The 144,179-nt window shown below is 35.1% G+C and overlaps 5 protein-coding genes and 1 pseudogene across 11 annotated transcripts; 2 read left to right on the forward strand and 4 right to left on the reverse strand.

The window, feature by feature from the left end:
* Nucleotides 1–580: 580 nt before the first annotated feature.
* LOC117909246 (protein trichome birefringence-like 12) lies at nucleotides 581–13,712 on the reverse strand. Its single transcript, XM_034823203.1, has 4 exons — nucleotides 13,139–13,712; nucleotides 10,798–10,935; nucleotides 1,575–1,824; nucleotides 581–1,267 (listed from the first exon to the last, which is right to left on the reverse strand). Exons 1-4 carry the CDS (start codon nucleotides 13,696–13,698, stop codon nucleotides 974–976), a joined length of 1,242 nt encoding a protein of 413 aa, XP_034679094.1. The 5' UTR covers nucleotides 13,699–13,712; the 3' UTR covers nucleotides 581–973.
* A 5,446-nt stretch (nucleotides 13,713–19,158) lies between these two features.
* On the forward strand, nucleotides 19,159–20,809 carry LOC117911132 (annotated as a pseudogene).
* An 11,493-nt stretch (nucleotides 20,810–32,302) lies between these two features.
* On the reverse strand, nucleotides 32,303–63,389 carry LOC117911903 (probable sphingolipid transporter spinster homolog 2). 4 transcript variants are annotated; one of them, XR_004650945.1, is made up of 17 exons: nucleotides 63,151–63,386; nucleotides 60,229–60,360; nucleotides 57,621–57,722; nucleotides 56,567–56,671; nucleotides 56,393–56,468; nucleotides 50,162–50,236; nucleotides 49,836–49,938; nucleotides 49,694–49,759; nucleotides 48,629–48,710; nucleotides 45,409–45,506; nucleotides 44,991–45,067; nucleotides 44,698–44,811; nucleotides 41,568–41,687; nucleotides 34,930–35,058; nucleotides 33,602–33,733; nucleotides 33,155–33,234; nucleotides 32,303–32,653 (listed from the first exon to the last, which is right to left on the reverse strand). XR_004650945.1 is itself a non-coding variant. In XM_034826335.1 (16 exons), the coding sequence occupies exons 1-16, from the start codon at nucleotides 63,276–63,278 to the stop codon at nucleotides 32,526–32,528; spliced, it is 1,614 nt and encodes a 537-aa protein (XP_034682226.1). In that variant the 5' UTR covers nucleotides 63,279–63,385; the 3' UTR covers nucleotides 32,303–32,525. The 4 variants fall into 4 exon arrangements, 2 of the variants coding, with proteins under 2 accessions (XP_034682226.1, XP_034682225.1); XR_004650946.1 differs by lacking the exon at nucleotides 41,568–41,687 and having other exon boundaries at nucleotides 63,151–63,389; XM_034826335.1 differs by lacking the exon at nucleotides 33,602–33,733 and having other exon boundaries at nucleotides 33,155–33,229; nucleotides 34,926–35,058; nucleotides 63,151–63,385.
* A 15,099-nt stretch (nucleotides 63,390–78,488) lies between these two features.
* LOC117910818 (pentatricopeptide repeat-containing protein At2g27800, mitochondrial-like) lies at nucleotides 78,489–81,023 on the reverse strand. 4 transcript variants are annotated; one of them, XM_034824976.1, is made up of 3 exons: nucleotides 80,863–81,023; nucleotides 79,219–79,451; nucleotides 78,489–78,922 (listed from the first exon to the last, which is right to left on the reverse strand). In XM_034824976.1, exons 1-3 carry the CDS (start codon nucleotides 80,863–80,865, stop codon nucleotides 78,853–78,855), a joined length of 306 nt encoding a protein of 101 aa, XP_034680867.1. In that variant the 5' UTR covers nucleotides 80,866–81,023; the 3' UTR covers nucleotides 78,489–78,852. The 4 variants fall into 4 exon arrangements, with proteins under 4 accessions (XP_034680867.1, XP_034680865.1, XP_034680864.1 ...); XM_034824974.1 differs by having other exon boundaries at nucleotides 78,489–78,904; nucleotides 79,219–81,023; XM_034824973.1 differs by having other exon boundaries at nucleotides 79,219–81,023.
* Nucleotides 81,024–83,364: 2,341 nt separating this feature from the next.
* Nucleotides 83,365–91,390, reverse strand: LOC117911355 (soluble inorganic pyrophosphatase 6, chloroplastic-like). Its single transcript, XM_034825699.1, has 6 exons — nucleotides 91,072–91,390; nucleotides 88,718–88,878; nucleotides 87,035–87,135; nucleotides 86,736–86,917; nucleotides 83,865–83,963; nucleotides 83,365–83,676 (listed from the first exon to the last, which is right to left on the reverse strand). Exons 1-6 carry the CDS (start codon nucleotides 91,291–91,293, stop codon nucleotides 83,584–83,586), a joined length of 858 nt encoding a protein of 285 aa, XP_034681590.1. The 5' UTR covers nucleotides 91,294–91,390; the 3' UTR covers nucleotides 83,365–83,583.
* A 24,695-nt stretch (nucleotides 91,391–116,085) lies between these two features.
* Nucleotides 116,086–138,648, forward strand: LOC117911076 (probable protein S-acyltransferase 23). Its single transcript, XM_034825253.1, has 5 exons — nucleotides 116,086–116,400; nucleotides 116,489–116,629; nucleotides 118,729–118,841; nucleotides 131,206–131,285; nucleotides 138,404–138,648. Exons 1-5 carry the CDS (start codon nucleotides 116,176–116,178, stop codon nucleotides 138,631–138,633), a joined length of 789 nt encoding a protein of 262 aa, XP_034681144.1. The 5' UTR covers nucleotides 116,086–116,175; the 3' UTR covers nucleotides 138,634–138,648.
* Nucleotides 138,649–144,179: the final 5,531 nt, after the last annotated feature.

Genomic DNA, 144,179 nt, shown 5'->3' on the forward strand with positions numbered 1-144,179 from the left:
TTTCTACCAAAAATGGCTGATGTAGATTTTTTCATCAGCAGAGTTACTTCTAGGTTGTATTTGGAATACAAGTAAAGAAATTAAAATAGAAAAGAAATGGGAATGGAGGAGAATGATAGAATATTCAGATGGGTTAAGTTTTGGTTTCAATGAGAATGAATTTTTTATTATTCATATTTTTGTTTCTGATAAATAATTCAAATGTATTCTACAATTTGGCCTACATTTGAGTCTGTTGGATGCCTGTTGAGTTAAGCTTGATCCTTCCTATATAGTTATTATTGTTGTTGTTATTGTGTGAAATTCTCTGCAGTATTTTAAAAGATATGTTTGAGTAAATGGAAATTAGAAGAATGATGAAAATGAATGAGAATATTGTATAAAAAAAAAGGGGGAAAATTGTTGGTTGAAGTCTCAAAGCGTATAATGAGTCAACTTGAGACCCAAAAGTTTTTCATGAAATCATAGTCTGATCACCTAAGAAAAACAAAACAACGAATCTAGCCCAGCCCTTCAGGCCATTTAGCTTGCTTACAACAATACTATGTGCTTCTTGAAAAGTTTGTGCGACAAGTTGATATTATTATGCAAAAATGGGGTCTGTATTACTGAAAAGTAAGTGTGTACATGAAAAAATACAACACGAGGGGGTGAGCGTGGGAAGGTAATAGAAAAAATAAATAGAACTTCGAGAAAAAAGAAAAAAAAAATGTGAGACCTAAAGCTCTACAATCATCTCATAGCAGTTGGCATATTTCAAATACTGCCCAAAGGAAAAAAAGGTTGAAAAAAACAGTGAATATCTCCCACCAGAAGGCCATACTTGTGTTTGAATTTCCGGATAACTTGACTTGCCTGGTAGCAGTTGCATCTACCTTGCCATAACCAACTCCCCCCGTCAGATTCATGTGCATTGAGACAAGCTGCTCTGATAATTTTCTGTGAGATCCATGAATATTGGCAAAATGAAAATCTAATCAAAATCCTGTCTCCTGTCCAATCTATATTGAATCTCTTCTGACAGGATATCAACCCAGGTGTCAGGGACACCAGGTAGGCACCAATGCATGCAATCCTGACCCCACTCTGCCACAGCATCTTTCTTTCCTAACCAGATTGATGGATGGGCGTCTGCTCTGAACTCGCTCAAATGAGTCAGATCAAGCAGTTGAATATCTGTGCCTTGTAATGCCTCTTCAATCAGAAGATTTAGTTGTCTTGCTTCTTTGTTGACTCCATTGTTGCTGGGATCAAACCACAAGTCAAGCTGTCCAGGAATCAGTACTGATTTATCTCACAAACATACTTTTCCAGATATCAGTACAAGGAAAAATAGATTTTGAATGAAGTCGAAAAAGAAATCAAGTAATCAACATTTTATTTTGTTTCTGAGGTGATTTTGAGCCATTTGGAAGTTTTTTGTTTCTCTTCATAAAGTTCCAGTGATTTGAATAAAACTAGAAATTTCAAAAGTTTGATGTTATTTTGATATTGACCAGGACAAAAATTGATACTATAAACCCTAATTCAAAACCTCTGCAAGGAGTAATTGAGAGTATAATTGTAATCCATACCTGGGATTCCTCAAGCGGCTTGTCAAACAGGCAACTGCCATTTTGATTCCAGTCACCACCATAAAAATGTCTTGGAGATTGCAAGCGCCAGAACTTGAGTGTCTTGCTTGGTACTTTCTTTTGTATATAAGAAATCATATTTTTAAGAACAACCTTAAATCCATCGTGCATTCCAAGCAAAGGAAGTATTGGTTTCCCTGCCTTATAGAAAACAAGAGGTTTCTCTTTTGGGAATTTATCAGGGCCCCACCTAGTCAAAATCAAATTAAAAATGAATTCCCAAGGTCAACATGTATTTCAAATAGTTTGAAATGTACGACAGGAGTCACAGCATGCAAACATCTCATAACATTCCAACTAAATAGCCACAGCCACTTCCTTGCTACATTTATTAACCCAATCTTACATAAGTCAAATACAAGAAAAATTGATATAGGAGTGTTTTTTTCAGTAAGCAAAATTGATCAGGGTTTTGTTGCTATTTTTAGACTGGTAGATGTAATCAAATTTGTAATATCTGAAAATATTTTCGGATTCCGGTATGCATCTTATTCTTTTCTTTTACTTCTTTCTATTTTTATTTTTTTCTGTTTTCCCCTCTCACTAATTTTTGGTAGTATCTTATAGAGGAGGCTTTTCAAATATTTTGCAACAACAAACTCATTAAAATTGCATGGTAAGTACTATCTAGTTCTAGAAACTTTTTACAGTTATCTATATTTATTCTGTCCTACCATGCAAAGGAATATATACATGTGTGTGGTAAGAATTTAAGGTGCTCCTGCATTAATCCCCCAGGCTGGAAAAACTCAATTTCAAGTTCCTATCATTTTTCATGATCTATTAAATCTCAAACAATCATTTCCACCCTTCACTGTCCACTTAGGCTTTGTTTGTATCATGGAAAGTAATAGGCAAAGGAAAAGAAAAAGGAAAGAATCTAAATTTTCTTGTTTGGTTTATGGTGGAAAGAACTAAAGAAAATACACTATAATAAAAATTATCAAAAAAAATTGAAGAGAGGGAGTCCCATTGTATCAACCTCCTGAAGCTATGGAAAAAACCTGTCGATGGTCCATTGTCTTAACTTTTGCCCAAAACCCATCTTTTCCAATACTGATAACAAAAAATCCTAGTTGACATGGTCTTAGGTCTTTTCAATGTCGATTTTGCAAGCCCTCCTTCCCCCCACACCCTCCCCCCCACAATTGACATTCTTCAATCCATTCACCAAAATTTTAGCCAGCAATTTGTATGGCCATCTCACTAAATTATTTTATTTTATTTTTTGATGAATAAATTGCAATATATTAATAAAAAGAAAAAAGGCACATCAAGGAAGCGCCCCAAAGTATGCAGGTGGTATACAAAAACGGTTAAAGAACCCCTTAAACAGAGCCTAACTAATCTACAAAATCCACACAAGAAAGGGGGCCAAAGTCTAAAAACTCCTTGGCCTAAGCCCATAGGTTACAAAGGAAGAAAGATTTACACCCTTGAACCGAATGACCCTCATTTTCAAAAGCCTTACTGTTTCTCTCCTTCCAAACTATCCAAAAAAGACACAATGGAGCTACAAGCTACACTTTCTTCCTCTTCTTTCCCACACAAGACCCAAGCCACCTTAATAACACCTCTCTAATTGAATATAGGAGAACCCACGACATCCCTAAAAGAGAAAACAATAAATTCCATAAACTTCTCATTAGCTCACAATGCAAGAGGAAGTGATCGATAGACTCTCCCTCTGAAAGACACAAATAACATCTGTTAGCCAAAGGGCACCCTCTCCTCTGAATTCAATCCAAGGTTAAGACCTTTTTCCACATGACCTCCCAAGCAAAAAAACTCACCCTCTGAGGCACCATAGAGTTCCAAATTACTCTTGTAGGAAAATCCCCTTGTCTTTCCGGTTCCAAAACCTTATAGAGAGATTTGACAGGAAATCTACCATCCTTTGACTTTGTCCAAACTACTTGATCTTCCACATCACTATAAACCCTCCTCCCTTGCAGTCTTAAGAGAAAACACTCCACATCAAACACCTCCCAGTCGTTAAGCTGCCTAGAGAACCGAGGAACCCACACTCCCCCTCCAGAGTGGCTCCATACATCCTCCACCCAAGCCTCCTTATCCAAGGAAATAGAAAATAAGGATGGAAAAGAAATACACAAAGGATCGTCTCCATATCACATGTCTTTCCAAAATCTAACCCTCCTACCATTCCTCACAAAATAAACCATATTGTTGCCTATCACATCCTAATCTCTCCTAATAGTTTTCCACAAACCAACCCTAAAACTACCTCACATCACAAGACCGCCAACCATCTGCTTCTTCCCCATACTTCCCACAGATAACTTGCCTCCACAAAGCCTCCCTTTCTACCGCAAAATGCCAACTCCATTTGCACAACAATGCCAAATTCCTCACACCCAAACCACCATTTCATTTATCTAAGCAAATAATAGACCAATCTACAAGATGCGGCTTCCTTTCCAAAGCCCCACCACCTCAAAGGAAATCCTTTTAGATCTGCTCCAACCACAAACTCACACTCCTTGGCATATAGAACGGGGACATACAGTAAACAGGCATACTGGATAGAGTGCTCCAGATCAAGGTCAACCTGCCTCCTTTGGAAATATATTGCCTTTTCCAAATCGAAAGTCTTTTCCTCAGCCTTTCCTCTACCCCATCCCAAAGTGCCACCTCCTTAAAACGAGCACCCAAAGGAAGCACCAAGTAAGAAGACGAAAGCATGCTAAACTTGCAACCAAACTCAAGAGCCAACTCCTCTACATTCTCCACTCTCCCCACCGGAATGAACTCACTTTTGTCCAAATTCACCCTCAACCCTAACATGGCTTCGAACCCCATAAGAAGGCAACTCAAGTAGGACATCTAATCTAAAGAAGGCTCACAGAAGACTAAAGTGTCATTTGTGAACAATAAATGAGAGATCTCCACTCCCGCACCTCCTTTACCACTGAACCGCCACCCTGGCAAAAACCCTCCCTCCTTTGCTCTCTGTAACAAGCAACTGAGAGCCTCCATGACAATCACAAAAAGGTAAGGGGATAAGGGATCCCCCTGTCTCAAACCCTAAGAACTTTGGAAGAAACCGGTGGGGGTTCCGTTAATAAGGACGGAGAAGTTGATAGTGCCAACACACCATTGGGTCCAACTGATCCACTTAGCTCCAAAACCCATCTTTTCCAATAACCAAAAAAGAAAACTCCAGTTTACATGGTCGTATGTCTTCTCAATATCCAGCTTACAAAGGATGCTACCACCTCCGCCTTTCTACATCGAATCAATAGCCTCATTAGCAATCAACGAAGCATCCAGGATTTGTCTTTCCTCCACAAAAGCATTTTGGGACTTGGAATCTATCTTTCACACTACCTTTTTAAGCCTATTAGCTAGCACCTTCGCAAACAACTTGTAAAGGCTACCCACCAAGCTTATAGGCCTAAAGTCCTTGAGATCTTCAGCTCCCCCTTTCTTAGGAATTAAAACCAAAAAAGAGGCATTAATGCTCTTCACAAACCTACCCTGATCATGAAAATCCTTAAGGAACCCCATAACTTCCTCCTTCAGAAAACTCCAACTGAACTGCCAAAATGCCATTGAGAAACCATCAAGACCAAGAGTTTTATCTCCATTGAGGTCCGAGAGAGCACCAAAAACCTCTTCCTTAGAGAAAGAAGCCTCTAACATTGCTGCATCCCCCCCTCCAAGGACCCCAACCTACAACTCATTGCATCTGGGCCTCCATTCCTTTGTTTCAGACACAAGGGAGTGGAAAACCTGAACCACTCTATCTTTGATGTCTCGCTCTTCTGTTACCCAAGTCCCATTTATCTTGATCTTCATCATAGAGTTACCACTCTTATGAGCAATAGCCATTTTGTGGAAAAAGCCAGTATTTCTGACTCCTTCCCTCAACCATAACTCTCTAGACTTTTGCCTCCAAGAGGTTTCTTCCATTATCACCCACTTCTTGTACTCCTCCAAGGCCTGCTTTCTAAGACTTTGCTCTTCTACAGTCAACACCTTATCTCCTTCTATAGAATCCCAAAACACCATCTGCTTCAAGGCTGATTCCTTTCTAGCAAAGGCACTTCCAAACACTTCTCTATTCCAAGTCTTCAAGCTAGCCTTAAGTGCTTTAAGTTTTTCAGACAAAGTGAAACTGAAAGACCCTTTAAACTAGAAGCCCATCCACCAACTCCTTAACAAATCCTTAAAACCATCTTCCTTCAACCACATATTCTCGAATCTGAAGGGGAAAGGGCCCTTCCTCGCTCCTCTGCCGTCCAACAAGTTTGGGCAATGGTCAAAAACAGGTCTGGGAAGAAGACATTGAACCGCCCCACTGAAATAGCTCTCCCAATCCTCAAAAACTAGAAATCTATCCAACCTTGTTTGTAATTGATTATTCAAACCTACCCTCCACGTGAAAGAATCCCCTTGCCATCTCACTAAATTAATTGGCCTAAAGTTAATATCCTTAGCCCCTACTTTCTTAGGCACCAAACAAATGAAGATTGCATTAAGACTTCTAACAGGCAAACTGACTCATGAAACTCCTGCAGAAACACTAACGCTGCCCCTATCACAATAGGCTAGGAACTCTATCAGAAGACTATCAAAAACTATCTGGCCCAAAGAGATCCTTATCTCATCTCCAGTAAGCTTAGAGGAGCGCCTACACATCCTCCATAAAAGGGGCCTCCACACCCTACTTGTCAGTGGAAGATATGGATTTAAACACTAGCCCCTTTGGCTTAACATTAGGGATGGGAACACCAAACTTTTTCACAGGATGGCAAATTCTCCCTTTCATGAGTACACTAAGAGTAGAAGGATCTTGGGTGGAGGAATCTGAGTGGAAGTTTGGTGTTCCCATCCTCTTCTTTAAGCCATCCCCTTCTTTAACTTCATGGAGACTTTCATCTCCATGAGGTTTCTGCCATGATGGCCAACCTCTTATTTCCTCCACAATTACTCTTCTAGCCTTAGCCTCCTGCACTGAAATTGGGCCCTCTTTCTCTTTGTTATCCCAAATACTAGTTTAATTTTATAGTTTTACAGATTTACACATTTCCAAACACAAACCCTATTCCATCTCCAAATCCTCCTTTAGAGGTTTTAGCTTTTTGTCCAGAATGTAACAATGGGAGCCCCTAAAATCATAACTATTCTACCAGCTTCTAACTATATAACTAAGCCTCACATATTCTCAAACTTAAAAACGACATTTACCCTTTCTCACACTGCCACCGTGAAGGAGGATAGGAGAAAAATACGAAATTGGTCTCAGGAGGATAGACTGACCCACAGAGAAAAAGTACTCCTCCCAATCCCTAAAGATCATAAACCGATCAAAACAAGGAGCAAGAGAACCATTCGATGCACCACACAATGGAACCAACCACCACACACCCAAAAGAAGGAAGGTCCACAAGATTGTATTCCTCAATAAAACTTGAGAAATTTCTCATAGCTCTAGACAGATAATTTCCATTTTTTCTTTTGTAAGGGAACCAAACCACATTGAAATCTTTGCCCAATACACCAGGGCTCCTCCCGCAACCCTCTAATGGGCATACAACTACTCCCATAACTGGTCTTTCCACTGTCACCACTGGCCCATAAATCCCCATAAACACCCAAACAAACCTGTTCTCAGCATTCGTAAACTTGCAGGAAAGGAGTCTTTTTGTTCCTTTCCCTGGTTGCTTCTATGCATTTTTTTTTTGTATACTTCATGTGTACTTCGCTACACCTCCTTTTAGGTGCCTTTAATACATGTTTTCCCATTTGCCTATCAAAAAATAAAATTCTTAAACTTGCAGGACATAAAAATGCCCCACCTCCATCTCTGAAGCACTGAAGGACTCTAACATCCCAAAAAACCATGATACCTCTTGCAGCCTCCTTAGCTTCAAGAATGCTCCACTCCAAACAGCAACTAACCCCTAGGCTCTTCAGTAAACCTTCTGACATAGCCTCCATTTTAGTCTCTTGGAGGCACAGCAAGTCTAACCTGTGAACTCTCAAAAAATACTTAATCACCACTCCTTTGTCAGGATCATAAAAGCTGTAGACATTCCAATATTCTCAACTTCATGGATCAACCTTTGCTAAAGGCCAACCATTAGAACCAGTTACAGTCTCTTTGGTCCCATTACCATCATAATTGATCAGGCCGAAAAGCTTAGGCAACTCCCTATCTTTGCGAGAACAGGTCCTTTTCCTTTTCTTTTTCCTTGGAAAAGGGAATCTTGACTGGGCACTTCAAGCTTCAATATCCACCAAAATCTTCAGAATATTCTCCTTATAACCATTAACTGACATGCCCAAATTACTACAAAACTACACAAATTTCCATTTCATCCAAGCAGTATGTTCTCTAGTCTCTGAAGATGAAACCCCTTCATTTTCCTTAAAGATCATAGTCCTCCCATCTTGAAGAATCATCCTCAAAGGGCCCTCCCCATGCAAAGGTCTGACAGCTTGCCTCAAGTTGCCTTACACCTACAAAGCCTCCTCGAGTTCCTTCTCCCAATTGTCTTGCTGAGCATCCCCCAACCCCAAAGAAAAAGGAGAATAAAGAGAAGCACCCAGAACCCTACCCTCAAAGGAGGAATCAGAAACCATAGTAAGGATCAAAGACTCAACTAGGTGAATATTGTTGAGGCTTCATATTCAATAAGCCTTGACCATCAAGTCCTAAACAGGCATTCTCAAGCCATTAATCAAACACTTAATGGGTTTTTGGACAATGAACAATTTCACTACTAAGAGCTGAAGAAAGTAGCTCACTTATTACCATCATCATTGATTCATGCAGAATCCAGTCTATAAAACTATATCATTTTGAACATTTTATCCTCCAACTACCTTATGCTAAATCCCACGGCTCATAGTTGCCTTTTGAAATATTCCCATACTAGCCTCAGCTAGTCTTCATCATTGAAGCATTTATACCACCTGTGAAAGATCTTCAATCACATGCCTCAACTCAACCAACTTTGTTAACTGTTCCAATTTTCTCTTCGTCGACATCAAACCATGGTCCAGATCTAGGGTCAGCATTGTACCAAATGGATGCAGCAAGAGCAATCAAACTGTTGTCTGCTACCATGCAAGTGTAATCTATGCTATATTTATAATTTTTCAATAAATAAACAAGAGAAAATGACTAGTGATTGTGATGTGTTTGACATTACAACCCAACTAAAGAGCTTCTAGGATTTATAAGGCCTATGAACAACTCCACCATATGATTTTCTGTTAATTCCATGAAAAAAGAAAAACGGAAACTATTAAAAAGCATTTAAAATATGGCTACAACGTTAGCCCTTGGTTACTCCTAATGCCTTTTTGTTTTTTGATAGGTAGATTTTTGTCCCTTTACCGATTGAGCTAGGCCTCAAGGGCATACTCCAAGTGCCTCACACTACTTAAATCACATGACCCCTAGTAAGACTACTTAAAAATACTAGGACAAATAGAAATCTATGGAAACTAAAACAAAGCCACAAAAAATATGCAAGAAAAAAAAATGTCAATTGAAACATGACATTCCACTGGCCTAAGATAAGTTTACAAGTAGGCTTTCTTGGCCATTAAGCCTCTTGGGTGCTCTTGGGTTAACTTTAAAAAACTTTGGCATCAGAGGAACATTTCAAGAAGTTGACTTATGGATACAAAATGTGAACTTGTTCTCACTTCGATTCTTATTTTCCCCACTTTATCTTATTATTAGATTTGATATACACCAAATTAAATGCTTTGCAGAATATAGGTTTCTTTTTTCCATTTTCTTTCTCAATCTTAGAAGTATTAGCAGCACACTATAAAAAAAAAACTCCAAAAACTTTCCCCCAAATGAACTTATCCTTAAAGAATTAGAACAGTGTCACTAAAGGGCTGTTTTGATCATTTTATCTTTTAAAATGAAGATAGTTCAATGAAAATGTAAGAAGAACCAAATTAACCTATAGAATGAAAAAAAATTTTGATACACAAAGACAAATTTAAAAATACATCAGAATGGTAGATAGCTTCTTTCTACCAATAAAAAAAAAAGAAAAAAAGTAGATAGCCCCTTTCTGTGCTTCTGTTGCAATTTGAAAATCAGAAGCCATGATTTTCTTTTCTTTTTTTTTTGATAAGTAAAGAGAATTTCATACATAAAGAGACGCCAAAAAAGCGACTCAAGGTATACAAACCTATACACCCAACACCAAAAGGGCCAAAGAAAAAGAAGAAGGAGAACAACATCCAGTTGGCCCAAAAAACAACCTTAATAGGATCCCAACCAATCAATAAAATTAACCATAGTTAGAGGACATTCAACTATAAACAACTTACCCTCAGACCAAAGAGAATAAACAAAAGAGTATTTCAATCTCTGGATTGACAACACACCATCCTTAAAAGTCAATCTATTTCTCACCTTCCAAACCGTCCAAAATATGTAAAGAGGAGCAACTCTCCACACCTTCCTGCGCTTTTTGCCCACATAAGAACCATGCCAACTAAGGAGAGTCTCTCTAATTGAAGAGGGCAGCACCCAAGACACCCCAAACAAAGTGAGTAACTCCCATAGGACCCTTGTTTTTAAACAATGAAGAAGAAGATGGTCTATGGTGTCCTTATTCTCAAGACACATAAAACATCTATTTGCCAAGGCCCATCCTCTTTTCTGAACAAGATCTAGGGTTAAGGCCCATGATTTTCTGTGCAAAGTTGGACTTCAAAGTTTATAGGCTTCATCTTACAAGTACAAACTAAAACAATGGAATTTGATGTCCAACATGGATACAAGGAATTTCGCACAGAAATCTCCAACAGACCAAGATGCAATATTGCGATGGACACGAAAGCAGGTCTTGACATATTGATTCATTTTCTTATGAAAATGAAAACAGGCGCTGGTCTATGACGCATTAAAAAGAGACAATAACTAGGAATGCCCTTGCTTAGTAGTGATAGTTTCTGACAAGACCAAAAAATGCGAATCCCATTTGCAATTTTCCCGTCTCAAGACAAAATCTTTTTTCCATGTCAATCGGTTAATTAACACCTTCAACTTAACAGTTTAGAAACTGTATCAATGCATAAATGATGTGGAAACAACAAGAAATAATAGAAATCTGCTCATTGAATTATAATGCATAATTTAGAAAAAGAAAAAGGGAGTTACCAATGGCCAGTATTGAAAATGAGAACATCATAGAAATCGGTGATATTGACCCAATCATCTGCGGGAGTATCAACATTTACTCGGTATATTCCTTCCCGTCCATCTTGATCAGAAGGTGCTGACTGTTTTGGCTGCCACCTTTGTTTAATCAGTTATGAGCAAGTGAGGTTGCTATTTTCATGAAAACATCAAAGCAAACTAAGATTCTTAACAAAGTTTTAGATTAAGTTTGAGGAAGGTTAAACCCTGAATGGCTCTACATCAGAACAATCAACACTCATATAGATATAAATACGGTTTGTTGTTTTGCTTCAAATTAAAACTTCACCACACCTATGCAAAAATATCAGTAGATCTCTTGTTAACAAAGGCATCATTAATGAAATTCTTCCCTGCCTTATCATTTGGGCATGCAAACCAGGTGCCTAACAGTTTATTAGCATATAAGTAGATGAGGACATCTTTCATACCAAGATTTTAGCATGTTGCAAATATTGCTAGGTAATATTTTCTTGAATACATATGTCAAATGAAGAGCTCATTGGAACTTCTTAATATGAAGAAGTAAAAGCTATCACACACCAAGTTGAGCGATCAGAAAAACCCACCACAAGAGCAGGATATCAAGGAATTCAATAGAACATTTAGCTGTAATTTCTAATCAACTTTGCATGGTAGCATCTAGTTCAACATGCTTGAATATCCCAACTTAAGCATCACTTTGTGAACCTAAGAAGATAAAGAAACATATAACTTGCAGATTAAGGTTGGCAACAGGTTCAACTTCCAAGAAAAAGCAAATACCATGTTCTGTTATATTGTTGAAGTGAACTTGACTCAAATATAAATGAATCAAAGAAACCCAGCACACAACATGTAACCATGCACCATTTCAGAAGCAAACCAAATCAAGCAAGATCCAGGAACGCTAAAGACAATGATGATCTCAGCCAGTTGAATAAAATGGAGGCATAAAATATATTCCCATTTTTATGAAAGAATACATCATCCAAGAAATGGAGACACCAGCATATTTTCACATGAAAGGAAATGGTAATGTTGTTAATCTGACACATGCACATATATGTGATCACATACACATGCAACCCATTAAGTGGCAACATTGGTTGGATAGGAAATATAAAGGAAGCCCTCAAAATATGGAAAATAAATCCCCTATTTACATGGGGAAAACTACAGAATGTGAAAAGTACGGAAAAGAAATCTTCTGCTTGCAGAAAATTGACGATAGTGACTTCGTAAGAATTTAGTTCAAAATTGGAAACTATTCTTATCATAAAATAATCAACTAATGAACAATGCATCTAAGTCATTTAGAGGAATGATGACCTTGATTCCAAATCCTTTTCTTCTTCTTTCCTTCTTCACACATACATCATTCACCTAATAAGAGAGCCTCACATGTGCAACAGTAACCTTTTTTCTCTTGTCACACAACAGGTATAGAGTAAAGCAGAGCATGCATTTAAAGATTCTATATTTGTAGTTTCTATAAAAAATAAGAAGATCCCTATGTATAGATTCTTTAGTGTAATTCAAGTGGTATTAGTTACTTTCTCCATGTTTATAGATTCTTTGACAATATTTTCCCTACCACAAGGCAATGGTGGGCCACAAATATAACTAATAATAGATATCAACACTAAATTAGGTGACTTGAACATTCCCTTAAGCTAATGTTCATAAATGCCATCAGTCACAAAGAAAAAAAATGGTAAAAAGCCACCAAAACAAAGATAGATGGTTAACACCTTAACTAGATCATCCATATCATTATTGGAAGTTATACATTGTAATTATTTATTTAATGCAAAATCAATTACCTGGGTTAACAGGATTAAATAACAATCTCCTCATAACATCTTTTCCCGTTAACCATTACTCCAAGGGCATCAAGAGTCCCTCAAAACATTCGAGATACCTCTGACAGCATTTTAATGTGAAAATACATTTTTTGAAACGGAATCATCACTAAAATGACAAATAAGCGTGTGACAAATAAATGCATTCGCTTTAAATGCTAGAAATTTGAAGGGAAAAAGGGCAAAACCACATCAAATGTTCAAAAGAAAAAAGGGAATAATTTCTTCTTCAACTGCTCTATAAAAATGAATCAATACAAACAGCCAGTATGAAATTAATACAGATTCTCTACGATTAAAATATAGAGAGTAATGCAATTACTAAAACCAATGCAAGTTATCTACAATTTGGAGAAGAACAATCTATATCTAGAAATTTTGATTATATCGAGCAATGCATCCTGAGAGATTAAATTGAGAAGCAAAGCAACTGGGAAAAAAAATGACGAAACCCTTACTCATATTTCGCAAGCAGCACAGCTCGATGATAGGCCACAGTGACATTGAATTTAGGAAAATAAGCACCTCTCCAAGCCCCCTTCCTCTTCCACCTCTTGGCACCCGCATCGGCCACCCTCAAAATGCAAAGAAACGAAGCCAAGAAATTCTCATTCAAGGAGTCCCCAACAAACCCAATTCGCCTATTCCTCATCAGACCCAGAAACCCAACTGGGTCGATCCTTGGAAAATCACACCCAGAAGGGACCCACCTCCAAGAATTGATCCGACCCATGTTATCCCTCTTGTTCTTGAGGCAGTTCCATGCGTTCCTGTGGAATGGGCAGGTCTCATCATAGATGGGTTCGTGGGAGGGGTCTTCAACCCAATTTCCATGGAAAAGATTGCATTGAGGAGGAGAAGGGGAAAATGCAGGCGTGGATGGGGTTAGAGAGTTATGGCTTTCCGTGGGAGAGTGTGCGTAGAAAGGGAGGAGTGTGGAGTAGAGGTAGAGGAGCAGACAGCTGAAGAAGATGATCCCCGGGAAGACAGAGGTCGATAGCTTCAAGTTGCGCATCATCAGAAAAGGATTGATTTGTGTGAGATCAAAATATGGATAGATTTATTGTTGATTGCTGTTATTCAAACTTTGATGAATTTATTTTTTTGTAATTTTTATTTGTTTATTTATTTTAAATTTTAGTTCTATTGTTCATCCCATTTGTGAAAATTTTTAATTTCCTTCCATACGTGATATTTTCCAATTAAAAAATCTACCATTACCAAATTATTTTAGGTGATATCTCACATTGAATGGATGGAAAGTTCCTAGGCTTATAAGTTTCTCTTAACTTTATAAATGTGTTTTAAAATCCTAATTCCCTTTAAACTTAAACCGAACAATATTTATATGATTGGGTGTAGGCATTATAAGCACCTCTTAACCTTATAGATACATTTTAAATGTGTAGATCCTTTTAGACCTAAAGTAAATAGTATCTATACGGGTGTGTGAGTCCTTACATTTTAAGCTTAGTTTAATTTTATATATATATTTTTTTAAATTTTGAAATTTATATTTTTATATTAATAGTTTAATTTTATTTCAATCTTGTTAACTTTAATATTTTATTTGTAGTCCAATTGTATTTTATAGGGAAAAATTACCATTTGGAAAGAAATTTCCATTTGTAGTCCATTCAATATTACTTTGGGTAATTGAAAACATATGAAAGATTTAATTTATTTTTTGAGCTTTTACATTTCTATTTTTATTTTATTTTCATGTTTTATTATTCAGACCATAAATGTATTTTGAGGAGAAATTGATATTTTCTACTATTTTAATTAATTTTAGTTTTTGCTTTATTTTATTCTATTTTTCTCATTTTTATTTTATTTTCACATTTTGTAATTTGTAGAATGAAGAATTTTGAGAAGAAAACAATATCTTCTATTCCATTTTTTTTTTTAGTTCTAGTTTTATTTTTCTTTTTTATATTATAGCTATATTGTTGTTATTAATCTTAATCTTAATTTTCATTTCTACTTGTATTGTTAATAGAAATTAACAAAGTTTTTTTTATTATTTTAATATGAAAAAATAAAGAAATGAGATGTTTTAAATAATAGCTGTTGGGTTGTAGGTGATATGTGCCACGTTATTGTTGAACTTCATCTCTTGGACAAAGAGGAATTTTTCTATATAAATACATACTACCAATGTCTTAAAAATAAATTACTTTAAATAAAAAATATCTTATATTTTTTTCAATTTGTTTTTTATCTATTTAAAAACTCCATAATTAAATTATTGATTTTTTTTAAGAAATGTCAAAATTCTCATACTAGGAATACATGGTATCAACTTTTCAATGCAATTTCTAATACCGAATTCAAGACCTCAATGATGATACTTGTCAAAAAATTTATAATTACATATTGAAATTTCGTAGTCATCTAGGCATTCATGCATTCCATGTTTTCTCACCTCAAGGCCGCTAAGAAGGCACATAAATGATACACAACATAAGGCGTGCTATCTTCTCTTTGACCCAACAATGCTCCCATGGCATAGTCACTAACATCGCACATGATCTTGAATGGAAGTGAATGGTTAGGAGGCCTCCTAATTGGTGTCAAAGTGAAAAACAACTATAACTTAACAAATGCTTTTTGACATGTCTTGATCCATATAAGATCTAAATCCTCAAATATTAAGGCTCACAAACGATAAGAGATCTTTGAAAAATCTTGAATGAATCTTTTATAGAGCCCTACATGCCCCAAGAATAGCCTTACCTCCTTACTTACCTCCTTAATGGTAGTGGGTGGAGGCAACTTCAAATTGAGCTCGATTTTTGATAGATGCAAGGACAAAAAAAAAAAAAAAAAAGAAGTGAAATTTCAAAGTTATATCGTCAAAATTTTGTGTGTTGAGTATGGTGGATACAAAATATGGAGAAATGCCAAGTGACGTCGAAAAATAGGATATTTCACTGATATTTATTGAATTTTCATACTTGTCACCAAAAACCCACTCTGCTCATCTTGCACGTTTTAACCACCAACACATAACTTTTTCTTTAAAAGAAAAAAAATGTAATTTTAACTATCAAGTTCTTTAAAAAATAAAAAAGGAAAATTATTGAATAGGATGAACTAAGAATGAAAATTACCTGAAAAGGTCACCCAATGCGATGACCTCTATGAAGAACCAATTTTTTCATAAGACCTATTTTCCTTTTAACTCCCATTAAAAAATACTACTTGCTAGAAAAGAAAGAAGGAGAAAAAAAATAAAAAAATCCTTGTTCTGGACTTCTATTTTGCCATCATTGCACTGCCCTCTCCGGTCGGGCCTTCCTTTTCTCCTTCTTATCTTTATCTTGGTGTCAACATTTTTATTCGACCTTATTATCATTGTATGTCAAATTCTTCTTTGTTATTGTTTCATTTATATTTAAGAAATCTTCTTTTTATGATTTCACTTTCTAGAATTCATTTTGGGTACCCTTTTACACCAAGTTCAATTTCTAGGGCTTTGTATACAAGATCTCCTCTTTACATTAGTTTCAATTTCTAAGGTTTCATGTAGATATGAATTTCTAAGGTTTCATTGTGGATGTTTGAATTAAATATGAATATTGTTTATTTTGTTACATTTTTCCTTCCTTTTGTCGTTTGTTTCTCTTATCAATGAACACATTAGTGTCCTTATGATAACTTTATTTATTTTCTCTTCCAATTTAGAGAGAGAGAGAGAGAATCCTTATGATAAGGCCTTTAGCCATTATTTATTTTCTTTTCCAATTTAGAGAGAGAGAGAGAGAGAGAGAGAGAGAGAGGGTCAAACCCCAATTCCCTTTTCGCTATTTTCCAAAGAGAAAATGAAAAATAAGAGATTTGGGATTTGAAAACATATATGGAAATTAAAGGAATTATGGGTAGTCTAAGCTTGACGGTAGGGACACTTACAATTGGATTCTTGATATCATGGTTTTGTCTTTCATTTATGAGAACAATTTAACATTTACATGTTAAAAATAGAAGTAGTACTCTAAGAAAAAAGCACCACAACAAAATTGGAACTATGGTTTACTTACATCTATAGGAAAACATTATTTTAGACAAAATTGGGAGATTTTAAAAATTGATTTCTTGGTTTGGAAAGGATGTTGGTAATTAAACTTCTCAAAATAAACATAGGTAACACAATTAGATCTTTGGAAACAAACATTTTATGCTTACATTTTGATTGCACACAATTGTAACTCTTGCAATCCACTTGTGGTGAGTGTTCATTAGTAGTTTGTTTCCCACTAAATATTTTGTTATAGGTCACGCATTGTTATTATTTTGTTAGAACTGTTAAGGTTTTTGCTTCAAGTAGACATTTTAACTTTTTCTTTGGTTGCTTTTAACCATTCAATCATTCTGCTTTTGTCCCTTATAGTGTTTTTAAATATATATTTTTTTTATCCTTAAAGCTTTGTAATTTGATTAATAGCCAAATTCAAGTCTAAATTTATTTATAGCCTTATTTACCTTGCTAGAAATATATCACTCACCCCATCCCTAATTAGGCTATTATGCATGATGTTTATGATGCATTAGATGGAATATGTATTACTACATGGATGACATTCATTTTCTCTTTAGATTAGAGTTTGAAAAGATTTGAACAAAGAACCTATGCTCATTTATATTTGTTTTCAAAGTAAAGTTAAGGTGTTTTCATATCATTTAATTTTAAAATTAAGATTAATTTTTAAACGTTTTATTTGAATAAAGAAGTAAAAAACTTTTAACTTGCATGATAAGAAAACAAGAAAACAAAACCTAAAAGTCCTAAGATAATGTTAGCAATCAATTATTACTAGTACATGGGTCAAAATGTAATTTCACAATGTAGTGAATATTTTGTTGGACTCTGAAAGTCTAAACAATATATGTTTAGTAGTTCATGTTTCTCCATGAATTTCATAAATTTGTATAAGATATAAATTTATTTCCTTCCAAAGAACTACAAGATAATTATTTGTCTAAATGCATAAAAATTTAGAAACTTATTGAGAGTTAACATTGGTGTTGTATAATTATGTACAAATACACTAGCTTGACGTGCTTATAAGAATGTCAATGGATATAAATAGACATCACTAATGTAGGGACCCATCCCCTGATGACACGTGGCACGCGATCCTATCTGGAGTATCCCCATCCGGATTTCCCCAAGAGTACACGTGGCGCGCTTCTCCTATCCGGACTTCCTAAAAGGAGAAGCACATGACACTCACAAACATTACATCCGGACGACCGCCACAACACATCCGGACAACCGACATAACCTATCCGGATATGTTTATCCGAATCATTGACAGAAGTAAGCAAGTCTTGCACGTCATCACAACAGCCTGCCATGGCCCACGTTCCGTCACCTGTAGAGTGAAAGGACAGGAATGAAGTGACGACAAGTCACTTCCCACGATCTCTGACAATCACGGCGCCTCCCACGATCTCTGTCAGCCGTCCGTAGGGTGATGATGATCCTGCCACCACCTAGTGGCATCATGACAAGCCAAAATATCTCCCTACCATTAAAGAGGGAAACAGAGCTTCTGGTACTATATATATGAGCCTTCACACAAAGAGGAAGGTAAGCTTGCAATACCTAGTAAAAGGCCAACTGATTATTCTCTCTAACCATGGCTGACAAAACCATCGGAGGGTGTGTCCGGACACCTTGTCCGGACGCCTTTTGCAGGAACAGCTGAACCAGGAATCTATATTGGTTGAGATCGTGCGTCCATCCATTTGGCAACTACGTGGATCATCGGGGACGCGAGGCCTCAACATTGGCGCCGTCTGTGGGAAATATTTACTGATTTAGTCACCAACAAAGATGGTCACACCTTCCCGAAGCCATTCATCTGTTAGAGGAGAGGAAGATAATTCTGAATGGCGCAAAGTCATTGAAAGAAGGCAGTTAGCAAGCGAAAGACAACTGTAAGCTCTCCTCTAGGAAACGACAAGGTTAAGAGAGGAAAACGCAATATTGCGTATCCAAGCATCATCGACGGGGCCTCCCTGTCATCAGCATTCGAGGGGCCAAGTAGCCAACTCAAGGCCTCACCCAGAGTCGATATACCCCGGAATAGCGAGACCAATCCCTGAAACACGTAACGCTAGGCCACACGAGCCACACACACCCATGCCTCGAGCTCCCCGTGAGGAAAGCTCGGACTCCACTCGTTTCTCATCTAAGAGACAATGTGACAGGAGATCCCAACTGTCAGGCGCGATGCGTGCGAGGCTAGGCCCCTAGGATCCTGGCAGGCCAAGGCCGCCAATAGCCGCCACATGGGGAGTGCACCATGATCTTGCGGTCACCCCTATGCCGCAGAACGTACCATTGCACCGTGGCTCCTTGGTCACCCCTATGGTGCAGAACGTTCCCCCGTACTAAGCGGTACGTCAAGTTGGGAGAAATCTCCCAAATGAGCCACCCGTTGGCTCCATTAGCAAAAGGTTGGACGATATGCTGTCCACGCCTTTCTGCTCTCATATCATTCATTACGAGCCCCCAAGGGGATTCCTCGTGCCAAAATTCTCCACATACGATGGGTCCAGCGACCCCTTCGACCATATCATGCATTATCGACAGCTCATGACTCTCGATATAGGCAACGATCAACTGTTGTGCAAAGTATTCACCGCCAGCCTACAAGGGCAGGCTCTCTCATGGTTCCATCGCCTACCTCCCAACTCTATTGATAATTTCAGAGACCTATCGGAAGCCTTCGTGGGACAATACTTATGCTCCGCTCGACATAAGCAGAATATCAGCACTTTGCAAAACATAAAAATGTAAGATAAAGAATCCTTAAGGGAGTTCGTAAAGCGGTTCGGTCAGGCCGTATTACAGGTAGAGGCTTACAGCATGGACGCTGTCTTACAGATCTTCAAGCGAAGCATCTGTCCAGACACTCCATTTTTTGAATCACTCGCTAAAAAGCCTCCTACAACGATGGACGATTTGTTTCGACGCGCGAGCAAATACTCAATGCTCGAAGATGACGTACGGGCAGCCACCCAACAAGTCTTGGTTGCCGGACAGGCATCCAGAGGGGATGCCCAAAGAAGTGTCAAACTTCCGGATAGGCCAAGGCCGTCCGATCGAAGGCAGGAAGGGCCAAGTCGCCCGGAAATGCCACCCCTCACACCCCTTTCCATATCCTATGAGAAACTCCTCCCTGTAATCCAAGGCATGTCCGACTTCAGGTGGCCTAGACCCCTTGGAACGGACCCATCCAAATGAGATCATAATAAAAAATGCGTCTTCTATAAGGAGCATGGTCATACAACGGAGGAATACAGATGCCTCCAGTATTTGGTCGAAAAGCTCATAAAAGCGGGACATTTAAAGCAATACCTCCGCTCAGATACAGGAGGTAGAGACGCTCCCCGAAATCACAACTCAGGAGCCCCCAGGGCACCAGCCGTCCCCAAGGCCATTATAAAATATATTAATGGAGGCCCATTTGACGAGGAGTATGACTCCAAACGAAAGAGACAAAAGTTGTTGCGGGCCGCATCGATACGCGAGCGTATCAACTCCATCCGGCCTAGACTAACTGGAGGGGGCCCTCACCCCATAGATAGGACAATCATTTTCCCACCAGTAGACCCCACCCGAACGCTGCAGCCACACCGCGACACCCTCATCCTATCCCTAGAGATAGAAGACTTCGATGTAAGACGCATTCTGGTTGATCTGGGCAGCTCGGCCGATCTTGTGCAAGCATCGGTCGTCAGCCACATGGGACACAGTCTCGCAGGCCTTGAAAACCCTGGGCGAATCCTATCCGGATTCAACGGGTCGTCAACCACTTCCTTGGGATACATCATACTGCCGGTCCAAGCTGGCCCAATCACTCTTAACGTACAATTTTCGGTGGTACAAGATTTATCGCCCTTCAATGTCATATTGGGACGCACATGGCTACACTACATGAAAGTCATCCCCTCTACATATCATCAAATGGTGAGTTTCCTTACCAACGATGGGCAAATTGATCTATAAGGGAAGCCAGTTAGCCGCTCGCCAATGCTACCAGATAGCACGAGAAGCAGGGTCCAGCCAGGAGGATGCATCCCTCCCTGAGTCCAGCCATGCACGTGACCAATAGCAATTATTGGGTCCGGCGGACAAAAATCCCCCGGCAGCGGATCCCTTACAAACAATCCAAATTTCAGGAGAAAATGCTCACCTTACGAACATCAGTTCCCTCATGACATCAGAAGAAACCCAGAACATGCAGAGCGCCCTCAGACAAAATCATGACGTCTTCGCGTGGGCACATTCTGATATGAAGGGAATTCATCCCTCCATTACCTCCCATAGACTTAACGTCTTGCCAACAGCCAGACCTATCCGGCAGAGGGTTAGACGTTTCCACCCGGACAGGCAAAAGATCATCCGGGATGAGATTGACAAATTGCTAGAAGCCGGATTCATCAGAGAAGTAGATTACCCGGACTGGTTGGCAAATGTAGTAGTAGTACCCAAAAAAGAAGGCAAATGGCGGGTGTGCGTCGACTATACCAACCTCAATAATGCATGTCAAAAAGACAATTTCCCTTTACCACGAATAAATCAAATTGTGGATTCCACTGCTGGGCAAAGGATGCTCTCCTTCCTGGACGCCTTCTCCGGATACCACCAAATCCCCATGGCCCCAGCTGACGAAGAAAAAACAGCCTTCATAACGCCACACAGCCTCTATTGCTACAAAGTCATGTCGTTCGAACTCAAAAATGTTGGCGCCACTTATCAAAGACTGATGACAAAGATATTCAAACCTCTAGTTGGCCGCACAATAGAGGTGTATATTGACGATATCGTGGTTAAAAGCAAAACCCGGGAGGAGCATGTTCACCACCTACAAGAAGTTTTTAACCTCTTAAGAAAGTACGGCATGAAGTTGAATCCCTCTAAATGCGCCTTTGGCGTAAGTGCTGGCAAATTCTTGGGATTTATGGTCAGCCAAAGGGGGATAGAGGTTAGCCCGGATCAAGTCAAGGCAGTCATAGAAACACCAGCCCCCAGAAGTACGAAGGAGTTACAACGCCTCACAAGCAAGCTCGTCGCGCTAGGGCGTTTTATAGCCCGATTCACTGATGAACTGCAACCCTTCTTCATGGCAATCCGCAAAGCTGGAGCAAGCGAATGGACGGACAACTATCAGAACGCCTTCGAAAAAATTAAACACTGCCTCATGCAACCACCTATCCTGAGCAGCCCCATCCCTGAAGAAAAATTATACATGTATCTGGTTGTATCAGAGTGGGCAATCAGCGCTGTCCTATTCCGTTGCCCCTCTCCCAGGGAACAGAGACCTATCTACTACGTCAGTAGAGCATTGGCGGACGTAGAAACCAGATATTCAAAGATGGAGCTAACGGCCTTAGCTCTTCGAAGTGCCGCCCAAAAGCTCCGTCCTTACTTCCAAGCCCACCCGGTGATTGTGCTAACTGACCAACCCCTTCGCAACATCCTACATAAGGCAGATTTAACCGGAAGAATGCTTCAATGGGCCATAGAATTGAGCGAATTTGGAATCGAGTTCCAACCCAAATTGTCCATGAAAGGACAAGTGATGGCTGACTTTGTAATGGAATACTCCCGAAAGCCTATCCAGCACAAGAAACCCAACGAAGAAGAATGGTGGACTTTGCGAGTCGATGGAGCCTCCCGATCGTCAGGATCCGGAGTAGGGCTCCTGCTACAATCTCCAATAGGAGAACACCTGGAGCAAGCCATCCGGCTAGGGTTCCCCACCTCTAACAATGAAGCAGAATATGAGGCCATTCTATCCGGATTGGACCTCGCCCTGGCCCTATCCGTCTCCAAGCTTCGAGTCTATAGTGATTCTCAACTCGTGGTAAGACACGTCCAGAAGCCAAGGATGCACGCATGACACGATATCTGACTAAAGTAAGGGACACCTTGCAGCGATTTACCGAATGGACGATTGAAAAAATCAGGCGGACTGAAAACTCGCGTGCCGACGCCCTGGCAGGCATAGCTGCTTCCTTTCCCATCAAAAAAGCTATATTATTGCCTATATACGTGCAAGCCAAACCTTCTGTCGCAGAAGCCTCCACTTGCAACGCCATTGAGGCAAACGAAACAGACGGCAAAGGCTGGATGAAAGTCAACATAGAATACCTCCGGACAGGCACTCTGCCCGAGGATCCCAAGCAGGCACACAAGATCCGGGTGCAAGCCGCCCGATTCACCTTGATTGAGGGACACCTGTACAAGCAATCCTTTACAGGTCCCTACCTCAGATGCCTAAACCATTCAGAGGTGTTGTATGTATTAGCTGAATTGCACGAGGGAGTATGTGGAAATCATTCTGGAGGACGATCTTTGGCGCACAGGTCCCATTCGCAAGGATATTACTGGCCCACAATGAAGAAGGATGCGGCAGCCTATGTCAAAAAATGTGACAAATGTCAAAAACATGCCCCCATTCCACATGTGCCATTGGGGGCATTGAAACCGATTTCAGGCCCTTGACCCTTCGCGCAGTGGGGCATGGACATAGTGGGACCCCTCCCAGCCGCACCCGCCCAGAAGAAATTTCTGCTCGTCTCCACGGATTACTTCAGTAAATGGGTGGAAGCTAAAGCATATGCTAGCATCAAAGACAAAGATGTCACCAGGTTTATATGGAAAAACATTATCTGCCGCTTCGGAATCCCCCAAACCATCATAGCCGACAACGGTCCACAATTTGACAGCATCGCTTTTCGAAATTTCTATTCTGAACTAAACATCCTGAATTCATACTCCACACCACGTTATCCTCAAAGTAATGGGCAAGCAGAGGCCACAAACAAAACACTAATCACTGCCTTGAAGAAAAGGCTTGAGCAAGCCATAGGAAAATGGGTGGAGAAGCTACCCGGCGTCCTGTGGGCTTATCGAACCACACCCGGACGTCCAACAGGAAACACTCCCTTCGCCCTCGCATACGGTATGGACGCAATCATTCCTATAGAGATAGGGCTACCCACTATCCGGACCGAGGCAGGAAGGCAGGATGATGCAAATGCAGAAATAGGAAGAAACTTGGACTGGGCAGACGAAGTAAGAGAAACTGCATCCATCCGGATGGCAGACTATCAACAAAGGGCATCAACTCACTACAATCGCAAAGTAAGGCCCAGAAGCTTCACAAATGGTACGTTGGTCCTTAGAAAAGTTTTTGAAAATACTGTTGACATAGGAGCAGGAAAGTTCCAAGCCAACTGGGAAGGCCCCTACATAGTGTCTAAAGCAAGTGAAAGTGGAGCCTATCATCTACAAAAGCTAGACGGAACCCCATTGCAACGACCATGGAATGTATCTAATCTAAAGCAGTATTATCAATGAAAGATGAGACAAAAAATAGAAGCGCAATTTGAACAAGTATATTTTATTGATACTTGTGAAAAATTACATACAAAAAGGTCTCCGGACTACAAAAATACAGAGAGAAGATAGCAGTAAAAAATTACAAAAAGAAAAGCTCTCATTGAGCAGGCTTACCGCGCAGCTTCTCCTCTTCACCCGGGGGAATTGAAGGGACGTCCCGCTTAATGCCATGTTTCTTCATACAGCAGCGATAGCCGAAGAAGTACATTTCATCAACTTGCTTCTAGTAATCCGCTTCAAGTTCCTCCCTTTCCGCAGCAAACTCACTCTCCAGCTCTTCTTTTTGCGTTGATAAACGCAACTGCAACTCTTCTCTCTGCTTCTTCTCAATGGACACCTCTGTCCGGAGATGCCTCACCTCCCCCCTCAGTCGGGCCATCTCCTTTTCCGCCTCGTACAGACGGGCATCCGTAGAATCCTCCCGGCTCTTTGCCTCAGCAAGCTCTTCCCGAAGAGCCTCGTTGTCCTCTCGGGCAGCGGATAAACTGGCTTCGGCCTGCTCCAGTCTTAAGCGCAACTTCTCTTCATCATTTTTTCGCTGAGAGATGAAGGACTTTGTATAATCCGCAGTTTGCAGCAGGTCAGAAAGAAGATCACGTTGATGAGCCATGCCGCGAAGGCCACTCACCAGCTGCAGAAAAATACACAAACAAAGAAAAGCAAAGTTACAAACCATGTGACAAACACATCAGTATGACAATGAAATTAAGAAGCGAACTATACCATTTCCACCGTCTCGAACATCTTTGCTGAGGGCACAGCAACGTCTGAGCCGGATGGAATCCGTTTCAGCTTCTCTTCCAACTCCGCGTAGCTGAAAGGGCTAGCGGAGATGCAAGCTGCATCATCAACAGGACTTCCCCCCAACAAGGCATTAGAGAGTGATTCCTCCTCCGGGACCGCGACCCCATCATTCTCGGCCGGCTGGGTCTCTCTGGGTGAAACCCCATCCGGGACCAGCACTGGGGTGGTTGGGTTCTCTTCTGCCATCTCCGCCTCACTGCCCTCCGGGTGACCCTCCTGGACGGACAAGCAGCTAACTTCGATGCTTTCCAAGAACCGATCCTGAAGCCGCCCAATGAGGCCAGACTTCAAGTCGCGTGCCGGACGCGACCTCCTTCTAGCTGGCCCCTTCACCGGTACAAAGGCACGAGGGCTCGGCCCATAAAAAGGCAACCACTGGCTATCTGCTCCCATTTCTTCTGTTGGGGGTGCCGAATGGGGCAAGGTTGCAACACAAGAGGCCCCGGCTGCATCCGCATCCGGATGAGGAGAGCCAGGTTGATTTATAGAAGTCGCTTCCTCAACCAGAAGGGCCAGGCGTCCGGCTGCTGATGGCCCCGAGTGATTCAGACCCGCGAGCCGTCCGGAGCTGCTTGAAATAGAAGGCGGGAGGGGGTTTTCTGGCTCCCTTATTGTTATTTTCTTCACATAAGTTGAAGGGGTGGTACAAATTCCTTCGGAGGAGTTGGGACTTTTACTGTTTTTCCCTTATTCAAGACCAGCTTCCTCTTCTTTTTCGCTGGAGCACCAGCAGGTGAAGAGGACGCGGACCGTTTGCCACCCGGAGCCTTCCGCAGGAGCCCTTCTTGTCTTTTCTTCTCCCGCTTGTTGAGACGGGCCTTGCGTGTCTGGGTGTCTGCCTTCCGCACCGCCGCGTAGAATGGAAGGTCTTCAAGAATGAAATGCTCCCCAGCCACCACTTCTTGGGGCAGCCGCCTTGGGAGTATATTCAGCACGTACGACTGGGGCTCCTGGGCGACCAAGCGGAGGTTCTGCGCAGAAAGAAGCGTCTCACAACTCCGCTCGGCCGCCGCAATCTCGAAAAGCCTGTTCAACCGATCGAACGAGGCCTTCTCCACCCATTCCACTAGTTTTCCCCTTTTATCCTGGCCTGCATCCAAACAAGCAAAATATGTCAGCCGCCTAAACAAATGCTGACTCACAAACCGCGGAAAGGCAGGAAGTAAATTAGTTATACCTGGAACCTTCAGCGACTGGTTGGGGGCGAAGGGCTTATCCGGATGCACCACCAAACCCGCCCATACGCCCTTGACCAACACTTGTCCCTTGGCGGCCCCCTTGGTCGAATCAGGCAGGCTGGTCACCAGCTGCAGGGATGGAAGGCTAGCGACGAAGCTAAAAATATTATTCTTCACCTTCTTGATCAAATAAATGAAGAGAACCTCCAGCAGCGAGAGATCCAAATTAAACAACATGCTCAGGATGCTGCATCCCATCAGCACCCGAATCATATTGGGATGAACATACATCGGAGGAATCTGGGTGAAGTACAGAAATTCCTTAACCAAAGAAGGGAGGGGGAACCGGAGCCCAACATTGAACTGCTCTTTGGTGAAAAAGATGGTGTTATCCTCCAGTTTCTCAGGCAACACGCCCTCTCCATCAAAAAGTTCAACAAACACACCATTGGGAATGCAAAAGCGCTCACGAAACTCCTTCACATTCAACTTGTCCACAGATTTCTCGACATGAGCATCTCCGGACGGGCCAGATAAACCAGCTTCCTTGTTTGCAGACATTTTTTAGCCTAGGGCGGAAATAGAATCTGCATGGAAGAGGGCCAAAGGTCAAAACACAGCAACCCAACCTCACAAGCTTAAACTCTACCACAAAGAAAGGTTGACAACCCACAAAAACTATAGGAGGACGACAGAAATCCTCAAACACACCCAAAACACAGACAAAAACCCTAGAAACCAACATCAACACTCAGTCGCAAACAACTTGCCCAAGCAAGGCAAAAACAAACCAAACAAAGCAGACACAAGAAGGAGAAAGACAAGAATAGCACACGTACCAAGTGTAAACTGGAGAAATAGGGTTGAAAATCGCAAATGCAGTCACCGTCACGACGTGAATATTGCCGGTTCGCTTAAAAATGAAGATACGCAGAAGGTAGAAGAAGCAATAACAGAGAAAACACAGTAGGAAAAATGCAACAGGAGGGCACAATTTTTCTATTTATAGGGAGACAGCCCCTCGGTATCCCAAACGCTCAGATACGTTGTCATTAAAACGACACGCTGCCTAGGGAATACCTAGAGACGATGGCTCATCATAAATGCACTTCTGTCTCTTCGCCCCCGCTCGCCACGTGGTCCAATGAGCGCAAAAAGCAACTTCAGTTTCAAAAAGCAATTATTTTTTAACCCGCCCATTTTGCTCAGGCAAAATCGATAAGTTAAAAAGGGGGGCATTGTAGGAACCCATCCCCTGATGACACGTGGCACGCGATCCTATCCGGAGTATCCCCATCCGGATTTCCCCAAGAGTACACGTGGTGCGCTTCTCCTATCCGGACTTTCTAAAAGGAGAAGCACACGACACTCACAAACATTACATCCGGACGACCGCCACAACACATCCGGACAACCGACATAACCTATCCGGATATGTTTATCCGGATCATTGATAGAAGTAAGCAAGTCTTGCACGTCATCACAATAGCCTGCCATGGCCCACGTTCCGCCACCTGCAGAGTGAAAGGACAGGAATGAAGTGACGGCAAGTCACTTCACGATCTCTGACGATCACGGCGCCTCCCACGATCTCTGCCAGCCGTCCGTAGGGTGATGATGATCCTGCCACCACCTAGTGGCATCATGACAAGCCAAAATATCTCTCTACCATTAAAGAGGGAAATAGAGCTTCTGGTACTATATATATGAGCCTTCACACAAAGAGGAAGGTAAGCCTGCAATACCTAGTAAAAGGCCAACTGATTATTCTCTCTAACCATGGCTAACAAAACCATCGGAGGGTATGTCTGGACACCCTGTCCGGACGCCTTTTGCAGGAACAGCTGAACCAGGAATCTATATTGGTTGAGATCGTGCGTCCATCCATTTGGCAACTACGTGGATCATCAGGGACGCGAGGCCTTAACAACTAAGAGTACCTATTTTATCATAAATAGTGGATACGATAAATATGCATCACACTTACAATATAATTACACTAGTAGTATAATAGATTACAACAACACTTAATGTATTCAAAATTTGAAAAATTGAATGAAATTTGATGTTCTTAGTTATTCGTCCATGGTCCTAGCATGATTTACGTCATAAATAGACCTTAGAGGGTAAAGTAAGTTCCAACTTAATTTAAATGTCATACATAGTTGTCTTTATAAATGTAATTTCTTAAATGAAGTGTTATCATGAGGTGATATGCTTCTACCCATTTATGATGTGTGAATTGTAAATTGAATTTTCAAATGTATCTCTAACATTATTAATCCTTTTAATTAACCTTATTCAATTAGGTCAATGTTATATTTTTAAAAGTTTGAATAAATGAAACAAAATATTTGACTTTGGTTTGTTTTACCTTAGTCAATAAGATATAATAGTTAATATTTTGGCCCTAATCAATATGATATAATAATTGACTTTTCAGCCTTTATCAATGAATAGTTGACTTTTACATTTCTTGGTAGGGAATGTAATTACTTTGGACCCCAACAACCTCTAAGGGTTTGATTAAAGATTATTAGTATTAGTAGTGTTTGGTTTTGTCCACCTTAAAAGGAACAAGTTTGAGGTTAGCCACCTATTTGACTTTAGTCCCACGTAACTGGGCATCATTTGATATCTAACAACTAGAGTAAGATATTTTAAATGTATTTGATTTTGATTTGATATGAAATTGTTTTGACATAAATATGAAAATGTTTTGTTAGGAAGTTTTGAATGTTAATGCATGTTTAAACTCAAAAGTTTAAATGAAAAAAATTATACATCATATCTCCTATTTGCAATCATAATTGAAAATTTTTTATCCATGAAATTGTATTAATATTCCTTATTAGGTTTTGAGTTCATTCCTCTTTGTCGATAATTTTTCAGGTACTCTCAGTTCAGGCAAGAAGTGATAATTAGGATAAGATTTTGGCATTATTAGGACTTTTGGTTTAAACTTTATTCTTTTGGATATTGTTTAAAAGTTAGAATTTAATGGCTGGTTGAATTGTTTAATTTGAAGTTGTTTGGATAATAACACTTTAATTGATGCATTAGTTTTAAAGTTGAAATTTGAAGATTATAGAATTTTGTTCTACTACTCTAAACAACAATTTAGAGTAAAAAATGAATGTTTGTTGTTTCCACTTTGAGTCTTCGGACTTGAGGTGTGAAATGACCATTACGCCCCTAAAGCAAGTCTTGGGGTGTGATGATAGACTTCAAAATCTAAACCATTTAACAAAGTGCAAACTCCACTTACTCTCTCATTTACACCCTTGTCTCTTAGTTGCTCTTTGATTACCAAGTCTTCCCATCTTTTAGATGGAATAACCTAAAAATCATAATGCTTCATCTAGATTTTTGCTCATAAATTCTCCCCCAAACATTGTCCCATGAAGTTGTTTCATCTTGGGAGACATGCCATGGTGAAGGTAGGCTCTGACCATCTCCATATATCTTTGGAAACAAGCATAAAACTTCTCATCTTCTAGAGCTCTATAATTTAGATTTCCTTCTTCAATGCACTAATCTTATAAGACGGGAGGAACTTCTTAAGGAAAGTTGATTGTAGTTCATTTCAATTTCTAATATTATGAGGCCTTAGGCTGTTCAACCTAGACTTGGCTTTGTCTTTCAATGTCAAAGGAGAAGAGTTTCATGTGCAAAACTTCTAAAGACACATTAGCTTCTTAGAAAGTTGAACATATTTCTTCTATGTCATTTGAATGTGTATAAGGGTTTTCGTTTTCCTTACCTCTAAAGATCAGTAGTAGCAGAACCAATAGTAGTCGAATAGTGACATGATTCTGATTCTAAGGTATGACAAAGGATGATGGTCTGCTTATCCTCATTTGGGACATGAGATTATGGTTGTTTTTATGGTTAATAGTGGCTAATATGATCATTGGTACATAATGCATAATTTCATATGAGAATATCCTCATTTATGAGAATTTTTTTTGTGAATTCAACACTCTTTTCCATGTGTGAGTACTAATTTGGCCCTACATGCCTCTTATGAGCTCAATTTCTTACTTATTTGAGTTTTGAGAATGATTAAATGTCTCGTGGACTGATCCATGGTTCTTTTCTTTGACCTAAATCACTCATTTTTCAAATTAGTGATTTTCATATTTTCTTGATTTTAGAAACATGGATAAATCTCACAAATCTTAATTAAATTGGATAACCTTCACCTCTCATGAGCTTCTTTCCATGATCATTAGAGGGTTGGGGATGTGGATTAATCCATGAAAATTAATTTGGGCATTGGAAGGGCCCACATTCTTTGATTTTCAAAAATCACTCACTTGTTGCCTTGTTTTTTACCCTTAGAATAATTTTTCTAAATTTTGCCTTTTCACTTGTCCTAAAATATTTTTGAGGCTTGGATGATGTTTTAGACTTCATAAATGTATGAAAGAATTTTTGTTTCATTAAAAAGCTTTTTACAAGCTTGTGGAATAAAATGATTTTCCAAATGTTTAGATTTTACCTTATTTTTTACCTCTAAAATATTTTTATAAATTTTTATTAGGTCGTTGGTTTTTAATTGCTTTTGATATTTTTCTCATATACTAGACTTCTTAAATAAGGTTTTGGGCTTTGGTTTTATTTAAAAATCATTTTCCAAGCTTGAAAAATAATTTCATCTTGAAATGTTCACTATGTTGACCTGAATCTGGAGTAATGAAATAGTTTTTGAAATTTGGGATGATTGGTGCATATTTAGGTATTGTAGAAAATTTTCATGTGTTTTAGGTTTTAAATATGTTGTATAATTTTTTGTTTGATTTTATTTCTCTTCAAGTCTTGTTAAATAAATCCACTTTTGTATGATGTGTTGTTCGGCCCTATTTCCGAGTAATAGATATGTTTGGTTAAGTCTAGGATAATTTACGCAATATCAAGCACTTTGGGCTTTAAGGTTGTATTATAGACACTTTGAGGATGTTAGGTAATTTTTTATTTTTTATTTTTTATTTTTTTACTTTTTTATCTCATCTCCAACTATTTTATTCGGATTTATTTTTTAAGTACCTATGTGTTGTCCAACTTATGTATATATTTATAAACTTGTTAATTCAATCTTCTTTTGCATGCTATTGACCTTCTTTGGCCCTTGGTTTGTATTATAGACATTTTGTACATGTTAACCAAGTCTTCCTTTGTATCATATCTCTACTTTTACTATTTTATTTGGATTTATTTTATAATTGCATACCCGTTGTCCAATTTTGATCCTTTTGCATGCTTAGTGTATTTTAGATCATCTTGATATTAGTTTAGTTGATTTTGTTTCTTGATTTGAGTTGTGTATATATATGTTAATATATATTGGGTGACTTATCTTTGCTTTCCTCTATGGCAATTATCTTTAAGCTTAGATATCTCAAGAAGAAATTTGAGGATTTATTAACTACCTTCGATTTCATGATCTTTTCACCTAGTTTAAAACTTAAATTAACTATATCACTCAATCCAATATAGAAGTTAGAAAAGTTTTTATCTTCTTCACTTAACGATTAGCATATAGATTTTAGATAACTTCATAGTCAAAATGGTTGCATCCATGACAATAAAATATCTTAAGCCTCTTTAGCATGTTTACATGTTATCTCATGAAACTTGCCATAACTCATACCATTAAAAATGCTATAGAAAGTCTTAACACATGCTTAATTGCTTTCATTATCAAGTTTTATCCTATTCATTTTTAGGATTAAGTTCACTAGTAGTTGTCCTAGCACCATCCACCTTTAATAGAGGTCTCCATCCAAATTCAACAGAATTTCAACCCTTTCAACTTGCATAAAATCCCATATGGGCTTTTCAATAGAGATAATGGTTTTCACCTAAATAAGGAGGATTATCTAAGGGATGATTCAACTCATTGTAGTTCCATCAATCAAGAATAGTGGCTCTTGTACAAAGGAAGTAAATAATATTATTGCACAAAATATTCATTCTTTTTAGTATTTCTTTTTTCATAAAAAATTCTAGTAACTATTAAAGCCAAAGTATTTTTCTTTGGAGTTGTAAATCTTAGAAATTGTGTAGCAAAAACAGAAGCCACAATGACAAGTTATGAAGAGGAGAGAGTGGAATAGAAAGGTATGAAATGAGAAGATCTCATTTAAACTGATAACAATACATGCTCTGAGATTATGACCATTACTTCTTTTTCTTAAAAATTGAGGCAGAAATGATAACCCAAACTCTACAAAGAATGTTGTCAGCCATCAGGGAAAAACATCATTCACATGGCTTCTTAAATAGCAAAATTTTTTATTAACAATATAAATACATTCTAATCACTAGGAGCAGTATTTACAAATAAGGAAATCATCATCCAGGAATGTACTTGAAATTAGTGTTAGCCCCTGCAGATGATTTAATAACTTGTTTAATCTAGGCAAAGATCTATGGTTAGGCAGAAGCTTCTGCAGTATGTGCTGTTTTATCTTCTAGCAAGGGAGTTGTGTTTGACCTGTCAATTCTGGTGGCATGATGCTCGCTCTCTTCGTTAAATCTGTCTACGCCATGCAAAAAGATCCCTGCAAGAGTGAACCAGGTTATAAGATTTCATACCCAGTTTTCTTCAAGTTGGAAACTTGTCCCAAATGGTTGCATCTTTCTCCAGTTACAAGTTATTAGATCGTCTATACTGTATAGATGATAAGCTGATATACAAATGGGTGGCCATAAAAAGGACTTTGATATAAGAATCATTATACTCCTCACCCCTTTTCCTGGAATGAGTTGAGGGTGAGGTGGGTAACAGCAGTCCAGCTTTAGGGTTCAGAGTAAATAATCCACCCAGAGAAGAGCACACACCTAAAAGGACCATCATTAAGGACTAGCTCTACCCATTTTTCTATATCATTGTATATCTGTGTTTTGTCAGCATGTCAGTTTCAGCATCATCCACTAATTTAAATGGATTGACCGCATGGTTGCCCAGATGCATCTCTTATCCCCACAAAGATGTCTATTGAGCAAGTATTAACTTAGATGGTTCTTCACAAGAATGCTTAAAGTAATTGATAAGAACTTACCTATGAACCATATTCCAGCTGCTAGAAATAGTATAGATGTTAGAATAAGAGCAGTCTCTCTCCAGTTGTTAAACACTATCCTGTGGGATCAAAATAAAACCCTTTAATGTCATATCTGAACATGTGTAATCGTAAAGCAATCCAGTTGGGAACAAAGTCATGAACAGGAAACTGTAAACTCTATTAGCTGAGAATTTCCCCCAAATATGTTAAATGAATGACTAAAATAAATAAACAGATATAAAGAATCACTAAGTGGCAATATCTCCCATTTGTGTCTAGTTTGAGCTACTTTAAGCAGGCACATATCCCAGTCCTAAGATCCATTTTATCACACCAGAGGGGTATTTTCAAACAATTTCCCACAAACTGCACATGCACACTTGAAAGGCTCGCTTTACATGTCCACATGGTTTCAGAGTTGAAAGGGACATAAATGCACATTACCTTTTATTAGCGGTATTGAGCTTTCTGTTACAGTACTTTATTTTTCCACTTTACAAAGACATTGGAATAAAGTAGTTCCTCATGCATTTTCCTTCCTTTTATTAGTGGTATTGACCTTTCTTCTTTCTTCCTCTCTATTCATCGAACCTAGTAAATATATTGTAGTCATTCTCAAACAAATCTACTTGGTACTGAACCCATCTAATTCTGGGACTAATCAATCATGTATTTATTCTATATCGAGTTTTAAGAATGCATATGCAGTGAGTGTTGTATGTTAATTATACATTCAACTGGGATAAAAAAATCATCATGCAGCTACTAGGCTCTTTAGATATCTCAACTCTCAAGTCCTGACCTGGCTGGTGAATTTTGTATTTGGCCCATGATACTTGAAAGTTTTAGGCATTTTGCAATTGCCAATTATGCAGGTAGAGTCATGAATCACTAATCAATATCCAATAAATGCACTATGGTTGGTTATAACTTGGAACCTAGTTGCTAAGTTTAGATTAGATGCAAAATATTGCTCCATGGGACATAATTTATGTCAACTCATAATGTGACAATATAGTTGCAGTAAGTGTAATCCATGACCTTGTTTAGTACACATGACATTGCATAGAACGGATTATGGTTTCATCAAAACCAAACCAAGCTGTTAAAAATTTTACTCCAGATGTCACAATTGAGCTTCAATGAGCCTGTATTCCCACTTAGAACCATCAAGGCTTCATTGTTAGAGACTTTGATTAAGGCATGAGAAAAAAAATTTATCCACTTCTATTTGTAGTATTAGAAGCAAAAGCATCCTTTCCCCTGTTTATTAGTTCCATGGTCTATTTTTATTAGGAGCAAGATTTTACTTTCAAGGTTAAAAACCTAAAAGTTTAGAGAGATTAGACTAGTTATAGAGTTAGAGGAGAAAAATGCAATTTTATCCGTTCATGAATATAGCAATCTTTTTGGTATTTTTGTCTTTCGGAATAGTAATTTTCTCCTTCTCCTTCAAACCCTAGAAATACATTTAATCACTATAGAATATATAGTCTGTCCTGTAGTTAGGTTAGAATTCAAATGATTGTAATTGACATCTTTGAAATTTGGTTTCCATTGTTGATAAATTGTGAGATTTACTAAGCTCATCTTGCACTATTTCTTCTATAGCTCAGTCTTCATTGATTTTGATGATCATTCCTGTTGAGTTTCAGTAATGACTGATGCCATTGAGTCTAAGCTAGAACTGTTTTCTTTACATAAATGATGTGGGAAACTAGAAACATTAGTAGGATTATCTAGCTGACAGAAAGGGAAAGGGAAAGGCAAACCTGGAGAACCCCAACAAGTGGTGAGGAAGGAACATCACCAAAAATGTGAATTGCAACAGTAGACATAGCCATTGATAGCGGACGCAAACTTGGTTTCACACAATGGAGGCATACATAATTGACAGGACCCTGCGATGGCAAACATTGAATGTCTAAGTGAATATCCTGAATACTGACCTATGCAGATACTTATTTGTGCTATAATAACATCAGTACAGCATAAGCAACTGGTTTATTTCGTAGAAATACAATATTCTTGAGCCTGTCAACGAAAAGTGTATTGACCGAGTAAATGTAGTATCTTTCATAAAGAAACATGATTAACAAATGAATACTTTCATCCGGCATCCCTAGGATATTCTAGTCAATGTCTCCTCAGGCAATTAAAATATGTTGAACAGTGCAGTATTATTAATCATTTTTATGATCAAGTATCTAACAGATGCTGAACAGTGGAAAGATGAAAAACAAATAACTAGATATCACCATATCAAGCCACAAGGTAGACTTCATTAACCTGCATATACCACAGGAGCAACCTCTGATATGATCCAATTTCATCATGCATTGCAACTAAGATACAATAATGATAACAGCGAAGTGACTTTGAAGTATATCATGCATCAAGGAAAACACCTACTAATCAATGTTACAGTTATGTATATAAATATATAGCACATGTGTATCATGCATATGTGTTTATTTATCTACTTAAAAGAAAAAAAGAAGGAAAAGCAGTGTTCTTATTATCATTTGAATGATTTTGCTTCGTTCCTCCCCCCCCCCCTCCTTTTTCTGGCAGCAGTTTCAAAAATTTTGAAAGATATTAAAAGGGAGCTATTCCTAAAGGATTGATGGCAGTCCATAAATGTGCATAAGGAGAAGATCAAAACAAAGTAACAGAGAAGGAAACATAATGGGGAGAATGAAAAGAAATAACTTTCACATGGGACAGCATTAAGAAATCCTATTCCTGCACTTGGCTAGTGGATGAGATAACTTATCTTGGGTTCTCGTATTTCCTCTAAATATGAGGGGGAGTGTTAAAAATAGCTTAGTAGCTTAGGTAATTTTTGCACTAGGAAGATTCCTAACATGTCTAGTACTCCTCATGTCTCTTGTAATGTCCCTTCTAATATCTCTAGGATTCCTTATTATCACTATATATCCTGTTTTAACATAGTACAATTTAATATTTTTTTACTTTATGACTTAATATATTAATAATTTAATACATATATATAATATTTAATAAATAATAAATATAATAATTATATTACATAAAATTTAAAATGTTTAATTGGAAATAATTAATGGAAAAAAAAAGTCATTCAACAGACACTAAATTGAAAAATGATACACATAAGGTACTCAAAATAGGAGCATACACTATCTATATATGAAACACCAACATGAAATATGTCTTGTTTTTTTTATATATAAAAAAATATCAAACAATCTGATATAGGTTTCCTACTTCAATTTTTATCTAATGACAACCTAATATTAGTATGAGATATCATATCCCCTAGCAAATGATATACATGGATATGTATATCCTATCCTATCCTATGCGGACCACTTATCCCGTCTACCAAATGGGGACTAAAGGTAAAAGATGCATGACTTGTTATTTTTTTTTTTTTTTTGATAAGTAAAGGATATTCATTCAAAAGGCACAACGCCACAAAGTATACAGGGAGTATACAAGGCAGCTAAGGCCTCAAAAAACAACAACAAAAGAATCACCTCCCTTTAAATGGAAGCTATCCACTCTAGGAAACCTATAAAGGAGAACGCCTCCTCACCTACATACAATTTGGCCCAACTCCATAGATTACAAACAAAAAAATTCTTTAACTTCTGCACATTCAACACACCTCCCCTAAAAGCTAATCTATTCCTCTCCTTCCACACCGTCCAAAAAATACACAACGGAATGGCGTCCCAAATCTTTTTCCTTTTCTTTCCCACAAACGAGCCCCTCCAGCTAGCTAAGACCTCCTTTACACTTTCTGGAAAAACTCATTTCACATCAACTAAACCAAAAACAATATCCCATAGAGCTCTAACCACTGTACAATGAATAAGGATATGATTTACACTTTCTTCCTCACAACCACACAGGAAGCAGCGATTTGGAAGTTGAAGCCCTCTTCTTTGAAGTCTATCCAAAGTGAGCACCTTCCCCCAAGTCGCCTCCCACGCAAAAAAAGCAACTTTAGTTGGCACCCTTGCCACCCAAATGCTCCTAGAAGGAAAACCTGTATCAGCAGACCTCGCCAACAAACTATACGCTTCCTTGACCCTGAACTGACCTCTTTTTCCTTTCCTCCACAGGACTGAATCTTCCTCCAGAGAGGGCTTGTGACCCCTCAATATATGTAGAAAATCCCCAACCAACTCCATCTCCCAATCATTGAAATCCCTCAAAAAATTTAGATTCCAATTTCCTTGCCCCAAATTTTGATCCCACATTTCCTCAACCGTTGCATTCCTTTGAACCGTCATACCAAAGAGATGAGGGAAACAATGGGACAGCGCTGACTCTGTACACCACACATCTGTCCAAAATCTGATCATGTTGCCCTTCCCTACTCTGAAAGTCATGTTATTCCAACACCAATCTGATTCTTTCCAAATCTCTTTCCAAACCCCTACTCCCACTGCCCCATTAGCCTTCTTTGGCCTCCACCCAAAATCCTCCTGCCCATACTTCACCTTGATCACTTGTTTCCAAAGATTATCTTTGTCACAAGCAAATCTCCATATCCACTTACCAAGCAGAGCTTTGTTCAACATGGCTAGCTTCCTAAGGCCTAGCCCACCTTTATCCTTGTCTGTGCATACCACCTCCCAATTTACCAAATGAATTTTCCCCTCCATATTTCCCCCTCCCCACAAGAAGTCCCTTTGCACTTTCTCAAGTCTTCTAGCAACAATCTTGGGCATTCTGAAGATAGACATTTGGTAGATTGGCATGCTAGCCAAAGTACTCTTTATTAAAGTGACTCTTCCCCCTTTAGAAATATATTGCCTTTTCCAAAGAGCTAGTCTCCTCCTGACTCTTCTTCCACCCCATCCCACATATAGGGCGCTTTATTAGGAGCCCCTAAAGGAAGACCCAAGTACTGAGAAGGTAAGGACCCCACCCTGCAACCTAGCTCAACAGCCAACTCCTCCATCCCACCACTTCTCCAACTGGAATGATTTCACTCTTGGCTAAATTAATCCTTAGGCCTGACGCCGCTTCAAACCAAATAAAATCCAACTTAAATGGGTTAGATGCTCCTTTCTGGCCTCACAGAATATAATTGTATCGTCAGCAAAAAACAAGTGAGATATAATCAGAGAGGGTTCACTGCCACCCCTTATATTACACCCTGATAAGAAGCCCCCCTCCACAGCTCTCCTAATAAGAACATCTAACACTTCCATCCCCATAACAAAGAGATAAGGAGACAGGGATCTCCTTGTCTAAGACCTTTAGTGCTAGGAAAGAAACCTGCAGGCACCGTTAACCAACACTGAAAATTTGGCTGAGGATAAGCAGCTCCACATCACCCCACCCACTTTGGCCCAAAGCCCATTTTTTGCAACACCTTCAACAGAAACTTCCAGTTGATACTATCATAAGCTTTTTCTATATCCAGCTTACATATAAGACCCTTTTCTTTTCGTTTCTGCCACGAGTCTATCACTTCATTTGCAATTAAGGAGGCGTCAAGAATTTGTCTTCCCCTCACAAAGGCATTCTGAGAAGTAGAGACCACCTTTCCAACCACTGTCTTCAGTCTTAGCTAGCACTTTAGCCAATAACTTGTACAACCCCCCAGTAGACTAATGGGTCTAAAGTCTCCTAGGTCCTCAGCCCCACTTTTCTTGGGAATCAACACCAAGAAAGTATTGTTAAGGCTCTTGAGGAAAGAGCTATGTTCGTAGAATTCCTTGAACATTTCTAGAATCTCCTCCTTGATAAACTCCCAACAGCTTTGCCAAAAGGCAGAGTAAAGCCATCCGGGCCAGGGGCTTTATCCCCATTCATCTCCATCAGGGCCGCATGGATTTCTTCCTCTGAAAAGGGCCTCTCCAGATTCTCAGCCTCTTGATGGCTGATCTGTTCAAGCTGAATTTCCCAATATCCGCCTTCCACCCCGTATCTTCTGATAGAAAATTTTTAAACGCATTAGCAATTCCTTCCCTAATTTCCTGCTCCTCTAGAAGCCATTCCCCATTGATCTTAATTCTCTCTAGAGAATTATTTCTACGGTGAGCACTTGCCATACGATGAAAGAACCCCGTGTTTCTATCCCCCTCCTTTAGCCATATTTCCCTGAGAGCTGTCTCCAGTGAGTTTCCTCCATCATCACCCATTTCTGTAATTTTCTTTTGCCTCTTTCTTCAACTCTGTTTCCTCCACAGTCAGAACTCTCTCGTCTTCCTCCCTATCCAGAATTCCACCTGCTGCAAGGCTTCAGATTTATTGCTCTCCAGCTTGCCGAAGACTTCCCTATTCCAGACTTTCAGCTTCTTTTTTATTTCCTTCATCTTGGTAGCCAACTTGTAACTAGCACTGCCCCTTACATCAATTCCTTGCCACCAGCTGCGCACCAGCTCTTTGAAACCTCAGCCTTAAGCCACATGTTTTCAAATTTGAATGGAATCGGCCCACGTCTTATCCCACCCCCACTAACATTATTGGGAAATGATCAGATACCGGACGGGGCAGTCTACATTGATTAATCCCACTTAATTGGTCTATCCAGCAAGGAGTCACCAGAAATCTGTCCAAACGAGCCCAGGTCTGATTATTCTGGCCCCCATTCCAAGTACATTCGCCCCCCTGAAGAGGAAGATCCACCAGCCCAAGATCATTCACAGTTTCAGCAAATTTCCTCATTGTTGAGCTAATTCTCCTTTGTCTACTCCTTTCCCTCGGAAACAAAGTAATGTTAAAATCCCCCCCTACACACCAGGGGTCTTCCCACAGCCCTCTAATTGCCCCAAACTCTTCCCATAACGCATCCCTTTCCACTTTAGAGAACGGGCCATATACTCCCATAAACACCCAGACAATCCCATTTTCAACGTTCCGGAATCTGCAAGATAACGTGAACTGTCCCTCCTCCCAACCTATAATGTCCAAAGTCCTCTTATCCCAACATATAAAAATTCCTCCCGAAGCCCCCTCCGCATTCACAGCTTTCCAATCTAGGAATCTCCCAGAGCCTAAACTTCTCGCTATGCTATCCGTCATAACTTGCATTTTTGTCTCCTGAAGACAAATTAGGTCCACCCTCTGATTTCTTATAAACGTCTTAATCACTTTTCTTTTGGAGCTATCATTTGCTCCCCTTACATTCCAGCTCAGAATTTTCACCTTCATTGGACAATCACAATTTGGCGCCCTTTGCCCTGTACTGAGCCTTTCTGATTCATCCCCCCCTCATAATTTATGGAGCATTCCAACCTTCTTAGCTCCCTTTCAAATTTAGACTTTTCCAATAGCTCTTTGCTATGAATTTTCTCCCGTCTTTTTCTGATTTTGGTCAAAAAATTCAGTATTTCCTTCTCCAACCCTCCGTGGGGAATCCAGGAACTGGCTGAACCTCGCTAAGCCACTCTCTTCCCATTTGCCCTCCAGTTCCCTTCTTTCAACTTGGGCATCATATATGTCCCCAACCCCATTTCATTCCCCTGCCTTTATCACTACTGCTTTTGGATAGTCCCAATTCCTTGCAGCCATTCATCCTTTCATTACTAGCCTCATACACTGTAAGCCACATTGAATTGTCAGCCCGAACTGCCTCACCCAAATCCCCAGAATGATCGAAAAACTCCACCTCCGGAGTCCGATCAAAAAGAAAAGAATTGAGATGAGGATCCCCTAAATCCCTTTTCCCCCAAGAACTAGACCCCATTCCATACCTCATTGCTTCCTCTTCGAGCGCCCTATCCGTCTTTGTCAGCCTGACCCCACCTTGGATCTTTCTTGTGTCGTCAGACTCCCTCGCAATGAACGGCTCTGGTGCAGGAAGATGACTGGGGACGAGACACTGCAACAGGGAGCCCATCTCCTCTTGGGCTACTGACGATTTTGGGCCCTCCCTTTGATTACCACCAGGATCGGGCTGTTGGGAGCAGCCCTTTGACCCACTTGGGCCTTCGTTTGACGGACGATGCATGACTTGTTATTGAGATTTTACATCCATGCATAAGAGCACATCTACCTTTGTAGGAGAGTATTTTTTTTTTTTTTTTTGATAAGTAAACTCACATATAAAAGATATATATATATATATATATATATATATATATATATGAAGAGAGAAAAGGGCGCCTGAAGGCTGACCCAAAGCATACAAGGGGTATACAAGAGGTTCCAAAAGGTAAGAGCAAAAAGAAGAGTATCGGATTTCCTTTCACAACAAACAGGAAAAGCTTTACATAACAAACTCCATTACATGTTTAAGTTTATTGAGAATGTATGATAGGGATTGTCATAGCATGTATTTTTCATTAAGTTATGCATCCAATATTACTAAACTACAAAAGTTAAGCATGAAATTGCAGCAAATATGATATAGAGTAATGAAATTAAAATTAAAAACAATTTTGTATTCTCATAATGAAATTACCTGAGTAGCAAAAACAAGTAATTCACCAATTGCGAAAAGAGCTAGGAAACCATAAAGGCTCTTAAAACAAAAGGCACTAAAGCAACATATTGCCCCGAAAAATGTTGCTGTTGAAAGAAGCTGCAACAGAGTTAAAATAAAGACGTTAATGATACAAAGGAAAAATGCTTAATTCTTGTAAGCTGGAATAAGTATGTAATAAGGACTACACGGAATGATATTAGCATGCTAAATTCATGACTAAAAAAATTAGAAATTGATGGCAATCTCAAATATAACATGCATAAATCATAGAAGAGCATGAACCAATTGCCCTTTAATGCATATATTTCGTGTTGTACACCTGTTTAATGTTTTCATTAAATCATCAAAACTTCCTCCAAATCCTGAAAAAATCTTTAAAACGTAAAAAGCTAAAAGAAATAGTCAACTATTATTATTATTATTAGAATTTAAATGTTATTTTTAAAATTCACCATCCACATGTGGGTTAAATAAAAGGGGATGGATAAGTAGATAAGATTCCATGAAATTCAAAATTTGTTTTTGAATTAAATTGGTTAAAAACAGAATGGGAATAATTCTTCATTCCGTTTGAAATCCTTATCTATCACCAATAAGTTTGTCTATAAATATTATGATTATTGGTGATTCCAACAATCTTTTTCCTGAAGGTTTGAGCTTCTCTATACCTCTATTATTTTCTCCTAATCAAGTTCTTCCTGGTATTCATCTACATATAGAATCTGAAGAGTAGAGTAATAAGAAACTCTAGTAGTTTCTTAGAAAAAGGAAGTTATCAAACATTAGAGACTGTAATTCAAGTTACAAAGATCTTTCACAGGTATTTATCTAGACTATCATGTTATTTTGATCTCACGGTTATTATTGTTGGTCCATGGAGAAATAGACATGCGGGCAAACAAATCACAAATAAATAGATAGGGGGAGGACTCAGACTCAAGACCACCAGTTAACCCACAAATAAATCCCAAATTTTCCTAGAAGGTTAAGTTGTTAAGATTTGACTCAATCTATATCATGCTCTTTATTATTGTTTTTTTTTTTTTTTTCAGAAACAAAAACGGTTATTGATGTCTTAATCTGCAGACTACAAAGCCTTCTCATTCCAAACTTGCTCAGAAGACATTTTCTGGTATCCTGCCTTGCCCATCTTACCAGGCCTAACCTGAATTTTGTTGAACTCTCGGATGATGTGACAACATGACAATTGGCATCAATCCTGCACCTTTGAACAAAGTTCATATCATTCTTTCAAGTCACCCTATTTTCTATCAGCACATTATTCAATCCGATTTTAGGGATCATTTCACAAAATATTTGTTAAATACTAATTTTCCTCCTCTCCCACTCTGTTGGGAGAAAGGAGAGACAGGGTAATGAAATTTGGTGTTTGCTGATGGCATTCTATTGTTCTGAGGAGAAAGTAGAGAGCAGATTTCTACCTCAAATGAAAGCTTCTGTGCTTTGAAGTTTTATCCAGGTTAAAGGTCAATTTGGGAAAAAGAACTTACACCAGTAGTGTTGTTCTAAGTGTTCTAGGCAACTTTATGAGTGAAATCACCATAGGTGGTGAGTGTGTGGGGTGGGGGGTGGTTGGTTTGAATTGAGTGTCAATACAACTTTAAACTTTTTCCAAAATTAAAACAAGATGAATAATGTCACGAAAATAAATGGTAAATCGCTTGAAAGCACATAGAGAGGGAAGAGAAATCAAACACAAAAAATTTATCATGGTCCAGCAAACCCATCTACATCCATGATCAAGTTTCTTCTAAGCCTTAATAGTTCTCAACTAATCACCAAAAGTCTTCCAACCAAGACTTGAGTTCATCTTGACACTTGGTTTTTACAAGGTACCAATCAACCATTACAATTTGATATGTCTCTCACACCCTCACAACCTCTTGCAGAAGAAAGAATTTTGCAAGTTTGGCACACAAATCTACAAAATACTTGCAAAAACATGAGGACGAGTATTGAATACAATTTTTTTGGGTGTTAGATATTTCATAGATGCATCCCAAGAGACGAATTTGTGGGTTACAAACATAATAAAGCAGTTGGGAGTAAAAATGTGAAGAACCAGTCCACCTAGTGGTCAACCTATCCACTAGAAATTGGAGCATTTATCACATTTTCAGGTGACCATTGGAGGCATTTTTGACTAACTGGTCAACCCACTGTTTGACCTTAGGGCCAACATAGAAAAACTGAACCTCAGAGCCATTTCTAGAGGCCTTAGCAGGACGACCTTGTGATGTTATTTGCCCAAATAGTTGACCTCTTGTGCAGGTCCTCTCTGATATTCAAATTTTAAATCTACCCCAACACAATTAGAGGCCAAAAATGCTTTGTCAAAACAAGTTTAACCATGGTTTTTTCATCTCAAGTTCCTCACAAGTAAGAAGGTAAAGTTTCTTTGAAAGATTGATGCAAATATGCCTAAATGTATGTTGCCACGTTGAGCCTATGGACAAGCTAGGACATATTTTCAAGTGTTCTCCTCACTATATGCACCTTGATTCTAGTAACATGTAAAACCTAATGCCAATACACAAAACATTTATTGATGCTTAATATAGTTTGATCTCAGGCTGCACTTGTCTTCAAAGGTGTTCCCACTTTGAATATCATTAGAATTTTCCATTTTTAAGGTGAATTGCATCTGTCCACACTCAAAAGAAGGATCAAATACAAATTCTTTGTTTTATCATCATCAAAATATGGTTTAAAGAAACAATGGGCTCTCACAGGAGAAGGCAAAGGTGGGGATTCTTGCATCCTTAATTAGGTGTAAAGTGGGTAAGCTTCTATCTTCCTATTTAGGTATGTCATTGGACTTTATATTCAAATTTAGAATGGTATTGGACCTGATGTTGGAGCAGTTTTCATGTCTACATGTCATCCATTGTTATGCCACCATTAAAAATAAATAAGAAAACAAAGAGAGAGAAAGAGAGAGACTAACTAGCAGTTAAATAGATAAGCTGATATTGGATTACAGAATATGACAAATTAGAAAATCATGCATGCAATGAAGCAGAAAATGATGCATGAACCTTAACATAAAGGTAATCTTAAAATCTATACACACATGAGTGCCTACCTTAAAAGCATTGGAGATTGTAGAAGTCATTAAATCCAGAATACAACCTCCTGCTATTGTTCCCAATATTCCACACACAATTGTAATCCCTCCGAATATCAGATCTGCCTTGCTCTGCACAAAGTAACCTGACCTCAAATAACAGTCATATTGCTTGGTGTTTTATAATATTTTGTTTTTATTTCAAACAGCATCTATGATGTGCAAGTATTATGAAATTAAAAGGAGGGAGTATGTGACATACTGAATAACATAAATTTACTATTAACACATTAAAATAGGTATGAACTAACCATATTATAAATATTATAACCAGCTTTTGGCCCCCAGTAAGAGTATGCGCCTATGACAAAGTTATAAGATATATATCCTGAAAATAGCCATTTACAGTAAAAAGAATTAATATGAAAGGGAGAAGAAGCAAAGCAACATAAATCCTAAAGTCCCGACATTCTAGATATACCAAAATGAAAATATGAGTGAGACCTTCAACAACTAGCAAATATCTAAATTATCAAGACAACACATTAAACCAAATGAAACGAACAATCGCATACACAATCAGTAGCATAAGAAATTGTAATTGGACCTCATATAAGGCATCCTTTTTTTTTCTCTTTTTTCTATTTGATTGGACCCTTCTATAGGATTGTCATTCTAGGAAAGAAACTAGCATGGAAATAAGTAGGTAAAGCAGGGTGAGAAAAATACCTAGAACATTTACAACATACACCTTATCACACAAAAGAACTTTCATATCTTTAAAAAATCTTGAGAACTGGTTTACATTATTGGAAGAAATTGTTGACCTGCCATAGAAAAAAGTCCGATAAAAATTAGATGCATATTCAAATATGGAACTTACATTACAAAATTTCAGAAAATAACCCCTGATCAATAAGAACATTTACTTATAGCAGGAAAGAAGTATTAGATAGAAGAAAGCCCTCAGATTAAAATGCACAACAGATAAACGAAACCAACACTCTTAGGAATGGTCAAATGTGAAACGAAGTTCAGTTGACCACCCAATTGTTCAGCCTGTAATCAGGGCCATCTCTAATATAATTCACAATGGTTTCAAAACCCACATAACTGCATATGCAATCATGAATGTGATGCATGATCTTCAGATTTTCAGCACTATGGAAGATTTCCTTTGTTGTAAGATGTGATGAGAAACGAAAGAAGATAAAGAAAAAGAAAAGGAAAGATAGGTCCTTGGCAGCTGTGCCAAGGTTCCTAGGCAATCACACATTGGATTTCCCAAGTAATCATACTTGGGGAAGGAAATCACACCTTAAGAAGCTAGATAGCTGCAAATTCTTAACAATTCCATTCATAAAATTGAAAAATTACATAGGTTTATATAGACTCTTAGAATTCCTTTTTTCTAATAAGACTAAGGTATAGTTTCCTTTTTTTTGTTTTTTTTTACCTTAGATCTTAAAGCAAGTTGCTTTAAGACTTAACACATTTATATCTAATAGATTCATTCATTTGTTAACTTATCACTTTTTTAAGACAATTTTGTCGTAATGAAAAAGGTCTTTTTTTTTTCCCCTTTTATCTAATAGAAAAAGTTGCTTCCTTTCTCTTTTGAACCTTTAGCTTTGTTATTATATTCAAATCTAATTCCTCTTAATTCAAATTATTATTATTTAATTAGAACCTTAAAACATAATTCCCACTCATCTAGTTATCCATTTTTTTTTTATATTAGACTCATCTAGTTATCCATCAGAACCAATAATTCCAATTAATTTTGAAAATTACAGAGTTATAATTTGATGCTTTTCCCAAATTAAAAACATAAGAATTAATAAATTAATCTCAACAACATAACACATATTTCAATTACAAATTCATAAATATGAGAATACACTACATAAAAACAAGTGCTAAATTAAGAAATTTCTAACAATTTCTTAACGACCAAGAATAATTAGAATCCTAATTATTATCCAATCACCAATTTCCTACTAATTACATAATTAATCATTACAATTTTTTTTTTCTTTGATAGGTATCATTATAAAATTTTTATTATGATAATAAATCATGATATTTTGGGATATTTGGTAATTTGTTAACGTACTATTTTTTCAAATTAAAGTAAGAACAAAAATATTATAATTAATTTTATAAAAGTTTTACACATGTAAAAATAAATAGATTTAACACCTCAAAGTATTAAGACATTAATAAAAATAAACAATTTAGCACTTACCAACATTAAGACACTTATAAAAAATAAATAACCTAAACACTTAATGATATTCAACTCTATTTAGATTTAAGCCAAAATCAAGTCCATTCACATTTCAGACAAAAAAAAAAACACCGCCTAAGTCTATTTCCTAGTAGGAATATGACTCATTTTCTTAATGACATTAGAAACTAAAACAAATATAAATTTTATTAAAAACTAAAATACTAAATCCAATTCTAATAAAATAAAAACAAACTCCAAATGAAACTATGAAATACATTGTTTTCGATATATATATATATATATATATAAAACTATGAAATACTAGAAATACTTGTATACGTCCTGTATGCTTGGTGGCCTTTGCCCTTTAATATATTCGTGATATTTATCAAAAAAAAAAAACTATGAAATACTAGAATTATTAAACCTAATTTTTAAAATATATATATATATATATATATATATATATATATATATATATTTTTCCTTTCTCTTTCATGAGTATTCATAGGGTGCTTTCCATGTTGTTCCCTATCATCTCTCCTTGACTTGGAAAAGCTCAACTCCAACAAGTGAAACCAATGATACTTTCATAAAGGTATCAGGACATTGAAATTTAAGAGAAGTAACCTGAGTATAACAAGAAAGAGAGTAATTTTTCCACTTGACTAAGAATTTGTTATAACTAATAATTTGATAATCAAGTACACCTTCAATCTCTTCCTTTAAGCTTTAGTGGCAAGCAAATAAGAGTGTCATGATCTGATTATCAAACAAAATCAATATTGCCACTAAAGAAGTGCTTGCATCATTTAGTATCTCACGAAAGAATGCAATTAGATGCACCTCTTTGCTGAGAACACCTCCAATTCCCATATTATAAGTGTCTGCTGCCACTTCGAATTTAGAGAAATCTAATAGGTGAACTACAAATGCTTTTGTCATCCTTTGTTTCCCTTTTTCAAAGGCTTTGCTTGCTGCCATAGTCCAAGAAACCTTGTCTTTCTTCATAAAGTCTTTTATAGGAGCTCTAATTGTGTTGAAATTTCTAATAAATCTCCTGCAGAAAGAAGCTAGGCCATGGAATCTGTAAACTTCATGTAAATTTGTAGGTTAAGGCCATTCTAAATAGATTTTACCTTTGAAGGATCAGGTTCTACACCCTTAGATGCTACAACAAAGCCTCAAGGTATGATACAAGGAATCATAAATAAACACTTTTTTCAAATTCATGTACAACTTTTCCCAACGAATAACCCTCATGACTTGTTGCAAGTGTAAAATATGATTCTCTTTGGACCTTCTTTCATCAATAATTAGTTTGATAAACCAAAGTTTCTAGGCGATTATACCCAAGGTTTTTTAAGCAATCACAGTTAGGTAAGGCATTCACACCTTAAGAAGCCCGATAACTACTATATTCTTAATAATACTACTCACAAAATTGAAAAGACTACATAGGTTTATATAGACTCATAGAATTCATTTTCCTACCAAAAATAAAGTATAAAAAATAGAAATTTGATTAAAAACTAATAATTAAAACCAATTCTAATAAAATAAAAATATACTTGAACTAAAACTATGAAATACTAAGATTACTAAAATTATTTTTGTTGAATATATTTCTTTTTCCTCAACTCTTCATAGGATGCTTTCCATGTTGTTCCCCATCAGAATAACAGATATTATGAAGTGAGGGAGGAGAAAACTCACCCGGAAGGTGTATTTGAGCTTTGATATTTGGAATCTGCCTTCATGGACAAGGCACCATCTTTACCATTCAAAGCCTCTGTATCTGCATGAAGTATCGAAAAGAAAGAGATTATATATAAGAAGCTAATAAAAAAATAATTCCTAGTTATGATCAACTACATTCAATCAACTAGCTACAAAATAGGTTAAAGCCAAAGCCAAAGAAAATGACATGAGAACCACAACAATGCATGCTTTTTAAACTTATATTTGCTACCATGAAAGTAATTTATACTTTGGTAACCATGAGGTGATAACTTTATTATTAGACATAGCTTGATATCTACATGGATCCCATCTGTAAACAGCATCACTGGGAAAATCTGTCCGCATTTTCTGAATAAAAGATGTCCACCACCAACTTTCCATGAGTATATTTTGATTGTTGGTGTATGAATATCTTTCACATCTCATTCCTATGATTTCAGGAATAGTAAGAATTCACTATGCTAACGTTATATGTAACTTTTTTTAATAAACAAAGATTAGAAATTGAATTTTCCCACAGCATGGAAGTTTTTGCACAGTTTCAAGAAACTACTCAGAGACTGAAAAAAGATTGAAACTCCATCATTTTGAAAGCAATTGCTTGACCAGAAAGTAAGATTCTGTGAGCAACTGTTTCACATGAAGTGTTTAATAGTTTGAGTAGGCCTGGTTTCAGTTGGCGGATTGAGAAGGACAAATGAGTCCTGGTAGGGAAGAGAGGGATGGAGTCCTCCAGTGCTGTCCAAACCTTGCGATAACAGTTGATATCTTTTATGAGTGTAGTAGTCATTCAATTCAACCTGCCAACTTAGCTTTAGCAGCAGTTGTGATTCCTTGACTAGTCTCAACAAATTCCCAGTATCTTAGAAAAAGAAATAGCTGAGCTTCTAATAGTGTCTTAAGTGTCATAGAAAAACAACAAAATTCTAAATCAATGCATTTATGCAAATAATTGACAATAACAAATTATAGAGCAATTCATTGATTTTTGATGTGCGATTATAGATATAGAGGAAAAAGAAGATAATCTGATAATACCTTGACCTTCTTGGGCAATTGTCTCTACAGCTGTCTGTGTTTTCTTTGATTTAGCAGGAGCAAAACCTGTGTCCATAAATTGTTGAGAAATAGCTGGAAAAGCTAGAAGGATCACACAAATCAATGCATAACTAATATGCACCTTTTAACTGCAAAGGTTTCATAATAAAACCTAGTATAGCAAATGGAAGCATCAAAATTGCTTCCCCCCAGAATGCATAACGCCAACTAAAATGATCTCCAACCTATAAATGAAGACCAAAAATGAGTTTTATTTGGTCTCTGAAAATAAGATCAAAGGAATTGCGAATTAAAGGAAAGGAAAAAAAAAAAAAAAGAGAGTCAAAAAACACGACATGAATAATAGGTTGATCATGGGCACACCATTCCAATAAATCAATATGTGGTTTATCAATACAAAAAAAGACAAAAGAATCATGACTACAACATCAGTTCAGTTAAACTTACCAATCCACCATAAACATAGCCGACTGCAATTCCAGATGGTATACACATGTAGAATATTGCCAGCCAGGCTGTTTTCTGATACAAAGACAGGGTATCACACAGGTTTAATACAGATGAAAAGAATAAAAAGAGAATAGAACAATTAGTGATAAACACAGAAATAAGGATCCAGAAAGCACAATATCCTCCTTAGAAAATAAAAAGTAGATACTATTTGCAAATAAATGTTCATCACAAACTTTAAAGCTGCTTTATTACTGTATTTATTTTTATAGGAAACGATGTTTCATTAGAGCTATCTGTCTGCAACTACGTTGAACATATTGGGTTTCTGGCTAATTGGCTTGGACCTAAATTTAGTTGCCCGAGGGTCTGATTCACCCACCAAACCAACCTGTCTTATGGATGATCAGTGGTTTGTTCTTGTAGGGGTTGGAGTTGGGGATGGTTATCTTCCAGAAACCACTCACTACAGATTCCAAGTTCTTAAGAAGACTTTCCCCTACTACAAAAAAGAAGTGTGTGAAAAAAGAAAAAGAAAAGAAGAAAGAAAAAAAAAAAGGGGTAGATTTGACTGTTCACTCTTTGTGCGGTGAACTGGTTTTAGCCATTCTGTGGTAAAAACCCATCATAAGATTTCAGAAGTACATGAAGCATCTTTCTGATATTGGGCCATCAATCAGAGCTGCAGGCACCAAAGTAATATGCATTTGTTTTATGTCATAATGAACGATTTGGCGTTCAAACCCTAACACTGGTATCAGAGCTGTATTAGGATGCTTTCCTGCTTGAAAATGTAAAATGTTGTATAAAATACTTGCATATTTTTTGCTTAATATCCTGAGATATTAAGAAGCAACTTTTTTATAAGCATCATGTGTTTCTGAGAGATATTTAGATGCTGAATTTTTTGTACAATAATACAAGATAAAATTGATATGGTTCCGAAAGATAATTAGATGTTGACGCATAAAATTTGCGATATTTCTATGCAGCTTTTTTTCTTTAAGCATGACATGCTTTTCAAAAAGAAAAAAAAAAAATAGAAGGGGAGGAGGGCATAGGCCACACGCACAGCAGGTGCAGGGCCCATGCACAGCAGGTGCACTGCATCAGAATGAGTGCAGCTGCCATGCAGCTGCAATTCACAAATTCAAATATGATTTAATTGGCTCTCTAGAATTTATGTGATTGCAATGCTAATATCAGACTATGAAAAAGTGGCATGACAAAATGTCTAAACTAATTTACTTTTCATGAATATTGATGTGGTCATTTTATTTGTTAGTTTTTTAGATTCCACAATAATGCATATTTTGAAAATAAGCTATATAATTCAATGTTTTTATAAAAGCATGTTCTTTTTGTTAGCAATAATATTTTGATGTCTAAAAATGCCAAATTCAATATGTTGAATATGTGGTTGTATTTTTGCACATGGATTAACTTAAATAAAAATATTAATCACTTGTGCACAATAAATAATTAGAAGTTTAATAAAATTTTGATCTTGTGACTTGTTAAATATCATTATTGTTCAATTTTTGGTTTATGCCACAAAATTTCATGCAGTATTTGTCATTAATATCCCAATTATTTTTATTTTTGTTTATAGAATGGGTGTGCATGTGTTAAGGGAGAGGGTTTTTTGTGCTTTCATAGTGGCTTGGGTTCTTTTGTAAGGGGGTGAGTTGTTCTATATTGTAACTATTTGAGTCGCTTCTTTAGCGCCTCTTTTGAATACACATATTACTTACTGATCAAAAAAAATATATATATATATATGACCCATCAAAAGACAAAAAAAAAAAATGGAGTATGGAAGTGGACTAGGATCTTTACCTAAATTGTTCCATATTTCCATGATTGATTTAGTGCCTTCTAGAGGCATAGGAAAGATGTTGGTAAACTCTTTCTGGGGCTTTGACAGTCAGCTAAAAGGGAAAGTTCTTTGGTGAGTGGTTGTCTTATCCTCAATATGGTTTCTATGGTTGAAGAGAAATGTTAGGATATTTGACAATGTATAGAAATATGTGGATGCCATTTGGAATTTGATTTACTTTTTCTCCTCCCTTTAGGCCTTAGTCGTTGAGCCTTTTGCCAGGATGTCTTTAAATCTTCTATTATTAAATTGGAAGAATGTTTGCTACTTAAAAAGATTAAATGAAAAGGCCATGCTTGATTGGTTACCTCTGCCAGTAGATTCAATAAGGTTAGATTTTGATGAGTGTTCCTTGGGTAATCCTGGACAATTAGGTGTGGATATCGTTTAGGTACAGTACCGAGAGCTTACACTAAACCTACAAGAATGGGTTCAGTTATTGCAACAGAGATACTAGCACCATTGGAGGTTTGCTGCAGGCTAAGGCTTTATGTCTACCCAACCTAACCATAGAGAGAGATTCAACTATTGTAATATCTTAGGTGTCTTATAGGGAGAGGCTCATGGGAGTGACAATTGGATCTCAAAAAATTCTATATGTTGCTAGAGAGGTGGGTGCCCCTTATCTTGGGTTCCTCATTAGGTCAATCAAGCTGCAAACCAGTTGGTGCATAAGTTTTTTATATGTGCACATTGCTTTTTCTACTTATTATCCGTGCGCATAGTTTTAGTTTTTGTGGAGTAGTATACATGTCTGATCGACAATTACATATTTTGAAAGGATTGCTCATCCTCCTTTTAATTTACCATTTATTGAATAAATATATTTGTTTATAATAATTATTATAAATAAAATAAAATAAAAAGAGGATATGGCAGCCAAGAACATAGTAGCAAATCTTTTTTTTTTGATAGATAAACATAGAAAAATTTTCATTAAAAGAGGGTAGCAAGAAGGCAACCCGAAGCATACAGGGAGTATACACGAGAAGCCCCAAAAACAAAAAGCACAAAGAAGCTTACACTCACCAACCCTCAATTAGAGCCCAACCAATCTACAAAGCTAAATAAGGAACGGGGCTCTCCATCTAACCAAGACTTCGTCCAAGAGAAAAGATTACAAACGAAGGAGACTTTCAATCTTTGGACCGACAAAGCCTCATTATCAAACATAGTAGCAAATCTAAACAAGGGTAAGATTTAAAAATCTTACCCTCTCTCTCTCGTTTAAGTTGAGGCTTACATCAAGTTATGTCTCAAGGCTTACACCTTCCCTCGTTTGAGCAAAACACCTCAAAGCTACCTTTAGCCTTTTAAAACATCAAGCTTGTCTTAGCATCTTATGTTGTCACACATGCTTCAAACTCTTCGCAATCCATTGTGATAGCATGGTTGCATGTGCTTATGCCAAAGACCCTAAGGCCCATTGAGAATAGCTTTTTGTTTTTAATTTTAGTTAAAAGTTAAAGTCAAAGCCAAAGCCATAATTTTCAAAAGATAATATTGATATTTTAAAATTTTACTTAAAGATAAAACAACTTCCTGCATAAGCCAAAATAGAGTTTTTACAAGAAATAACATTTTCTTGATTTTCATATTAAACTTTTTTTCAAACCATAAGCTCTTTTAACAAAGTTAGCCAAACAAGTTAGCTTTTGGCTTCTCAAAAATTAATCCAAATAGAACCTTACGTAGTACAACAAAACTAAGTACATTGATGTGAAATATCACTTCATTAGAGATGTTGCAAAAAACAAAGTGGTCTTAGACTATACATTCCTACCAAATGCATAGTAGTGGATCCTTTAACTAAGCCTAGGAAATAGGCATATATGACACTTGTTAGGGCAAAGGGATTACGTAGGATGTGATTGATGCATTCTCCTCATTTTGTCACTTATTTCCTTGTATTTGAAACTTTAGGATATTATTTAAATTGATGTTGTTCAAAAAAAAATTTCCTACTATTTCATTCATATATCATGTAAGTTAGAACACATATTAGAGGTCTATCAATAGGCAAAGGTTGGGTCACTTACTTAAATGATTGCCTTTAGCACTTCTTGGGAAGTGAGCAAAGTTAAGACACATTTAACCAATTCCGCTAAGTTAAAGAGTTAGATTAATTAACTAAAAGTGTCACCTTTGTAAGATCCAACATGAGGTTTACAGTAGAAAATCAGAAATGGATAATCCCATTATATTTCATGCCTATAATGATAGTTAGATTGAGAACCTTATTTAGATGTCTAGGGTGGTGAGCACATAAGGAACTCAGGTTCAGCACTTTTGGACTGACTCAAATAAGAATCTTTACAAAGTAAGAGTCAATGATATGCACTTTTCCACTCTAGGAAGATGTAGTCCACCATAGCTTATACGTCATACTGCATGTGCTAAGCGACCAAAAATGAAGGTGAGAGAATGAATTGCTACTTCCTCACCATGTGAATCCTAAAGATCATTTTGTTCAATAATAATAAATTTTATGCCCTTAATCACCTTTGATTATACCATGAGGTAAAGAACTAATTCTCAACTCCCAATTAGTTATGAACTAAATGGAAGGGTGATGGGGATCATTAGTATCATGTCTCACTTATAACTGATTTTCACAAATTATGTTGCATTAAGTGAGTTGCGGTACAAGTGTGAATGTATGTTGTTGGATCTTGAGCTTCAAGTATTACTCTTTGATGGATTAGAGATACTTGAACCAATATGACCAATTGGATTTAAGGCATACCAAGATGATGATTACAATCATATGATTATGATGATGAGGATGGTTATAATAATTATTATTCTCATTATCATTATCATAATCAATGGACCTTGCAACCATGGAGAACACTTGCATGTGGGATGCTGGGAGCTCTATATCAGAAATATACTCATTAGGATCATCCACACCTATGTGCGAGTGGGAGATATTAGGCTTTTGGGCTAATGCACTTTGACCCACCCATGGGTCTGATTGACCGACCTAAAAAAAACATTTAAAGTAATGTTAAGGGTACTAAATTTTAGGGAAGTGGAGATAGGAATGGTTGTCTTCAGAAAACTGCCCACTTCAGATCCCATGTTAAGGGAACATGGGTCAGTCTCTATTTGAGGTAGACTCTCTCCCACTACAAAAAAGAGTGAAAAAAAAAAAACACAAACTAAAATAAAGTGAGCAAATGCTCTCTCAGCAAACCCTATTCACAAAGCCTTTTGTGCTATGACACCGGCTTTTACCCATTCTATGGTAAAAACCCCATCTTGAGACTTTAAAGGTGCGTGAAATATCATTCTGATAATATATATATATATCATTCTGATCTTGGGACATCAATCAAGCTTGAATTCCACCGAAGAAATCGGCACTTTTATCATGTTTCAATGAATAACTTTGTGTTTAAACTCTAATAGAACATGTACTTTTGCTAATTTGTGAGAATAAGTCCAGAACTACAATCTTGTAAGTGATCTTCAACTACAAGAATAAGATAATCATTGATTTGTAATAGACAGACTAGACCAATAATCATCAGATCATTTGACCCTGACAAATGAATTTTCTTGGCAAATGCTGAAATCAAAATAACAAAGATTTTAACAGGGAAAGCCATAAAATTGACAAGCTGAGTTGAGCTGAACTGGGATTTGAGTAGCTCATTAAATATACAAAGACAAACCTGAACATGGTTTTCTATGGTCAGCTCAAACTTGACCATCAACCAAATCTTCTGAGTTTGAACACCTTAATACTAGGCTCCTAGAATTCTCTTTGGTCTACTTAGAAATGAATCTAAAATCCACCAACTCAGAACAAGGAGGCACAACACATCTAATGAAGACATTATCACTATTCCTGAACCCAAACTGGTCAAACAGCCAACTAAATTAAGATGAAAAACCCCATAGAACACCAAATACAGAGTAGAAATTCCTTACAATCTCTAAAATCCTCAGAAATTAAAAGATTCTGAAACACTGAAAGAAGTTCCTGGGAGTGTTATAGCCAAAACAGGAAAAAAGTTCTAAGAGACCTTGAAGCAATCTTTGAGAATAATTTGACAATTAAAGACTTATTCTGAAAGCTTAGCACACCAGAGTATATTGGTTGAAAGCATTGAAGAATGAAAGACAGTTCATGAACACAAAGGACACAACATAACTGAGCTATAGCACAATCTAATTGTTTTCAAACTGCAGCATAAAACTGAACCATTGGCATGTAAATTAAGGGGCAATCAGATGTGGACTCTTCAAAATAAGAAAAAGTGTCCAACAGTTTATATATAAAGAAAAAAAAACATATACAGAAAGAAAGTCCCAACATAAAACAAAAGGAAGAAACAAACCTGAGCAACTGGGGCATTGTCATCAATGAATGGAGCAGCAAGACTTATAAATGAAGCCTCACCAACACCAACAAACCTAAAAGGAATGATAAAAGCATTTTAACTACTGAAACAGACATACAAATTCTTATGTCGTAAGTGGACATTTTAAAGTACTGCAATTAGGCAACTTACATGCGACAGATTGTAATGGACCAGAAATTAAATGAAAAACCACAGCCAAGTGCAGCAACAGTCCAAACTGACAATCCAACTCCAATTAGCCTAAATGGGTTGACACTGCAAAATTTCAAACATACATAAGAATTCATAAAAGTAAACTGATAAGAACAACTCAGAACCAAACATTCAAAAATTACTTGAAAGGCCAAAAAAGAAATGAAAATTGTCTTCAGTTATGAGTGATTACCATGGTTTATTGATGCTTCATGTACCAAAATTGAATTTTCTTTTCATTAATATGCCACAGGATACAGGAAATTTATCCCTCAACAATAACCTTTTCTTTTCAAGGCCTGGAATAGAAAAATATATTTGGCCATGAAGATATAGATTTTATTTAAACTCATGTTTCAAGACCCCTTTAAATACAAAAGTACTTTTCAAGGAGCATTATAGAAAGAAAATACTCCACACTAAGAGATAAAGCATTTTGGCAAAACCACAGATCAGAAGCCTACCCCTTCCTACCAATAATTAGTGCAATCCCAATGCATGAGTACAAGAATCAACCAAATGATAGATGACAAACTTTTGATAATCAAAATCCATCTTAAATTTATGGTATGATAATATTTCCAATGGCCAAACAGAATAATATTGCAATTCCAGACAATTGGAATGCATTAGCAGTAATGGCCTTGGCCACAACAGCTGTGACATAATTTTTAATATTTTCAGGAATTCATGACTTCTTCACAAATTAAAATCTTTCTTCCAAAGCTATTTTAAAATAAAACTTTCAAAATTGTTATTATTTTCATCATCATTGTCAGTATCACAACTATCTCAACTCTATTTGTATTTCTGTTAATTTCCATCTTATGTCTTATTTCCACACCTTTTACCGTTTTATACAAACTGATATAGACACTTTTCATGACTATAGTTTTTTCTTTCATCGTTATCCATCATGTTTAATGTATCAGGACTTAATCATGAAACTGTCCTGATCACCCTTTGAAACACAGATTTTGTGTATGGACAATGCAACATAAAAGATTGTTACCTCTTCGCCAAGGATGCAAAGATTGGAGAAGCTACAAGAAGTCCAACCATAAAAGCAGATGATAAAATACCATCTTCAAAATTGTTCAGGTTAAAATCCCCCCTGTATACAAAAAGGAACCAAAAGTAAGTCAAAGTAAAGGACCCATTAAAAAAAGATGGCATGCAATTTGGTTCACAATCCAATGATGAGGAGTTCATGGGACTAAAGTGTGTGCAAGCAATGTGGAGTTTATCTTGTGGAGTATTGGACATGGATAGATAGAAAATAAATGAAGACGACAATATGGATAGTACAGACTAGATCTCTTCTATTAAGTAAAAAAAAAAGTCAAGAAGGACCAAACATCCTTCCACAATATACAACTATAATCAAGACAAGAGAATGGACTCCCTAACAATGAACCTTACAAGTTGAACAACCAAAAACAAATTACAAAAAACCTGAAGCAACACTTGAACAAACATTAATTACAGCTCAAGAAGGCAAATAATCTCCAACAAAAGACACCAAATCAATGTCTCGTATGTGACTAATTATACTGTAGTAAAGTATTTCCTATGAGAATCTCCAATCAAATTTTATTACAAACACGTTGCTGTAGCATTTCAATGTTTTTGTATCTACTCTTTTGTTTGTGTAATGTTTAATGTATTTTAATGTTCTTGAATTTGTGGTTATAGAAGAGAAATTTATGGGAAAGTTGAAACGTGCCACAATGCCATGAGTTAATGGAAAGGTCACAGAAGAAAATTAGAAGATTGAACAGCAAGAGTTAGTTGGGTGTTTCAAGTTTTTTGAAGATCTGTGGCTCACTAAATCGCATTCTTTCTATAATATTTTTTTAGGGGCATAACCTACCTAAAATTAATTTTTTTTTTTTGATAGGAAACGACAAAGGAATGTATTGATAAAAAGAAGGTACAAATAGAAGGATGAGGAATCCTCCCAACAAAGAAAAACAAGACTACAAGTAATCAAATATAAAAAAGTACAAAAAGGGAAAAGTAGACACTCTAGTTACACGCCGCTAACCAATCAAGTTGTAATATGTTAAGAGGAATCCCCTTAAAAACCTTAGAACAAAAAGCCCAAAAAGAAGTAAGAAAACAAATAGAATCCCAAAGATACTTGGCATTCCTTGCTTTGTCCTCAAAAATCCTTGCATTTCTTTCCCGCCACACCACCCACATTAACGCGATGCACGCGTTTTGCCATAAGACAATCCCTCTCTTGGAAGATTCAAAACCATTAAAATTACTAGATAACATGTCAGAGATGCTCCTTGGGGAAACCCAATCCATCTTTGCTGATTGGAATAATCTGTGCCACAACCCCATCGTCAAAGAGCAATGAAGGAAAAGGTGATCTACTGTTTCTCCATTCTTCATACACAACTTACATATGTCAGGGCTAAGTGCTTTGTAGGGTCTTCTCAATTGTAGCAAGTCATTAGTATTAACCTTCTTGTGAGCCACCAACCAGACAAAGGACTTGACTTTAAAAGGGACTTGAGCATTCCAAACAATCTTGGTAGGGAAAACTGGAGGCGACTCAGAATATTGGGATAAGGCCAGAAAGAAAGATTTAACTGTGAAGAGACCTGAAGGAGATAAGGACCAGGATCTCTTATCTGGAACGGAAGGTGATATGCGAAGACGATCAAAAGACCGCATAAGGCCCTCTAAATCATCCATCTCAGAATCAGAAAGATTTCGGCGAAAATTGAAGTTCCAAGAGAATGGGCGGGTATATCCAAGAATTGATGAAATAAGAGCATTTTTATCCGTGACTACGCTAAGTAATCTTGGATATTGGACTCCCAAAGGTTGTTCCCCCCACCACAAGTCATCCCAAAACCGAATTCTATCCCCATTACCTACCACAAACCGAGTAAACTTGGAAAACTCTTGGTAGACTAGTGCAATGGCCTTCCAAGGACAACGATGAGACCATCTAACTATGTTGTTAACATCCCAGCCATTGGAGTGTGATCCATAAATGCTTAAAATAACCTGATGCCACAGAGCTGAATCCTCCCTAGGATATCTCCACAACCACTTCCCTAAAAGAGCACCTAAAATTAATTTTCAATAGAACATATAATAATTTTATTTTTCATCTTTCTCTCTTGTAGATTTTTTTTTTCCAAAGAAGGGTGTTGACTTTGTGGAGCTTTGAGGTTTAACATTGTGCAAATTGGTATGAATAACATGCTGATTCAGTTGAGGTGTTGTATCATGGAGAGAATAACCCAATCGAAGTCTACTGCACTGATTCATAAACCTGTGCTAAGGGCTTGAAAATCCCCTTAAAAACAAAAATAAAGAGTTCCATGTCTAAGCTTGTATCTTGGAAGGGATAAACAAAAAGAAGTCAACTGCACTCACTCCTAAAGCTGTCAGAGTGCAGAGAGTTTGAAAATCTCCTTTAAGAGAACAAGATTTTTGTGCCTCAACCTAATTATTTTTGTGTTTTGTTCTCAATTTATTTATTTATTTTTGAATCATTTGAAAGTCCTAGCACCAAAACACGTTAATCATGATAGTACCATAAAATATGTCTATTAAACATAACCTGGAGAAGAAAGCCCACAGAAAAAACTTACTGAATTCCACTGCCAGATGAGCATGTCCCACTTTTTGTGCAAGTTCCGCGACTCCCATTCACACCATTGCTTGCCATTGCTCCTCGGTCCACATAATTTAACAAATTAATTACACAAAAGATTACAAGTAACCTGAAAACCAAAAATTAAGAAGTTTATCATACACCAAGAGTAATAATAACTAGACTCTTTCTGTTCTTTTTGTAATGACTCATGACCAGAAGGGGCTATAAATGTTGCACAACCAGCTTGTCCATAAAAAAAAATCCATGATTTTTATCCCTAAACATTGACTGTTAATTGTACCCTATCCTTTTGTCATTGTCGTTCACTAGCTGATTGCCATTTCCAGTCTTTTCAAAAAATAAAAAAGACAAAGTCTTGTGTTGTCAAGGAGCTCATGCAGATTAATTAAGAAATTTTTGAGTTGATTGGTGACCTTGACAGTACTTGTTTGTCTCTTAGGATCATGGAAACAAGCTAAGGAACCTCCATATGGGCGAAGTTGAGGAGAAAAGTCTTGCTTGGTTAGCGGAATGTCTAGGATTTAGACTTTTTTTTTTTTTTTTTTGATAAATAAGAGAATGTATTAAAGGTGCAACTAGCACACACGCCAAGAGGCAAAACAATTAGACAAATTTAGAGGCCAGCAATAAGTAACCAAAATGAATGGTGCCAACATTCTCCTATCAGCTTTCATATGGGATGTCGAGAAATTCAACTTGCTTATCCATGGAAGATTTGGGGTTACTACAATGGTGATACTGATCAGAAACCACTTCCTGGTGACTGCTCATGGGAAGAATTGGAGCCCTTGGAGAAGGTGGGTGGTGATGGTATGGAAGTCAAAGAGTTGTATCAAAGAAGTGAGGAGTTTCTCAGAGGTGACAGTGGTGGAAAATGGCCGGTGGTTAAGAATTAAGGCTGTCTCAAGGAAGAAGAGTTTGGGATTTAACTCATCATTTGATAAAAAATCTTGCTTGGGTAGGATGAAAGTTGTGGAGAGAGGTTTGGTTGGAATATATGAGGATTTAGATGAGCTTGTTCAAGATTGAGTAAAAACAACAAGAATGGTTAATAAAGTTCTGTTCTTGCCAACGGATTAGCTTGTTCATGAGTAAGGTAGTAGTTCTGAGTAGGAAAAATGCTCTCTTTTCTTTTTGAGTTTGCTGCCATGGAGATGGAAAACAAGATTCTTTGCAAAAGAGTGTACATGCTATCTTGATGACAAAAGCCTTTCTGCCAATGGCCAATTCCTAGGTTGCTGGTAGTCTCAAAAGGGGACCAGAGGGCTTACTCTACATGGATCCAACTACATGGTCTTCCAATATACAATTGATGTAAGGAGTTCTTCAAGGCGATAGGTGATTTTTAAATGTTCTAATGAAGGGAAACAAAGGAAACTTACGAAGATCATTACTGGTGTGTGGTGTAACTGAAAGGTGGCTTAAAGTTGTTTTATTTTACAAGGTAGGATCTAGAACCCTTCTTGCGTTGGTGGAGGAAACTAACCCACCCAAAGCAAAGGAGATGATTCCTTTTCCAATTTTTAACCAGTCTCTCTCCTGCATTGGGAGATTCAGTAATGATCATGAGTTTTTATTACATCTGCCCTCTTTTTTAGGGAACGGATTGGATAGGGAGCTGGAAAACAAGGTCTAGTGGTTAATGAGGCAGAACAGAAATTTTAGAGAACTTTTTTGGGAGTGTTCTTCAACGATTTTGAAGAGGAATCTATGAGCTTATTTGTGTCTATTGAGGAACAACGGGGAAATGGATGTATTGGGCACAAAGAAAGGGATCTACGGCTTAGTTCTGGCAAGGAGAGATAACTCTAAACACACAAGAGTTCAGTAAATTATGAGAGGAAGGAAAGGCCTAGAGACAAAGTGGAGGGCTGTTATGACTTATGATGGAACCGTAACGAAGTTCAATATCTTTTGGAATACAAGATGACTCAATAAACCTCAAAAGACAGGGATAAACTTCCTGACAGAATGGAGGTTTCCAAGAGAATAGATCAAAGGAAGGAGGTAAGTAAGGAGGTGGTAAGAGGTTTGAGGGACAGTAAACACAAGCATTGGTTTCATTTTGGACTGGGGGCACAAGATAAGGAAGGATTGGTAGGGGAATTCTTGATTTCTTCTTTGATTCAACAGAATGAGAATAGTTTTTCTTTCTGGTTGTCTACAGAGGTCTATGGAACAACTGAAAATGGTGCTAGAAATCATTTCTAAGAGGAGATAGAGAGATATCAGCAAGGTGGGGTTTCTTCGATACCTAGGAGGGAACTTCTATGTGATTCCTTTCCTCAGTGTTTTTGCATTGAACTTTTCAGTGTGTTTGCTTACTTAAAAAGACAATTTTGCAAGACTCATCAAGAAATATTAATGCACCCACTCCAAGCTCAAAGATCAACTGAAACAAATGAGATTAATAAACTTCCTCTCAATGAAAAGGATAAATAGCAAAATAAATTATTTTTTAGAATTTAACTCGTTTAAATTGAAGAACTCATATTATGATTCACAGCATGAACCGGGTGTTTCTCTCCAATTATCCTGACTTAACTTCAACTAACAAATTGCGTCTTCCATTATACAATCCAAGTGTATACCCTCAACCCAACCAAACCATACAATTGGATTAAACCCACTTGATCTACAGCTTCTATTTTCTCAATGACCCAATAACCAAAAAAAAACCCACATTCAAAATTTATTTTCCGCCTAAACCAAATTCCGAATCCTACATTTTATACACAGTCATACCTGAGAAAAAGAAAGTCAACCCTAAACCAATCCCAAGGCCCCAACCAAAAAACCAAAAACAAAAATCAAAACCCCCACATTCAAAACTTAATTTTCTCAGCAACCAAACAAGAACCCATATAAGGAAGAGCCCAACAAAATGCAAAAGTACCTCTTTGGGGTGAACCATGAAGGGGCTGGCGTGGTGTCAGTTCCAGCCATGTCTGTCTCAGAAGAAAGCCTCACCGGTGGGCTAGGTTCCATATATGGGTTCGGCTGCTCTTCAGCCATGGTAGCCATGACAATGTGGACAATTAGTTGGATTTTGGAAGGGTGGCTGGGGATTGAGGTTGTTATAGTTGTTTGCTTTTGTATAAAGCAAAATGCTTTTGAAAATTGCTTTTCTTATGCTTTGGTAATGGTTGGCTTGGCAGTGACGGGTCCCAATGAGATTGGTTTTTTTGTTAAAGATTCTCCCAATAAATTTCTCTATGAATCCTACTGGACTTTCTTTATTTAAAAAAAAAATAACATAAACAAAAACAGAAACAAAATTCCTTTCAAGTCAATTTTATTTGCTTCTTTCTTGATGATGATATGACCATTATTCCCTTGATTAAAATTTAAAAAATTAAAATATTTTGGATAAAAATTAAAAATTTATAAATTCAAAAGAAGAAATAAAATATAGATAAACTTTGAATTTTTATTCTTTTTAAATTTTTTATTTTTTATTTTTCAATTGACCCCTTATGGCACAAATTTTAACATTATTTATAAAAAAAACATTTATTGTAATTATATTCCAAAGAAAAGAGGTAAACAAAAAATATATTTAAAGCTTATTAGAATCTATAAAAAATAAAAATAAATAAATAAAAAATCGTTCCTTAACATTTTAAATTGATATAATTTGATAATTCATTTTTATGAATTTTTATTTTTTTTACTAATTATAAAAAAAATATCATAGTATATAACAATTTGTCTATATTTTTATTTAATTGTTTAAAAATTAAATATTAACTAAGGTTTTGGTTAGGCTTACTTTGATTTTTTTTTTTTTAACTACATGTATTTATTTAATTAGAAAAACCCTGAGAATCATACCCTTTCAACAAAAAAACCAATCACTAGGAATAATTATTTTTTAAAAAAATAAATATATACTTTAATACACTCATACAAAAATAATTACAATATAGGAGTTCTTTAAAATTAATTCAACTTTCAAACACCCATCGATTAAAGGTACTTCTTAGGATGATCAAAGATATTGTCTTTAATAAAAAAAAAATGAAATATTAATTATTTTTATATAACCATTTGAATTTTATAATAAAATTATCTCTTTGACTAAGATGATTATTGATTAGTGGTTGAAAGTAGTCAACCAACCATCTTCTTTCCTTGTTTTAATTTTTGAAATCAGTCTTATAAACCACAAGATTATTATAAAGTAGTCTTATAAACACCCCTTAAATATCTAATAATTATATTATAATCCCTTATGTTTTTTAAATTATATTTACACCTCATGAATCAATCTTATTATAAATTTATAATAAGATTATCTCTTTGATAAGATGACTATTAAGCGTTAGTTGAAAGTGGTTAACCAACAATTTTCTTCCCTTGTTTTAATTTTTGAAATCAATCTTATATTTTTTTTTTATTTCAAAATTTTCCACAAATATTGTCATTATTGACTAAACGAGGAGTGTTTCAATCTCCAAATCATTCACTTAAGAAACTTCCAATCAAATTAAAGATAAAAGAATCTTTAATTTGAATTTTGAATCATTAGATTTATCAAGATTTTAATTTTAATTTTAATTCCTGAAATTATGTTTGATTTTCAAAAGTTGAAAGAAAATGTAAAGGAAAGAAAATAAAAAATAAAAAAAATTAAAGTTCATAAATTATTTTTGTATACAGCTTCAAACTTTTTTCAGTTATTTAATTCTTCTATATAAAAATTAAATAACTAAAAAATATACAAATTTCTTAACAATTTTAATTGTATTTAACTTTCTCTTTCATTGCAAAACAAAATATGAATTTTTCCTTATATTTTTTGTCTTTTCCCTAATATTATTTTCTTGAACCAAACAAAACCAAAATCTTCTTATTGGTGTCCATAGAGAAAGTTAAAGTTTGGTTGTGACATTCAATTGGTGTATGTGAGGAAAGACAGATTTACATTTTGAAGAAGATAAGAGAATATGAATAGTTGTTGTCTTATTGATTTAGGAAAAATAAATAAAAGACAAAAAAATGATTTAATGATATGGAAATATATAGTAATTAAAATGGTAGTTAAACAAAAATTAAAGATGAAAAAGGTAATTAAAATTAATTAGCAAAATTTTTTATTTGATTTTTTTATTTACTATTATTTTATAATTTTGGTTAATACTATAGAAATGGTAATTAAATCAAATTAAGAATAAAAAAATAGGATAAAGATAAATCTATTTAAGGAAAATTTAATTAGAATTAATTAGGAAAATTTCATTTTCTATTAATTTATATTATTTCCATATTTTTGGTTAATAACATTTTGATGTTAATTATATTTATTTTATTTAATAAAATTTTTAATTAAAAGACTATTTTTTTCATATTTGAAATTTTCATTATTTCATAATTTTAAGTTATCTCACCACTTATCCTGTGATCAATCAAATATAAAATAAGATAAGTGATAAATATATTATCATTTTTTTATATCGTTTTATATTAAATATGATAATCTTGGGGGTCCACTCCATATTTTGAAATGAAATCGGACAATGGAGATTTGATTTTGAAAATCTTGTTTGAGTATACCACCATATCCTATGTTAGAGGCATCTCTCTCTATAATAGGGAAAACTTCTAGGTTAAGGATTCCTAAACAAGGGAGACTCTTAACTTGCTCTTTGATAAGTTTGATTATGTTTGTATATTCCTGTGTACAAGGCTTTGGATTTTGTGTAAGTCTAGCAAACAAAGGTTTGATATTGGTTGTAAGGTTTGGATAGAAGTGTTGACACATAGTTTAGACTTCCTAAGAACCTTTGAAGCTGAGTTTTCTCCTAAGTTAAGATATATGATATACATATTTCATGTATCAAAATTATTTTTTTTATGATAAAAAATTAAATTTGTGGTTAAGAAAAAGGCTAAAAAATATTTATAAAATATAATATATAATATATGTATTATTTTATATGTATAGAATATTTTTATACATTGAATAACATAATATAAAAAAGATATTTATAAAGTTTAAATATTTTAATATTGAATATTATTAAACATAAAAGAAATTTCATATTGTTTTTTTTAAAAAAAAAGAAAATATTATAATGTAATATAATTTTTATTTTAAATATTGAAAAATAATGTATATTACAATTTTTATTTATTTTATAAATTAAATATAACTATAAGTGTATAATATAACATATTCTATTGAATATGCTATCTTAGGATATCATATATAATTGAAAATCATATCTTAAAATATGCATTTTCTATATAATCATACCCTATCAACCAAACATAGCCTTAAGATAATACATGCAATGAGATATATTATGTTATTCAATATATGGAAATAATTTATATATATATATATATATAATATATATATATATATATTAAATAATACATATATTAGTATAATTTTATAATGTATTTTATAAATATTATCTTAGTTCTTCTTTCTTAACCACAAATTTAATTTTTTATCAAAATTTTTTATTTTTCATAATAAGTAATATAAAAATAAAATAAATTAATAAAGAAAATAAATTTATGATACATAAAGATATGTATATATTATATTTTAATTTAAGATTAACATATTTTATATAAAATGATATAAAAAAAAGAATAATAATATATTTCACCATTTATTATATCTTATATTTAATTGAACTAAGTTTATCGGGTTATTAACTAAATATAAGATAAAATATATTATATCTTTCTTCTCATATCTCATATTAAAATTTGTAAGTTCAACTATTTTGAATTCCATTTCTTTTCTTGTCTTTTAGAATTTAAGCTTGATCTTGTTTTTTTTTTGCTCTTTGATAGCTTACTCATGATATTAATTGTAAGAATGGACAATATCTTATGTTAAGTCACTTCACCAATGATGGTTTGAAAATGTCACTTCACCGATGATGGTTTGAAAATTGAGGTTTGCTTTTCCATGTTTTTATTAAAAAGTAAAGTTTGATAGGTCCCTTTTGCTTATGCTTATTACAAATCTTTGATGTATGACTTATTCTTGCATGATACGATGTTAGGATTTTATTATTTGAAAATTCAAATGTATTCATTAATATAAAATAATTAATAATATATCATATTTATTAAAAAAAATTGTCATAATAGTTTTTTATATTTTTTGTAATTAATTAAATGAACTTAAAAATAAAATAATTATAATTATTTTATTTATTAAAATATTTTATTTTTATGATGGATTTCAAGATATATATTATTTTGTGTATATATATCATTGAGGGCAAACTGGTCCCAATGGTTATCATCGGTTCACTTCCCTTCTTCAAAAGCCAATTTTTAAGACTTCAACCAAATAAGTAAGAGATGAATGATTGTTTGACCAATTTTTAAGGTTTTGATCAAGCAAGTGATGTGTTATTTAACCTAATGTTTTTAGAACTGAATTGGTTATTGATCCGAATCCGAAAAAATTGTCATTCACAGTTTACTGGTTGAATTAGCGGTCGAACCAGTGATGTCATAAATATATAATTTATATATTATAAAAATTAAAAATAATTAAAATTTTAAAAATAATAATTTATATATTATTTAAATTTTAAAATTTTATTTGAAAATCATAAAATATTTGAAAATCATAAAATTAGTTTCAAATTAAAATTTAAATTAAAATTTAAATCAAAAACTTATTTTAAAACTAGAAATTTATTTAAAATTATAATGTTTTCATTAATTTAAATTAAATCATAAAGTTAAAAATATAAAATATAAAAAATAATAAATAAAACAATATAATAAAAATTTGGAAATGAAACCCGAAATTGGCCAATTCATCGGTCCAATCGCCGATTTTAACGATTCAAAGGCTGTTTGACTCAAATGGTTAAACCAAATTGGATTAGTGACCGATCGACGGTCGGACCAGCTAGTCCAATCCGATTTTTAAAACACTAATATGACTTGAACTATTGAAAAAAAGAATAGGAAATTACCAAAAATAAATACCAAGATATTGATGAAAATTATGAAAAATGATAAATAAATAAATAAAAAATCAAGTGATTGATGTTTCTCTCCTATTTGTCACTTTAATGACAATTGAAACCTGAAATTTCAACGAAACATCTCCGAAATTTCGACGAAATGTCTTCGATATTTTGCAATTTTTTTTATCTTTGCTCAACACATAGATGCCCTATGATTAACATACAAATGCACTACCATTAACATATAAATGCATAACTCTTGACACCTAAATATATTATCCTTTTCTCATGGGTGTACTATATTCAATACATAGATGCTATATGTTAAACACATAAATACATTACCCTAGATATATAGAGACACTACGAATATCTTTGATATTTCACGATATTTTCATCTTTGCTCAATTCATAGATGCCCTACCATTGACATATAGATGCACTACTTTTGACACCTAAATATATTATCCTCAGCTCATGGATGTTCTACACTCAATACATAGATGTTCTATGTTAAACGCATAAATATACTACTTGCCACAAATAGATTCACTATCCTCAAGACATGGATGGACTTCTTTCAACTCTTAAATGTACCATTTAAACATATGAATTCACTATTATTGACACATAGATGTACAACCCATAATACATGCAAGCATTGGCTTAAATGGATAGATATACTAAGTTGACAAAGTAAATGTTATACCAATAACATTCATTATTTTTTTATTAACATCAATAAAGGAAACAATGAGAAATGTTACTATTTAAAAAATGAGGGCAATTAACAAAGTTTCCTTATAGATTAGTAGCATACAAAGGTGGACAAAGTTGTAGATTATGGGCAAAGTATAGAACATTATATGAGGATTCATGTCAATGGCATATAAGCAACTATATATTGATGTCAATGAAACAACATTTGGATCCACTATAAAATTTGACCTTTAAGCCCTTGGTAACCTTAAGAAATGAGAATGACCTTTATAGCATGTTTTGGTTTAATGATGGTGTGTTGGGTTTTTAAAAACTCTTCAAAAAACTATTCTCAAACAATAATGAAACGATATAGAAATAAAGAGATAAGGAATAGAGAGATTGCAAACATTGATTTTATAATGGTTTGGTGGAATCCTAAAGCTCCTCCTGAGTAAGGATTCCATTAATTTGAAGCTTCAACCAAGCTTCCAAGTTTTTACAATTGGATTTTTTGCTCCAAAGAGCACTACAATCAATTCTTCAAATCTATCCCCTACTTGAAGACTAAAAATTTAACCTTTCTTGAAAAAAGAAGTTTTAGAATACTCAACCTAGCACAATTAATGAATAAGTACAAGAGAAGCTAAGATGAACATAAGGGTGTACTAGAAATGGATTGCGAATGAGATTTTAATGCACTATAGAGAGAACGAGAGCTTTGAATGTGAGAAACAGATAGTCGAAGAGTTAAATGTAGGTGTTCTCTTATTAATAAATGAATATGAGCTCTCTATTTATAAGTTCTCAACCTCAAACACCAAAAAGACTACCAATAGACATTTCTCGGTCGAGCTCCGGCTCAATCGATTGATTAACCATTACGCATTTAATGCGTTGTAGGTGACTGTTGGGGTTTGTTCGAACCTCAATTAAGAAATAGTCATCTAGGATCGGGAAGAGGTTTCCCTTGTTTAGGAAGACCCACCTACTAAATGAAAGATAAGATCTTTATGCACCCTTAACTGGTCCTTAATTAGGAAAAGGTAACCAGTTCAATGGGTTCCTAACCGATTGAGCCAATTAGGCATATCCTTGATCGATTGGCTATTTCTAGACCAGAATCCTTTATTTTTTATTCCAAAAACTTTCTAATACCTAGGTAGGGTCTTTAGGAGCCTCAAAATATCAAGTTAAACCAAATTTGTCTAGGTTTTTAAAGAAATGCTCAAGTTTTGATAAAATAGACATTTAATGCATGAACCAAGTATGCAATGATACTTGATTTTAAATTAAGGATCCTAGGTACACCCAAATATCCTTCTTACATTGAGTTTCTTGGTGGAAACAACCTTCATGCATACTTGATCTTTCACTCGTTTGATCATTTAATGAATAACTTGATTTTCCAATTAAGATTCACAATTAACACCTACTACTCATCTTGATCTTAACTCATTAGCGAATTAACCATGATTTGTTATCATCAAAACTCACTTAGGAGAACTCTTGGGTTAACAGATGGCTTCTCATGTGTTTATGAACAAGTGTCCTTCTCCATAGAACCAAATAATAAATTTTCTAGAAACCAAATAAATTATTAACTTTATTATGTTATTTATTTACTAATAGCAATAAATGTAGGTAGTTGCATATATATATATATATATATCAGCATGAAGGAACACGACAAAAATAATTGGGTCTACCTAAGAAAGACGCCAAGTTGTTGAGTGCAAGAATGGTTGGGTCCAACTTAAAAGTAGTCTTGAATGATGGATTTAGTTCAATATCTTCCAAATGCATACTTTTTAAATTAAGATAATCACTAAATGAAGGATGTTAGTTCCTTTCAACCATCGTTGCATGCATATCGAGGTTCATTAATTATTGATAATATAATAATGTTCAATTCCAAATACTTGAAAGGCAAAAATGCAAGGACATTAGGTAACATAAGTTAATATTGAGTTGGAGTCAAGGTTGAGATTACACAAAAAAAAATTATAAAAAAAAAAAATTAGGGCCTGTTTAGTTGGTGTTTTTGAAAATTGTTCTAGAAAATAGTTTTTAAGAACAATTTTTAAGAATGGTTTTTGGTGTTTTCAAAACAAAATTGTGTTCAATAACTAAATTTTGAAAAATAGTTTGTCCTGAAAGCAATTTTTGTCCTAAAAAAAAAAAACATGTTTGGTTGAGTTAATAAAAAAGATACAATTGAAACTTGAAATTGAATAAGAACAATTGAAAAAAAGATACAAATTTGAGACCATCACAACACAAACACCAAGACCCTTATCAAATAAGAAAGTGAGAACCAAAATTCACTCAAACAAACCAATAATCTATTTTCCCTTCTATGTGTATACTTAAATTATTTAGTATATAAAACCTCATTCTAAATACTTTCACAAACTAAATTGGGGTTTATCACATATAGATTAGAACATATTAAATTGATAGACTGCATGAATTCAATTCAAAACCAAACCGTTAATTAATTCCAACAAATTAAATTGAGACTCAAAAATAATAATAAAAACCATAAAATGGAGATATCGTGGTAGGGTTGAACCTAATATGGTATCTCCTTTCGTTTTTCTTCTCCATGACACCATTTTTTTAATTTCACCCATTTATTTATCATTCATTAAAACCCTCAATTCACCATTTTCAATTTCACAAGCTTATTACTTCATCCATCAATCCTTACCCACCTGCATTCCCAAATTTGTTGTTTGGTCCATCCCAAAAAAATCCTAATCAGTAGCTTTGAAGTTGCAGACATTAACGGGAAACAACAATAACTAGGAGGCGGGGGTTTGCTAAACTCCAATGAGAGGATTTTGAGTATTATATGCCAACATATTCCATCATCTTTGGTTGTAATAGTAAGAAATCAACCATAGATGTTGACTTCTCCAACCTTGGTAGTGGTATGAACATCTCCCGCAATGACAACATGCATATGTTCTCCAAACATGTTCTCAAGATTTGCTCTTGATTAAGGATACAAAATTCCATTTTCTATTGATGGTGAGGAGCATTCTTGAGGGTAGTGTTGGCAGTGTGCACCACCACTATGCAACGACCTCGCTCCATTTGCCACCTTCACCTTTTGCTTCGATTCTGGGTCAAATTTCGATGGTGGGTGGAATTGAGGGAAAGAAAATGAGAGGGGATAGGGTTTTAAGTGAATATTTTGATGATAACTATGATCGGAAGACAACAACGGTGGGAAGAATATGTGAACATAGAATGTGAGAATAAGGAGAAAAACTTAAGGAAAAACATGGAGAGCATATATGCTCTTTTTATTCTTTAAACAGTATAAAAAACAAGCAAGCCAAGTTTTTTTTGTTCTCTTAAAAGAAGCATTTTGAGAACACAGGGAACATGAAAAACAAAAATTATTTCGCTTATCAAATGAGTTTTCAATGTTTTTTGTTTTCAAGAAAAGAAAATAGTTCTTGAAAACATTAACCAAACAGGCTCTTAGTGTTTTAACAAACTCTTAGAACTTGTTACCTTGGTTTTATGAGTATCTTATGGAAACAAATTTGAATTCAAATATGAAACTAACACAAATAGTAGATGGTCATTTCTTTAATTTTTTTGCATTTGTTACAAGGTTTTACAACACAATGTAGGTTAATTATATCAATCCTTTACATTTAAGCAAAACGCATAAATGTGCATTATTTGCAACAACTAACAACAATATATGATAGTGCTAATTCAAACATGTTCTCTCTAGTCTATGATGTATTTTGACTAAGTAAATTATAATGATTGATTATAGTTTTTAAAAATTGTGAAGGTGGTCATGAAGGATATAGAAGTTGTAATCATTTCAAATAAATACCTAGCCATAAGCTATACATATTGTTCCTAAAATATTAAGAACTTTGGTAGAGTTCTCTCAAAGAAGAACATGAAAAAATGAAAGGAAAGGAAAACGTTTTTAGCATGTTCAATGCTAGTGCATATGCTAGGTTGGTGCATATTAAAATGTTGATATTGAGAATTTGAGGGAATTTAATTCAAAATCATCAAACTATAAGTTAAAGAAAATGGTTTTAAACATTAGATGATGTTAAAGTTCCTAAATAAACATTGGGATATAATGAAAACAAATATGTTAAGGTTATTTAATGCTTGGCTAAATCTAAATGTTATGAACACATGGATAAACCAATTCCCTTTTCTAGAAACACTAAACTGAAAAGTGGATCCATGGGCCCTAAAACTAAAGAAAAACTTATGATCTACATTGTCAAGATTGAGACACTTCCAATTTAAATTCATATGGCTATTGTGTTAGGACATTATGTTTTTTTTTTTGTTTTTGTTGGCAATATTGTTCTTTTTCATTTTGACATAGGATCTTTTTAGATGATGACTTACTCTTTATTGAAGATTCGAGATCGTTGTTTAATCAACCAAACCATCACAGGTAAATCTAAAAAGGTTTGAGTAATGGTAAGTTGGTTTTTTTTATAAGGTAACGTTAGATCGGAAGTTTTAAAATTGAATTAAAATGTCTTAATTAATTTTTGGAACTTTGAGATTTTATTTTTTAACAAAATTTCATTTCCAACTCTTTAGGTTCTTAGGCTTATATATACCTTACCTAAATGTGTTTTAAGGTTGGATGCTTTTATTGAGAAAAACCCTAGCTTGCCTTATCATTCCCAAAAGCTCTCAATAATTTGTATATTCGAATTTTAGGTTGTTGAAGGATCTACATCCCCTTAAAAGTTAAGGCGAATACATTGAAGCATTTGAGGTATTGCATTGCGGATGTGGATCATGATATAGGTATTAGAGAGTAAGTCTTAGGGTAAGCAACCATGTAAATCTATGTGTTATGATATCACATAATGGATGATTATTTTAAGGTTTTAGACCTCATGGTTTTTTATCTCCACAGTTAGTGTGAAGGTTTTTTACGTAAAAATCTTTATTTATTTGCCTCTTGTGTATCATTGAATTTTCATTGATCATCTTCAATATACTAGGATTCAATTGAATTAAAAAGATTTAAATCTCTCTCACAAGTTTAATTGAGCTAAAATTTTCAATGCATATATTATATTCTTTAAAAATCACTTATTCATCTGCCTCTAGGTGTTATCCTATTGGAATATTGGTTTTTCAATTGGTATCAAATTAGGCTTTTTAATAAAAATATGTTTTTTTTCTTTAGCCTATTAATTTAATATGGAACAAACAAAGGTGGGGTGCTTCCACTAATAATCCACCATATTTTGGTGAGAGTAACTATTCTTATTGAAAGGCTTGAATGAATTTTTTTTCAAAAAATGCAAAGTGAAAAGCTTTGGAATTCAGTGGAATTTGGATGGGAAACCCCATTGAAATTAGATGTTTTTGGATTATCTATCGGGGAACTCAAACCTAAGTAAGACTAGGATAAATTGGACAATGAAGGTAGTGAGGCCAATGCTCAGGCCATGTATAACATATTTTATGGGGTGAATCTTGATGAGTTTTGCAGGATAGCTACTTGTAAACGTGCGAATGAGACATGAGACATCCTCAAAATAACTCATGAAAACACTTCAACTATGAAGTTGTCTAAAATCCAAATGATTACATCCAGATTTGAAAACATAAGAATGCAAGACAATCAAACCTTCTTTGCATTCTATTATGAGCTTAGTGATATAGTAATTAAATTCATCTTTTAACCAAGGAGAAATGATCCTTGAATCTAAGATTGTTAGAAAATTTTTGAGATTCCTTCTTGAGAGGTTTAGACCTAAGAGGAAAGCAAGAATGACAACTCTATAGGGGTTGATGAACTTGTTGGTTTTTTTTCAGACTCACAAAATAATCCTTCCAAGTGTATCTTTTCATAAGGTATTTTGATGAATTAAAGGATGACGGTTGCCTTCCAAATTTGAGATGAAGGATATAGATGAAACAAATTATGTGCTAGCAATTAAGATCTTGAGGGATCACTTAAAGAGACTTCTTGGTTTGTCTTTAAAGACTTACATAAAGAAGATTTTTGTGTCATTTCAAAAGCAAAGTTGCAAACCCATTGATGGTGTATTGAGAAAAGGAAGACCATAAGTCTAAATATCTGTCCTAAGATTCTAAAAGAAAAGGAAAAGATGACTCGTGTTCTATATGTCAATGTCGTTGGCAACTTAGTGTACACTATATATATACACATCCTGTTATCTTTTATGCAGTTAGATTAGTTTGCAAATTTCAATTGGATCCACTTCTTTACAAATCATTCAATAAGTTGAGGCAAAACAAACCATGTACTATGCTATTAGGATAAAATTTCCACTTCATTGGATACAATGGCACTTTTAGGGTAGTAACTTCAATAAGTGCAAATATACAATTGGTTATGTTTTTATGCTTATTCATGGTGTCATATCTTAGAATAGTAAAAAATAATCTTGTACAACAGTATCTACTGTGGAGTTAGAGTATATTGCATGCTTAACTATTGTTCAAGAGGTGTTTGGTTGATAAGGTTCCTTCAAGAACTCAACTTGGTCACATGTGCTTTGGACCCCAAGTACCATGGAAAAACTAAACATATTTGTATTTGATACCAATACATTCGAGACATGGTTGTAGAAAATGAGGTGGTCTTGGAACACATCTCTACAAGTCACATGGTTGTAGATACTTTGACTTACTCAATAGCTCAAGATGTTTATCAAGCTCATGTTAAAAGTTTATGACCCATGGATTGTGATTTGTATTTTGATTTGCCAATTGACCATGGCATTGGATTTTTATTCTTTGGGGATAACACTATTCATGATATATTTATTTCATTGTCTATGTTTAGTTATGACATTACAAATCTTATCACACACATAGTAAGTTCTATCAACAAGTATGGATCACTTTTGCACTTGGAGAGCGAGCTAAGATGAGACGTACTAAGCTTCTAGCTCTAGAATAGCAAGCTAAGCCAAATTTATTTGAGTGTCATCTTGAAAGGAGCCAAGACACGGTCTCTCATATTTTTTGGACTACGGATAAATACTTAGATCCCACTATCCATACATATAACTTGTAGAATAGTCAAATACCAAACCTTAATATGGCTCTAGGATTAACTAATATATGGAGGATTTTGGTCATACACCTATTGGCAACTAGACTAATATTCATGTCGTGTTTTTGCGAAGAAAAATACACTATAAAAAAAAAAAAAACTCCACCATAGCATATATTTCATACTACATGTACTTGACAACTAAGATAAGGAAGTGAAAATATGAATTTCCCTTTTTTTTATTGTATGAGTCCTTATATATTATTATGCTTTAAATGATCTTATATATTATTTGATCTTATATATTATGTTCATTGTTGATAAGTCATTTAATGCCTAGGTGCTACAATATAAATTATTGTCGATGCTACATGCTTTCCAGATAAGATTTTCTGGATCCCCTTCGGGAAAATGAAAGGTGACATTGATGACACCCAGGTGGATTTATGTGGGGGTCCAAGGGGCGAGTGAGGAGAGGGTGAGTCTGACACGATCCCAACACGTGCCCACCACCCACCTCCCCTCTCCCTCCTCCCACAGACCCCTCCCTAAAACAACGGCTCCTCAATGGCTCAATCCTTACACATTCCTATCATGCTTCATCATCACCTACTCTCAACTTCCAGGAACGTACACTGCACCGCCTAATAATAGCCATCCAAACTGAAAAAGGTCAAAGCCAGGTTGATCTCAACTAATAGGAGGATGAAGCCGCCATGAGGTTGACCACAGGCTCCTCACAACCCAAGTCTTAAAAAGGGAAAACAACCCATAGACAAGCGCCCACAGATTGTTGATGTGTTTGCTTGTTTAAAAGAAACACCCTTTTACCTGTGATTTGGTTCTCTCTCTCTCTCTATCTCTCTCTACAAGTCATTCATCAATGGCACCTACTGCAGCAATGCTCATACTCTCTCAGCACCACCATGGCACCTCAACTTGCCAGCCACCTCTGCCTCCACCACCAGCTTCTTCTCCCACAAGGGCTTATCTTCTCAAATGGTTTTCATCTGAAAGCTCAGAGCCTAAACTGTCTCTGGACATGGCAGATACTGCTATTTCTACTACTTCTTCTTCCTCCACATCTGCTTCCTGGGTGGCCAAGAGTCTTGAAGATGTCCTCCTCCAGCTCTGGTGAAGATGATGATGCCCCAAGATCTCATGCATGTTTCTTTGTATATGAATAAATATTAATTTCCCCTCTCTTCATCAATCTTGTACACATGACAGTTGTGTTAATACATCATCATCATCATTATATTTTCTCTTCCGTTTTCCCCCAGTTTTCCCAGCAACCAATCAGACCATGCCTAATCTCTTACTAAATGCCCTTAACGTGGGCTTTGATCATGATTTGGGTTTTCTCAGCAAATTCAGTTACAATGTCAATGCCGGGACAGGGGGAAAAAACCCATTCAATCCATCTATTTAAGCCTATTTTTCTTTTAAGTTTTTTTTTTTTACATTTATTAGTCCATGAAAAATCGAAATTTTCTGTTTGGCTTGTGAATTAAAAAGACGAATCCAACCATAAATATCACAGAAATTTATGTAAATTAGATATTAATGTCAATTCCATAACATCATTCTCCAATGATTGGGATAGTTGGTGTCCTGGTTTCATCCCAGGATCAGTCTGCGCTTGAGGGATGATGAAAAATATAAAATAATAAATTTAAATTTCATAACATTTTTACAATTTTTAAAAGATTTTCATTTTTGCTTTTACGGTTAAAACACTGGAATAGAGAATGATTTTTTTTTCATTTATTTATTAATATATTTACATTGTTTTTTAAAATGGGAATTGAAATAAAAAATTCATTAATATAAAAATCAATTTGAATTCAAAATTCAAACAAGGAAGGTTCATCTATAAAAACCTTTAAAAGGCTGAGAGACCGAGGGTGAGTAGTCCGAAGAGAAAGCAAATAGTGCCATTCTCTTGTGGGAGTTTTGAGTTCTCCAAAAATTACTAAGTCATGAACACTTGTAAAAACACAAGTTGGGGAGGGAAGGTTCCCGTGATTCGCTTGGCTGCCTTCGCATCTTACGTTTACTTTTGTTGTGCATTGGGAAGGTTGGCTAAGATGGGGGTCTTAGCACATGGCTGTTTTCGATGGTGTGACTGTTAAGATTTTATCTCCATGATATTATGATTTACTTCCATTCTCATCATGTCTACTCCCTCGTACCAAATGCACCCTTGTGTTTACTAGGATTACTAGGCATCCAACCTTCATCTTCTCACACCTCCTATTGGATGTGAGATGTAACTAAGGTGCATTTCTACTTCCAGCTCCCTTCAGAGGGCATCCCTGAAGTTGGGCTAATCATTCTAGCTATTCATTTCTTGTCGTGAATATGCACTTCTAGCTAAGGCCTCATGGATGGGAATTTTCTACCACAATGGGGTTTTCCAAAATAAAACTACCTATTCAACACCTTGGACTAGCCATTGTAGAAGGTAAAGTTAAAAGATCATCAATTCCCAATGAAAATAGCATAGTAATACATGCTGCAAGCTTGGATAATGCAGATTCTCTTATATCTGGAGAGTTTCCCTTCACAACTCAAAGCTTTACACCCATCAAATACAAACTCCAAGCATGGAAGAAGTATACAATTTGAAATTGATTATCCATAATAAGAATCTGAAAAGATGGATGTGATCTCCTTCATCCGATAGAGGACAAAGTTCCTAACACTATATATATAGTAGGCTCCTCTTAAGTGCGTAAACATGTTTTAAAGTCATTAGAGCTCATTGAATCCAAAGCCGACAATATCCACATTGAAGGGAGTGGGTGATTACAGTAGAAAGAATAAACCCTAAGAAGATGTTCTCTCATGAAAAGTCTAGAAAACATGGAGATCACAATTGGGTTTGCTAGATTTCTCTTCTGCAATTGCTCTCACTTGCCCATTCAATTAAGTTTTTCCTGATATTCACATTGGAACTAAAACAGAGATCAGAGTTTTAGCAAGCTCAAAGATTTTCAGTCTTATAGTAAAATTGGAATAATCTCATAAGATAAGCCTTTAGATCATGCTCTTAACTTCTCATACTCATATACAGTATAGTTACAAGTTATCCAAGATGACAAAACTCAACCCTCAACAACTTTAACTCATACCTGCAATAAAACCCGATACTATCATAGCTCTCCTAGATAATATCAACAGGAGGACAAACTTTTCCTCAAGAAAACGAGAGTAAACATAAATCACATAAAAGGCTTCTAGTTCCCATTACCTGAATCTGTTTCTGTAACTCGAATTTCCAAAGTCGTCTTCAAGCACATTGAGAAGTTTCCTGTAAGTATGCCCATCAACAAGCTCTTTCTCTTGCAGCTCCTTTAATAACTGCATGGAATCCTCAGTCCTTCCTTGTCTGCACATCTCATCCAAGACTGTCTGGTATGTAATGAAATCAGCTGACCTGTGCTTTTCAAACATCTCCCGCAGAAAATTCACTGCCTCCTCAACCTGGCCACCAAGAGCCAAAGCATTCACAAGTGAATTATATACCTTGCTGCTTGGAATAAAACCTTTTCTCTTCATTTCATCATATAACTCCCTAGCATTGTTTGTTCGGCCTTGGGCACATAACCCATGGATCAAATAATCATATGTATACGAGTTCGGCAGGCAGTTATTAAAAACTACCCCCATCTGATGGAATATTCTAAGGGCATCATTGACATGAAGAGAATGCACATAACCCTTAATCATGGAATTCACAGAGAAAACATCAGGTTCAACTCCATCATCGATCATTTGCTTGAAAAGACGTCTAACAGGCTCCATATACAAATGGCTTATATAAGAATTGTTTCCCCTCCTCAAGAATGCTGCAAAGAGGATATTGTAAGTCCTGACGGAAGGCCTACAATCCAAGGTTCTGCGACTCCTCATGTGGTTCAATATATTTACAGCTCTAATCAACTTCTGGGCTTCAACGAAGTAATATATCATCGAATTATAAAGGGCCTCAGAACCAATATAAGGAACAGCAAGCACTTGGTTAACAACACCATCCATCTCTTGGTACAATTTTGCAGCACCAAGCTTCTTTATGGTAATGTGATAAGTCGAAACATCATGCCTGAACCTAGGCTGTTGTGATGCCCAATTGAATATCTCCAAACACACAATGGGATTTTTTTGAAGACTTAAAGTTCTGGATAATTCCTCGGGACCGAATCTTGGGGGAAGCTGTGATATGGCATGGTGAAATTGGGCTTCATCAAGCCGAGGTTTGGTATTAGCTTTCAATCTTTTACTAGCTCTCCTTCTAAAGGATCTTGATGGTGCTACATTTGAATAAGAACAACAGAACAAAAGGCTGGGGTATTTGTACAAACTTGTGTCGATCCGGGTTTGAGTCATAGATTGTTTAGGATTCAATTTGTGAATAATGTGATGGAAATGGCATGGAAGAATAGTGTGTTTGGATGGAGAATACAATGAGGGAGGAGTATGATTTGTGAAAGTTATCGGATTTGCAAAATAATTGTGAGATAGGGTTTTAGAGAAAATTTTATTCATAGAATTTCTATAATGGTAAGGATACCTCAAACAACCTCCACGAAAAGAAATCATATTATCAAACACAAAAAAAAAAAAAAGACACTAATTCATTGATCCTCTAATTTGGTTGCTGAGAAAATGTAAGAAAAAGAAAAGGAAATTTTATTCGTTAAGAGTTTCTGTAAAAGACGTCGATTGAACAGAACGTACAGACAATCATCAGAAGCAGAATACAATCGAATCAATGACACTCTGTTTGGATACTGAGAAAACGCAGGAAAATAAAAGAATTCAATAGATTTTCATTACATGGAACTTAGAGTCGGAGTTTTTCATTGTTCTAAAACCAACACCACGCAAAACATACCATTCAAAGCTCCATTTTCTCTCATTTTCTCTTCACTCTCTCGGGAATCAGAAAAGTCAACTTGGGGGTTTCAGATTGTTGAAGTTGAAATAAACAGGAAATTTGAAGATGAAGAGTGGAAGATCTCTTTCTTGTTGAGTGTCGCAGAAACCAAAACGACGGGAGAGCTGTCGTTTTGTGGTTTGAGCCCTAGCATGTGTGGGCTATAAAAGAGGCCCATTCAATCTGTAAGACTGCCCGTCTTGTATGGAAAACGGGGTTTGTAGCCCATTTCACAAGGTCGTATTTATCCGTTCTTTCCTAATTTTGAAAGTGATTATTTGAATTTTGATAATTGTTTTCAAAATAGTTATAAATAATAAGAGCCTATTTGATCGTGTGATTTTAAAATAATTTTTTATTTTTAATTAATTTTAAAATTTTCTAATAATGTTTGATTGTTATTTTCTAGAAACGATTTTTAAAAACAAAGTGAAATAGAGAATATTTTTTATAAAACAAGTAGAAGTTGTTTTCACCAATTTTTTTAAAATTAAAATGAAAATATGGACTCGTTTGACCATATTTTCTGAAATTTATTTTTAGAAATTGGTTTTTATTTTTTAACTTAAAATCAGTTTTTAAAAATAAGTTTTGGAAAATATGGTCAAACAGACCCTAATTTTTTAAAACTATTCGCTAATATTTTGTAAAATAAAAGACTATTTGTAAACCTGAAATATTTTTTATATTTTTAAATATGCTTTAAAGATAATTTTTATATCTAATACTTTATTGTTAATCATTTTACATATTTATATAATTAGTTTTTTAAATAACCCTAAAAAATAAGTGAAAATATTTTTTTTAAAAATATCTTCTGAAAACATATTATTTTTTATTTTTAAGAATAAAAACATAAAATAACTTTTTAGTTATCAGATATGTTTTTCTTTTTTTTCTTTTTGAATTAAAAAAGTTTTTTTTTTTAAACAAAAAATTATTCTCGAAAAATGGAAAATAGTTTTCTTGCTCCAACTAAACAGGTCCAATCATCTTAGGCATTAAAGAGCAATTTTTTTTTTGATGTAAAATAATATTTTAAATGAAAACCTTTGAAAGTCATTTTTAAAAATAATTTTGGAATGCCATACCTATTTGAGATACCCATTTATTTCCGTATCAACTAGATGTAGAAGTCAAAGACATAATTAAAAAAAAAATGGTATTTACCTTTACAAAAAATTTATTAAATATGAAATAACTTGCAACCTTACTTTTTTAAGTCCGCATTAAGTTTAAATTGATTGAATTAGATTCGAGTTAATCAGATCAAATGATATAAAACTGATCAACAATTTTTTTGAAAACTTATACATCTTTCTAGAAAATGAAATAGTATAAGGTATAATAACAATTTAATATTTTTCCTTAAAAATCTAAATAAATAAATAAATAAAATAAATATTATTATACAAGACAATATAAATTATAAATATAATAATAAAAATATTAAATCTGGTCAAATTAGATTTCGATTGTCCGAACCTTGACCTAAAGCCAACCCACATGGAGTTCAAAATGAAAAATACAAATACTTGCCCTAGTCTGTCCAAAAGTTATGTTAAATCCAGCAACCCACTAAAGTAATAAATAAATTAGATACTGCAGCTAACACCGCAGCACCGACCACATCCCAATTCACTTCGTAAAATGAAGCAGTGAAACCATCAGGCTAGGGGCCTTGTTATTCTTCATTCCAAACATCGCCTGATGCATTTCCTTTTCCTCTACAGGGTTCTTCAGCATCTTAATTTGCTAAGGTATAAGACATCTCAACACCCTGCAGTCTTAGGTGATGTTTGTTTTTTTACTTAATTCTAAATAGAACTTTAATACTTAATAGTATTAAATATTAGGTTGTTTGTTTTGTAGTATTTTATTTCTATTAAGTATTAAAAAGTAAAAAAAAATCATTGTGTTATTTTTTTTATTTAGAAAAAGCTATATATTTTGGCTTTTTCTATTTAGTAAAAAGTTTATAATAAGTCATGAAAAAGTAAAAAAACAAACGACCTAAATTCTAAAACTAAATGATTTTTAGTAAAAAGTCAAAAAAACAAACACCACCTAAGTCTGGCACTATTAAGATATGTAGAATATGAGTTCAGAAGCTTATTATAAAAACCTGTAATAGACGCTTTAACAGCTGCATACTCCTCTGGTCTATTCCCGTACTCATCATTAAGACACAAAATAGTATTCCTCACCCTATTCATTTGTAGCATCCCCAAGCTGAAGCCACCTCGCCCTTACCTTTGCCCCTAATTAGGATTAACACCACTATGATAGAGATAGTTGAGTTCCATCCATACATAACAACTACAAATTGATTAATGGACCAAATCCGTCACTTGGTGTATGTACGATTTCCAATTCAAAAACTAAAAGGCCTCTAGTAAAGTTTCAGATCCCCTGAAGAACATTGCTTGGGTATCAGTATAATCAATTGGTAGATCAATCTTCTAATTTGAAAACCAAAAAAAGAAAAAGCTTTATTTCATAATGATGAGTGCAAGAATAAAGACAGACTGCAATTAGAGTATGTTCTAGCTCAAAATTGTGAAAAATAAAGTTCATGTCAACTAATAATAATACCAGGACTACACCAGAAGTAAAACCTCTTTATGTGTCACTGAGTACCCAGCAGTAACAGCCGCAGGTCGACTCTTCAAATCATATTTACACAAGTGATAGCTCTCCAGCAGGAATCGATCTCTTGACAAGTTTAGCCCAAGACTCATTAGTCTCATTAATTACCTTGAGGGCATAATCCTGCTTAAACAGAAAATTTATTCCCAAGTCAAAAATGAAAACATAATAGAATAGAAGATAATAAGCAGACAGGTGGATTTGTTTCCACTCCAGATTTTCTTTTATCCAACTGAGAGGATGCCCATGAAAACTATTCAATGCGTAGAAAAATTAAACACAAAAATAAAGCAATATGAATCTAAAAGTACCTTGTTTGCTGCCTTGTTGCCCAGACCGAACTTGTTAGCTGGTTTTCCATCAGGGATCTTATAGTCTCTAAACCAGTCTCTAATTGCAGTAAGAGTGCCCTGAACATAACAGACAGATCAGTCCCATTATATTTTACATGGTTTTAAAAACCAGACCAGATCGACCGGTCACGGTTCCAGTCTGGTCCGGTCAATTAGGCCAAAAAGAGGTTGAACCGGAATCAGACCGGCGAATCAGACAAACCGTCCGGTTCCCTCCGAACCGGACGGTTCAATTAATTTTATTTTTCCCCAACATCAAAACAATGTCGTTTTGATGAGTATAAAATCTCATTTTCATCCCCCACACCGCCCAACCCCTCGTGCAGCTGCCCTAGTTGGAGCCGCCCACTGTCACCAGCACCGAGCTGTCACTAGTTGAACATCGCTCCCCCGACGGCAAAACACCCACACCCCCACCCCATCCTCGGCAGTGCTCCGCTTGCATTGCTGTAAGGGCAGTAGCTCCTTTCAATTTTATTTTTTATGTTTTGTATTTAATATGCTTTTTTTTTTTGTTGATTATAATCTTGATATTATGTTTAATATTTAATTTTTATAATTTATTATTATTTTTAATCTTAATAATATATAAAATATATGTTTATGACGTCACTGGTTCAACCGCCAGTCTGACCAATGAACCGGTAACTTTTTCGGTTCAATAACCGGTCCAGTTCTGAAAACATTGATATTTTACAAAATGGGACTGTAATGACAACAACTGATAACTTCAATATTGTTATGACAAAATTAAATTCTTGCCTTGTTTCGGTTTTCCCCTTCCATATTATACCTGCTTGTATGTGTGTACAAGTGCACAAGTTAATGCAAATGTGAGTGAGAAATTAAGGAAGAGAGCAGCCAATACACTAAATTGTTTTACAATAAATAAACCCACTAAGAGGAGCTAAGAAGACTGTTTGGAAACATAAGATTGCTCACATTATTAGTATAAATCAGTTAAACCTGCTTTCACTTGCATGAAACATTTGAAAAATACTTCAAAAGGATATTTAGATGAAATTTCAAGATATGCTCATCCAAAGAGGCAAGCCTCGAATGCCCATAAATCTAGAAACAGTTTCATAAATTTTCTCTTAGGGGAAAGCAATAATATCAGGTTGAGCTATCATGTTTCACTCTATATGCTAAACAAGCATATTTGTTTAGGAACTGTGCTTTGAAGTTAGTGGAATGAAGAAGTGCCAGCATTCCTTATCTGTATGTTCAACAGAACTAAAACTGTGGGTGTATAACTTCGGTAAGCTCCAATCATCTGAAAAATACTTAAACCACTGGTCTCATGAGTACCGAGAAACCAGGCTCAGGTAATACATGCAATGAGCCAGGCTGGCAATTACTAAATCCATAGATTATCACATATAAGCATAGGCTAGGCAACACAAAGTAGTAACCATTACTGTTGACCATTCTGTGTGCATTCTCTCAACGTGTATCTCATCGTTTGACCTTTAACTCATGCATTTCTATTTAAAGCTTGTCACCCCATCTAATCTAGATGGTAAAACCATTGGAACCCCCAAACAAAGAAAAGAATAAGGAAAATTTTGTGAATTTTTCATGCATACTAATCTGGAAATAAATTGACCGGGTGATTTCAAGTGAACTCTTGAGTTTATAGGAGTACATAAAGCAATTTATGCAGGCCACATGAAGACTATTAGCTACTAATTTATTGAGATTCTAAAATCAAAAGATACTATCCAACAGCTTTACCATGACTCAAGTACCGTTGATTCAAAAAGTTCCCTCTTTCTGATTTAAATGACTGATTAAAAAGCCATTTAACAGTCACATGGTCACAAATCCGGTATGGTTGGTAGTCACTCCATGATGGCTAATAGATGATATAAGCATAAAGTCAATGTAATGTTGTTTCAATCGATAAGAATAATAACAAAATTATGGTACAGAAGCTCAGATGTGATTCTAGAGAATTAGATAAAGAAATATCATATCATCTGAGGAAATAACAAATCGACAAATAGTTTGCTCTAAAAAAATCCAATAAGTATATAATGATTGCAGATGCCCACTAAATAAGGAATGAATTGTTGGTGAAAATACTAATCAAATAGTGATCTTCTCTCAACCAGTCAACCTTTTGCTCAGATGATAAAAATCCTAATTAATGTGTTGACAAATCAATCCAGATTCTCTGACAAATTTGGCATTGGTTTGTGGAGAGAGATGTGGACAGTGTATGGACAATAAGCAGACCTACCAGGAAGATTATCTAGGTTTATAGAAGCTCAACTACCATACTGTTCAATCAAACAACTAAAATTTAGTTGCATCATGCAAAAATGTGAAAGAGAACTCAACAAGCCTCATTCCAACTATTTTGGGTCAACTACCAGAATCCTTATCCATAATTTGGTCTATTTAGGGCTGTATCTTCATGAGATATCTTGTACACAATTTTTATAATTAAACAAACTGAGGCACCCAGATACTCCAAAGACAAAATGACCCATGTCCATTTTAAATCACTCCGCTTTTATCCAAAACAATATTTGCCCTAGTTTTATCAAAATTTGACTAAATACACAAATGCCACATTAATTCACATCCTTCCTACTAAAGAAAATATAAATTCAATTCCTATTCCAGCAAAAAGCACTCCATAACCAGTAGAATGATTATAAAATCATAGTTTCATTACAAATTACATAGTTGCTATCAATTGAAGGAATTGGAAAAACACATTATTACTTTATTACATTATACTCCAAACTGAACAATATTCTGACATAATTAAATAGTTTGTAGAAGAAAGAACAAAGCCATAGGAAGAAAAAGACATACCGGGAAATGCTTCTCAACATCATCAACATCATTCACAAGGGAAGCCCTTGGATCATCCAATGAAATTGCAACTATTTTCCAGTCAAGTTCCCCCTCATCAATCATAGCTAAAGCACCCAGAGGCTTGACCCTGAGAATCTGGCCAATCTTTGCTCGACTTTCTCCAATCTCAACAACATCAACTACAAATTGAAGAAAATATCAATAGATATTCAATTTGTCAGCTAGTCAAGTAAAACAGCAGTCCATAAAACTATTGGGCAGTTCAAATGTTATAAACAAAGTATATAGCAGTATACCTGGATCATTATCACCAAATGCCCCTTCAACTTCAGAGTTTGCTAAAGATGGGTCTTCCCATGTTTGTGGAAGCAATCCATAATTCCAATTTATGTTGTAGCTGAGACAGATAGAAAATGAATTAGAAAGTAATTTTAAGGAATGAAATTTTCAATTAGATCTCGTGATCATTTGATCACAAACACATAAAGAAATACAATATTGTATGAGGAAATTGGAGCAAAAACAAGTGAAATTTCAATAGAGCAGGCCTACATCAAGGGTGGGTATTGAGACCCTATCGTTATGCCATATATTTCTCATAAATGACATAATTTTAGTTGAGTGAGAAGAATAGTGGTCAATTCTTAGTCAAGACTATGGATTCATGTTTTAGATTAATGTAAATATTATGAATGTGTAGAATATTATTACTATATTAATGAAATGGATGACCCTTAAGGGATGAGGAGTCCTATTTTTCTTTGACTTGAATATTTTGTTTATTGGGTGATTCATGTACACCTGTGGTGTACCTGTGTTGTGCTCCCTATTTTAGGTGCTTATAGAATAAACTTTTGTTTACCTATTAGAAAAAGTAAGAACAGATAAAGCCAGTTAAAGTGTTTCATGCTGTTACGTTGGGAAGTTTTTCCCCTAACTTCTCAAAGTTATCAGGTTAACTGACAAACATGCTGTCTACACAGCCTAACATTTTTCCTTAACCTCCACAACCTCAGTTAATTAGGATTTATAGTGGTGATCTAAAGGCTGCAGCCTACAAATAACAGGTTAAATATTTAGTTATTTCTCAAGCAGGATATTTATCATGCCTATTGTCTTCAGCCAGTTGCATAAATGAATAAATCTAGGGCACAGTCATATGAGGGACAAAAAGAACAAAAGTAATGCAGAGAAAACTCAACTATCCTGACTATTGAATCCAAAATGCTACTCTTATTTAAAGGCCTCAAAAAGAGGCCCTTTCTTTAGGGACAGAAGAACTGATGATGGAAGGGAATCTGGAAATGAACATATCAAAAGCAGGTCAGAGGTATCTTGCGATATGCTCATTCGATGAACAGGATCTTTCACATATCTAGAGACATGGCCCATATGGGAGGTTCATCCTTGTGGAGCTCTACATCACCAAAGAAAGAGACAGACATGTTGGCAAAGAGGGAAGCTAGAACTCCTGTCTCTTTCTTAGGGAGATTCTATTCCAAACAATCCTTGGGAGGGTATGCATTCTGCATATGCTCTTTGGGCTTTGTTCTGTTTTCCTGTTTTATTTTTTGTGAAGGATCTCTCATGTTCTACATCCTTTTTGTCTCGCCTAATAATACCTTTCAGTTTTCAGTTTCAGGAAAAAAAAAAATAGAGAACACTATTGTAGACTGTGAATCAGCAGCATATGGTAGAAAAATCATGGTCACTTGATTAGATGATTGCTAGAAGATGTAGCTATGTCATTAACATGGATCAATTCCTTCCCAAAAGTTCCATATAGGAACTAGCTATTTCAAATCCCACCACATGCCTATTTCCACATATACCACCATATTTGGTAGACCAATTGCACATTTTCACTAAACAGCTAACCTTAGATATCATTGCATTTGAATGATGATAACTAAAACAAACACCTAAATATGAACAAATAAAAACTCTGCAAAAATATAACGTGAAACAGCAAATCTTACGGATAGTATCGAAGCTTTCCCTTTTTTGTATCCTGCTTTATTGGAGTGTATGGCTCATCAGTTGCAACCTCCATCTTTGCACTTGATTCTTTGGGTATTTCCGCAATAAAATTGAAAACGCCATCACCCAAGTGCAGTGGTAGATCATGCCAAGGGGAAACCTTTATTGTAAAAAAATTGTTAAGCATTGTGAGGGAAAAAAATCTTTTTTGTGATTAGACTACTGAAACTTAGTGTTTAATGAAACAGATCAATCTTAGTTCAAATGCAACAAGCTTCTAGTTTAACTTGCTAAATAAGGATTTTTGTGTGTACTTTAGTCCATTAACATCTTTGAATTTTGTTAAGAAAAATCTCTTGAAGCTGTAGAAGATTATTTGGAAGAATAATCCTCTTCTACAATTTGAGTTACGAAGATAGTGTTTTTTGTTAAAATGATCATCTATGTTCCATTGCAACTAATCCAACATTTTTTTTCAATAGGCAAATAAAGAGAATATATTAAAAGCACCAACAGAGCTAGCTAACCAGAGTACACAGGACAATTCTAACATTTGATCTCTAGGATATGATTAGTCAAGTTTTTTACTCATACATATATATTCCTAATGTAGGATTTCATAAGCACTTGTAATTATATCAATACTCTTTTTGGTGGAATGTAACAAATTGATTACGATACTAATTTTGAGTCAAACATAGAGATAGCCTTTTTAGAAGATGGAAAATAAACAGGGTGAATGACAACTGGTCTCTCAGTAGCTTACATGGCAAATTTAGTGATCTTAATGTCAGCTTGACCCTAATCCTATATAAGGAGTAGGATAAGTTCACAAATTATATGAAGAGAGTAGTTGGACAAAAGCTAATGAAAGATGCTGAAAAACAAACAAACAACTCATGAGATTGAACACTTAGGACCAAATTTACTGCTATTATAGTTGGAAACTTTCAAGAAACTACTCATCTAAAGAAATAAGGAAGATCGATAGCTCCATGGAGGAATAGCTTGTAAAATTTCTTCACATTCCATGAGATGATTTTTTTTGTCAATAGCAAATATAGAAAACTTACTGCCAGGTTTAAGTCCCAATGGGGACAAAAACTTACCTATCAAAAGAATAAATAAAAAAATTACTACCAAAGAGCTTAGCAAAATGGGGATGATACACATTCACTATCTATGAGATAATGCAAGGAATCACAATGTCGATATTTTATTCTATCATTCAACCAAGTCCATTAGCTGTTCACCAAGTGATGAGAGCACTCATGAAATTAGAAGATGGCACTTTAGCCCAAACAGATGGATCAAAAGTCATTCCATAAATGAGAATAAAAGTGGATTTTGGCCTAGCTTCAAGAACAAAATTTGATTTTTTGGTCCAACACTAAAAGATTGCATTTTGTGAACCACAGTTCAAATCATCCATAGATCTAGTTACATTTATGTTAGAATTGTATTGTTGCAGGCCACACCTCTCTATGAAAGTTCCAAACTATAGACATGACAAAGTACAAAGAACCATATTCTGATCATCAAACAACTAACAGACATAACCAAATAGGTAACAAATATCAGTCGGTTCTGTTGACGAGAGAACAACCAAACTGAGGAAAAGTTTTTTTTCTTTGATGGGTAAATGAAGTTTGTATCAATATAAAAAAGTACACATGACATAAACAATACAATCAAAGGGAAACAAGGCTTAGTCAAAAACCAGCAACCGCATCCTACCAATAGCCTAAACGACTCAGTTGAGTGGAGGGCCTAGAGGCATTTGTATTCTCATGACAATCCTAGATATCAAAATTTTCCTTTCCTCATTTTCCCACAGACCTTAAACAGCGGTTTGGTTGCCAATAAAATGGAGGAAAAGAAAATTCAGAATCTCGTTATTTGTCACTTGCCAGGCATGAACAGATAAAAGCAAATTAAATCATAAAAAAGTTCCGGATTCAAAATTTAAATTTCTTTCATTTTCATACATTTTTCAGAAAATAAAATTAAATAAATAAAAAATTATTTAAAAAAAAAAAAAAAACTAAACTAAACTAAACATTAAAATGGAACATCAACGGAGAAACAGTACTGCATCTCCTTCACCAAACAAATCCAATACTTCATCTTTTGTTTATTTCTACCACACTTTCTAGCCAACCAAACTGGGCAAAAGAGAGAGCCTTTACAACATTATGTCAGAAAATTAAAAACACACTAAAATGGAAAACGATCGAAGACAAAAGAAGCAATGCATCTATTCAACCAAACCAATCAAACACTCGATTTTACTTTCCTATACTTTCTAGGCAACCAAACAAATGAAAACACAGGGATAAAGCAAGCGAATAACCGTTTTTCCAGACGAATCAAGGAAGAAGACTCTGTAGTCAAGAGTTTCAGGCTGTCCTTGCTCTTTGACGTGGAGCTGAGGGTTGTGGAGAGCCCTGCAAGTGAATAGCCTTTTTGAGACTGACAGTGAGACTCCATTGTTGCAGCGTAGACTGCGAACTTGAGATATCCGGTTCAAGGAGAGGAACGGATTGGCGATGACGGCGAGTCGCGCGGCGGCCATGGCTGGACCGGCGAAGAAATGGTGAGTTCTGAATCCTGATAGGCTCCGGCAGTGGTTACAGGGTGAAGTAAAGGAGGGATTCTGATAAGAGGGCAGCCAAATGAATCTGGTCGCCTTTCTAGTCCGAGTCTGCTGTCATCTTATTTTATTTATTTTATTCCATTTTTATTTTTATATAACAACTTTATGGCTGGTGGATGACAAAGCTTCCAGACCTACATTCTTAGGAAAATATCCATGGGCTTTGGGTCGAAAACAATTTTTGAAAAATGGTTTTTAAAAACAATTTTTTAAAAATGGTATTTAAAAATAATTTTTAAAATAATTTTTTGATTTTAATAAAACGAAAGTTGAAATAGTTTTTGAAAATAACTTTAAAAACAAAAGTATGTTTTGAAACCTAAAATATTTTTAACATATTTTTAATATTTTTAAATATATTTTAAAACCTAATATTTTATTTTTAATTGTTCTACATATTTATATAAATATTTCTTAAAATAACCGTATAAAAATAAGTGAAAATAACTAAAAGATATTATTTAAAAATATTATATTTTCAATTTTTAAAAATAGAAAATAGAAAACAGTTTTTAAAGGGCCTTTGTAATTTAATTTTATTTATTTTTATTTAAAGTTATATTTGGTTTATGAAAAATTTAAAAGAAAAAAAAAACTAAAAAAAAATCTTTTATTTGTTGATAATATAAAAATAAAAAATAAAGAAAAAAATCTCCTCCTCATTTTTATTCCTCAATAATTTATCTTTTTTTTTCCATTATTTTTCATAGATTACTAAACTAAAATATATATATAATTTTTTACCTTCCCATTTCATTTATTTTTTTTCTATTTTTTCTTTCAAACTTTCTATAAATCAAACATAGCATTAAAAGGAAAAAAAAAATCTTTAGTTGCTTTTTGTGGTTTTTGTCAAATTTTTGGGTGGGGGTGATATGCTATTTTATGGTATTTGTTTGTAGTAGAATTATCGATTTTTTAAAATAAAGCCAATATAAAAATGTTTTAATTATAAATTTAAAGTACCTTTGGTACTGGTTTTATGAATTGTTTCTAATCTTTCTAGCATTTAATTTTTATTTTATTTTTTAAGTATTAAAAATGTTATAAACACTTCATAAAATCATTGTCGAATGTACTTTTAGAATGCATTTGACAATAATTCTAAGAAGTATTTATAACATTTTTAAAAGTTAAAAACACTTTTTAGAATTCTTGTCAAATGCATTCTTATAATCAAAAGTATTATGAATTTAAGGATGTGTTTGGCAACAGTTTTATGTTCTTCATAATAAAAAAAAACCATGAAAATACATTTGGCAACCATAAACTATTTCCTATTTTCTATTGTTAAGAACAAAAAATAAAGTGTTTACAGATAACACATTTTAATTGTTTTTTATTTTTTTATGAGGGTTGTTTTAGAAAATAATTGTACAAGCATGTATAATGATTAAAAAAATAAAGCACTAGCTATTAAAGTCATTTTTAAAACATATTTAAAAAATATTAAAAACAAGTTAAAATCATTTTAAGTTCTCAAATAGACTTTTGTTTTACAAAACATTGAAAAACAGTTTTTAAAAATTATTTTCTAGAACTGTTTTAAAAAATAATTACCAAATTGGGTTAGTTTTTATATTTATTATTATTCCTTTATTTTGGTTTTATTGTTATTCAAGTGTCTTTTCTTTTCTTGCACCCCCAAATGCCTATTCCTTATTATTATTTGATGGATATATAATTCTAAGACTTTGTGCTTTTATAAATAGACTTTTTAAGTGTTTTACTTTTTTCTAATTTTTAAAATTTTAAAATTATAAATTCACCCTTTAAATCTAAAAAATCTTAACTTTATTTTATGAAATTATGTTGATTAATTAGAAGGTGTTTGAGAGTACATAAATTTATTTAAATTAAATTATCTTCCAATAAGTGGATAATGTCAATAGTGATGAAATTTTTAAAAATTTTACATTTTTAATGGTAATCAATTTATCTTAATTTAATTTTTTTATTCTCTTGTGACTTCCGAATATAAATATATCTCTCACTTGGAACTTAAATATAAAAAAAATTATTTAGAGCTTATTAGACTTAGAGAAAGAAAGAGATTTGGTCGAAATGAGGATTCTTTATTAGATCTGTTATTATATACAACTGTATGTTATTATATGCAGTTGTTACAAGAAGAATTCTATTAAAGATATTTAAAGAAAAGAATCAATTAGTTACATCACTAATACACCCCCCACAAGCTAAACGAGGGTACTAAGTGTTTGCTTGTTACACTAAAAAAGAAAACGAGAAACAGACAAAGGCTTAATACAAATATCAGTTGTTTGCTCTTCAGAGGGTATATAATGACCATCCACTTCCTTGCAAAGCACTTTCTCACACATGAAACGAACATCAATCTCGATATGTTTAGTTATGGCATGAAAAAACAGGGTTTGAGGCTAATCCAACAGTACCAATGTTGTCACACCATAATATTAAGGATTTTTTAAGAGAAATACCAAACTCATGAAACAAAGACCAAATCCAAATTAATTTTGTAGTAGCAGAAGATAAAGCACGATACTCTGACTTAGTACTACTTCTTGCAACAACTCGTTGTTTCTTAGAACTCTAGTTGATTAAATTACCACCAAGAAAAACACAATAGCCTCTAGTAAAACCTCTATCATCAAGACTACTGGCCAAATTTGCATCAACAAACCCTTTTAAGGAGCACTTTGGAAGCAAGATGAAACTAAAGTCCAACAGTACTCATCCCTTGAAGATATCGAAGAATCCGTTTGCAAGTAGACTAATGATTATTTGTGGGAGCATGGACGAACTGATTGAGTTTATTAACTGCAAATGATATGTTACATCTAGTCATGGTAAGATATTGTAGAGCCATAATTGTACTTCGATAAAGAGAGGGAAGATCAAAAGACTTGCTATTATTTAATGCGGGTTTTTGATTTAGAAAAATGGGATTAGAACAAGGCTTGGAAGAGTTCATGTTTGTTTTGATTAACAAATCATGAATGTACTTAGTTTGGGTAAGAACTAGGCCTGTAGAATTTGTGCATGCCTCAAAGCCAAGAAAATAGTTCACATCTCCTTGTGTCTTCAATGTAAACCAATTACCAAGATCAGTAATTACTTGGGAGATCATTGTAAAGTCATCATCTATGACCAAAATGTCATCCACATAAATAAGGACCATAAGTAATTTGCTATGTTTCTTGCAAAAGAATACCGAGGTATGTGAGTTAGAAACTTGAAAACCCCATTGAACTAAGAAACTCTTAAGTTTCTCAAACCAAGCCCTGGGGGCTTGCTTAAGACCATACAAAGCCTTGACAAGCTTGCACACATGAATAGGCTTTTCTTGATCAACAAAACCTTCTGGTTGTGCCATATAAATTATTTCTTATACATCTCCATTAAGAAATGCGTTATTGACATCAATTTTTTGTATACTCCATTAATGAGTGACAACCAAGGTAAACACAATTCTAATGGTAGAAGGCTTGATGATGGGGTTGAAAGTTTCAAAGTAATCAACATTGAGAGTTTGTTGAAACCCTTTTGCGGCAAGTCTAGCTTTAAAACAATCTACAGTGTCATTTGCTTTAAATTTGGTTATAGACACCCATTTGTTGCTCACAATATGCATATCCTAAGAAAAAGGAACTAGTGTACAAGTGTTGTTCTGAATTAAAGCATTGAACTCACTATCCATAGCAAACTTCGAATGAGGATCAAATAAAGCTTGTGAGACAGTAATAGGTTCTATAATAGAGTCACATGTTGGAATTACAATTGAGGTTTGGAAATTCCATTTTTGGATCTTGTAACCATGGGATGTGTGTTAGTTAAGAAATTGAGAGGATGAGTTGGGTAAGGAGGCTAAGCTAGTAAGTGAACAAAGACAGGAAGAGAATGTGAGAAGCAAGAACTAAGGATTCTGGAGGAGATGATGGAGAAAAAGACTAAGAGTGTGGTGCATGACTGTTGTCTTAAACATGAGTAGAAGCTAGACTAGGATCATCCAATGGAAATACATGAAGAACCATTTGTTGGACAGGACAAGTAAAAGAAGAAGACTGAGGGAAAAACAACTTAGAATATGGAAATTTTTGTTCATTAAAGTTGATTGTGTGAACAATGTATAAACGACCAAAGGGATTGAGACACCTATAACCCTTGTGGTAGGGACTATAACCAAGAAAAATACATTTAGCTGATCTGTATTGAAACTTATGATTGTTATAAGGACATAAGTAAGGGAAGTATGCACATCCAAACACCTTGAGGAAGCTATAATCAAGAACATGACCAAACAGTTTTTGAAATTGAGAAATATGACCAAGTAATGGAGTTGGTAATCTATTGATGGTGAACATTGAAGACAACAAAGCATCCCACCAGAATTTAAATGGCAAAGAAGCATTAGCAAGTAAAGACAAACTCATTTCAACAATGTGCAAATGTTTTCTTTCAGCTTTACTATTTTGTTGATGAGTGTGAAGACAAGGATGTCTAAATTGAATGCCTAAACAAAAGAGAATAGGTAGGAAAGATCTGTATTCACCTTTCCAATCTGTTTGAAAACACTTTATTTGCTGATTAAACTGTCTCTCTATGAAGGTATTAAACCGGACAAAGATAGTATGAGCTTCAAATTTTGCCTTTATAGGATATATCAAGTATATTGAGTAAAGTCATCAACAAAGTGAATGTAATATCAATAACCATCTATTGACAATGTGTGCGAAGGTCCCCAAATATTTGAGTGAACAACTTGGAATGGATGTATAGTCTTTGATTCAAAAGAAGAAAAATGCATTTGATGTAATTTTCCAAGTTTACAAGCAAAACAAAACTGATTTTATTAAGCTGAAATGGAATTTTTACATATTTTAAGACATGAGACAACACAAAATTGCAAGGATGTCCTAACTTTTGATGCCAAACATTGACATCCGAATCACAAACTACTATATTACATGTTGCAGAATCAAATGGACATTTATTGACTTCAGAGACACAATGAGATAGCTAAACAAGAACAAAGACTCGTTGTATAGAAGACTTGAACTGTGAAGACTGTGACTATGGGAGATCAAGTTGATAGAGACCATTCCTAAGAGCTTCCTCCACCAGAATTTTCTTTGAAGCCTTGTCCTTGATTAGACAATAGTCATGATAGAATTCAATCAAAACGTTATTATCTTTTGTAAATTGAGAAATACTAAGGAGGTTTTTTGTAATGTGTGAAACATGTAGGATGATATTAAGGAGAAGAGGTTTGGAAGAATTTTTTCAAGGTAAAAAGGAATTTCTAACATGAGAAATAGTAAGTTTAGAACCATTACCAACCACAAGCTTTTCGTTGCCCATGTAATTTGCCTTGATATTCAAATTGTTCATATCAGTAGTGACATGGTTGGTTGCACCACTATCGTCATACCACTCATGATCTGTAGAGTTGGAGGTGAAAACAACATTGGTCTGGCTTGAGGAGCTAACAAAATTGATCGAATCAATACCTAAAAAGCTAATATCAAACCTTCCATAACATTTAGCAACCACATGACCAATCTTTCCATAGATTTGACAAATTGTTTTGTTGCCATGACCAAAACCACCATTGTTAGGACAAGTACGACCTCTATCACCACGACTACGAAACTGAAAGTTACCACCACGATTGACATTGTTATATTCATCAGGAAAGGATTTTGCGATAAGCGGTATTAACAGAAGGAGAAATTTGTAAATTAATAGGCAAAGAGGCCAATTAATGCTGAATTCTCATTTCATGGATCTGTAAGGCAAATTAAACCTCTTGAAGAGTAAGACCATCATTTCTTGAAGTAAGATTGACAACAATAGTGTGGACCCCGCATTTCGGCTCATGCGTTTCCCACTCGATGGCGAAGCTCGTTTTTTATTTTATTTGATGAAAATTCGATTTTTTAGAAAAAGACTTGGAGTCGCCACTTATTTTTGTTTTATTTTTAAAGGGAAAAACAAAATAAGAAAAAAAAACCCTAAGTGTGACTCCTGAAGGAAAAAAACGGGTCTGTGAAAAATCAAGTCTAGATCCGGGGGTCAGGTTACTCATTGGGAAGGTATGGTGGTGAGCCATAGCACCCCTCTAAGCCCGTATATGTACGACCTCTACTAAATGAATTGAGGAAATTGTGGCAATTAATTAATTAATTATGGATACCAAGAAAAATAGTCAATATACAAGTCATGGTGAAAATTAATATGCACAAAAACGATGATGGAATCTAATTACAAGAATACACAAAATAAATAATAAAAGGATTATGCAAAATAATTTATTGAATTAAATAAATAAAGGATATTTAAAAAAAGGTTTTGAAGAAGTTTCAAATGATTCTATTAAAAATGATTTTGAATTAGTGATTTCCATTTATTTACTTAAAAAAAAAGGATTAATTTATTTCTTCAATTTCAGTTGTGTTCAATTTAAAAAAAAAAAAAACTATTTACACAGATTGTATCAAAAGAATTTATTACAAAATTTCAATTTGGGCACAAAAATTATTTTTACTTGCTTTTACTAGAAGATAATGAATGTTTACAATTTTATTTACAAAAGTATTTAGATTCATTTTCGTTTAAAAGAATGATTTTTATAAATTATTTAAAATGACATAACTTTATTTACAAAAGAATTTTTAATTAAAAGAAAGAAAAAAAATAAAAATAAAATAAATAAATAAATCATCTATTTCTAAAAATGACTTTTAATCCAATTTTAATTAAGTAAAAAGAATTCATTAAAAAACATTTTTTTGGATGATTTTATTAAAAATTAATTTTTGGGACAACTTTATTTACAAAACAATATTTGGAAAATTTTTGTTAAACAAAGAAATTTTTGAACAAATATTATTTAAAAACAAAATTTCAAATTCCATTAAAAACGCTTCTTTTGGGATTTTTCTAAATGAATTTTTTTTTAATTTTTATAAATAAAAAATGAAATAAAATAAAATAAAAACTCTCTTTTATTAAAAATAATGTTTTAAAATTGTTGTTTTATTAAAACACATCTGCTGACTTCCTCTTCTCATTTAAACAAAATTTCTAGTTTGTTTGATGTTCAATTCTGTACATACTCAATAAATACATGCGAACGAATATTTATACAAACTAATAAAAATAAAACCAAATAAAAAGTAAGAAATAAAATATGTACCCAAATAAACTTACAATAAGTTCCACGTGTCATCCATTCGTACTCAGCCAACAAGATTGCAGAGTGGGTCCATGCAAAAAACAAGAATGACACAGATGTAAATATCCAGAGATGTATAAAATCTCAAACAAATATTCAAACCCAAATTCCAATTTCAAATTAGTCCCATAAATTTCATCAATTAAAATGAGCCCAAATTACTATAGGTCTTAACCTAGAACATCCAAATTAATAACAAAAAAATACAAACACAATCAACCAAACCTAAAATTGGATAAATTAAAATAAATTCTACTAGACCTAAATTTAATACTCCCTAATTTAAGTCTAGTTCAATATACTCCACAATTGTCCCATGCCCAGATTAAACAATTCAAATTGGCTAAGCCAATATAAAAAAAATACATAGTCAAGAGAAATAATATTCCAAGCCCAATACAATAAGCTCAAACAAATAACAACTTAACAATAGGCCCGAGTCCAAATAAACAACATGCAATTGATATAATCCAAATATCCTCAAATTAATTACCAAATACAATATGCCCACAAACCCAAATTAACAAATTTCAAATTAATTCACTAACAATAAATTAAATCGAATTACGTATTGATCTACCAACAACAAATTAACCCCAAATTTCATGTTAATTCAACAATCCAAATTTCACAAACAACAATTACCATTAAAATAAAATTAAATAACAACAATAATAATAACCATAACAATAACAATAACAATGAAAATGACAATAATAATAATAATGATAATAATAATAATAATATTATTATTAATAATAATGGAAATGGGAAGGGGGTTGCCGACTGGTGTCATGCCACCGTCGTGGAGCGAGAGAAAAAATGGAGAAAAAAAAATAATAAGGGAAGGAGAAGAGGAAATGGGAGGCTCGGCCACCTAAAAAAATGGAAAAGAAAAGAAAAAAAACCAAAATCCAAAGGGAGAAATGAGAAGAGAGAAAGAGGAAAGAGATGAGAGCGTGGGTGTGTGGCCGGCCGGGAAGGGAAGTGGAGTGTGGGGAGAGAGAAGGAAAAAAAATGGAGAGAAAAATAAAATAAAATCCATGGGGCATGTGTGTCTTCGGGTGGAGAAAAAAAAGAGTGGAAGAGTGAGGGGGGCAGAAGAATGGAGGGGGGAGCAGCGTGGAGCCGGCGGCAGAGAGAGGGTGGAAAAGAGGAAAAATCAGAGAGAAGCCTGGAGGAAAAAATGGGGGGAAAATCTTGAGAATTGGGGGGAAAACAAATGGGGGGCAAAATGGGGAGAAAAACAAAAATGGGAGATAAGGAAAGTGGGGGGGCCGGCCATGTGGGAAGAGTGGGAAGAGAGAGAAGAAGATGGTGGGGTGGTTGGGGAGTAGGAAAGAGAGGAGAGAGGAGAGAGAAAAATAAAAAATAAAAAAAATAAAAAATAAAAATAAAATAGATATAATAATAATAATAATAATAACAAATAAAATTAATAAGTAAAAATAAGATTTAAAATAATAATAATAAAATAATAAAAATAATAATAATGATAATTTACAAAATAATGAAAGGGTGAGTGGGCCTAAAATAACACATGTAATTGGGATTTAAAATTGGACTTAAAATTAATGTAAAAATAAAATTGGGACAAATTTTGGGGTCCACAAATAGACTCATACTTTGGACCAAATCCAGTAAGAATGTAAAGAAATGGATCTTCATTAGTAATGACTTGACCAATGGAGTTAAGGTTGTCGACTAAACCTCGCATCTTGAGAATATACTCCTCCATAATAAAAGCTCCTATAGACCCTCGATTTTGTCATCTAGGCACATTCCATCTAGGATTGCCCTTCTACATCCTTTGATGCTTTAGTGTGCAATTTTAGTAATTTACTAAGTTGTTTTGAAGCTCTTATTGATGGTTTATTGAGACTATGTCGATCACTAGTTTTTTGGATTTTCAATGGGATATTTTGGAAAGATTACATGGATTCCAACTGTATCTGCAGTGACCCTTAATTCTTAGTTTAAGACTCCATTTTTTTGATTGATTTATGGCATATTTGGGTTTGTTTAGAATTCTAAAACCTTAATTCTCACAAGTAAATTCATGATTTAAATTAAATAATAATTGATCTCATTTTCTTTAAAAATATGAAGTACAATAAGGGTTTGATAATGAATTGGAAAGATTTTTTATTTTTTTAAGAATGATTTAATAAGATTCAAGTATTGTTGTTAACTTTATCTTAGAAATGATAGAAATCGAGGTATTAATCAAGATTATTAAACGATTAAATTAAGAAATAATATGTTAAGGTTATTAAATATATATTCTAAGATTTCTATTATGATAAAATAATTTTCCTTTTTCACATCTCAGGAATCATTAATCAAAATAAAGATTTGAGTTTATTAATATATCAAAGCAATTCTCCTTTTAATACTTTATGAACCAAAAACAAAATTAAAATTTGAGTTTATTATGGCTATCTAATTCATGTCTTAAAATATAAAACTAAATGCATTATTAAACATGCCAAAATAATAATTATTTCTAGTATATCATGAATCATAAATAAAGTCTATATGCTATTAAAGTTCATACTTCAAAACATGAAATAAATTAATTTTCCAAATCAAAAACAATGTGCAACTTGTATGCTTTTATAAAACATTTATACTTTAGCTTTCATATAATTTAAAACATGTCAAACACACCTTAAACTAACTCATGCATCAACCGTCCATCAATAGTCTCCATAGGTTGTTAGCCTAACTTCCCCATTCCTCTCACTCATTAACTGTTTTCCCTTGCTACAACTTATATACTAGCTACCCCAAAACATACTTTAACCAACCATCACCAGTAGTCTCATCTCCCTACTATAACCCATTCATTTGGCTGCCCAAGACCACCTTAACACACGTAGTCAATCGTACTCCCCTATTATAACCATACCCGCTTTTCTAGCTGCCCAAGGCATGTCAAATCAACCTCCATCAAGTCGTCTGTTCTCCTTTGCTTCAACCCACTTTTTAGCTTGCCCAAGACCATATCAACTCAGCCCACATTAGCAGTTTGATCTCTCATACTATAACTATCTTTTTGGCTCCCCTAGATATACTTCATTAGCCAAGTCAACTATCCCATCCCCTACTATAGCCTTACCCTTTTGGTAGTCCAATAACACACATTAACTCATCAATTTTAAACGTCAACATATAGTTCCACCTACACTTTTCTAAGCCTTTATTCTCATCAATCGTCCCATTTTCTGTAACAACCCTTTCATTTGTTGCCTAAAGCACACCTTAACCTATTGCATTGAATATGACTTCGGGTGGTCGGTCTTCCACTGATTAAGGGTTAGGTTTTAGTGGTTGGAATTGGACTTATTGGACATCGACATTGCATTGTAGAATCTGGTCATGGCGTTCAAGCTCGTCACTAACCCCCATGCACTACTTCTTATTCATCTCCTACGACTACATTACTCACAAATCCTTTTACAGTACTTTGGAAGCTTTTAAACGTCGAATTCTTGTCGTCGACGAATCTTTTTCTTTCTCATTCTTTGAATATAGCGATTTCCTCTACTAGTGAGCCTCCACCATTACCGTTTGCTAATGATCTCTATTGATGGATGCTTATCTTAAATACCACAGGCCATGCATGGCCATGCACGTTATCACCACCTTTGTTTTATTTATTTATGTGGAAATCCCATATGATTTAGGGGGGTGATTTGGAGGATATTGTGGTAAAAGATTGAGGCCCCAATTAGATCTTATATTTAGGCTAAATGTTTGGTTTGATTTTTATATTTTCATATTTTGCTCTCTGTGTATATGTTAAATAGGGACCCGATTATATAAAATATATACAATTGAATATACAATTGTATTATTCTCAATTTCTTCATGGTATTAGAGCTCGGATTGCTCTAAAACCCTAATCAATCCATGGCTGCCCAAAAAGGAGACAACCATGAGTTCAATCAATCGGCAACCTAAGAAAGAGAGTCAGAGATAATCTCTTCCATGGGTTCAACCAGTGCATTCAACAACTCCCCACTCCATCTTACCGTTGAAAAATTGAACAGTAAGAATTATAGAGAGTGGACACATGCAATTAAGCTTGTCATTGACATAAATGGAAAGCTTGAGTTTCTTATCGGTGAGACTCGACGACCACCTCTGACCGATGCAGCGGCATCCTGGAAATGGCGGTCCAAAAACTCTTTCATCACCTCATGCATAATCAACTCCATGAAGTCAACCATTGACAAAACGTACATGTTCCTCCCGACGGCAAAGGATATGTGGGATGCGATACGAGAAACATACTCAGATGCCAAGAATGCTTCTCAAATCTTCAAACTTAAGACACGACTCTGGAAAATGAAGCAAAGATATAAGGAAGTCATGGAATACTATACAGAGATGTTGGGTTTGTGGCAAGAACTCGACCTTAGTTGCGAAGAGGAATGGGAGTGCATGGGTGACAATGTGCGATTCAAGAAGAAAATGGAGAATGAGAAAGTCTTTGAGTTTCTAGCGGGGCTGAACCGTGAGCTTGACGACGTTAGGAATAGAGTTCTTAGTCGTCGGCCACTACCCTCCATCTGAGAGGTCTTCTTTGAGGTGCGACATGAGGAGAGCAAAAGAAAAGTGATGTTACGGGAACATATCACTTCTGGGCCCAAGGCTTTAGCACTTGTAACTTGTAGGCGTCACATTGGATCTAGCCCAAGATAGTCTAAGAGGACTTACTATGAGCATTGTAAGAAAACGGGCCACACTAAAGACACTTATTGGACTTTACATGGCAAACCTGCCGATTGGAAGCCCAAACAGCCTAATAAAACCCATGGTCATCAGGCCTTCACCAAAACCCAGGCAGACAAAACACCCACAGAAAATCATCAGTCAGCTTATAGTGTGGGGTTTAGTTCCAACCAATTTGCAAAGTTATATGAGTTTCTTTCTAATTTCAAAGCCTCTGGTCAGTCTTCTATTACTCTGTCCTCTAGTCCTTTAGCCTACAAAAGTACTTTTCTGATAGCACTTAGATCCACATCTCATATTACTCCCTGGATTATTGACCCCGTTGCATCTGATCATATGACTGATGCTCATCATTTATTTTCTACATACTCTCCTTGTGTTAGTAATTTAAAAGTAAAAATTGCAAATAATATTTTATCCCCAGTTGTTGGCAAATGGAGTATTCGTATTTCTGAGTCTATTGCTCTCAACCATGTCCTACGTGTTCCTAATTTATCTTGCAATTTGTTGTGTATTAGCCAGTTAACCAAACAATCTAATTGCTCAGCTAAATTTCTACCCTCTCATTGTGTCTTTCAAGACCTATCATTAGGGAAGACGATTGTCAGTGCTAAGGAACGTGAGGGGCTTTATTACTTCGACAAAGCTAATGTGAGTGGACAATGTCCTCCTACTGCTTGTAATTCTGCATCTAGTCCTAGGGAAAATGAACTTTTGTTATGGCACGAAAGGATGGGTCATTTTAATTTTCAGTACTTGCAACATTTATTTCTTTCACTATGTTCAAATAAAGCTTCATCGAATTTTTAGTATGAAGTGTGTGAACTTGCCAAACACCATCGTGCATCTTTTCCTAAATCTAAGTATAAACCATCCATACCATTTACTCTGATTCATAGTGATCTATGGGGACCCTCACGTACCCTTAATAGGACCCATAAAAAATGGTTTATTACTTTTATTGATGATCACACTCGCCTGTGTTAGGCATATTTGTTTACTGATAAAACTGAGGTTCGATTGGTCTTCATGAACTTTCACTCTATGATAAAAATTTGCTTTCACACCAAAATTCAAATTCTTCATACTGATAATGGTATTGAGTATTTCAATCACTCATTGAGGACTTATCTACAAGAAAATGGTATTATCCATCAAAGTTCTTGCATTGACACCCTCAGCAAAATGGGGTTGCAGAACGGAAAAATAGACATATTCTTGAAGTTGCTCATGCCTTGTTGTTTACCTCTCACATGCCCTCACAATTTTGGGGTGACTCCATTTTGACAACCACAAACCTCATTAACCGAATGTCTAGTCGGGTCCTATCTTTTGTCACACTTCTCCAGAAATTCCAAGAGTTTTTTTCCTCGTTCTAGACTCGGTGCACATCTTCCACTTCGTGTCTTTGGGTCTACTATGTTTGTCTATGCTCATGCACCCAAATGGAACAAATTGGATCCCAAAGCGTTTAAATGCTATGACCCAATTTCACAGAAGCTATATGTTAGCTTAGATGTCACCTTCTTTGAGCATACTCCCTACTACTTGTTAAGGGGGAGTCCATGAGTGAAGCTAGACCACCTTTACCCTTAGACTACCTCGATGTTGTTGTGTTTGAATCCACTCCGTGCCTTATATCTACTCATTTTCCTAATACAGAAGGACACTTGAACTTAGGGGGAGATACGAAAATACAAACAAATAGGGAAACACTCGTCTACTCAAGAAGGCCAAAATCGAAGTCTAATGAGACACTTACCTCCAAAGCACTAAAAGAGTCAAAACTTGTGATAGTTCCAACCCCTTAGGAGTCTGGCTCCAATCCTGATCAGGTAACAGATGACTTACCCATTGCTCTTAGGAAGCAACCTCGTTCATGTACTCTCCATCTTATCTCGAAATTTGTGTCTTATAATGCTTTTTCTATAAAGTGTTGTGCTTTTACGACTAACCTTGATAGAATCCAGATTCCTAAAAACATTCAAGAAGCCTTGGATATGCCAAAATGGAGAAAGGTAGTGATGGAAGAAATAAGGGCATTGGAAAAAAAATGGGACTTGGGAAGTGAGGACTTTGCCAAGAGGGAAGAAACCAGTGGGTTGTAAATGGGTATTCACAGTGAAATGCAAGGTGGACGGCACAGTAGAATGATACAAAGCCCGTCTGGTTGTAAAAGGGTTCACTTAGACCTATGACATCGATTACACCGAGACATTTGCACCAGTGGCAAAGCTGAACACTATACGAGTTCTCTTATCCTTGGCAACAAACCTAGACTGGCCACTCCATCAGTTTGATATCAAGAATGTCTTTCTGAATGGTGAGCTAGAAGAAGAAGTGTTTATGATGCTACCATCAGTTTGATAAAATGATGAATGAAATTATTATTTGATTAGAATAAGCAAAATAAGAGTTTCTTATTTATCTCATTTCCAAATTGGTCAATCGATTCAGCATTTAGATTTAATTTAGCAAATATGTCATGGACTGCTTCAATTAAATCCGGATCACTACCAACTCCAAGCCTATATTGAAACCTTGGATTCAAGAAGTATGCTACTGTAAAATTATGTAGATTTAGTATTGTGTAAGAAAAATGAAATAAAATAAAGTAAAAATTGATGAAAATTAAGTACCTGCTGCATGAAGTAGATTTTTTAATATTTTCTCCCAATAATCTTTAATTATTTTGAAGATCGAATCACCAACTTGTTGATGAATGCGATTTTCTCTCATCACTTGCATAAGCTCATACACAAACGACACTATGGGAACAAATTCTGAATCCATGATTCAAAGCACCAAGTATAGTGGCTCAAAGTATGAAATAACATGTGTCACCTTATCTCAATACTGATGGTTATACATTAGTTTCTCCATATCTCGTCCAATGTTTGTCCGACTGAGCTTGTGTAGTGTTCATTCATCACTCATAAACAATTTATTCAAATCAACCATTTTTTTAAGAAGACTTTCAAGAGCAATATAATTTGTAGCAAACCTTGTAGCTCCCAGTCGAACAATGTCTCCACCACGATACTTTCTCATTTCTGCAAGTAGCCAACCATGATTGTAAATGAAGTTGGTTATCTTATTGCCACTATGTATCACATTTTCAACACTAGGTCTTTTCTCAATGTCTTCAAACATTAGGTCGATGTAGTGTGCCGTACATGAAGTCCAATATAAGTTAAATTTCTTCATCAACACCTTCCCTGCTTTCACGAACGCTGACCCGTTATCCGTGACAATTTAGACCACATTATCTACCACGACTTCTTTGATAACATTATTCAATAGCTTGTATATGTATTTGTGGTCTTTGATATTGTTCGATGCATCGACCGACGTAAGGAACATCATACTCCATTTTGAATAAGCCACGAAATTAATTATACTTAATCTCGTGGGCCCTATCCATCCATTTAACATTATGGTACAGTTATATGTCTTCCATTTCTCTCTTTGTTGGTTCACATAAGCTTCCATATCTTTGTACTCCATTTCCAAGTGCTTATTATTTATTTCATATGGAGATGGGGGTTCAATTCTCATTCCTACAAATCATATGTAAGAAATATTTGAAACATGGCCCAAAAAACTACACCTACTCAAGGTATGAAACAATATAAAATTTGAGAACTTAGAAATTACCTGTTTGTTGTGCACCAATAATCATATTCTTAAAGTGGTGAGAGTTTGCTTTATTGGGCACGACGTTATCATAAATGAAGAATTTGCTTATTTAAGCATCCCATTGTTTCTTTAATTAAACCACCCTTTAATGTATCTTTAATATTTTTTTGTCCTGTTGTAGAAGACTTGTAGAGAGAGAGTGTAATAGGTGGTGATGGGTCTGAATGTCGTGTACTTTGAGATTTTCGCATTGTCAGTGCACCACTAGGGCGTGATGACTCTCCTATTTTACATTTTCTTCCTACAACAATTTCATATTATTGTCGCTCCCATTATGTTGCCTTTGATGCACGAACCGTTTCTCAATAACCATCTCGCTCATCCGGGTGCATATCTATTGGATACATGTACACTTCATCATTTTCATCATCATCCTCGTCTATGACATGTGTATGCTTGGCCCCCATAGTGCCACATAATTCGGCCCAAATCTCTTCAATATGTGCAGTTTTCTTTGCTTTTGCTTTACTTTTTTCATGTAACATTTCTCGTATCTTTTCTTTCACTTCAGGTGGCACTGTAGGACACTTTTGGTGTTGTTATTCAGGTCTCTATGCGCTAAATGATACTTGAATCGACTAATGCCTCAACTTTTCATCAACAGTCCACAAAAATTACAAATTGTCCCATTTCGTTTCCCCACTATTGGTGAACAATACTTCCAAGCTACATCTCGGTCGAACATGCCACTCCCACCATTTCCACCTCCACCTCTACCTCCACCTCCACCTCCACTTCCACTTGCACTAGCCATTGCAAATCTATTGAACATATACTATTTAATTACAATTGAATAAAAATTTAAATTAAACAAGTAATTAAAAATAAACTTATTGCAAATCTAGTAATCATGTCAATCAAACTTATTGCAAATGTACTAATTAATTATGATTGAAAAAAAAAATTGAAGAAGTTAGGAAGCTACTAATATTGTTAATTAACTTAATAAATTAACTAAGCTAAATTAATTCTATGAAAATCAACTAATTCATTCAAGAGTTAAAAAATGTACTAATTAATTCAAATGAACAAATTAATTATGATTGAAAAGAAAAAATAAATTGTAGAAACTGGGAAGCTACTAATATTGTTAATTAACTTAATAAATTAACTAAGCTAAATTAATTATATGAAAATCTACTAATTCATTTAAGAGTTAAAAAATGTAATAATTAATTACGATGAAAAGAAAAGGAAAATTGAAGAAATTGGGAAGCTACTAATATTGTTAATTAACTAAGCTAAATTAATTCTATGAAAATCTACTAATTCATTCAAGAATTAATTCAAATGTACTAATTGATTACAAATGAAAAGAAAAAAAATAAAATTGAAGAATCAAAGAATATACTAATTAATTACACTTCAATTAAAAAATAATTAAAATTTAAAACAAACATACCTTAAAATAAATAAATAAATAAAAAGTAACCTTAGGAGCAATTAGAGATTGAACCAAATCTGGACTGTCATATCAACGCAGAGAAGTTGGGAGTCGTTGGATCAGAGGACTAGGGAAGCAGATGAAGGCGCCGATTTTTTCAAAAAATTGGCAATACAAACTAAAATTTCACCGATTAATTGTAGTGGTTGATGATTTTTTTGAAGATTTCATTGATTTTTCGCTTAAAGTCGATTTTTCACCGATTTTGATTGAAATTTATCAAAATTTATCTCATCGACATTTCACTCCCTTCTTTTGTATCGACGGTTGTCGAAACCTGAAATTTCGACCAAAAAAAAAGAAATTTTCATCCATGGATACATGCTATAATTGATAATGATTAAATATTGCTTATAAATTGGATCTATAATTATATAAGTAGGATGAACAAAAGAAAAAAGGTCATTAGTTTTACCATTATTCATCATATTATGCGAGTATATTCAACTAATTCATGAAAATAAAATCATATTAATGAAATATGTTGGAAATCACAAATCATATAGAATGATTATAGAATTTGATTAACTGAATAATATATATGTCAGAATCTCATGTTAAATCTATAGGATAATAATATTGGAAGACGTACCTGAATCCATTGAAATAATATACTAGGGTTTTGTCTTCCATGTCTAAAACAAGTATTGCAGTCTTGAAATCACTTACTGATAGGATCTGAATAATTAGCAATTTTTCTATCTTCTCTTGTTGGACCATAACTTTATTTATATTATTATTTTATTTTATTTATTGGCCCATCATTAATAAAGAAAATAAAATTGGTCTCTACACATTGCAAAGCCCATACAGTCCATATATAGAAATACTTTGAAGGCTCATTATTAATTTAATTGATCACATTTAATTAAGCCCAAAAATAAGATAGTTTAATGTATAATATGTTATTATATAGGCCCATAATTACCAAAATATCCAACAAAATATGCATAACATATTTCATTTTCTTCAACAATTTTTGTATTGTAGAAACATGTACATTGTTTTATATGAATTGATGAGTATGATCTACAACAACCTCAATAACCAATTGTTGACTTACGATATCCAATGCTTATAACAAATTTTCGAAGTCCTCTTCTTATTGGTTGTTGTGGATGTACTATCATCCTGTGTTATTTATTATTTATCATATCTCTACTTTTAATTTTAATTATCTAAAAAAGCATCATGTATAAATTATAGAACTTTAATATATTATATTAAAATATGATGTTGATGTCATAATACTTATACTATTTATTTGTATTAATATTGATTGCATTAGTATACATGTAATATTTAAATGATATTTTTTTTAATGAAAACATGTATTAGTATGATGCATTTATGATTAAAAAAAGTTTTTAAAATTATTAAAAGAGTTTATTATATATAAGAATAAAAATATTATTGAAATCAAATATGGTTAAACATGTTTACAAAGTAATCATTTGTTTAAAAAAATTTAAAACTGATGCAAATAATTTTCAAAATGGAACAATTTAATTTTTAATTTTAATCAAGTGTGAATCTAAAAATTATTTATATATATACAATGTCAAGTTAATTGAATAAAAGACTCAATTTAAAAAAACAAACAAAAACTTCCTGATAAATTTTTTTAATTTTTTTGTTTTACTTGTCTTTAAAACTATGTTTATTAACTCAATCAAATATTTTTTTTTTTTTAAAAAAAAACAAAAATTGTTTTTTGAAATTTAGTTCCTAAAAAGCAATTTTGTTTTTGAAAACACCAAAAATTATTTTTAAAACACTTTCTAAACTTGTCTTAATATTTTAGGACAATTAGATTTTTTCAAGTTGTTATTTGAAATTATGTATAAAATAAGAACCATCTTTTTAATTTTTGTGTTTATACATTTTTAGATCAAATATAGCAGCTACGTAGTAACCTTTAATGATAAAAGTATTATTAAGGGTCACAAAGTTTGATACGATTCGCCATCACGACATGAACCCAACATACTTTTTGTAGATTTGGATCGAGTATAAATGAGTTTGGGTCAAATTTGTGTCAACCAGTATAACTTGTTTGATAAATATATAATTTTTTTGTTAACCTGTACAACACAAATTTGACTCAAATTAATCTATTTAATAATCTCGCATTAACCTATTTAACCCATATTTGAATTATTTTAAATTTATTTTTAAATAAATAGGTTAGTTGAATTATAAACATGTTTGGTTGAGACATTAATTACATAAATATAAACATACTTTAACTTAATCAAATTCTTAAACAGGATCATCTGATTATTAAATGAGTTACACGATGTGTTACCTATTTTAATAATTATATAGTATTTGAGTTTATGTTTTTAACACGATTATTATTATTCATGTTAGATTTGGGTTGAACTATATAAGAAAATACTTAAACTTTGACATAATATGAGCACGGCCCACCAACATGTATTCACACCCCTTAAGTACTATATTTGATTTCAATGGGTACTACTTTCACTTGAATAGGGCATAAAATTTGGATTATTTTTTTTAAGGTTAGAGATGTTTCATAAAAGAACTAACATCTTAAAAGTGGAAAAAAAATTGTGGGTTCCACATAATAACACAAATTTTAAACCACTTAAAATTAAAAATCATTTATTTGATTTAGCAATAGATTCGCAACTAATCATTTATTATTTTTTAATAATTTTTTTATTTCATTTTTATCTTTTATAAAATAATTATTTTTATTGTTGAACTCTTTAATTATAAACTTTCACTTTCTTAATAAAAATTAAAATACTTTTTTTTAAATAGAAAAATTAAAACATTTTATTATTAATTCTTTCATGCAATAAAAGAATGTGGTGGAGCACAAAATAATGAAGATGATATTTTAAGTATGTTAAAAACTTTTAGATCAATGTATTAATAGAATTAATATTTTAAATTGAATATACAAATAAGGTGGATGTATAAAAGTGATGCAAATATAAATTCTCTTTATTCAAAGCATTTAAAACATAGCTTGCATTTAGAAGAATTGATATTATTATAACACTTTAACCTTTTTTTTTTTCAATTCCTAACATCAACATATAGAAGTTTAGGTGGTATTTTGTTTTTTGAGTGGATAAAAAAAGTCAAAATACTTTAATTTTTTTTATTAAACTAAAAGTAACTTGTTAATATTAACAAATACAACTAAATTGAACTTATTGATAACAAGTTTACTTTAATCATATTGGTTGATATTAACATATTACTTTTAGTTACATAGAAAAAAATCAAATAATTTGATTTTTTCAATTCAGCCAAAAAATAAACGCCACCTTAAACTTTGTTTGGGAAAGGTTTTTTTTTTTTTTTTAATGATAACTATGATAAATAGTTATTGAATGTTTTTTGAAAATTGTTATTTGATATTTTATAAAAAAAAAATCTATTAAGAAACTTGAAATATTTTTTTATATATTTTTATGTTTTTAATATTTTTGGAAAAAATAAATTTAATTTCTAACACTTTTATTTTAAATTATTTTTTATATTTATATAATTATTTTTTGAAACAACCCTATAGACCCCGAGTTTTCCCATGATGCGTTCCCACTCGATGGCGAAACTCATTTTTTTTATTTGTTTGGTGAAAATTTGATTTTAAAAAAAAGACTTGGAGTTGCCACTTATTTTTTAAGGGAAAAACAAAATAAAAAAGAAAAACCTTAAGTGTGACTCCTAAAGGGAAAAAACAGGTTTGTGAAAAATCGAGTTTGGGTCCGGGGGTCACGTTACTTCTTAGGAAGGTACAGTGAAAGACCATAGCACCCCTCTAAGCCCTATAATAAAGTCTCTACTAAATAAGGTGAAACAAGTGTGACAATTGATAAAGAAAGTAATGGATACCAATGAAATGATCAAATAATAAAACGAATAATGCATAAGAATAAATAAAGTGGGAATGAGATCGTACCTTAGTGGTAAATAATATTGCGCTACTGTGGAAACATTGTTAGCTCAAGTATAAAATTATCTCATGCATGTCGAAGATCAGGACAAAAATGAAACAATATTCATTAGGCATAGCAGTTAACAATCAGAAGAGAAATCTCATATGTATAGCCTCCACCGAAATCCAATTGCTCTTGTATGAATTACTATCGCAAATTCCATTGTTTCTGGAGTTACGAAGATTGCCTTCATGCTTATTAAAAAAAACAAGGACAACAAAAGATTATTTTTAAATCAAAGAAAATTTGTGATTAAAAATACCTGAAAAAAAAGTGGGATTAAAACAATTTGAAAGAAAATTAGAGTTTTGAAATTTATTTAAAAATTGAAGTCTCGAAAATTATTTGAAAATTGGAGTTTTGAAAATTAAATTTAAGAATTGGAATTTTGGAAATTAAATTTGAAACTAGTTGGAATTTTGAAAATCATTTGAGAATTGAAAATTTGAAAATTAAATTTAAGAATTGGAGTTTCGAAAATTAAATTAGAAAGAAATTGGAATTTTGAAAATCATTTGAGAATTGGAGTTTTGAAAATTAAATTTAAGAATTGAAGTTTTGGAAATTAAATTTGAAAGAAGTAGGAATTTTAAAAATTATTTGAGAATTGAAAATTTTTAAATTAAATTTAAGAATTGGAGTTTCATAAATTAAATTTGAAAGAAATTGAAAATTTGAAAATCATTTGAGAATTGGAGTTTTGAAAATTAAATTTAAGAATTGGAGTTTCGAAAATTAAATTTGAAAGAAATTGGAAATTTGAAAATTATTTGAGAATTGAAATTTTGAAAATTAAATTTAAGAATTGGAGTTTCGGAAATTAAATTTAAAAGAAATTAGAATTTTGAAAATCATTTGAAAATTAGAGTTTTGAAAATTAAATTTAAGAATTGGAGTTTGGGAAATTAAATTTGAAAGAAATTGGAATTTTGAAAATTATTTGAGAATTGAAATTTTGAAAATTAAATTTAAGAATTGGAAGTTTCGGAAATTAAGTTTGAAAGAAATTGAAATTTTGAAAATCATTTGAGGATTGGAGTTTTGAAAATTAAATTTAAGAATTGGAGTTTCGGAAATTAAATTTGAAAGTAATTGGAATTTTTAAAATTATTTGACAATTGGAAATTTGAAAATTAAATTTAAGAATTGGAGTTTCGGAAAGTAAATTTAAAAAAAATTGGAATTTTGAAATTTATTTGAGAATTGGAATTTTGAAAATTAAATTTAAGAATTTGAGTTTCGGAAATTAAATTTGAAAAAAAATGGAATTTTAAAAATTATTTGAGAATTGGAATTTTGAAAATCATTTGAGAATTGGAATTTTAAAAATTAAATTTAGGAATTGGAGTTTTTTTTATTTAAATAAACTTGGATATTGAAGAATTAAAAAGGATGAGATGTGGTAGTGGGTAGGTTTTGTTGGTGGTGCACGGGGGTGGCCATGCATAGCCATGTAAAAGCGGGACCGGGGGTGCAAGGTGTTCTAGGTATTTCTCCCTCAATAAAGAATGCTATAAAATGTGGTAGTAATGATGGCTATAAAATGTGGTAATAATGATAGCTATAAAATGTGGTAGTAATGATGAAGTCACAAGACTTGTTTCAAGAGACATGTAAAACAAGAAAATAAGGAAATATTTGTAGTTCAAAGCCCCAACACAATTCACAACCCAAACACAATGATGGTCCATCTTCAATACGTCTCCCACAAACAAAACAATGGTGGCAATGAGGCAATTTCATCTAGTTGCATTTTCAACAGCATCGAACCCTCTGTTTTGAAGCATCAGCTGGCGAAACACCAAAATCTAACCCAGTCAAAGGATCAAGAGGATCATGATCAGGCCAAGGCTCCTCAAGGCTGTGCAGAACGTTCCAACCCCAAAAATTAAATTGCAAATAATAATAATAATAATAATAATAATAATACATAAACATTTCGAAAAAATTCAAAATTTTTTCATGTTTTCGCTTTTCGTTGATTTGCCGAAGACCTTCAAGGATATATGGATTCTAGGGTTTGGGGTGCACATTCATAGGAAAACGGAGAAGCAAGAGAGTAGAGGTAAGAATAAAGCGTAAAACACTTAACCAATATGTTGAACCCATTTTGTTAATTTATCCATAGGTTTAACAATCAGTGGATTGAGTTGTGGAAAAGGTTTTCATAATAAAGCATAAAATGCAGCGAGCTCCTTAAAAATGAAACAACAAACTGAAGCACATTCAAGTATCTCTTGATTGAAATAAAAAAGAAAATGAAACATTAAACCAATAATAACCAAACCATACGAACCCAACAAGCAATGTGGAAATCACAAAGAATGAAACAGGAGAAACATGAAAAATAAAAAGGGAAATCCATAATGGCCATACCTGATGATCTCTACTCTAACAAGGAATTTTAGGCTTCAGCTCACTGCTCATTCTTCCTGTTTCCGCGCGCCATCTCTCCTGCTCCATTGCAACTCTCTTTTCGTATCCTTTATATTAAACTCAGCTCTCTCGCGGTTCCTCAACCTTTTTTTTTTACCTCGTTCCCTCTCACTATGTTCTCAGCTGGTTCTCATTCTCAAGCCAAAATGGTCTCCACTCGTTTTTCCCATCAAGCTCCCCTTTTTGTTATTTTTTTTTTCTCCCAAAAAACTACTGTCTCGAACCAACTCTCCCTCATTTTATGTCCAGCTGCTTCGCAACCTCTTTCCCCATGAACAACCCTTCTCTATTTCTTGCTCTCGATCTCTTTTCCTCAAGTTGTATCCAATTTTTCTCCCAAACCCCTCTTCAACCTCTCTTGCTCCCTTTTAAGCTTTTTGTTCCTCCCCTTTTTCTTCCTTCTCTCGCAAGCCGCTACCAGCTCCATTGCTCCAACCGTCATCCTCTGAAGCTTCAACCACCACCATGGCAAGGTGGTCACATCCAAGGCTACGCGTTTCATGCATGAAGCTTCATGGAAGCCGGTCCCCCACTGTCCAAGGTGCTACCAGCTCCTCCGGGTGGTAAGAAAATATCGTTCTAATGCTATTAATAAAAGCAATAAAAAAACTAATAACACTTAGTTTGCAAAAGGACACAAACCCATAAAAAAATAAAAACAACTTAAAATAATTATAATATATTCTCGTAAAATTCCAAATTTTAAGTTTTAAAGAGGAAAAAACTGTTTTTATTTTTATTTTTTGATTATTAAACATTGTTTCCCATTTTCTTATTGTTTAAGAACAAAAAAAAAATTGTTTTTAAAATTAGTTTCAAACATACCCTTACATATCTTTGGACGATAGAGGTAATGCATGAAGTTGCTTTTAGTCGAGGAAAAAATTATTCTATCAAAGAAAATTTAACCCTATTTTAATCATTTGAGATAAACAAAAAATTCATGTTTAAAACAATTACAAAAAAAAAAGTTTTATGGTGTAGAGGATTCGCGTTAAGATAAAATATTCAATAAAAATAGATATATTTTTTCAAAATTATGACGTACCACGTGGTTGACGGCCACGTTGTATTGAGCATTTGGGGACAAATATTTTATAAATTCAATGAGCCATAATTTACTGACGTGTCGCCGCCGAGTAACCGAAATGCCACGCTGGCATAAGGGGGAACTTCCCGAAACTTGCCCTTTCGCGCTGTCCACCTTATCTTCTCCGTTGTGCCTCTTTGCTGGCTAAAAAAACCCTAAGATTCCGTGTACCTCTCTCGCATGTATTAGTTGAATGGCTTCTCCCGAGATCGAAGTCGACTCAGACTCCAAAACTCCGAAAAACGAAGCCCACATCTTCGACGTTTTCTCCGCTTGTGCCTACGGAGATTTCCCAAAACTGCGGAAATTTGTAGAAGAAAACTGCGCTTCTCTCTCAAAGCCTGATGGAAATGGGTACTATGCTCTTCATTGGGCTTCTCTCAATAATTTCCCCGATATCGTGCAGTACGTCATCGAGGTATTGTGAATTGTTTGAATGTGGTTTTGTTTTGGTGGATTTTGTGAAGGAATTGCTGAGTTTTTATTGTTTTTTGGTGTTGTTGAAGCATGGCGGTGATGTGAATGCGGTCGATAATTCGCAGCAGACGGCTTTGCATTGGTCTGCGGTTCGGGGTGCGGTTTCGGTGGCGGACATCCTTTTACAGAATGGAGCTCGGGTGGAGGCGGCTGATATTAATGGGTATCGGGTAATTGGCTTCTTGGTTACTTCAATTCTTTCTTTTTATTCAATTGGTTATATGCTGTGTGAATAGATGACATGATGCTTGTTTGAGAGTTTGTTCCTGTATACTCCATTTCTGTTTTTCAATTCCTCCACTCCACTCCTATTTCTAATTAAATTGAAACAATGCTTCAACAAGTGGAAATATGGCTATGATTAACAAGATATCCTTGTTAACTTCTCAATGTTCTAATGGTTCCAATTCTTAGTACAATGTGCGATTGGTATGTGGGAATAGGAATGAAAGTAGGATGGGAATTGAGGTGAATCACACTAGTGAGAGTGGGATTTAGTTTCCATACTAATGAATTTTTGATTCCTCGTTCCATCCTAAAAAACAATCCAAACTTCCCCTTCCCATTTTCTATTCCAGCATTCCAAATGTGATAAAAAATGGGAAGAAACTGTCTACTATATTCCCAAATTCTAAAGCTGTTTGAGTTTAACATGCTGAGGGGACTCCTTGAGCTGTTGATAACAGTGAACTTATCTTTTGAGATCAAGCCTTCTGCAAATTTGATATCGTAAAATTTGCATGCATGATATGATTATTTTTCCCAGGTACCAACGTCTTTTAATTTTTTTAATTTATTTAAAAGTGTTTATAACTTTTTGTTTGATGAGTAAAAAGTATAATTCACATGCAAAAATGGAGTGGAATCTAGTGCACATTATGTATATAGAGTGCCATTCAATCAGGGAGGCAAATGAAAAAAAGGGGAAAAGAATGCTGAAAATCTGTTTATACTGCTAGCTCACCCGAAAAGGTCAATCACAGATACTCCCATTTTCGTAGGATCCAGAGACCACATAAACCAAAATTAAATATTTTTAAATACATATTTCAGTTTTAAACCAAAATCTCTACCCTTCAAAATCTTTTGAAGATTCCTCTGGTTTCACAAACACCCAAAAGTACACATGGAGCTGAATTTGATACTTCTTTTTTCACACAAAATTCTATTTGCAAGATATTAGGAAGTTCTTAATGGACTGAGGCAGAACCTGAGAGATTTCGAACACAGAATAAACTAAAGCCCAGAGATGGCGTATCATCTCTTGATGAGGGACAATATGATTTGTAGATGACTCATTTTACACAAACAACAAACAATTAGCTAGGATGCAATTTCTATGTCTCTAAGGGTCTAAAGTCAAGTATTTTCCAATGGGCAGCCCATGAAGCCAACTTTTAATGGTGAACAGGAACTCCACACTACAGACACAGGAATTCCCTACTGGGAAGGAGGTGAGATTTCTAGAAAAAATAGAAGGAAATCAAGAAGCATTTTTTCTATGGATTCCAAACTTTCTGATTTTCTTCAAATGAATAGAAGCTAAAGAAACATATCACCTTTTCTAATTTTCAGTCATTTGAAGCTTCTCATAGAACCTGGGTTTTGGTGAACTACATTACTCTTGCACCATAATCCATGACCCATAGATTCCTACTGAGGTGTAAAGAAATGGAATTGAGTCTCCAAATCCACTTGCCCCTTACATACCACACCAAACCCCTGCTGGATTTCCGGTGATCCCTTTGGATTGGGTTGAAAATCTGAAAATGGCAATATTCATAAGCTTTTGTTGATGCTTGGGAAATTAGGCACTTATAGTCATAATTTTTTCTTTTTCTTATTTATTTATTTATTTTTATTTTAGAAATTATATTTTTATGGTTAAGGATATTTTTAGTCATTGATGGTTAAGTTTTTTTGTACATGTTTTTGGATTAGGTTAGGGTGCATGTAGGGTGTAAATCGTGGTTTATATATGATTTCATTGATTGGTTGGGATATGAGTAAAGGGGTGATTTTGCGATTTTTTGCTCTCCCTTTTCTTTTTGGCCTTGTTGCTTTGTAGTCATTATGTATACTTTCAGGTGTACTTCTTTAGGCTTTCTTAATACAATTGCTTTTACTTATGAAAAAAACCTTTTTTTTTTTTTTTTTCTGATGGTTTTGGTCTTGATCTAAATTTTCTGATCTATTTCTTGTTTTTATGCATACTAAGCTTGTTATATTTTCAGGCTTGCAGTTGTTAAACCCAACATTTTTTTTGCAGGCAGTTCATGTTGCTGCTCAATATGGACAAACAGCTTTCATAAATCACCTTGTTGCAAAGTACCATGCAGATTTTGATGCACCGGATAGAGATGGGAGAAGTCCTCTTCATTGGTATGTTAAAATGCTATGGCTTATGGACATGGACATGATTCTTGTCTTTGGATGCAGACCTGGAAAATCCTCATATATAATTCTTGAATTTTTTTCTTATAGAAGAGAATTCTTTTGTATATGTGTGCATAATGGTGAACTTACTAAATATTTGTTTATTTTTTGATTTTGTGTATGAAGAGTGAGATAATGATGAATGGCCTTTATGAATAAATAAATTGAATTCCTAGAAAATGTAGGATTTGTTGGAACATGCTATATACACTTGAAAAAGAAAACAAAACTACAACATAAGCAAAGGAAAAAAAAAAAAAAAACAAGTACATACCCATGGCAGAAAGGACTATTCCATAACTAGTTTTGCATAAATCAACGTCATCCCCTTGCAGGTCTCTCTTCATTCCCAATGGTTCTCTTATTTTTTTCCTTCCAAATGATGCAAAAATTTAAATGATCAATGGTAACACTCTTTTAAAAATTCGTTGTTGTCAATTCTTGTCCACCAATCTCCAGTATCCTTTTTCCTAATCCATGTCCTCACCTATGTGATCCAAAAGAGAGAATGCAAAGATTCATAACCATAGAATAGTTGTTGGTGCATCTTCTGAGCAAAATTTTCTGTCCTAGATAACGGGACCTTGTCTGGTTTCTTTTAAAGCTCTAGGAGGCCAAGACAGGGGGACCCCCTTTCTCCTTATTCATGTTTGTCATGGAGGCACTTAGTTGGATTCTGTGAAGGGCTAGTGAAGGGGGCTTCAAGGTGGGTGGTAAATATGGTGAATGGTTAGAAATGACCTATCTACCATATTCTGGCAATACATTGATCTTCTGCAACATGAGGGAAGAATAATTGGTGTATCTGAGTTGGTCTTTTATGTGGTTTGAGGCAACATACAGATTTAAAATTAATTTGGAGGAAAGTAAACTAATTTCGGTCAGGGGACTTGACAAAGTGAAGGAGCTTCTTTCAAAGCAATGGTAGTTTAAGATGTGGTGGAAGAAAGATTTCAAAAAAGGCTCAATATATGAAAGAGGGAATATCTTTCCAAAGTTGGGAGACTTATCTTGAGCCTACCAATTTACTTCATGTTTTTGTTTGTCATCCTAAAAACAGCGTGTTTAAGATTAGAACAAATTTGAAAAAACTTCCTTTGGTGTGGGGCTGCATCAGCGGAAAAAACCCCATTTGGTTAATTGGTTCATAGTTTGCTTGGACAAAAAGTAGGATGACCTTAGTATTAGAAATCTCTCTACTCTAAACAAGACATTCCTTGGCAAGTGGAGCTGGAGATTCACAATTGGGAGGGATTTCTTATGGAAAAGTATTATAGCACAAAATTTTTGGGAAGAAGTAGGGGGTTGGTGTTCAAAGGGTGTGAAGGATGGTTATGGGTTGGGTGTGTGGAATGCTACTAGAAGTGGGTGAGAGTCCTTCATGAGTAGATCTCATTTCAAAGTTGGCAATGGAAGAAGGGTCAAATTTTAGAAAGATAAATGGTGTGATGATGTGGAGACTTATCTTTGGAAGGTGAGATTCTTTGCATGAGAAGCAACATGGGAATAGATTTTAATGATTGATCAACTTAAAAGAAGGGAATGGATAATGCCAAATAGATGTCATATGTGCAAAGTTGAGGAAGAATCAACTGATCATTTGCTACTTCATTGCCCTAAAGCAGGTATCCTATGACAACTAGTTTTCTCTCTGTTTGGTGTGGTTTAGGTGATGCACTTTATTGTACGAGGAAGTTTGTTGAGTTGGCATGGGTCTTTTATGGGAAAGAAACAGAAAAAAAAGAAAAAGAAAAAGAAAAAGAAAAAAAAGGCTCGAAGAGCCACCCCTTTAAATGCTATGGAAGGATAAAAACAAGAGATCTTTTGAAGACTTAGAACAATTAGAATAAACACTTAAAGATTGTCTTATGAGTACTTTGTTTGGAATGGGTTAGAGTGTACATAGATGATCATTTTTGATATACACTATCTGCTTATTAAGAAAAAAAACCATGGAATTGTCTGATAGTGCAGAATGAGGTGATTAATTGATTCACCTTCTTTTACATATAATGCAATGATTTGGACTAAGTAATTCTTATTACTAAAATGATCAACCATTGAACATTTATTTATAGTCCCATCCAAGATGGAATCTTTGTCTTTGGAGGAACAACCAACATCTAATTGCTTTCAACCAAAAAGTACTCTTTGTTTCAAAAATTAATTTTGATGTAGAGATTTCATTGAGGAGGAACCATTTCTTCATTTCTTTAGTGAATAAAGTTTTTTGAAGAGGCACTGATGCTATTAAGTTTTTAATCATGATTCTGCCTTATAAATTCACATTCCATCTGAGCACTACAACAACCACACACGAAGGCCACATTCCTAAAGTTGCTTGTGCACCGGCATCCACCTTAGGGGAGTGCTTCCACACCCAATTTCAATCCAACTCTAACCCTTCTCTCATCCTTAGCTTTATATGTAATCCCTATACACTTATGAAGTTCGCCACCATAGCCTTCCAAACACCTACTTTATAGTTATTGATGCATCTTTTTTTTTTTTGATAAATAAAGAGATAATGCATCTTTTGTTTGATATTGACTTATCTATGCCACACTTGTAAGTGATGACCTCCCTGCACAAGCATTCACTTTCCACTAGAAACCTCAATAACCATTTTCCGATGAGCTGTCTATTTAGCTTCTACACCTACCTCAAAACTCAAATTCACCGCCCTTCACATGAAGTTTGCTTGAAGCTTCCCCAACTGAATGCTACTTGAATTGGTATTATAAGTAGATACGATACTAGAAGCAAATATGAAAAATACGTAAGCAAACTAGTGAGACTGCTCTGAATGAAAGTGAATTTCCCTTTCATAAAGAACTCTCTTTGAGTATTGAAGCCTTAACTAATCCTAGGTTGTCATTAAGGAGGGGCTCATAATGGAAGCTTGGAGTAGGAAGTTGGTGTAAGAAGCTAGGACCCTACCATTTCATTCAAGAAATATATTAGAAAAAGAAAAAGTACAAGAGAAGGATGAGAGGTCCTCCTCTCTTAATACAAAAACAACACAAAAGACTAAACACCTCCGCTATACGAGGAGACATAGACAACCACAAAACTCCTTAAGACTCAAAAACTCTCATAGTTATCCACCTCTTTTGAATTGCAAATCAAATACCAACTGAGTTGAATAAGATTGATTGGAACCTCTTAAAGGCGACTAAGCAAGAGGCCTACAAGGATGAATAAAAGTGAATTAGATCCCATAACATCTCTTTTGTTCTCCTCTTTTCCCCAAAGATCATAACATTTTTCTCTTGCCACATAATCCAAAATAAAATTAGTCCCATATGGATTCTATAGTTCTCAACCTCTCCTATAAAATCCTTGCATTTTTTTTTTCCTTCCATACCATCTAAATTAGAGAAGGCAAGCATATTGCCACAAAATTTTGCCTTGAGTTGAACTTCCCAAACCCTTATAGGATATAATGCTCCTAGGAGGAACCTAATTGAGTTTAGCTAGTTTGAAGAACCTTTATGATAGCCTCAAAGTTATAGGGAATGTAAGAAAAGATGGCCAATCAATTCCCCACTCTTTGTACTCATGGATAGTGCAACAATTAGGATTGAGGGTTTTGTATGGTCTTCTCACATCTAGCAAGTCATTGGTATTGACCTTCTTCTTGTTTACGAACCACATAAAGACCTTGATCTTAGATGAGGCTTTAGATTTTCCAATGAATTTTGTTGGGGTGAAATGAGCAAGACCTAAAAGGTTATATAGGGTTAAAAAGAAAATTTTATTGAAAATAGGTTTAAAGAAGATAATGATGAAGCTCTCATGTTAGGGATGAATGGTGATAGGTGTATGTGAGATCTAGAGTACATGAGCCCTTAAAGTTCCTCTATTTTCAAATCATGGAGGTTACAATGAAAGATAATATTCTAAGAGAAAGAAAGAGAGATGTCGAGGATGGATGAAATGGAAGAATTTCTAGCTGTCACAACTTTGAAAAGATTGGGAAACTAAAGGCATAGAGGTTGATTTGACCACCACAATTCTTTTCAGAAATGAATCCTTGCCCCATCATCCACCGCAAAATGAGTGTATTTAGAGAAATCTTGGAAATCCTATGCAATGGTCTTCCAAGGGGATTGATGCGATCACTTGACTAGAATGTTGGCATTCTAACCATTGGGATGAGACCTATAAATACTCAAAATTACTTTATGCCAAAGAGCATCACCTTTTTGGATAGCCACTTGCCTAAGAGAACTCTATTTCCCTATGAAATCTTTACGAATCCCAAACACCCTCCCACCTTAGGCTTACATGTAAGGTTCCAACTGATGAGATGTCTTGATCTCTCTTTCCCTCCCCTACCCTTGACTAAGGAAAATCCACTTGCATTTTCTGAATCTTTAACAACATCGTAGATGGAATCTTACATAACGAGATGAAGTAAATAGTAATGTGAAGCAAGCAAGATTGGATTAGAGGTATTCTACCTCTTAAAGACGCAAGTTTTTTTTTTTTTTTTTTCCATTCATATAATCTTCATGAAATTTTGTCAATCATTGGATCCTTAATTTCACAAGGCGCGTAGGCCCAAGGCACAACCACTCTATAGCCCCTTGCTTGTTGGAGAGACGTCTCATGTCTACTTTACTTTTCCTTTTTAAACACTTTTATTCTTGAAATTTCTAACTGTATATTTAAATTTATATAATTTCATATTTCTTTTGTTGAATGCTTCTTTAAAATGTTTACAATCTTAAACTTTTTATTTGATTGGATTAGATTTTGGATCATATTTTATAAAGCTGATATGCATCCTATGTCACGTTTCACTTTGCTCAAGTGCACGCCTTGTGGTGAGCCTTGTGCCTAAGTTGTAGGAGACTTTTGCACCTTACGTGCACCTTGCGCCCTTTAAACTATGTTCAAATCCTAAAAAACATTAGTCTTTGGGTTCCTCCCTAGAGGAAGACCCAAATAGGTTAATTTGTATACTTCTTCAAAACAATGCAAAACACTTATTAGCTACGTATCAGGGTGGGAAATGGGAGGAGGATGAAATTTGGGAAGGATAAGTGGTGCGATCATTTTACCCCTTGGAGAGGTTTTTTTAAATTGCATTCCATAGCCATTGCCAAAATGCTTGGGTAGCTTAGGTATGGGAGCAGGAGAGGGTTGGCAGTGTATGAAATCCTTGTTTTTCAAGATTGCTCCAAAATTAGGAGTTGGATGGGGTGGAAGCTCTCTTTAGAATGTTGCAAGGACAAATAATTAGTGGAGATGCAGATGATAAAATGGTCTGGCTGAACTCGGAGTGTGGTACTTTTTCAGTTAAATCTCTTTGCTCTTCTTTTTTCAATGGAAGAACGGGGATTTGCTCCTCCTATCTTGTATGGAACCCTTGGATCCCCTTGAAAGTTGTTTTTTTTTTTGCTTGACAAGCTGCATGAGGAAGAAATTTGACGTTGGATCAGCTCAAAAGAAGGGGTTGGGGGATGCCGAATAGATGCTACTTGTGCAAAGGAGAAGAAGAAACAGTTGACCACATTTTCCATCGTGGCTCAAAAGCGGTCATCTTCTATAGAAAGAATAGAAATCCTTCCAACATAAAGTGAAAAAGCAGAACAAGAAGAGGATTGATGACTTGATCTTCAACAAAGTGAATGAATGCTATATAAGGATTCCTTAAGGACTCAAGAGAACCACAAAGATACAACTGTAGGGCTATTCACAATCCAAGAAGGAGATAATTATCACATCGTGATTCCTCTTGGAATAATACATATAATATCAGTGTGAAAGAAAAACTTTGCTGTAGCTTTAATGCAAGTGGGAAATGGAGGAAGAGGTGGTTGGCTGATTCAATTACTCATACAAAAGAATGCAACAATCTAAGCTAATGGCTTGTAAGGTTGTCTGCATTGGAGAAAAACATAAACATTGATCTTTCTCAGCTCTATCAACGACACAGAGACCCTAACTTTCACAGGAGTTTATGGCCTGTGGATAAATTCAGCTTGTGAGAACTGGATGGCCTATTCTATATTTGGGTCTCCCTTTGGGCGGGAACCCTAAGGCGTGTGGCTTTTGGGATCCAGTGATTGAGAGAATCTCAAGTAGATTAGATGGGTGGCAAAAGGCCTACTTATCCTTCGGGGGGAGGATAACTCTTATCCAATCTTGTCTTACCCATTTGCCAAGCTACTTCCTTTCCTTATTCAAAATTCCCGCTTCAGTGGCTGCAAAATCGAGAGGTTGCAAAGGGATTTTTTATGGTCAGGGGTTGGGGAAGGCAAAAGGGATCATTTAGTGAGGTGGGATGTGGTGTGCAAACCGAAGACAATAGGGGGTTTGGGTTTGGGGAATATTTCTTGGAGGAATCTCGCTCTTCTAGGAAAATGGTTATGGAGGTATCCTAGAGAGGGTTCAGCTCTTTGGCATCAGGTCATTTTAAGCATTTATGGTTCACACTCTAATGGTTGGGATGCTAACACTCTAGTCAGATGGTCACATCGTTGTCCTTGGAAGGCTATTGCTCAAGTCTTTCAGGGGTTTTCTTTGATTACTCGGTATGTGGTAGGAAACGGGGATAGAATTCGGTTCTGGGAAGATTTGTGGCGGGGGGACCAACCTTTGGGAACCCAATATCCAAGACTATTTAGAGTAGTCGTGGATAAAAGCATTTCTATTTCTTCAGTTCTCGGTCCATCTCGGCCTTTCTTGTGGAATTTGAATTTCCGCCGTAACCTGTCAGATTCTGAGATTGAGGACTTAGAAGGCCTCATGCGCTCTCTTGATGATTTGTTCTCTCTCCTTCGGTCCCAGATGCTAGATTATGGCCATTATCCTCTTCAGGGCTTTTTTCAGTCAAATCCTTTTTTCTAGCATTATCTCAATCTTCTGGATCCCCTCAGAACTTTCCTTCAAAGTTCGTGTGGAAGTCTCAAGTTCCTTTCAAAGTGAAGTCCTTTGTCTGGTTAGTGGCACACAAGAAGGTGAATACTAATGACATGTCGCAAGTGAGAAGACCCTACAAAGCCCTTAGTCCTGATATTTGTATCTTGTGCATGAGGCACGGGGAATCAACAAATCACCTTTTTCTTCATTGTTCCTTGACGATTGGGTTGTGGCACAGGCTATTTCAGTTAGCTAAGATGGATTGGGTTTCCCCAAGGAGCATATATGACATGATGTCCATCAAATTTCAAGGCTTCGGTAATTCTAAGAGAGGGGTAGTTTTGTGGCAAGCTGCGAGCATAGCTCTAATTCGGGTTGTGTGGTGGGAGAGAAACGCAAGGATTTTTGAGGATAAAGCAAGGAATTCAGAGGTCCTTTGGGACTCTATTGTTTTCCTTGCTTCCCTTTGGGCTTTCTGTTCCAAGGCATTTAAGGGGACTCCCCTTAATGTGATTCAGTTGGATTGGATAGCGGTGTGTTCTCCATAGGGACTGGTCCTTAGTGGGAGTTCGTTTGTTTTTGTGTATTTTCCCGTTTTTTAGTTGTCTTTGGTGGGAGGATTTCTCATCCTTCTTCTTGTACTTCTTTTTATATTAATATATCTTTGTGGCGTTTCCAATAAAAAAAAAAAGAACTGAATCAATAGGTCAGATTCTATTTTTTATCTTATATTTTTTTTGTCTTCCTTTTTATAGGCAAAGAAATGAGATAAAAAGTGGCTAACAAAAAAGGGGCAGACCCTATGTGCACAAGGGGCATACAAGAGGCACCAGAAAGCTGAAAATCAACTACATAAAAAACAGCCTGAACATAAAAAATCACCTAACCCCAATTTAAGCTATTGATAAAATTCATTGGGTCAGATTTAGAAAGAATAGAGAAGAAAGACTTTGGTAGAGGCCACAAACACCTATCAAAATATATATATATATATATATATATATATATATATATATATATATATATATATATATAGGTAGAGGCCACAGATATCTTGGGTCAAACACCTCTTGTCTGGGTTGAAAGGGAAGACATTTTACCATGACAAAAGAGGGAAGAGAGGTTATTAATTTCTGAGTTGCTTGACTTTCTATGAGAACCAATATTTCAGGTTGGGGAACAGTGTGATAAAGAAGCAAGATCAGGGGTAACCTTAAAAAAATTGTAGCATTCTAGACTTTCATTGGAGTTCATTTGGTGTTTTAAAATTACCTCAATTAGTGTTTTAGCTTTTTGAAACACCAAAGGAGACAATGATGGCTATCTCAATTATAGTTTGTGAAGCCTTAAAGAATAACCAGCTTCATATTGTCCATTCATTTGATACTAGTTTTCTTCCGATTTCAACTTTTATAAATTACATCAATCAGTATTCATTCTAGACTTACATAAGTGCACTAATATTAAATTTTTAACTATTTTAAAACAACAAATATTAAAAAATTTACCTCAATTAGTGTGTTGCCTGCAGTTACATTAATATACTAATTTTAATACGTCAATTTTTTTAAACACCCATTGTTGAAACAATCACAAATTGTGTAACATTCTAGGGTAAAATAATTTGGATCTAATATTAATTTTTAACTATTCCAAATGTTAAAAACTACCTCAATTGATGTCTCCTCCTAGACTTACGTTAATTCACTAGTCTTAATTTTTTAGAACTATTTTAAAACATCAAATATTAACAAATTATCTCAGTTAATTGCTAAGCTGCACCTACCAATAATGTCCTACTCTTTGTATTATATTTATTTAAAACACTAAGTGTCATAAACCTGTTGAAATAATGTGTCATTCTAGAAACTTTTCCACTGTTTGAAATGGAAAAAATTTCCTTTTTAGTGCATTATTTTCAATTTTAGATTTATGCCAGTTTACTGATTTTATATATATGAACTAAAGGAAGAAAACCTCTAAAAAGAGAACTAAACATGCTGCACAGCTGAAAAAGATTGCTGAAGCAATCCAGAAAAATGCTGAGTACAACTCGGTGTGGCACAATATGCCCTAAAAAATGATACCAAAAACTTTACTTCTTGTTTGGCCGAAAGGCTTGCCACTTGATTAGTTAAGGAGCTAAAAGAAAGGAGCACCCCAACTCAATAGAGATGTACAACTTTGGCAACACGCTAGCTTCCAGGGAATTGGCAACCACTTGGACAGGTGGATTTTCTATTTTATGAAAGATGTGGAGGTCCATCAAGTCTTTTGGGTCCTCTTTCCTTCTTGGTCACTCATGAAATGACAACAATGAAATCTCCCTCCACTGCACTAGGCTATCTAGAGGAGCTGGAATCTTAGCCTCAGTTGCAAAACCTTCACTTGCAGGTTTAAACAAGGCTTTTAGCACTATATCACAATGATCCTCAAGCACTCCACCAATCCCTAGCTGCCCAATGTTGCCCAAAGGACACCTAGAAAATTTTTAGTAAAGCAGTGAAAATACAAGACATGTTTCCTAAATCGGTCTGCAGACTGGGTTTCAATCTAGAAAAATAAGGCTTATAGGAGTTCATGCAAAGGCTTCACGAACTAAAGTCCACAAGAAAGAGGAAAAATAAAATAAGTCCACACTGCTTGTTCTGTACCTATTCTAAAAATCCTCATATTGTTTTCTATCAGATGGTGCAACACAAAGTGAGGCTGGCAATACCCATAAAACCTTGCTTCTAAGGAGTCTCCCACTACTCCTAAACGAAATAAATAACATGTCCTCCATACTTCTAGGTGGAATGCAAATAATCTCAACTATGATCTCATTACTATTGGGCAATGAAGAAAGAGATGGTTAACTAATTCTCGATTCTCCTTACATCTATCACACTACTCCAAGCTGATGACATTTTACGGTCTTTGCGCCTGAAGCGTATGATATTAACCTTCTTATTTATCAAAAGTGTCATTTGAAGGCCTTAACTTTAGCAAGGGCTTTAGATGGAGCCACTCTAGATAGAAGACTCATTGGGTGAGGTGGGTGTTAATATTAGAACTATGGAAACAAATTTTTTTGATCAGAAAAAACCTAAAATACATCAAAACAAGGAGAGAAGCTTTATGGTAGGTGTTTATATGCTTTTAAAAAGCCTTTTTTTTTTTATGGGCAAATGAGCAATAAATAAATAAGCGCCAAAAAGGCCGCCTAAAGTACATAGGAAGTATACAAGTGCTCTTTGAAGCAAAAAACAAGAAGAGAGAAAACAAAAATATATGCTTTGGGAAAACTTGAGCATTAAAGTCTTGCTATTCTTAAGAAATATTGTTAGGGAAGTGGCTTTGGATAATTGCTGGTAAAGTATAGTTTCCAGACAAAAATAATCTTCGAGAAGAATGGGAAGGTGAAGGAGGGTTGGAGCACTAGAGTGGGGAGGGATTCCGTTGAGTTTTTAAATAGCCATTAAGAGGGGCTTGCCTGATTCCTCTCCAGATATGCATTTCTACAGACATGATCAGTGGTAAAAAAATTCTAGATTGATAGTTGGTGTGGAAGGCTTCTCTCAGAAATTGCTTCTTGAACCTTTTGGTTTTGCTATTGAATACAAGCTTGGGTGGTGGATTGCTGGATACTAGGTTAGCGAGGGAAGCTTGTTGAAACCCTAGGTTCAAAAAGAGTTTTTCTTTTCTGGTTGGGAATTGGGATATGTTAGAGGGTCTTTCTTGCAGGTTTTGAATTCTTTGTCTATTGCCAATGATTTGGAGGATAAGTTGGTTTGGAAGGCTTTGAAAAGAGTTTCTCCCCCCTCCTTATTATATCCATTTATAAATCTTTAAACATAAATGGCCACTTTACTTTCCTTGCAAAGAGATTTGCAGCTGTTAGTGCCATCCAAAGTGGGTTTCTTCATGTGGGAAGCTGTGTGGGTAAAATTTTTATAGTTAATCATAAGATCATGTGGAGAGAATCTGAAGAGTTTTCAAAGGAGTAGAATGGGCAGACCGGATCATGAATGGGTGGTTCCTAAATGCTTTATTTGGTGGTTTAAAGGGGTTGTGGATAGCAACAATCTCTCGTTTTTGGATTTTGTTGATTGTTTAGAGATGCAAGCTAGGGGAGTGTTGTTTTCCTTGTTTTCTTTTTTAGCTTTATGTTTTGCTTGTCTTGTATATTTCCCTTGTACTAGGGTCATGCCCCTTTTTTTGTTAGGCACTTTTCTCATATATTTACTGTTATTTGTCTACTTAAAAAAAAAGGATTACCTGACTGGTATGTTCTTTCGGAGTTGGAAAAGATTGGTAAAATCACATTGTAATTTGTTTATTGCAAAAGGTTAGTAGAGCTGCTGAGGCTCAGGAGGTAAAGTTGAAATTTTTTGTCTTGTGAAAAATTGTTAAAACAATATAAAAACACTATAATAAGGATATATGTCTAACATGCAAAGCTCAATTATCTTAATTTTTTTCCCCTTTTTGTATACTCCCATGTGATGCTATACTGATATATAGGTCTACTTAGTATATTGGAGGTTTCAATCATACTTTTTTGACCAGTTCATTGTATTTTGAGGAGGATTTCTCATCCTTCTTATGTCTTCCTTTTCCATTTTTAATACATTTTTGTTACTGATGTTGTGTTTTGATATGTATATATATATATATGTATATAAAATTAAGAGTAACTAAGATGAGGTGGGTCGGATGGCTACTTATAGGAGATGAAGTAGCCGCTTAATACACTCTCTTACTTATCAAAAAAAAAAGGAGTCACTAGCGAGTTTTCCTATGGCTAATTAGGTGGGACTATGAGAAATAACAATGGGCAAATTTCAAGATAATTTTTTATTTTTTTATTTATACTTTAATAGAGGATTCCGAATATGCATTGTGACAGAAAAGAAATGTATAAAGGATTGGAGAAATATTGAAAAAATCATGCTATTTCATGATAAGAAAAATACCTTCCCTGTTGCATTATATTCATGTGTCTGTGTTTATCCATATTCATTGTTGATCTTATTGGAATATTGCTGATATATTTAGGTGATATTTTGGGGATATCACTGATAACCCCTCAAAATAAGATGTTTGCAGATTTTTAGCTTCCTTCTTTAAACCTGTTTATTTCTTTCCTTGCTCTCTTCCTGTACCTGAAAAAGTTGTTTATTCTCCATGTGAAATTTTTAGTTTGATTTGCTTTGTGCAGCACTTTCAAGTTCAAGGTTAATAATACAAGTTGCCAATGTATTCTGTTGAAGTGATTTGGATATTTTTGGCCACTTAAGTTTAAGATGATGGATGTGTTACATGTTGGAACAGGATCTGTTGAATTAATTTTGATTGCTTAAATTACAGTGCCATGTGCATTGGAGGTATTCCATTTGAAAATGTTTGAGTTGTGTAACTAGCTTTCTAAGTATACAATTTAATTTTTACCCAGGGCTGCCTATAAAGGATTTGCAGATACGATTCGATTACTTCTTTTTAGAGATGCATGCCAAGGGAGAACGGATAAAGAAGGTATATTAGACATATAGTATAATCCTATATATGTTGTATCTCCTTTCAATTGTTTATCCTTTATTTCTATTTAAACTCATAAAACTGTCATGTTAATCATCTATATATGTCAGTGCGTGAATACAAATGTCTTCTTGGACAGATACAACTCATTCATTTAATTCTTTCTGTATATTTAATCACTTTAAAATTTTATTTTGTATCATCACACGCATTTGATCTCTCCTTATACCTGTGCTTAATCCTCAGATCTTCAATTGCATTCATTGTAGTTACATTGTCAATTGCTAAATTTTTGGAATTAGCACCTGGACCACTTTAGACACAAAGTCTCCCTTAAAGAACAAGAAGTGGAACTCTGTTGAGACAATGAAGAGAGGGAACACCTACACAAAAGATTGATTTAAAAGCTCATAATCTCTATGCCTGAAAGGAAAGTTAACTGTAATCACACTGTTAAGACTGCGAGCTCCTCATATGGAGCATCACTAAATCTAGGAATTATCTTTCTCATAATAAATGTTTCTTTCTTTCTTTTATTAACATGTTTACTTATTTTTGCTTTGAGAACAAGAGAAAAACCAGAAGCTGAAGAGTGAGATATACCAACCTCTTCTTTCCTTCTATTAATATATTTCTCTTCGTTTCTGATAAAAAAAAAAAGATATACCAACCTCTTAATAGAGCACAAATTGGATGGCCCTACAGGAAATTATATATTTATTTTTTCTGGAGAGGTTTTCCAATTAGTCTACTTGTTGCAGGTGCACAATCTTGTTGTCATACATTTTCTGTGAAACCATGTTCCCTGAAACAAAGTTTTGATGATAGCCCCTTGATTCTATCTTTTGTTACTCTGATTTTGAAGATGAATCCCATCTTGAAAATCTTGTTAGGATGATGTAATCTCTTTGATAATGTGTTCCATTGCTTATCTATAAAAAAAAATAAAAAATGTGTTACATTGCTATGCATGAAGGAAACAGGTAGAAAGGACGGGGCATTCATTATTGTCAAAAACTTACTATAGATTATATGATATATATTTTTTTTATAAAATCAATGCATATTGCCAAATTGTCCTAAGTGTATCTTACGATACACAATACAATATATTATACAACAATACAAGCACCTTCCACTATTTTTCATAGTTTCTAAAAAAATCAAACTCAATTTTTTTTTCTTAAAAGAATTATTATATTAACATATTTTAAAATCAGAAATTAATGAAAAAGGGAGAAAAAGAGGTAAAATAATCCCACATGAAAAATCCATATACTTGTTGCCAAAGTCACTCATGGAATTTAAAAAATGAAGTAAATCTATTGTTAGAATAAATATTGGGGAATTGCCATTTGATTAATTTGAACATTGACATTTAAAAGTGAAAACAATAGTGATAGGTAATAAACTTCTTTATTTGATATGTTAGTTTTTCTTTTCTCATTTTTAGGTCTCTTTTTTTTTTTTTTTTTTTTGGGAGGAGGGGGGGTTTGGGGTGGTGTGGGTGGGGGGTGAGGAGAGAATGATTATGGAATGTTCACATGGTTCAGGGTTCGAATCCTGTCACTGATGATACCTTACATTTACTCGGTGCTGGTTGTTGCAAGACGGTCAACATCCCGAGATTTGGGTCCCCATGGAGAGTCCTAAGGGCTTGACCATGGAAGGTTCCTCGGTTATCAATATATATATATATATGGAACGTTGGAACTTGGAGATGAAGCATAAAAACATACATATCAATAACACATAAAAGTTTATTTAACATGCGTGGTTAGAATTTGGAACTAAAAATCATGACTAAAAATTCAAGAAGTTTATTTTTGTGGATTTTTTTTATAGGTAAAATAAAAGTGTATATATATGAAGGGAAATGTTGAGCATCCTAAAGTACACTAAAAGCATACATTGGTCGCCAAAGGCACAACTAAGAGCAAAGAGGGCTACAAAAACAACACTAAGCCTCAATGAGAACCCAACCAATCAATAAAACTAATTAAAGACAAAAGATTGTCATCTATAAACAACTTAGTCCACGACCATAGATTTCAAATAGAAGAATGTTTTGGCCTTTGGTTGGAAAGCTCCTCATTTCAAAAGCAATTTTGTTTCTTTGCTTCCAAACTATTCAAAAAATGTATAAAGGGGTTGCTCTCCAAGCCTTTTACATTTTTTGCTCATGAAAGAACCATGCCAACCTAAAAGAGTCTCATTAATCGTAGAGGAGAGAACCTAAGACATGCCAAAAAGGGTAAAAAGTAATTGCCAGAGAACCCTTGTTTTTACTCAGTGAACAAGGATGTGATCAATGAATTCTTCTTCGTTATGACAATGGAAATATATGTTTTCTAAAGACCAACCCTTCCTCTACACATGATCTCAAGTTAAATTGAACTTGCCAAAGTTTGAGTGCTTAGTCAACTTCCACGGAGCAGGAGGGAATTGTGGAGATAGTGTTTTAGGATCCAAATAAATTTACGAATTCTTTCTTGGAATGTTCGAGGGGCAAACAACAAGGAAAAAAGGAAGATTATTAAAGCCTTGATCAAGTCACAAAGGGTGGACTTAGTGTGTTTACTAGAAACAAAGATCTAAGAGATGGTTGTTGGGGTAGTGCACAATCTCGGTGTGGATAGATGTCTAGAATGGGTAGTAGTGAACGCGAAGGATGCCGTAGGTGGAGTTCTAGTGTTTTGGGATAATATGGTGCTTCGGTTGGTAGGGATGGAAGTAGGTAATTTCTCGATCTCGTGTTGGTTCAAAAACTGAGAGGATGACTTCTATTGGATTTTTACAGGAGTGTATGGTCCTACGTTGAGGGGGGAAAGGGAAGGCTTTTGGGAAGAGTTGGGGGAAATTAAGGGTCTATGGAGTGACCCTTGGTGTGTGGCTGACGACTTAAATATGATTAGATTTCCTAGTGAGCACAATAGAGATGAGGGGGTTCTTTAAGGTAATTGGGGATTTAGAGTTGAAAGATTTATCCTTGGGGGGTAGGGGTGCTTTTACTTGGAGTGGTGGACTGAATAATTAAGCCTAGTCGAGGCTAGATCGTTTCATTGTATTCGAGGATTGGGAGTGTCATTTTAGTGTGCTCTCCCTAGACTAGTGTTTGATCATGCTCCTATTCCTTTAGATGGGGAAGGGGTGAGGAGAGGTTCGATTCCTTTTAGATTCGGGATTATGTGGTTGAAGGGGGAGGGCTTAAAGGACTTGTTGAAAAGTTGGTGGGAGGGGTATGGTTTTAGCGGGTCCTCTACTTCATTTTGACTGCAAAGTTGAAAGCTTTGAAGTTGAACTTGAAAGACTGGAATAGAGAAGTGTTTGGAAAGATTCAATTCAAAAAGTGAATGGCTCTAGAACAAGTGGCTTTCTGGGATTCTAAGGATAGGTTCAACACCTTGTCTTTGGAGGAGTTGAAAATCAGAAATGAAGCTAAGGAGGAGTTTAAAAAGTGGGTCTTGATTGAAGAAATTTCCTAGAGGCAGAAATAAAGGGAAGTGTGGTTGAAGAAAGGGGCTAGAAATACTAGGTTTTTTCATAGGATGGATAATGCTCATAGGAAAAGGAATTCTCTTGCCAAAATTGAGATAAATGGGTCTTGGCTCACTAAGGACGTTGATATCAAGGAAGGGGTGGTCTAAGCCTTTCAAACATTGCTATTTGATTTTGGGGATTGGAGAACTAGTATAGATGGGCTGTTGTTTGAGAGGTTAGGGGTGCAGGAGGTTGTAAAGTTGGAGGAGCCTTTCTCAGGGGAGAAGGTGTTAGGGGCTTTAATGGGCCTTAACGGTGATAAGGCACCAAGTCTGAATGGTTTCCCAATGGCTTTTTGATAGTTTTTGTAGGATTTTGTGAAGAGTGAGATAATGAACATTTTTAGGGAGCTCCATGAGTACGACAGTTTTCTAAAGAGCTTGAATGCAACCTTCTTGGTTTTAATTCCAAAAAAAGGAAAAGGGGGGGGGGGGGGGTGTGTGGAGGATTTAAGGGATCTTAGACTACTTAGCTTGGTGGGCAGTTTGTATAAGTGGTTGGAAAAGGTGTTAGCCCATAGGCTCAAAAAGGTGGTAAGAAAAGTGATCTCAAAGGCCTAGAATGCTTTTATGGAGGGAAGACAAATTTTTGATGCTTCACTTATTGCTAACGAGGCCATCGACTTGATTATGAAAAACAAAGATTGTGGAATTCTATGCAAACTTGATATAGAGAAAACTTATGATCATGTAGATTGGGCTTGTTTGCTTTCAGTCTTGCACAAGATGAGTTTTGGTGAAAAGTGGATTGGGTGGATGAAAAGGTGCATCCCCATAGCAAGCTTCTCTATTTTGGTCAATAGTACCTCAATTGGTTTTTTTTCCAGAGCTCTAGGGGCTTAAGACAAGGTATCCCTGTTTATTTGTTGTGGCTATGGAGGCGCTCAGTTGTTTGATAAAAAAGGGCAGCCAGTGAGGGCTTTTTGAGGGGCTGCCAAGTGAGGGGTAAGGGCAAAGAAGTGGTTAAAATTTTCCATTTGTTGTTTGCGGATGACACCTTAGTCTTTTGTGAAGCTTGTAAGGTGCAGATGGCTTATTTAAGTTGGCTGCTCATACAGTTTAAGGTCATATTGGATTTGAAAATAAATTTGGATAAAAGTAAGTTAATTCCAGTGGGAGAGGGGAATGATATTGATGATTTGGCTTTTGAACTTAGTTGTAAGGTGGGTGGTCTTCCTTCCTCTTATTTGGGCCTCCCATTGGGTGCCTCATTTGAATCAAATCTATGGTGGTTTGGGATGGAGTGGAAGAGTGGTTTCGAAAAAAATTGGCCATGTGGAAGAGACAATATATCTCCAAAGGGGGGAGAATTACCCTTATTTGAAGCACCTTGTCTAGTTTGCCCATTTACTTTATGTTCTTGTTGTGCATCCCAGGCCGGTTAGATCGAGATTAGAGTAGATTGAGAGGGACTTTCTTTGGGGTGGTGGGGCTTTTAAGCGGAAACCACATCTAATGCGATGGGATATTGTTTGCCTAGACAAAAGGAAAGGGGGTTTGGGTGTGAATTGTCTCTCCACACTTAATAAGGCTCTTTTGAGAAAATGGAATTGGTGCTTTGCCATTGAAAAGGGAGCTCTCTAGAATCATGTTATTAGTGGGAAATATGGGGAAGAAGAATGGGGGTGGTGTTCCTAGGAGATGAGGGAGGGGTTTGGTGTTGGTTTTTGGAAAGCCATAAGGAAGGAGCGGGGTATCTCTTCTTGGTTTCTTGGTTTCTTCTTCTCTTGGTTTTTGTTTTTGTGGGAAGGACCTCTCATCCTTCTCTTTTTCTTGTATCTCTTCTTTCTCTTGTATCTTTTCTTCTATTAATATATTTTTCTTTGTTTCTGATAAAAAAAAAAAAAGGAAGGAGCAGGGTCTTGTGAGTAGTAGAATCTCTTTCTTGGTGGGCAATGTGCGGAGGGTCAAGTTCTAGAAGGACAAATGGTGTGGAATTGTTTCTTTGGGTAGTTCTTTCCAGTCCTTTGCCTTAGTAGTTTCTAAGGAAGTGTGGATGAGGGATGTTTGGGATTCTTTTGTTCAAGGGGAGGGGAGTTAGAGCCCTTGTTTCTTTAGACCCCTGAATGATTGGGGGGTGGGAAGTGTGGAGAGGTTTCTGTCACACTTGCATGGGGTGAGGGTGTACAGGGATGAGGAAGATAGGGTGCTTTGGATAGAGACAAAGAACGACAAGTTTATAGTGAAAAAGAACGACAAGTTTATAGTGAAGTTGCTCTATACTGCTTTGTAGCCAAGGACATCGATTTCTTTTCCATGGAGCATCATATGGAAGGCGTGGGTGCAACTTAAAGTTGTTTCTTTACTTGGGAGGCGACATGGGGAAAAGTATTAACTTTAGATCAAGTTCAAAAAAGAGGAAGGTTTTTGGCGAATAGATGCTTTCTATGTTATATTGAGGAAGGATCCATATACCATCTCCTTGTCCATTGTGTAAAGACAAGGTCTTGTGGGAGTTGTTTTTCGCCCTTTCGGGGTGTCTTGGGTACTACTCTTGTTGGTTATAGAGACACTCTTAGGTTGACATGGTTTGTTTGTGGGTAAGAAACATAGGAAGGTTTGGACAATAGATCCCTTATGCTTATTTTGGTCAGTTTGGAACGCAAGAAATAGAATTGCCAATGGGGATGAGCTTTCAATCTAAAGTCTAAAAAGTTCTTTTGTTTGTCTTCTTTGGTCAGAGGCGAAGTTGTTTATAAATGATGTTCCTTTAACTCTTTTCAGTTTTTTCGATTGGTTGGGCTCTTGGTGAGGGTGGTATGGCTTAAGTCATTCTTATTTTCTAGTTTTGGCCTTTGGTGGTGCCTGTTGGTGGTTGGCATAAACTTTCCATATACTGTGGGTCGCTCTTCTGGTGGCCCTTATCAATATATCTATTTTCTTATCTATATATATATAGATAAAAGGTTGAACCAAACATAAAGAACTAACGCATAATCAGAAGGGTTAAAAATCTCCAAAGAGAACACTAAAAAGATCTAATCCCCCATTTAGCTAGCTCATCAGCCACATGATTGGAAATCTAGGCCTCCAAGAAATAGAGAGGGCAATGCCCCTCGCCAAAGATTGAATCTTCCTGAACTGGTGAGAAAGCCCTAGTGATGACCCCTCCTTAAAAAACCTTTGAAACAATCCTGCAGAATCCCCTTCCATGAGAAGTTTCTTGATGCCCATCCCAGAAGCTAAAATTTGGCCCCCTCAATGTGCTGAAAGCTTGGCAAATAAGCTGCCTTTCAATCCAAAGAAAAGAGGACCTCGGAATTCTTTGATCTTTGGAGTCCAGAGAGAGGGCAAGAAGTAAAATCTGCCCAGTTCATCAATATTTTTGTGTGGTGTTTCATTTTGAAGATATTTCTGTCTCCTATAAAAGAACTGAGGCAAATGGATATAATATTAGACCAAAAAGGATTGCACTGATGAATATATTCTAATTAACCTATTAGATTTTCAGTAGAAAACATTTTAATATATTGCCAAGGCCCATGGCTATCATAATAACCACATGGTGGTTTATTTGGCAAACTTCCTAATTTTTGATACTAGATGTGAAGATGATGTATATCTTAATGCTGTCAGGTTGTACTCCTCTACACTGGGCGGCATTAAGAGGAAATGTGGAGGCATGTGCGGTGCTTGTACATGCGGGCACAAAGCAGGAACTAATGGTGAAAGACAATGCTGGATTTACTCCTGTTGAGCTTGCATCTGATAAAGGTCATCGGCATGTTGCCTCTTTCCTTGTATGTAACTTTGTACCGATGTTTCCCTTTATGGTCAATTTTTTTAATCTAAGAATCAGGACTTAAAACCCATGATCTTCATTCCTGTTTATGGAATGACTATATTTCATTAGAGGTTTTCATGCTCCCATGATATGTCATCTTATGGTTTCTGGTTACTCTGCTGTTACCTGTGCTATGACATTCCTTTTGTTTTCTGCATTCAAATTTGATAAAATCGCAATGATATATATCCTTTTTGTTTGGCTTTTCTTTTATTCCTACTGTTTTTTGAATATCACTAGTATATCACAAGTACTATTGCTTCCTCTTCTTTAATTCCATTAATGAGATGAATATGCACCTATGGACCCATAAGATGATCATGCAGAATAATATTATTAGGTTTCACTGTTGATTGCTCAGAGCTAAATAGTGCAGGAGGTTATAAACTTGAAGAGTGTAAGGCAGTGCAGAAAAATTCAATAGTTCACTGGTGGTTTGACTAACAGTGGCTGCTTATGAAAACTGGATTGTTCATATGCATGGAAATAAGGGATTGCTTTGGAACCATGGTGTAGTAGGACTACTTTTTTTTTTTGATAGGAAACGACAAAGGAATATATTGATAAAAAGGATGTACAAGAGAAGGATGAGGAATCCTCCCACCAAAGAAAAACAAAACTACAAGGAATCAAATACAAGAAAATACAAAGTATACACAAGCAAACCCTCTAGGTTAGACTAACCCATTGGGATTACACACCGCTAAGCAATCAAGTTGTAACACGTTAAGGGGAATCCCCTTAAAAACCTTAGAACAAAAAGCCCAAAGAGAAGCAAGGAAATAAATAGAATCCCAAAGGTTCTCTGAATTCCTTGCTTTATCCTAAAAAATCCTTGCATTTCTTTCCGGCCACACCACCCCAAATTAAAGCGATGCATGCAGCTTGCCATAAAACAATTCATCTCTTAGAAGATCCAAAACCGTTAAAATTGGTAGATAGCATGTCAAAGAAGCTCTTTGGGGGAACCCAATCCATCTTTGCTAACTGAAATAATCTGTGCCACAACCTTGTCGTCAGAGAGCAATGGAGAAAAAGATGATCTACTGTTTCTGCATTCTTGATGCACAACTTACAAATGTTGGTGAATACCAATGACTTGCTACAATTGAGGAGACCCCACAAAGCTATTAGCCCTGACATATGTAAGTTGTGTATGGAACAAGGAGAATCAGCAGATCATCTCTTTCTCATTGTTCAGTGACGTTGGTTGTGCACAGACTTTTTCAGCTAGCCAAGATGGATTGGTTCTCGAAAAGCATTCAGACATGATGTTCATCAATTACAAAGGATCGCAAGTCCAAGAGAGGGGTATTGCTATGGCAAAACGCGAGTATAGCGTTAATCTGGGTTGTGTGGCGGGAAAGAAATGCTAGGATATTTGAGGACAAGGCTAGGAATTCAGGGAATCTTTGGGATTCCATTCATTTCCTTGCGTCCTTTTGGCTTTTGTTCAGCGGTTTTAAGGCACCCCTTAACGTATTACTACTTGATTGGCTATCAGTGTGTAGTTCCAATAGTTCCAATGGGACGGCCTAGTGTATTGTTATTTTTTCATGTTGTTTAGTTTTTTTGAGGGAGGATTCCTCATCCTCCTTGTGTACTTCTTTTTTTATTAATATATTCTTGTGTGGTTTCCTATCAAAAAAAAAAACTTACAAATGTTGGGACTAAGTGCTTTGTAAGGTCTTCTCAACTATGGCAAGTCATTAGCATTTACCTTTTTGTGTACCACTAACTAGAGAAAGGACTTGACTTTGAAAGGGACTTGAGAATTCCAGACGAACTTAGTAGGGAAAACTGGAGGCAAACCAGAAGATTTGGATAAGGTAAGAAAGAAAGATTTGACTGTAAAAAGTCCTGAAGGAAATAAAGGCCAGGATCTCATATCTGAAACCGAAGGTGATAAATGTAGACGATCAAGAGACCGCATGAGACCTTCTAAATCTTTTATCTCAGAATCAGAAAGGTTACGACGAAAGTTAAAGTTCCAAAGGAAGGGGCGAGTAGAGTTGAGAATTGAAGAAATAAGAGTATTTTTATCCGTGACTACTCTAAGTATTCTTGGATATTGGACCCCCAAAGGTTGGTCCCCCCACCACAAGTCTTCCCAGAACCGAATTCTTTCCCCATCCCCTACCACAAACTGAGTAAACTTGGAAAACTCTTGGGAGACTTGTGCAATAGCCTTCCAAGGACAACGATGTGACCATCTGACTATAGTGTTGGCATCCCAACCATTAGAGTGTGATCCATAAATGCTTAAAATGACCTGATGCCACAAAGTTGAACCTTTCCTAGGATATCTCCACAACCATTTCCCTAAAAGAGCAAAATTCCTTATAGAAATCTTTCCAAATCCCAATCCCCCTTTTGCCTTCGGATTACACACTACATCCTAGCTAACCAGATGATCTCTTTTGTCTTCCCCAACCCCTGACCATAAAAAATCTCTTTGTAATCTCTCAATTTTTGCTGCCATTGAGGCGGGAATCTTAAACAAGGAGAGGAAGTAACAGGGCATATGGGTGAGACAAGATTGAGTGAGAGTTATCCTGCCTCCAAAAGATAAATACGCCTTTTGCCACCCATCTAATCTTCTCGAGATCCTCTCAATCACAGGATCCCAAAAGCCACAAGCCTTGGGATTCCCTCCCAGAGGAAGACCCAGGTAGAGTATAGGCCACCCTGAAGCCTTGCAATTGAGCAACTCGGCCAACCTAGAGAGATGATTTTGTTCAAGATTAATGCCATAAATATTACTTTTGTCAAGGTTAACCTTCAGCCCAGAAATATGCCCTAACACTAACAAAACACTCTTGAGGGTCAGCATATCCTCTTTTTGAGTGTTTGAAAAGAAAATGGTATCATCTGCAAATTGTAAATGGGACACCCTTGTTCTGTTCTTACCCACCCTGAAACCCTCAAAGACATTTATTTCCTCTGCTCTCAATAACATGCTGCTCAATACATTTACAACTAAAGTGAACAAAAAAGGGGATAAAGGGTCTCCTTGTCTTAAACCTCTAGATGCCTTAACCCACCCTTTAGCGTTTCCATTCACTAGGACTGCAAAAGATACCGAGGACAAACAACCTCTCATCCATTTCCTCCATCTAGGACTAAACCCCTTCTTCTCCAACACATGATCCAAAAAGTCCCAACTCACATGGTCATAAGCTTTTTCAAAGTCAATTTTGAAGACAACTTCTTTCTCCCCTGATCGTCTTTTCTCATCCACTATCTCATTGGCTATGAGAATTGCATCCAAAATTTGTCTCCTTTGAACAAAAGCTCCTTGAGAAGAATGGATAGTTTATGAAGTACCCCTCTTAGACGCCTTGCTAACACTTTGGCTATTATCTTGTAAAGACTAGTGATCAAGCTAATAGGTCAATAGTCTGAGATTTTCTTTGACATGCTTTTTTTGGGTATCAACACTATGAAGGAAGCATTAGTGCTTTAATTGATAAATCCCGCTCCTGTGAAACTCTGCAAACACTCTCACTAGATCCTCCTTGATCACATCCCAACAATCTTGAAACACTGCAATGGTAAAGCCATCAGGCCCCAGTGCCTTATCCCTATCCAACTTAAAAATTGCCTTAGAAATCTCTTCTTCAATAAAAAGGGATTCCAACCTAGACGCACTCTCTCCAAATATAAAGGACCAATCTAAGCCTTCAACTCTCCAAGACTCTTCAAAAGGGCTCGCGTAGAGCTTTTCAAAATACCTTAAGATTTCCTATTTGATGCTCTTTGAATTATTCAACACTAGACCTCTTTCATTCCCTAACACCTTGATATATTTCCTATTTCGCCTGCCATTAGCCACTTTATGAAAAAATTTTGAGTTACAATCCCCTTCCTTAACCCATTTCACCCTAGCTTTTTGTCTTCAATGTATTTCTTCCCTTAAAATCAACTCCTCTAACTCCCCTTTTCTTAAAGCTCTCTGGACTAAAAGTTCAAGGGAGAGAACCCCTTCTTGCTCCATGGTATCAAAGTTAGCTAAATCAAACATGATACTTTTTTTCCTTTCATTTAGCTCTCCAAAAGAAGCCTTATTCCACTCTTTCAATTTGGCCTTAACAAATTGTAATTTCCTCATGAATTTGTTACCTTCCCACCCATTTCCTTGAAACTCTCTCCACCAACTTCCAAAGCGCTCCTTAAAACTAGGATGTTGCAACCACAGATTCTCAAACCTAAATGGTGTTGGGCCCCACTTGAACGGATTGGTTTCTAAGACTATCGACCAATGATCCGATGTCCATCTAGGAAGAACTTCTTGAAGACTTTGAGGAAATAATTGTTCCCACTCATTTGAGTAAAGAAAACGATCTAATCTCTTGCATACGGGATACTCTTGCATGTTTGACCAAGTGAATGGTGCGCTCCTTAAAGGTGAATCTATTAATTCACATTCTCTTATAAAATCATCAAAGTCCTTCATGCTTGGGGTTAAACTAGAACCTCCCAATTTTTTGAACTTCTCCTTATGACATTAAAATCGCTGCCCACACCAACACAGGGAAGAAAGTCCAAAATGTTTGAAAGCTCCACCCAAAAATCCTTCCTAAGTACTGTGCTGTTTGGGCCATAAACTGCGGATAATCATAACGGTTCGCATCTATCCAATGTGAACTTGATTGAGACCAAAAATGAACCTATTACCACCTCCTCACTACGTAGTTTTTTAGAGTCCCAAATAATCAAAATCCCGCCCGAAGCCCCGCACGCCGGAAGGTCTGCCAATTTCTTATTTCTAACTGTCCAAACACTACCCACAAACCTTTTGTCACACTCTGCCTTTTTTGTTTCCTGAATCATCACTACATTTGGCTTTTTTGATCTCAGAAAATCTTTAACCACCCTTCACTTTCTCCTTGAACCCAAACCCTTGGTATTCCAACTAATTATCTTCATGGATTAAACTCACAGACTCTAATCCTCCAATCCAATTTCAACAGGTCTCACAAACTTATGGAGCATTTGCTCTTCCTCCTGGAATATACCTTAATATCCAGAGACTTTAAAACCTCACGCACTTTTGCCATTTTCCTGGGGGACAGTCCTACAATTTGGAACTCACCTAATGGGGAGCCTGCAGTAACACCTTGGCTAACTGTAACCAGGTTGGAGGCCTTATTAGGCGAAATTGGTTTGGGCAAAAATGGGTTAACACTCTCGGTCATCTGGTAAGGATAAGCAGGCTGGATCACCTCCATTACAAGATTAGGGATGCTAATAGAAGATTGACCTACAGAACCATCGTCGTCTTTTTGGAAAAAAATTCAAAGATTGCTCGATTTTCCATAGGAAACTGAGACTGAAAGGTCGAACTGGGAAGATTGGGAACAGAAGGACTCGGAAAGGAAGAAGTCAAACCATAATAAGGGGTATAGAAGACGAGGGTGACTGAATAGGTGAAGACGGGATTACCTCCAAATTTTTCGCGACCAACAATCCACAATTCCCCATAAAGTTAAGCCCTTTACCATTGATTTCAGGCGTAGAGGGCAAAATCATGACTGTTGAGCCACGAAGATTGGACCCCACTCGGCC

This window comes from Vitis riparia, chromosome 3 (assembly GCF_004353265.1).
Source record: "Vitis riparia cultivar Riparia Gloire de Montpellier isolate 1030 chromosome 3, EGFV_Vit.rip_1.0, whole genome shotgun sequence".
Taxonomy (NCBI): Eukaryota; Viridiplantae; Streptophyta; class Magnoliopsida; order Vitales; family Vitaceae; genus Vitis; species Vitis riparia.

What these genes read in the sequence shown, in the direction of transcription:
- LOC117909246 (XM_034823203.1), bottom strand. Translation starts at nt 13,698, where the DNA reads ATGATGCGCAACTTGAAGCTATCGACCTCTGTCTTCCCGGGGATCATC. An exon ending in GTGCTGCTTGCGAAATATGA is followed by an intron (nt 10,936 to 13,138) that starts GTAAGGGTTTCG and finishes GATTAAACAAAG; the next exon opens with GTGGCAGCCAAAACAGTCAG. An exon ending in ATTTTCAATACTGGCCATTG is followed by an intron (nt 1,825 to 10,797) that starts GTAACTCCCTTT and finishes GATTTTGACTAG; the next exon opens with GTGGGGCCCTGATAAATTCC.
- LOC117911903 (XM_034826335.1), bottom strand. Translation starts at nt 63,278, where the DNA reads ATGGCTACCATGGCTGAAGAGCAGCCGAACCCATATATGGAACCTAGC. An exon ending in AGCTCAAATACACCTTCCGG is followed by an intron (nt 45,507 to 48,628) that starts GTGAGTTTTCTC and finishes TTTCTATGGCAG; the next exon opens with GTCAACAATTTCTTCCAATA. An exon ending in GTTATAATATTTATAATATG is followed by an intron (nt 44,812 to 44,990) that starts GTTAGTTCATAC and finishes TACTTTGTGCAG; the next exon opens with AGCAAGGCAGATCTGATATT.
- LOC117910818 (XM_034824973.1), bottom strand. Translation starts at nt 80,567, where the DNA reads ATGATTTCTTTTCGTGGAGGTTGTTTGAGGTATCCTTACCATTATAGA. An exon ending in AGTTACAGAAACAGATTCAG is followed by an intron (nt 78,923 to 79,218) that starts GTAATGGGAACT and finishes TCTCTGTTTTAG; the next exon opens with TTCCAATGTGAATATCAGGA.
- LOC117911355 (XM_034825699.1), bottom strand. Translation starts at nt 91,293, where the DNA reads ATGGCCGCCGCGCGACTCGCCGTCATCGCCAATCCGTTCCTCTCCTTG. An exon ending in TTGATTCGTCTGGAAAAACG is followed by an intron (nt 88,879 to 91,071) that starts GTTATTCGCTTG and finishes TTTACAATAAAG; the next exon opens with GTTTCCCCTTGGCATGATCT. An exon ending in ATTTGGTGATAATGATCCAG is followed by an intron (nt 86,918 to 87,034) that starts GTATACTGCTAT and finishes TTCAATTTGTAG; the next exon opens with TTGATGTTGTTGAGATTGGA.
- LOC117911076 (XM_034825253.1), top strand. Translation starts at nt 116,176, where the DNA reads ATGGCTTCTCCCGAGATCGAAGTCGACTCAGACTCCAAAACTCCGAAA. An exon ending in CTGATATTAATGGGTATCGG is followed by an intron (nt 116,630 to 118,728) that starts GTAATTGGCTTC and finishes TTTTTTTTGCAG; the next exon opens with GCAGTTCATGTTGCTGCTCA. An exon ending in AGGGAGAACGGATAAAGAAG is followed by an intron (nt 131,286 to 138,403) that starts GTATATTAGACA and finishes TAATGCTGTCAG; the next exon opens with GTTGTACTCCTCTACACTGG.